We start from the raw sequence: 144179 nt of genomic DNA, 5'->3' as shown, positions 1-144179 counted from the left end.
AGAAGGTGTGTGTACATAAGGCAACTACTAGAAAGTGAGATCTTCTTTTACAGGTTCCACAGATTTATTTCAATTTACTTCCAGACAGTTTGCTGGTAGATCTCAGCTTCCTGAAAGAGGTAACATTGCTGAAAACAGAAGACCAAAAGATCCTGCATGACAGAAAAACAAAAGGACAGAAAAACTTAAAAAAGAACAGTGCAAAGCAATAAGAATCCTTGATAAACAATGTAATTACTATCAAACAAGTTTATCAATCAAGGTAAGTCTCTTGTTTGATTAAAACAAGATCTGAAAGCCACCTCACTGGGAAAAGGTGAAGGGAACTGGGTGCACCCCTAACCTGTGCTCCATCACCAGTGTACCCATTCCCAACCCATTCAGACTCTGCCTCTGTGCAGAAAGTTGTGATTCTCTGGCTCTGCTATTTTCTCCAGAGCCTATCCTGGGACAAGTTTCCTTTCCCTACAGAATCTGAACCAGTCGGCCTTGCCCAGGATTATGGCAGTTTCCATGAGGCACAGAGCTGTGGTTTGTGGCTGTGTACAGTTGTTTTGCAGGTAAGAGCTGACGTGTGCTGTGAGGTTTCCTATTCTCTCAGATATTTCTCAAATTCATGAAGTTCAGTCCACGAGTGAGGCCAGTTTGGCATTTATCAAAGTCCTTTTCACAAGTGCTTTTTACTCAGCCTGGCACACTTATGGGAAGGCAGCCAGACACACTGCATTGGTGCCTGGCTTCCTGTCAGACTCAGAGTGAGAAATAGAATGAGAATAGCATATCTCATCTTATTTAGAACAGTTCATGTAGCACATTAACACTAAGGACAGGAATGAACAAAGCCTAGAAGGGAAAAAGGATTTTCTTTGCTGCAATGTACATTTTTCACATCACAGAGGCCCTGTGCCACATGAAAGCTCAGTCCTGCAAATCTACAATGTGTGAATGACCTTACATGTCTAAAGAGGCTTTTTAGGTGACTTGAATCAATTAAGATGGAATCGCACAGTAATTAGTGAAATTCCTCCAGCTCTACTGAAGGAAAATTTCACCACTAGGGAGCACCAATAGACAAAGTTTTTCAGGGATTTTCTGTTGAAATTAAACTACAAATATAAACTACAAAATACATTTAACAATGTTACAATAAATATTTTAAATTGCAATTTTTTATAACTACAAACTGAGAAACTAGATGAATCAGAAGTAATGGGGCAAGAGATTTTAGTTTATTTGATCACTAGGCAAGTCCTGTAAATGGACACCTACTCAGAGCTCTGCTGATTCATCTCTGCAATTCATGGATAAATTTTTTGAAGTTTCTGTATGATTGGTAACTTTATCATCATTAAAAAACCCACAAATACCAGGCAATGAAGGAGTCTTTCTCCACCAGAGATGAACTTTCTAGGTCAAATCCTAAGTACATTACAGAGCCAAAAGAACAAACAGCTTGTTTTTTCTGCGGTAAATCAAGATCACAGGTGCCTGTCAGTGTTTGGCAGTGACTCAGAGGCATACAAAGAAAATTCAGAGCAGTAGCTCAAATCCCAGTTCACACAGCAGAACTGGCTAACCAGAGATGGTTGCTTACAGCTCACCCTTTACACCTTCAGTTCCTCTTCTTCTTGCTGGAATCACAAGCCCTCCATATCCTCTCTTTCTCTTGGAGTTGGACAAAACATCAGCATTGCTGTAAATAGCTGTGCAGAGTGGGGCGACACTAAGGACGGGTCAGACTGTGCTCTGGCTGTTCTGGTTTTATCTGTATGCTCCATCAGCCAACTTGCATCAGGGTGTTCAGGGGCCTCACAACAATGAAATGAAGACAAAAGCTCAAGTCATCAAAACTTTGACTACTAAATGGCTTTGTGGATAGAGGTAAAAGCATAAAATAAACTGATTGTTAAGGTAATATTTCAAATCTTATCCTCTGTTTCTGACACTAGAAGATGGGATTAGACTTGACAATTCAGGGACTCAGGAACCACTCAAGTTTCTGGTTTTCCTAGTCATCATTTTCCCCAGCAACCAATATGTTGTGTTGGGTTATGTTACCAAAAACATTTATTCTATTCCATCTGTTGAAACCCAGTTGGGGAGCTGTTTTTTGTTTTTTTTTTCCCTCCCTCCCTCCAGGAGGGAGGGGGCGGCTGCCTTCCTGATAACAAGCCAGCTGTTAAAACCAGGTGAAGCATTGTTTCTCATCTCTGTTCACCCTCCCATTACCTCCAAGGGGATATCTTCTGTTAATGGGCCATTAAAGCTCACCAAGGACATGACACATTACATCCCATTGTGAGATACTCTACCCAAGGAGGAGGAGCCAAACCATTTCCACCTAGACAAAAAAGGAGCCACAAGAGTCACCAGCCATCTAGTGTTCCCATTGTACTCCCAGAGGAAGACTGGACTCATCTCTGGACCCTTTCCTCTACAGGACCATTTCTACTTCCAAAAGGACCACATCTGCCACTCCAGGAGGGCTTACTTTTGGACTGTTTCCAACACCATGACCAACAGGATGTCAGGTTGTATTCTGACTTTGTCAGTGGTCTTTTGTATTATTGCATTTATTTTATTTTACTTCTTTTTTTTTAAAAAAAAAATTATTTTATTTTATTATTATTATTATTATTAAATTGTATCTCTGACTTGGAGTCTCTCACTGGCTTTGCTTTCAAACCACAACAGATGTGCATCATTTGAAATACGCCCTGGCATACCTCACACCAATTCCCACAAAACAGTGGAGGTTCAAATGGAGCCTATTCTATAGCCACTGCTCAAAGAGGACCTCCTCTGTGTTTGACGGCATGGCCACAAGGACATACTCCAAACAAACATGCTTGTGCCATAGCTGTCAAATGATGGGTTATGCAAAGCTCCACAGACCTGATAGAGTAATTGATGGCACACTGAGCACTCTTGTGAAAGCTGTAGTGGTTATTTCATGGAAACTAACCTGCATTCATCAAGCCTGCCAGGGTAGCCCATTTTCAGTTGGACTAAGGCTCTCACCTTCAGCAGTGGCATGTTATTTCTTACCTTGTCCTTCCCAATAGTCACATCACTGTAGTGAATGTGCTATAAATGGCACAAGAAGGTGTAATTGAATTCAGCAGGAAAGCTCCTGCTCACTCGTATATTACAATGACATTTAAGGTGACTTTCATGGTCGCAAATGGAGGGACAGCTTCTGTGCTGTGGTGCTGCTGGGCTGATCAGGGGTGCCAATCCCCAGCTGAGGATGCCTGAGTCCACTCGAGCATTGTGGGTTTGAGAGAAATGGGACTGGAAGAAGAAGTGGAGCACCTGAGGGGAAATTAAACTGAGAAGTAGCTGCATACCTGATTTATGCTTGAAACACTCTACAAAGGTGGATAGGAGAAACCATACAGAGGGTGAAAGTCTTGAGAGTTTCTGGGCATTGTATGAACTATAGAACGCAGAAATGGAACAATGCCCTGTGTTAGTAGATGATGCATCCCTTTTAATACAAGAACTACTAATTTCTGCCTTAGAATATTATTTCTGACCTGCCTTTATAGGCATAGCACCCATCTAAAGATTTGCTCTCCAAAGTGCTTGTGAGCCACACATTTAGTGGAACAAACAGCCAAAGTTTGGTGTCAGGCAGGAGTGAATGAAAGGAGTCCTGAGCTGTGAGGGGTCCCAAGGTCTCTATTGCAACTCTGCTGTGATTTGAACGGTGGTATTTCTGAGCAGACCTAAAAATCAAACCATGGCTCTTGTCAGCTGAGATGCAAATGCTTAACATCAGGGCAGTCTGGAAAGATTTTTGTTTGGCTCGTACACATGTAAACCAGCCTAATACAGGGCACTGCTACCTACTAAAGAGCTGAAGATCAGCCTCAGCTTTGCACAAGAGCCCGTGTCTGACAGGACTGGATGCCCTGCAAGGTCCCAGAGGCAGCAAAAAGCTTCAGCAAACCGGGGCAGGGCGGGAGGGGGTGTGTGAACTGCCAGGTGCACATGCAGGCTGCTGACCTCTGCTCATTTGCAGAAATACCCCTGAAATACCCCTGCATGCACTAAAACACCCTGCTTGCAGTGATTCTGACCATCACCTACCAGCATCTGCTCATAGTTAGCCTTCTCCAAACAAAGCATTACATGGCTCCTACTGCATTTTTCCAAGGATACAGACTCCCCTCTACTGCAACCACCCCCATGGGAAGAAGGGAAATGGACTAAGCCTTCTTTGCCAAAGCTTTTGGCTTTTCTGGACCACCCCAGGCCCCTATCCCAGCAGCAGCAGCAGGATCTGATCCTGGAGACAGGCTGTGCTTCTAGACATCAGCTGCTGTAGGACAGTGCTGTTTTCCCAGGCTCCAGCACTGCTGAACTTGCATTTTGGGAAAGGCCTGGGAGAACAGGAGGTAGCCCTAACCTGGTGCTAATGAACTCAGTCACAGCTGCATTGCTATAAAACTTGTTTGGACACCATTTGGCTCAGATAAGATATTTTTGTTTCATGCTAGTGCAAGTGGGAAATGTTGAACTCTAATGTGCTTGCAGTGATTGACAGGCTCACAAGGGGATCCAAAGATATCTCACTATCTATCTGAGACAGCTTTTAAAAGCAAGCTTACAGTAGTCAATCCTTCTTTAGAGACTTAATGAGTTTAGCAATCATCCCAGTAAACCAACACTCACTTTACAAAAATAAACCCAGAGGGCAGGAAGTGAATTCAGGTAGGTTTCAGCCCCCTAAGCAAGCCCCAATGAAGATGGAAGATGGTTTATGGTGTACCTGTTCTGCAGATAAGCAGGAGACTTGAGGTATTTCTATAATTACACCTGTGCCCTTCTCTGGAAGCAGTGGCTATTTTCACACCTCAGCCCAATAAAGGAAATGTGAGAGGGATCTGTGCTTTGTTTATAGCTCCATTAGCCTTTCTTGAACTGTAAATGACTTGGCAGTGGCTGAGACAAAAGGGAAAAGCAGAGATGGATTGCAAAGGAAAAGTATGAAGTTCACAGCTAATTCAAGTCTTTCACATTTTACTGCCTAAAGTTATAGATCCTTTGAAAATTTACTCCATAATTATAAAACTCATTGGGAGAAATCAGCAAATTTAGTATATGTTTAGTTGTAGAACAGACTACTATAAAACATACATTTTCATATATTTTCTTTATAGCCTTTCAACTATGATAATTTTCTATAGCAATCTTCACTCTTCTCTCTTTTTTACTCTTCATCAGTCAGTGAATAAACAAATGAGTTTAGGCTCTGTCTAGCACACTTGACGCTTTCAGAGAGAGGGAGCTAGGAGCAATAAATTGTACTCCCATTTTCAGCCCCCTGGTTTAACCACAATGACAATACTAGGAGAACAAAAAGGCACAGCCTGTGAGGACCAGCAGCAGGAGGCACAGTGCTGTAATGGCATCTGGAGCATTATCAGTAGCACAATTGTGAATAATTGCATTAATTGCCTTTAATTACACTCTGTGACCTGAAGCAAGCTGCTTCCAAGAAACATGACACAATACTAATCACGATGGGTTTAGAAAGTAACTTGAACAAGTCTGTAGTTAGATCTTTCTAATGAGAGCTGCAGCTGAAACAGGCATGTGCATGCTGTATTTGTGTGCTTGTTTTACAGGTCACCCATAATACAAGTAAAGGAGGAAACAGAAGATTTTTTTCTTCATAGAGTAAACCTCATACAAAGGGCAAATTTGGAAGTGATGTTTTGCTTTCCTTTTCCTAAATGTGACCTCATTCTTCTGCCATTAGTGTCCCAATCCCTACAGAAAGTCTTTAGAGGTAGTGGGTTTCACCACAGTTCCTGCTTGTGATAAATGTGACATTGGGTAAAAATTCGTGATAAAAGAGTATAGCAAGATATGTTAGATTGGTGTTAATATAAAATATGAAAAAGTATGGTCCGTAGAAACTACTCCCCCGCCAGGTTTCCACCGTCCTCAGTCCTGAGACAAAGAGAACAGGACAAGGACCATTACGAGAAACAAAGACACTAGCCAACCCAGATAAGAATCAGCATCGCACCCAGACAGTGAAATTCCTCTCCGAACTAAAAAGAGTATTCTCCGAGGAATACACATTGAAATAAACATGGGCTCCATCTGCATGTGGAAGGATCTTCCCAAATACGGTCTGCAGAGTCCGACAAATCCAGGAAGCCCATCTGAAAATTATTTGGACTATTTGGACTATCCTGGGCACCTGTTCCTCCACGGGACATGAAAACCCCTATAAAACCCCCGAGCTGTGACCTGCTCCGCGTGGATTTTGGAAAACCGTGCTTTTGAGTGCGGTCTTCTCTTCCACCCAGTGCTGCACTGTGAATCCTTTTGTGGTTTTCTCTTTTTATCGGTGATTGGGATCGTTTTATTAATAAATTGTTTCTTTGTTAATCCGATTTTTGCCATTGCATTTATAACACTGCTGGATAGTACCATCTTTGCCAAGGGTACAATGCAAGTGGTAAACGACCACAGCTTTCCACAAATCCTGAAAGGATTCTTTTTCTCAAAGTCAGCTTTGTCCCCTTTTTCATTGCAGTTCTGGAAACATGAATAAATGTTTACATGTATGAATTTTTGCATTGAGGCAAATCTGTTCAATGCTGGACATAACTTCCTGATAAAAGACAAATGTCCGTGGAGGAATTTTGTTAGAAAGGCATTCTCTAAGCTCTCCAGCCAAGTCTTGGGATAGACCTAAACTCGCAGTCAAACACCCCAGTAGAGCTAGGATGTTTGTGGGTGCACACATGCCTCAGTTCAGGCAGACAGGCTTTTGAGGTGGTCTGCTGGTGGAGCCAGCATTACTGTTTTTCTGTCGCTCTCATGTCCTACAGAAGGACGGAGCTGCTGGTGTTGCCATGCCACCTTTACATCACTCACCTGCAATTATGGGAGCTGCACTCTTCTCCATGACTCAGAATGTTTTATTCATGATCCATTTATGGTAAGACAAAGCACAGGAAACTCTGATGATACTGGAACTCCTTTGCATGCCAAAAGCAAGGGTTTCAGCTGTGAGTCCCTAATTTTCATGCTTTACACTGACATTGCATGTTTGAAGGAGAGTTGCATTCTGAACCGGCTGCATGTGCATTTATCTGCAAGTGACCTGTATGCAAAGTGCAGCTGGCAGTGTAAATTTGGTGTGCATGCCTTGCATATATGACTCCTTGTACACCTGTATGAAGATGAGGGAAAAATTATACACTATGTTTTATGGTTCAAGCAGTTTCCCTCTCACTCTCCCCATCAAACTCCTTCAGAGTGGTGATACCCCCAGCTGACCCAGCTGCCAGCTTGGCTACTCTGAGCTGCACTGTAAAGCCTTCCATACCCAGGAAAATAAAGGGGGATCTATATCAAGCCTGCATGATCTACTCATGCTGCTATTTCTTCTGTAGCAGACATAGGTGGAAACCCATACAGTTAGACTGATGAAGAGGGAAAACTAACTTCTGCCTTGCCCCTCATTGTGAATATTCATGCAGTCACAGGCGGTCCTTTCCCCTGCCCAAAGTGTCAGTAGATCCTCAGTGTGTCCTTTTTGAGTTTCTGATTTCAGCCTTACCTGTACTGACACATTTTGAGGTGTTCAAGACATGGATCCAGTAGGTCATAATGTGATTTTGTTGTAAGTCAACCCATCTTATGATTCATAGTTTTACATTTATTTTTAGTTGTCTTAAAAATTGCAGGAGGCATATGTACATATTTATAAAGGAACTCAGTGGTTATATGCAAGTGCCAACAAACATAACAATCAACTGACAACTTGACCAGGATCCACATAATTCTTCTTACCTCGTACTTTGGAAGCAGGAAGCAAATAAAGGAACTTCAAATCCCCATAACCACCATTTACAAGTAACTAAAATCTTGACCTTTCTAATTGGTTTCAAAACCAACCAAATCACTCCGGAAACCAGCAGCAAGTCCCTGATTCCCTCGGCTTTCCCTGGAAACCCTAATCTAAGGCCTTGCCCCTGTTATCATTTAAGTAATTAAATTAATCAAACTCAAGATAGGGCAACAGAAGGAAGTGTAGTCCAGACAACCAAACACCAGGTTAGGAACTAGGAATTATAACATCTCCTTTTCTATGGATTATGCCAAGTCATTCACTTTTCTTGCCCTTTTCTTCATCTATTTGTAGACTCAGGGGTTTATTCACCTACTTAAAAAAAAATCTGTTCATCTCTGTATCCCCTACATGATCTTCCAAGTTATTAATTTGCTTGGATAAAGACATCACTGACAGCCTGGTCTGCGTCTCATCACACATTTTGGAATGGCCTGGACTTCCCTTCTCACTGCCTGCAACTGTATGAACTCACACAAGAGAAGACAGTGCTGTGCAGGAAATGGGAATATAACATGAAGGCTTTTGTTCTGTGCTTGTGAACCACAGGAAGAAATCTGCTGATGGAGGAAGCTGGTGAAGATTCAAGCCTACAGTTCCCTCCAGGATTTAACCCCACAGGAAGGATGTCCCATGACTAACACAACATGCTCAGGCTCTGGTGCATCATCATTGCTAACTGCAGGCATTTTGAGGCTTGCTTTCCCACCCACACCTCCTTCACTAGATCCACCTATTCCCAGTGTTTAGGCATGGACAGCCGTGCTCCCAGATTCTTTATATATTCACAGTATATAACCAGCACAACTGTAACACTCATCTTTCCTTGCCCAGATGATATTGCAGCAATGACCTGCTGCCACCGTCCCTCATGGGTCCCTTTCTCTCTAGCCAGCCAGTCCTGCATGCACTCACTCAGTCCTGTTTGCACAGAGGCTTGGCACCACTCTAGGCTGCCCAGCCCACGGTTTCTCCTTCACAGGCTGCTCCACACTGCCATCACAGCACCACAAACTTGGCATGACAAACTGCATGTAGGCTTCATGGTGATGTCTTGGAGAGGCTTCCTAGAACAGAGGCTAGACAGAGTTAGAGAATAAAGGAGGTATTCACTGAAAGGCCTTCAAAGGATATACCTTGGGCAGTGCAAGATCCTCACAGAAGCTACACCCAAGACGGACAACTGGTCACTGGTTTTTCAGACAGATATAAATTTGGTATTGGCATATCAGATGTGATAAAAATAGGGTAAAAATTCGTGTATAAAATAATAATTCGATGTATAATGAAATAAAGCTAAAGTAAAATTGTAAAATCCAGTAGAAGGGTAACCGTTCTCTCTCAGCCTGCTAATCTCAGTTGCAAAGACAGGACGAAGATCATCAACTTAGACAAAGACACTGGCCAACCCTGATAAGAATCACTTCCTCGCCAAGGCAAGGAGAAATTCCTTCCTGACGACGATGCCAATCTCATCAACCTTCTGGTGCCACAAGCGGAATGAAATCAACATAAGACAGACTCTTGGAATTGACATAAGAAAGGAGCCTTCCCGGAATGAGACAACTAGACTTGATGAGATCCGGGAGGGCCATCGAAAAGAAATCCGGACTATTCGACCCACCTTGGACACCTGGACTGCCTAAGGGCAGAAAAATCCTATAAAACGGTGGACTGAGAGCTGCACCGGCGTGGACTAGGGCGTCTTGTACATCGGTGCGGACCTCTATCCACCCAGCGCGGCGCTGACAATTTCCTATTTTTGTGGTTTTTCTCTTTTTCAGGTGCTCGATATTCTGTTGTTAATAAATTGTCATTTATTAACCTGAAATTTGCCTTTGCATTTATAACATCAGAGATTAACTGTCCAGTTACAGCTTCAGGTAATGAAGTCACATTCCCCCAGTTTGCTCCTTCCAATTCACTTTTATTTATACTTTTTGAGCCTGAGGTTGAGAAAATTACCTTGGTTCCCATCTGAGAAAGGACTGTTTTGTCTGACCAAACTGTGAAGAGAACTTACTAACACTCTATATGAAGTTCGGAGTTATATACTAATGCAGTACAGGATCTGAAAAATATAAAAGCTAAAACTTAAGTCATCAATGGTAACTAGAAAAGGGTATTCCAAGATGGTCAGTTTGGCTATACAGGCTCCCATTTCAACATTTGAAGTCAGTCTTGGTGAAAGAACCTGGAACACGCTGAACACTTGCTGCAGCACCAGCATATTGCAATTGTCAGCCACACAGAAAATTACATGAACATTTGCTCAACACCACCTTTGCCCCGTAAAGATAGTCATAATGAGAGGGTTTTCAGCACTGCTAATGATGGTGCAGAAAGCTGACTGCATCACTGCAGTAATTTAGCCCAAGGGAAACTGTAGAAACAAATGAGACAACATATATCACAGATTTGCCTTCTTTTTTCCGCTATTCACCCTGGCCAACAAGGTTATGCAAAATATCTTTCATTTCATTACAGGCAATTTGAGTCATTAACGTCAAGCTGACACTGTAGTGTTAATTCTGCTCTGCAGAGGTAAGAAAATGGCCAGTGACCTGAATTTTGCACAGACACGGTGTAATTGCAATGCTGCAGCCAAGGTCAGTTCCACCTCTGGGTATAAACAGGCTGTTCCTTCAGCCAAGGATTAGAAAGGTCGTGCTCTATTGGGTCTGACTGAGGTGAAGTTCACGGCCCCCACAGTGCTGTGCTTTGCATTGGTAGCTGGATGAGTGTTAATAGCAGAGCAGTGTTTGGCTACTGCGGAGCAGCACTGTCCCTCTGACATTCCTTCCCCCACCAAAGGGGATGGGGGTTGGCAAGATCCTGGGAGGGGACACAACCAGGCCAGCTGACCCAAATTAGTCAAAAGGATATTACATACCATGTGATGTCAGCTCAGATACATAAGCTAAGGGAAAGAGGAGGAAGGGGGGTCATTAGTGAGTTTTCAATGTTTGCCTTCTGGAGGAGCCATTGCATGTGCTGAAGCCCTGCTTCCCAGGAAGTGTCCAAACATCACTGCTGATGGGAAGTAGAGACTGATCTTTGTCCTCTTTAGCTCTTGTGCTAAAGATCTCCACTAATTTCTAATGCAGATCTCCACTAATTTCTTTCTTTTTGCTGTAATAAAACTGCCTTATCTCACCCTGCTGGTCGTTCTCCATCTTATTCTCCCCTCTGTCCCAGTGGGAAAGGGCAATTGAGTGGGCACCTGGCACCTAGCCAGCGTCAACCTGCCACAGAGGCTTTGAAGAAAGGTCATAAACACACATTGGGAAGAACAGTAAAGAACTCTTCATTTTAAAATTATTTTGGTGTTTTGGGATCGTACTGGCTGGATTTTTTTATTATTAAGAAAATAAGAGCAAATCAAATGAGAAGCTTCTCTGTTTCTGTCAGACAGATTCAATAAGTGTAACAAAACACAACCACAAAGAGGAGGGGTTAGTAGAGCAAGTTGGAGCTGGAAGTTTGGAGAAGTTTATGATAACAAAGAGAATCACATTCTGTATCACCAAGCTCATGAAGGAATTTTATTTATTTTTGAACAGGATACATAAATGAAAAATTTTTGTATCACCACATTAACTCAGCTTCATTTTTCCTATGAATGAACCAGCTGAAATTCAGCTTTACTGACAGGAATTTGGTTTTACTGTTCTGATGATCATAAAATTGTGGTGGGAGAATTAGAACAGTTGAGGAAAAGAAGGATCCATGGCCTACCAAAAAAAGTTACCCAAAATATGAATGAGCTACATTTAAACACGAACCAGTTGAGTTTCATAGTAGCTGTTTGTATAGACTGCCCGTTCTACAGTCCTCACAATTTGACTAAAATGAAAGATTATGTGATCCGGAAGGAGTTTTGGGACTATTAGATTAAATAAAGCAAGATACCATCAAAACTATATATGGTGGATTTGTAAGACACATTCAGCACAGTGCTGTCTGTATAAGATGGAGCTTGTGCTAAATATTCTCCCATGAGGAATTACAACTTACTTGATACAAATATAGCATGCGTGCATGTTTATTATAGACAGGCTTACTGTTTTCTGCCTAGCAAAAGACAAGAACGCCGAAGAGGTGCTACTATAATATTGATTTAGTTTCTTAAATGTCACTTGAAATCTCACTATACTCTTCACTTAAGAATTTATAAATATAAGCAATTACCAATCTTTTTCAAATTTTCAGGGATAACCATGAAAACCAGATCTGTAAGAAGTCACAGCAGAACCTTTTTATCTGCACGCAGAAGTGTGATTTGCACACCCACCATCACTCCCTGTAAGGGGAAGAAAACACTGCTATTTAGTGCCTTAGTATTCAGTGCTAAGTCCAGGGCTAACATTTGGTCAGACTGTATGGATCAGTGTAAGAATTACTGTGTTCTGTAGGTCATGGCAATATCACTTTTAGGTCACAACACTACTGAATCAAGCAGCAGACACAAAACAACTCACGCCACTCTTAACAATGGCTGGCACTGGAAATAATGCAGTGAGCACTTGTGGAGTAAGTTATGGACTTCAGGACAAGCATGTTTTGTGTTTGGCTCCTTAATGTAGGATTTTAAGGGTTGCTGACTGCTGTAAAGCAGCAACTCATCTTAATTTAAGTCTTGATTTGTTCGAAGTACCACAAACAGGTTTCAATATCTGGTTGGTGGCACTAAGGTAAATTGTGTCCACAGCCTCACAGCTGCTCACATCACACATTCTGTGTTTTTCAAAAGCCTTTTTTCACCTGATTTGATCCTTGAGCAGCACTGGGAAGGGAACTATCATAGACTGATGCAACCCAGATCCTCTAAATGCTATCAGAATTCAGCACATTTCAGTTTCACAAGCACAGTTTTGGGTAGGAAGAGGATGAAGCAGGAGGGAACACTGTCCTGAAAGTAAATTTTTTCTTGTCCTTTCCCCACAAAGAAAAAACTCTATGCTAGACTTATGGTTTGAAAACAGAAGAGCCAGTAGAGATGCCTGAGGACAGCTCAGTTCACAATTAGCCACTGCAAAATTCCTGTGAAACTATCAGTGGCAGTTAAACAATCTTTTCATGAGAAATGCAGGTCAGTCTGACAGGGAGTATTTTGAACCACTGATAATTCCTAGGGGGATGGATTCAGTTTGATTAAACATAAGTGAGACATAAACACAGATGAGACCCAGACAACAAGCTTATACATGCGCTGCTTCAGTAACAGCAACAGGACTACATGGATTTTATAATAACTAAGAAGTGGGTCCTTAAAGGATGAGATTTGCACAAGCTCCAGTTTATTCTGAAGAATGAGCTCATTACAGAGTCAGACATCTCTCCTGAATTTCCTGAAAAATCTTTCAACGATGCACAAATATGCCCAGAGTTGCACAGTTCATCATATTCAAAGCAACAGGATCAGTGTAGCATGGAGACAGTGTTTCAAAGGCAGTATTCTTTCTGCCATCTGAACACACAGCAACAACAGAGGGGCACCCGGACCTGCTGTGGAGCCACACATATCCGGACATGACTGGGAAACAGTGGGAAGGTGTTACCCAGACATGAGATCCAGCTGCACTGTTGAAGAAAAACTTTGAGATACTGTGAAGAAATAGAAGAGCTATCTCCATCAAACATAAGCAATTAACAGGATCTCAAATAACGCAGCTTAGATACAACAGTCAAAGACAATCCTGCTTTTAAAAACAGCTTGAAGGCATAGAAACTGACAGTCATATTATACTTTAAAACATGATATCCTTTGCAAAACGATGCAAAGCTTCCCCACCAGATGGCAAGGCTGTTTGTTCTCACCCTTGGGCAGCTGGGCATCTGCGGGACCCCAGGCCTCCACCCATGCTGTCCCCAGCTGTTTGAAAAATCCACAGAGAAGCTCCCATCCCCAAGGCTTTATGCTTTTTCCAAGTGAATACAAAGTGTTTGCAAATTAAAGCACCCGTATTATCTATGCCCTTTGCAGAGGTATAAATGCCTATGAGGCAGGCTCCAAGGCAAAAGGGCATAACCAGGGCACAACTCTACACCAGAACTGCTGTAAGAGGCAAGCACAAGACCCTGTTAAAAGATCTCACATGACCTCCAAACAGGGTATGCAAATACATATCAGAGTCAGCATCTGCTTGCTGAGGATTTTCTGTTTGGAAGGTCAATGTGCTCTGAACTGTCTGCCCCAGAGGTTTTGTACAGCAATTCAAGGAAAGATGTATAAGAAAAAAACAGTAGACCAATACATTTTGTCCTCTCTTCTCCTTTACAAATCTGAAGCTACACATCCCATTTGTAATCACAAAATAACAACATGAAGGTCCCCAAGCCATTTTGTTCCCTTCCAATTTCCAAACTTGTCCAATTTTTAGGACAGGATGGACTAGAATCAGGATATTTTATTTTCGTCTATCAGTATTTAAGTGTTCTACTCAACCTAAAAGAGCCCCAGGAGGAGAGAATGCAGACCAGCTGCTACACAGACCTGTTCATCGGGCGTTGCCTGGGGCTGAAGCCCAAGGATCTTGCATCACAAAGATATTTGTCTAACATGAGACATGTTAGCAACTTTGTGTCAAAAAATCATGTGTTTCTCAAAGCAAGTTTCAAAACGGAAAAAAAAAAAAAAAACCCAATTCCAAATTAATACATAATCTTGTAAATTATAAAAACACAGGACATAAAAACGTCTTTGAAGGAGGTCCTCTGTCTCCTTTAAGTGCATTAAAGTGCTCACACTTATGATGCTTATGGGGCAGAATCACTGTTTCTTTTTTTTTCCGAGACAATGAAATATATAAAAAATAAAAATACATAGATTTACTGACAAATCTTTGTAAATATAGTTTGTTTCAGCTCCTTTCCAGAGCTTTTCAAAAAAATTGACAAATTCTTGCAACTCAGTAGTATAAATTCCAAGTGCATCAAAATGGCACTCAGATCACTAATGCTATGGTATTTACCACTTGCCTTTAGGTAAAACAGAACATCTACAAACCTGTGAATAAATCCCATTTTTATTTATTAATAAACTATTTCTGAACCTGCGCTGGGTTCCACCAGATAAATGGACCAATAGTTAATATTGATACTTTGCCCCTATGGAATTCCACTAAAACACTTTCTTTCACTCACCTGATCTAAGCAATGCTAAAACACTGCCAAACATTGCCATGACACACCACTGGTTAACAGCATAAGGTTTTGGTCCTATTTATGTTCATCATACTCAAAAAAGAGAAGAAAAGAGTGCCTTGCAGCAGTAGCAGGTCCAAGCATTTTGTTTGATGAAAAGTGAGACATTCCAGCCCAATTCTCTATTATTCTACTCAGTGCTACGGAACTAAAAGTTATTACAAAAACTGTGAGCATAATTCTCCAAGCTGTTTATTTAATTTTTCTTGAAGGCCATGAGATTCCTTCTGAATGTCTGGGAAAAGGACCAATTGAAAAAAAAAAAGTAGCAGGAGATTCACTGATTAATTTAGTAAAGTGTAGACAAGTTCTCAGTATCAGTAACATGGTCTTTCAAATTAAGCTTCTTTTTTACTCTAAGAGTTGTATTTATTTAATCCAAAATCTTATCTTCATTGCACAAAGAGAACATCAGAGGAAAAGCTCCTCAGAGCTCTCCTTTGATAAACATTATGATTACAGGCAAATTAAAGCACTTTACACATACATATTTGTTAACTGCAGCCTTTGCACAACTGATGCTTTCAACGTACAGAAAGAACAGCCCTGAAAGCTGAAAAGCAGCTTCACCATAAATTGGTGATTTACATTTCTCTTTGTCAAGTCCTTTTAACCCTAATTGAGGACTCAAGATTTAATTAAAAATAAAGCAGAGCGAAAATGACAGACATTTGAGAGCAGCAGCAGCAGCCATGTTTTCCCCCTTACCAGCAAACAGCCCAGGAAAGATGCATTTGTATTTGCTTTAATCTGCTCCTATTTCTGGTTTAAAATCACCAATTCCTCCTTGTCAGGCTAAACTGCAGCCAAATTTTACAAAGCCAGAATCATTTAGCTGAACCCTTAGAAACTTGCGATCCTACCTGATGTGTGTTCCTCTGGACAGAGTGGATAGGTAGCCTCGGGCACCAGCTCTTAACAAATTATTGCCATCAGCTCTTAATAAAAGCCAAAAGCCTAAATTTCTTGTATCTTAAGTACTCTGTAATGGCTGGCTGGGTTTTTCATGCTCCTGTTCTCCAGTAAATGTAACTAGCCTTAGTCCTTGCTGGAACATCGAGTGTACTTCAGCCCTTGCTAGCAACATGTGGTATAACAGCCCCCATTAGCTTTCAGTAGCCTTGACATGCACAAGCTTGGCCTTGCTGCTTTCCAAAGAGGAGGCAGCTAATGGCCCTATCCTGCACCTCCCGCTCACCTTTGAGTTTGCAGGCTAAAATCACAATGTTCAGACTATGTGGGCAACTCTTACAGTGGTACTGTCGGATTTTGCAAGAAGCTTTTTGAAAAAGCTTCCTCCTGCCTTCCCTGCTACACACAGACCAATTATGCAGATGTACAAAAAGTTTCAGCCAAGTTTAGCTTGCTCATTTAACTGTTGTAGTAAGGAGAATATAGATTACCTGATTTTCTTGCAGACTGTGTTGTCTGCACAAACAGATGTACAGAGTAATAATCCTCATATTACAAAAAAGCACCTGATCTGACCATATTAGAGCTTTAGTGATGCAGTAATTCAAGCAGGCAACAAACTCATCTTTAAAATGTTTGATTAATTGCAGCGCTGCTATTTTGCAAAAGTCCATGAATTGTGGATTTGATTACCTGTTTGTATAACTACATATTTAATCACCCCAAAGCATTTAATGTGGAAGTTTGCTTTTGATCTGGAAAAGGCTATTGTAGTCCTTGTTTCCTTGAACATGGAGCAGGAAGACATAATAGCTTGTTAGATTGGATTGTGGAGACAAGGCACGTGGTTTGGTTTGGTACCAAGCCATGTGACAAGCTGTGACTCCAGCTAATAAAGTATGCCTGGCTCTCCACTCTGCTCTATATCACGTGCACAAATATTTAGTGCACAAAACTACTGTTACCCAAATGTGGACCGTGTAAATATCCAGGCAGTCTTATGAAAATCAGTACATCAAATAGATGAACAAAGACACAACAAAATCTCTTCCTCCCACAAAGTGTTTTCAGCAGCTGAAAATCCTGTCTAGCCAAGGGTATTAGGAAGGATTAAATATGGAAAGAAATGAAGCCGAAGTATTCTGTGACCCTGTGATAACAAATCGAAAGAGTGCTCAAGGGGGTGCTAGCCAAGCAAAGCTTATCTTCACATGCATATAATATGAATTAACTTCTTTTCTATTCATTACTAGACAAGTGCTATCAGATTTTGATTTGTGTGAAAGATTATCTTATTTATTAGCAAAAGCAATATTTGTTTCTTTCTGTTAGGAAACAATTGTTCCTAAGCACTCCTCCAGCACCAAACAATTCACAGCACAGGAATACCATGAGATGAATCCACTGTCTCTATGCTAGCAACCTTCAACAAATTTATTTTTTGTAAACCTGCCTAATCTTCTTTTGGGCTGATGAAAATATCCAATACCCTCCCAGCATCCCATGGTAAGAAGTGTTGTGGTGTAATTACCCAGCAGGTGAAATTCTCTCCTTGTGTCTGCTCTGAACATGCCTCTGGGAAAGATTCAGGTGCTGTCTCATCCTATTGCTCGTGGGCCACCACTTGCAGCCGTGCCACTTCTGGTTTGATAGCCAGCTATGATTCCTCCTCCTATCACCTCCAGTCCAAGGAGTCTTGACTTCATCTTTCCTGAGCTGGAAGTTTGCTGTAACTTTGCTCATCTTTGTTGCCCTGACTCAGTCCTTTTAAGCCTGCCACATGCTCCTTAATACTGGCTAATCAAACTGCACTAGTATTGATGGTGCATGGATGAACATATAATGATGTGCTCTACTTTGGTCCTTTGTTGTTCCCCATGATCCCTACTGGGATTTACTTTTTTGACTGTCAAAGCAAAAGATTTTTTTTGCTTCATTATTTAAAGTTTGTTTCAGTGCTGATGGTAACAGTCAATAGAGGACTGAAAGGTAGACAGAAATCTACCTTTCTCAATAGCCTGGAAAATAGACTGCAGACATTTGCTGTTTGTATTCACTGTTAATTGCATATTTCATTTCACTTAAAATATAAAACCAGACACTCTTGAAGCAATCCCAATGTGATTATGAAAATGTGTTGCCCACTTTGGGAGCATGCAGTGACTCTATAGGTGCAACAAGGTCTAAAGAAGGTAAAAGTACACCCAGAATGTTTTCTTTCTGAAAGCTTTCACGCTTTCTATTTCTCAGTGTTGTAACTGGAGGAAAAATACAGATGTATTTTATAGGGTTGCAGATACACGACACAATGGAAAACAAGTTTGTTCAGATTTTGGGTCAAGTGTTTAATGAATATGGGCAAATTTTCCCATTACTGCAGGAAAATAATGTGATTTTTTTATTAGGAAAACAACCTTATAAAACCTTTTGCAAGATCTCTGGTGATCTCTGAGTCAGATGACTGCCAGATTGAAGAATACAGCCCTGGAGAAAGGTGAAAGTGGCAAACCCTGGCTGGTGTCAGTGTTCTTGGCCACAGCAGGTCACATCTGCAGTGGGGCAGGCAGGGCTTGGAAACTTAGGAACAAGGAATTAATTCAGGTATCACTCATAACTCCCAAGTAACATAACTCCCCCTCCCCCTGGATTTGAAAGCAAACTGAGAGATGGGTTCCACGTTTCTGAGTTTCTAGAAAAGCAAAGCCAGAGGACTGAGACGACTGGCTAAAAACAGGGGGTTTTGTATTCCTAGGTAGAAGCTCTCCTGGCTGTTTCATCAGTGTGGTACCTGACATATCCAAAACACAGCCCAGCTCATGCTTTCAAATTCTTCCTTGAAAACTACAAGCTTCAGAAATGTGATGGCTTCTCAGGGAACAGAAGTGGTTTGTTCAAACAATAGTTTTGCTAATGAGGGTGGTGATGCAACCCTGGAAACTGTACAGGAACGAGGAAACAGAATGTATCTGCATAGATGAAAAAACTGTCTGAATCAGAATGCTGTGAGGGAGCAACAGCTAGCAAGAAGCACTGCAAACTCATACCTGCCTGCAGATCATTGTTCAGTCTTTAAGTTTATTTCCATGGCTTCATCTGGCTCAAATATTTTTGTCTGAAGATGAAGGTGCTCAGGTATGTCTTTCAGGCCATACTTTCAGGATGGGCTGAATCTGTGTGATAGGGATAGAGATGAAAGAGGGGTGGGTCTTCAAGCACATCTTCCCTCCCTGCAATAAACCCCCTCTCCCTTTCCAAGGTAGTTTGTCTAAGTGTAGTTTGTCTAAGGTGGATATTGCAGAAGGAAATGTCTGTGTAACTGCACAAGCAATATATTCCAGAGATGGGGGAGCTGAGATGTTTGCATTGACTTTGGTGCACACTGGCCTGCTAAAGGGGGATGCCTGTATAACTTAGATAAAAGTTACAAGGTGCTTATATAGCTTGAGGTATAAGATATCAATATAACCTGATATATCTATATAACCTGATATTGATATAACCTAAATCATGACTTTTTATATATCTATATAACCTTATACCTATATAACCTGACTAATAGCTTTTATAACTATATAACCTGAATCATAACTTTTATACCTATATAACCTGACAGAAATAACTTTTTAGACAATGTAATGGTTAGCATATGGTTAACTAGTTGCCTAATGCTGAACAGACAAAAAAAGAAGGAAAAAACCTCACCAGGTGGACAGCTTTAGAGATAGGTAAGTATAGTGCTAGTGAGAAATTGGCAAGTGCAAAGCCAATTAGCCACAAAAACAGAATTTAGGCTGGGTAAGACCAGATAGACCAAGGAACACAGTAAATGCATGCTCCGAAGACAAAGTTGAAAAGTTCAGATGTGAAGAAGACTTTGGAAGCCTTCATCAAAGACCCCCATGACCCCTGAATTGGGGAGGCACAAGCACAATGCAGAACTCTCTAATAACCATGAGATCATACAATGTAAATTAGTTCCAGCACATATGTGATGATGTTGTAGTGACACAGAGACACTAAGCAATACTTACTGTATAAATGAAGCACAGCACTAGACAAAGATGGGTGAGTTAGGTGGAGAAATCCCCCTCACCTCCAGCACCACAATAAACAAATACCTGCTCTATAGACACTAGCCTATGGGGTTTTATTTCCAGCCTCTCTTTTGGGCATGAAGGATATGAAATGCTGCTGGAGACTGGAACAACTGGGTCTTCCAAGAATGCAGGAAGCTTCTGTGGGGATATTCCTTTGCCAACCTCACCCCCACATCCCCCTGCCCCTTTCCAGCAGGAATGCCTGTAAAGTACATCCAGCCTGAACACTCGCTATTGGATGTGTGAGTAAAAGTACTAAGAGCCAAGATGCTAAACTCAACCCTGTATTTGACGTCCCTTCCAGCTGACCAGCTCCTGCTGCAATTTGTGCCAGCCCCCACATGCTCTAGTCCAGCAGCACTACACTGCCAACTACTTAAGAATTTCACTCCTCTGTGTGCAGGCTGGCTAGCTTTTAATAACCGTATGAAAATTTGGTATCACTTCCAACATTTTAAAGAAGAGATACAAGCTTTGTTGATTGATACTGATCCAAACTAAAGGCTACATTTACTGTTTAGTAACCACTTTAGCAAAGGCGAAAATTCATTCTGTGTACTGATCAATTAACGTGCTCCTGTTGGTACGATAGTACCTGCGGAGTAGGAAGAAATGGGGAGACATTTTAAGCAGCAGGCAAATTTAATTCATGGGTTTCTGCAGGGAGTCACTGAGAGACTGCTCATCTTTCACGGCTTCTTCTACTGCCACCCTGCAGCCTGGCTCCTTGCCTTCACCCGGGCCAAGTGAGGGGTCACACAGAGTAGGAGGACACTGCACTCGGGCTGTTTGCCTGTCACACAGTAGAAGAAGTGAGCACCAGAAGTCTGGCCTGAAAAACAAAATTTCTGGCCTTGCTAGGAAGATAAAGTAACCCAACCCTAAAGGCCAAGCTTCTGCCATGCAGAAAGGCTTTAAGTTTTTAACACGCCATACCCAAGTTTTGCAGGAGGCCGAGCTGCGGGCCCGGCCCCCGCCTGCAGAGCCCCTTGCCGGGGAGCTGCCTGTGCCCCGCTGTGAGGGGGTTCCACACCCCAGAGGAGACACCTGGGACAAGCTGGAGGGACTCCCCTCCTCACTGGCATCTCCTGGAGCCAGGCTCGGGGCAGCACCGCACCTGCGGGCAGGCGGGTCCGGCTTGCCCGAGGGCGGGCAGTGCTCACCGGGACAGCCGTGTGGGAGGCCCGGGCAGTGCTCACCGGGACAGCCGTGTGGGAGGCCCGGGCAGTGCTCACCGGGACAGCCGTGTGGGAGGCCGGGGCAGTGCTCCCGGGGACAGCCGTGTGGGAGGCCGGGGCAGTGCTCACCGGGGGGCAGCAGCAGTGTGGGAGGCCCGGGCAGTGCTCACCGGGACAGCCGTGTGGGAGGCCCGGGCAGTGCTCACCGGGACAGCCGTGTGGGAGGCCGGCGCTCGGCTCGGCCCCGGGCAGTGCAGGCCCCGCTCCGGCGCCACCGGCGGCAAGAGCCCGCGGCTGCCCCGCTGGAACCGCGCTGCGCTCCCTGCTGCAGGCAAAATGCCGCTCCCCGCGGGGGAATGGAGGTAGCCAGAGCCTGCTGTGTGTGTCCCTGGCAGCACGGACACGTTACAGCAGCTTGTGGTATTGAAGGGTCCCCCTAATAGCCAAGTGTAAAGGACAGTCCCAGAGCAAGGCCCCGATGGGGCAGTCATGTGCACCGCTAACAGAACAGCACAGCCTGTGTCTGATGTGTGGCTCCACCACCCCATAACCCCAAACAGCCTGAAATAAAGCAATGAAGCCATAAAACAGGAATACAGGTACCAGAGCTTTATTAGATGTTTCACTGGATACAAACAAACTGGACTTTATATTACTTTTTTAAACTCTAAATACACATTCTTGTCATAAAAATTCACATTTGCTATACAGAACTGTAGGCATTTTTAACACAACATTTATTAAAGTACCATTAAACAGATCCTAAAACGAGAAGGTGCAGCTCTGTGAACCTTTGTGGGCACAACACACAGGGAGCTCCATGTTCTCAGTGTTACACAATCATCCTTCCCACCAAAATGGAGACAAGTCATTCAAACGCATTAATGCTCACTGGGAATAATAAGGCTTCTGTACAGAGACCCTGAACAGTGTCAGGAGGCAGTGTGGCAATAACATGCTAATAATCATCACCTAGATGATACAAAACTACCGATGACTGAGGCAGTCAAAACTTAACTGTCCTGGCAAGCCCATGTAATTTTCCTTTTTCTTTTTAAAATTGTGGTTTCAACTATGTATTTTTATTTTCACTAATAGTAATTACACATAGATCCAGGATTCTGCTTTAAGGATCCCTGCTTCACAGCAGAACTAATTGCAGCTACTTGAGGAATTTTTTCCAATCAAACTGACCTTTGTAGGACCAAAGGCTGAAGGAGGAGATTAGTACATGCCATTGTTTCTACATGACTGCAGAAACAAAAACCCCTAAGTGCACTCCCTCTGAGGAGATACTCATCAGCCAAGGTGACACCTCTTTAAGAGGATGTGTGCATAACTTGGAGTGTAGAGATAAACCATCCTGGGACATCAGATGAGGCCTACTACCAGCTTTTAGCCCCACACAGCTCATACAACCACGTGGACTGCTATGATGTACTGAGGCTGGCAAATATCTAATATTCACAGCTGGCAGGTAAGGGGGATGTGTATGCAGAAGTCCAGGTTAACAGCACTGAGGAGAGGCAAAGGAGAGAAGTGGGAAGATGCTGCATTTTAACCAGACAACTGAAGAGGCTCTGAAATCAGATCTGTGCCTTCCCTCAGTCACTGTTCAGGTGGATCTGACTGAAGCTGACCTCATCCCAAATGTGCTGCTGGAGGGCAGACCAGCCAGGCACAAGGTGGACACTCTGTGTTTAGTTATTATCTCTTTCCTAATTACTCTTGGCATCAGGCATCTTAAACCATGAAGGGAGAACTAGACCTGGCTGTGGGAATAGTACAGGAGTCATACTTGTAGGCAATGTAGAGATTCCCAAGTAGGTCCTGCAGAGACAGGGAATTATTATAGGTTTTTTTATTTAAAGCTGCCAGGACTCCTGAAAGCAGAATGCTGTACATGGGCAGGCCAGGCCATGCTGATCACCCTATAACATTCACAATTTTTACATAAGGAGGTTTTGTTTGTTTGTTTGTTTGTTTGTTTTTCTTTTGGATAGGTCCAACCTACACTGGAGAAAAGTTCAAAGCTCTTCCTGCAAATTTAAAGCTATGTTCCAACAAAGGACATGAGCAGTATTGCATAGCATCCAGGCACTTCCTTAAAGCCAGGATATCCCCATCCTCCTATCATGACTATATTCCAGAAGATGAATTTTAGGCCACTCAATTACTTGATCACAATTCCTGCTGCCATCAGCAGGACTTGTGTGTGCGCAGAAGTGATTGGATCTTTAACACACTGGAAACCATGTCTTTGCCACCTTGTACAGTCAAGGCAGTTTATCAGGCAAACATCCTAGTCTTTATTTACAAATCTGTAAGTGAGCTCCAAGTAATTTCAAGTTTAACTCCTTCGTGCCAGAAAGTGAGGGAGTCAACTCTATGGACAACCCTTGATAACATCTGAAATAGAACCGATAATTAGGAGATTTAACAATATTATCCTAATGCATTAAGGCAGGTCACATAACTGCCCTTTTCCTTTAGGATTAATTATTTCCTTGTACACTGTAGACAATCCATAATCCCATTTACACACATACCTACAAAACAGCAGCACAGTAAAAACTAAATAGACCACTGAACTCCAAATACTTGTAATCAATACATTACACATACTATACAGCATATTTGAACCTCATCATTGGGTAAACGTATACAATTCAGAACAACATTGACTGTATGCAACACAGAAGCTATCACTTAGCTATGGCAAATACATCATACACTATTAGCTTTTACTTCACTGAAAAGGAATTTAGAACTTTGAAACAGTATTACCTGAACTCTTGAAATCACCAAATGGCCTAATCAGTTGCTAATAACTAGTGCTTCATATGCTAAATTGAGGATAAACAGCACTGGAACTGTGTTTTCAGGGCACTCTGCTTTTTTATTTATTTATTTTATTTTTTTTGGAATTAAGCTCCACAATTTTAAATTTCATTTACAACACAGCCTGAAATTACTACGTAGTGACTACCTGCTCACTCTCATCTCAGGGTAAAGGCTTAGTAACGACTTTGAAGTTAGTAGAAACTGTCTAGATTTGTATCAGTATGACAGAAAGATTAAGCCCAGCATACAGGATCATACATTCCCTCTCAGCCATGCATGCATATATATTTATATACACATACATGTGTACATTTAAAAGAATGTTTTGAAATGGCAGGACCTACAAAACCCGTAATGTATCCAACAGCAAAAGAATGCAAATAACCCATTAACTCTAAAACTACACTCCTGTGGTCTGATTCCAATTTACCCTCCCAGAATTGCACTCCGGGAATCACCTCCTGTTTGGATTGGATTTCTGCAGGTTAGACCAGTACGGAACAAAGATGTCTCAGCATGTGTAAACTGAAAAATGGAGGCAGGTGGGTTTACACAGCTGAGACACTCCGTGTGTGCAGCACAGTCACCATTTTTCATGTATGGGTGAAAAGAAAGGATCAAGTTATCACATGAAACTGCCAGAAAGCAATGGCACTCCATGTATACATGATGAACATAGTGAGGGGGAAAATAAGCAGAAGAAGCAAAAAAAATGTTTTGGCAGTGAATGACATGACAGTTTGAGTAAGTAGATGTTCGTACAGATGAATAGTGTAGACAGGTATTTTTCCTTGATGGGATGTATACAGTAAATTAATTTCCCATGCAAGATTCCTCATAATATATGTGAAGAAACCTTCCAAGTGAATGGGATCAGAATAACACATCTGACCCAACCCTGCAAGCACATTTCTGGTTGAATCAAAGACAATTTTAGCTGCATATGGGTGGCAAAACTGGGCTCTTGAATGGTCCAGTTGTGCTGCATAGTACTTTCTGGCTTGTTCTTTTTTGGCAAGATCCCCAAACAACATCAGCAGGGAGTGCATCTCTATCAGGACTTACTTACAGTTTTAGGCCCTCACAGATGAAATCTTCAGAAGAGCATGGATAGTATATCCCCACATGCACTTTTTTCTTTTAGTAATTAAGGCAAGTTTGTTTACCTGTTCCTACCATAAAGTGCTGTGCTTCTCCAATAGAAAGATTGACAACTAAATGAAAACATATTTTTCTGACCAAAATTTAACATTTTGCTAGTATCCTTCCCCATTAATGGACAAATGATACAATTTGTCTATTATTGTTTCTTGTCAGAGGATTTTTTTGCTTTGCTTTTATTTTCTATTTATTTCCAAATGAGAATTAGAATAAAACTGACACTAAGCAAACATTTCATAACAATGCTAACAAACTCTAGATAGCTCTATACTTATTCATATATACAGGCACACACACATACATTTTTAAAATACAGCAAAGCATTTGCCTTGAGTACACCTCTGAGCAAGCGAAAAGCCTGGTGCACCTGGTGTGTGTTTGAGCAGGAGTACCAGCAGAAACCTGGTATTGGTGCTCTCAGATGTAAGAGAATTTCAGCCAGAATTAAAAACAAAAACAAAAACAAAAACAAAAAACAAAACAAAACAAAACAAAACAAAACAAAACAAACAAACAAAAAAAAAACACCACCCCAAAACCTAATTTTCACTCCACCCAAGGATTTGGATCACTTTACTGTATTAGAAGGATAGATTGACTCTTATAACTATATTTAAGCGGCTTAAGAATCACAGGAAGAGTCTGGCAACAACCAACTCCAGCTAAATGGAAAAAAGAGTATTTCACACCATACTGCCAATAAATAAGCAAACATTTTCACATTTCTGTGTAGGACACCCACATAGGTGTGGATTCAAAAATTTATTTTTATGTTTCATTTAATATGTTTGTTACATAAATTTTACTTGGAGAGCTTGTGGAAACCAGAAACAAAGTCTATCAAGCCACTCTATGGCTTAGTTGTGGGTGAAACCACTGAAGTCATACCCCTTGTTCAACAAAACCATGATTTGTGATTTTAAGTAAATTTTTGACGCAGTCTGAATGAAGTTTAAATGTCATAAAAAAACCTAACTAATTTAGAAGACAGATTTCACTGGGGATGACTTGTATAGTCCTGATCTATACAGAAGAGGATGCTGCTGAAGGAGCCATCATGACTTCATAACAGCTGCATGGGTTTTTTTCAAACAAATTTATAGTAGTCCTGTCCAGAACCCCAAAGATCATTATGCAAGTGTACAAGGATGTCTGCATTATACACATACATTTAAATGTGTCATTATACTACACATACACTTAAATTATTCTTTATTCTACACTCGCATGTGCATACACTTTTTCCAAGGCACCCTCTCACTACAAAATAGCAGGAAGTGTTCTTTTTATTCCACTTCCTAAACTAAAGCCAACAAACCCTCGATTAATGCTTGTTACCCATCTGTTCCATATGACCATTTCTGAATTTCTAAACTCTGATGGGAAATAATAGTCATTATCATCTGACAGAAAATAGCAATGGACTGTATGATGCAATCCTCTCTTCTCACTCAACCATAAGTTCCAGTAATATCAAAGGAAAATTGACCTTAATTCTATCCAGTAAAACCCTGAAATATTTCAAAGCTCATTTCCTTGTAAGATCTTATAGCATCTCATTGTACAGATGAGATGTTTTACTTTCCGAAGTTGTGTACCTATGTATTGATGTGTCCAGGGGATGGGACTGCCTGTATTTTATCCAGTTAGGTGTCATACAGTTGTGATGCTCTCATTTTATAAATTACTAAGTTTTCCATTTACTTTTTATATATGTTTCCTTAAAACTAGGATGATCAGTGATTTTGTTGCTGGAACAGTGCCATTCAGTAGATTTTCAATCTTGTGTTCTGCCGTATTATATCCCACAGACAATTTAAGGACTATAGAGTACTGCTATTAGCTAGAATTGAACTACTACACGCTTTAGTACAGGAACTTTTCACTGATGAAACTGGCACTGATTTTCTGTAATCAGTGGAAAAGTGTTCTGTTCATAGCTGCCTTAAAGAGAAGCTTATACTGCACCTATTTTTAAGTGCAGTTTCAGTCTTGCAGAAATCAGATTTCCACCACGGGACAAAATACTGCACATCTTAGAGTACACACAACTCACTTACCTTATGCTCAATTCATGCTAAACACAGACGTTTTCATATTCAATTCAATGGATACAGGATCAGGCTCTTACATAAGATTAATCCTGGGAAGAAGTGGTACTCAAAGCTGGCCTAACTGTGTCCCTGCTTAAACTAGTTTTTCCAGGGAAAATATGCATAAGCAACTGTCCGTAAGAGGTTCATACTGTGACCAATGTTATTTAATATCTTCATTAATGACATAGATGAAGGAATCAAGTGCACCCTCAGCAAATTTGCGGGTAACACCAAGCTGAGTGGTGCTGTTGACACACCTTGAGGATGGGATGCCATCCAGATGAACATGGACAGGCTTGAGAAGTGGGTCCATGGGAACTTCATACGGTTTAACAAAACTAAGTGCACGGGCAGCCCCTGATACCAGCACAGGCTGGGCATGAACAGACCCAGAGCAGCCCAGAAGGACTTGGGGGTGCTGGTGGGTGAGAGGCTGGACATGCCCCAGCCATGGCACTGACAGCCCAGAGAGCCAAACGTGTCCTGGGCTGCATCCAGAGCCCCGTGGGCAGCAGGGGAGGGAGGGGATTCTGCCCCTCTGCTCTGCCCTGGTGAGACCCACCTGGAGCTCTGCATCCAGAGCTGGGGTGCCAGCACAGGGAGGACAGGGACCTGTTGGAGTGAGTCCAGAGGAGGCCATGAAGTTGGTTAGAGGGATGGAGCAACTCTCCTGTGAGGAAAAGCTGAGAGAATTGGGATTGTTAAGTCTGGAGAAGAGAAGGCTTTGGGGTGACCTAATTTAGGCCATCCAGTACCCAATGGGAAAATATAAGAAAGGTGGAGAGGGACTTTTTACAAGGTCATGCAGTGACAGAAAAGGGGGAATGGTTTCAGACTGAGAGCAGATTTAGATTAGATATGAGGAAAAAAAATCTTTGCTGTAAGGGTGATGAGGCACTAGAACATGTTGCCAAGAGAAGTTGTGGATGCCCCATGCCTGGAAGTGTGTAAAGCCAGGCTGGAATGGAGCTCTGAGCAACCTGGTCTAGTGAAAAGTGTCCTGCCAGTGGCCCGGGTGTTGGAACTAGATGATCTTTAAGGATCCAACCCAGGCCATTCTGTGATTACAGAGTTAGGCCAGTATCACATATCTGCTGGCTTGACCTGAGGCAGAGACATCGGAAAACCCCATTTTGAGAATGAAAAGCAAGCAGGATTTTGTCTGTGCTTTGTGCAAGCTACACAATACATCATGTTTATTGTCCACTGATTATGCATGTGTTAGAAGCATGACCTTGGATTTACATCACAAAGGCATTTAAACCTGCAAGCTCATTGATGAATATGATCAGTTAGACCACCTAACAGATGAAATGTAGCAGCTTAAAATTTTCGTGCCAGATATACTGTCCTCAGTCTTCTGGTGCAATACTCACACCGTTGAGAATCCTGCTGTGGGCAGGAAGAGGACAATATATACATCCCCTTGCTCTGAAAACAACAAATTTCTTGGCACTGTTCATAATCACAGAAGACACATGAATCACATTTGGTACCTCACGGAGAACCTGTAAATGGCCTTCTTTTATCAAACACTGTAAACATGTTTAGTTTTGCTCTTCACATTAAACACAAATATGAAAAATGATCATAAATGATGAAAACATTTCCCTTATGCCCACCCACTAAAGCCCTAAACACCTTAGTGTGTTACAAGAAGATGAGTGTTTTACAATATAATCCTTTTAGAATACAATCTTTCTCCTTTTTTTCAAATTCTGAATAATGCAACAACACACATATCACAGTACTTATCAAGTAGTGTCATCTTCACCTTCATCCAGAGAATAGTTGAGCTTTATGACTGTGCTGATAAAGTCACCAAGTTCTACAAAATCTGCAGTGATAATATTCACACCACTTTCTCCTGCTTTCTGGGTTCGAACCCACTCCATCATTGCAGGAAGAGCCCTAAGGAGAAAAGAGGAACAATAATTACTCATAAATCAGTGAGACAAATGCATCAAGGCGAGATTTACCGACAGTGTCTCCCATTGATCTTATTTGGTTCCTAAGGGAAAGAAACCAAGTGAGACAGGACACAGGTTGCTGCTCAAGCTTTTTTAAAACTCTTTTTAATTTTCATTTTCTGGGGAAATAATATGTTGATTACACTTCAACTTCTCAGTAAAAAAGAATGGAAGGAAGATCATGCAGGCTTAGAGTAATTGATTTTCCCTAGGCACAAGGCTAAATTGGACCATGGACCAGATACTTTTTTATATCATCTGGCCACATGACTCCAAGGGAATTGCTTATGGAAAAATAAGTAACAGAGAACTCAAGCCATTTGCAAAGCATGTTTGATACACTCAAGGAGATGCTGAAAATAGTATTTTGAGGAACACAGAAACAACCATGATTCCTACAGTATAAGTATAGCATATACCAAAAACCCTTTCTTCACCAGTACTGATACCCAAGCCATAAATTAATTAGACTTAATCATAAACCAGTGGTTGGTAACTGAAATAGAAAACACCATAATCATATCAACTCTTTTCTAAGATGGCAGATTTTAGTTATGTCAGATCTTGAGCACAAGAATACTGGGGTTTGGATGATATCTGCCTACCTGTGTTTCTGAATATAAAGAATTTTTTTTTACATTTTTCTGTGAAAATACAAACTAAAAATCACAAGAAACATCTGTGAGAAAAATAAAAGGCTCCTTGGGCTTGCTGAGGCTGCCAAGCAGCAATATCCAGTTTTTAGAAGAAAGAAGTTAACAGAGCACAAAAAAAATAAGGTACACATTTTTCAGAGAAAGGGCATTTTTCAGAGAAAGAGTAATTGACCATTGGTACAAAATCCCAATGACTGTGACAAACTCAGCAGCACTTTGAGTCTTTAAATCAAGCCTGGATATCGTTCCAAAATTATACTCTTGGTCAACTCAAGCTGCTGAGTTAAATAAAAGAATCTAAGGTCTGGGCAGGGCTGCAGTCAGTTTAGATGAACATTGTGTTCTCCCTTTGCTCTAAGATCTATAAATCTGTGATTTTCCCTAAACCAGCATGTTGTGCAGCCTTGTACACAGACACAAGGTACATGGAAAATTTGGGCTGAAGGATGTTGAACCTACATCTTCTCTCAAAAGCTTTAGGAAAACAGATCTAAAGAAAAGATAACTATTAGCAGACAGAGACTGTAATTGTCGGTGGCTACTAGAATCAGTCAGTTTTAAAAATAATATAGAATAAACCTCAAGCACCTGAAATTATTCCTCTCTATAATTTCACAGGAGAATACCAAGGTTTTATTTCAGCAAAATGTACTTGAATCTACTATGAGATCCACATATCAGCAACACATTTTATTTCAGTCATTGATTCAGTCTGTTCAAGAAGAACTTGTATGTATGCACATTAGCTTATAAAACCAAATTCTATCATTCTGCTGTTTATGAACCCAGCCAGCACCTTTAGATGTAAGTTTATGTAATCCTGAAACACTGCACTCCGTAGAACTGTAACAGGGCACAGGTCAAGTGTTAAATACCTGGCAATGCCTGGACTGCTTGAAAAGCTCTGCAAGCAACCAGAACTAGAACAGATCTAAGAAGAACAGCATAAACCACCAAGGTGACAAAACGCAGCTCAGAGCAGCTGTAAACTCCACTGCATCTTCACATGTGAAAGGTACTGCTGAACTCTGCACTAAGATACAAGGTCAAACTTACGAGATTGGCATTATGCTGCTTTTGTATTTAATACCATCCTGTTTGAGCCCAAAGAGTTACACAGGTTTAAAGGTGAACTGATTCATTGTAGGCAGGCACACTTCCTTCCTTCCTTCCTTCCTTCCTTCCTTCCTTCCTTCCTTCCTTCCTTCCTTCCTTCCTTCCTTCCTTCCTTCCTTCCTTCCTTCCTTCCTTCCTTCCTTCCTTCCTTCCTTCCTTCCTTCCTTCCTTCCTTCCTTCCTTCCTTCCTTCCTTCCTTCCTTCCTTCCTTCCTTCCTTCCTTCCTTCCTTCCTTCCTTCCTTCCTTCCTTCCTTCCTTCCTTCCTTCCTTCCTTCCTTCCTTCCTTCCTTCCTTCCTTCCTTCCTTCCTTCCTTCCTTCCTTCCTTTTCACTCTCCCTTTGAGGCATAATTAACTTCTTTTGGTGTCTTTTACTTGTTCTGAAGCTAGTTCTGATGTAATTCTTTCTTCACACCATACAGTTTGCTGTCCATACACTTACCCGTATTGACCAAAATTTTTATTTTCCTTTTGCTAATGTGTTCTTAGTAGTTCAGACTCCACCAAACAGTCATGCCTCCTTTTGATTAGTGCTTTATTCTAAAGTCAGCCTGCCTTGCCATTTCATCTACAGTTGGCTTGGGTTGTTGAATGGGTTATTTTTGTTTTACTGATATTTCACACAGGACACATTTGCATGACCCTCCGCTCATATGTAAATTGCTAGATAAAGTCACAGAAATCTTTTGTTCATGAGACTCAAGAGCATTTACAGATAAGTCAGAAAAGAATCACATTATCAAACAGAAAGCTTATTTGTATAGCAATGCCAAATAACACAATCCTATTAAAAAAAAAAGATAGCTGAAGAAAAGATTCCACTGACCTTAAAGATTTGATGTAGGCTCTGTAGCTCTGTTTATAAAAGAAGTTAATACAAAAACCATACAGATCATCTCTTCCTCATGTACCATCTTGAGAGTGGAATATACCAATGACTAAGAAACCACATGTTGCTCAGTTTCAGCATGTATCTCAAACACTTACAATAATTATTAGAGTAAGCCTGCTTTAATATTCCTCAGGGTGCCTTTGTGGTAGCAGTACAAACCTTGTTCACCCTGTCTTGTAATTTCAAATTGTTCTTACCAAGGGTTTTAGCCAGGCGAACAAACCATCCATATGACTGAGTCCACAAAACCCCAGTATGTATGTACCATGGTGTTCATAGACATTCTTATGTGGTTCCCTGTCAGACATGGGGAAGCTTCTAGAAGCTTCTCACAAAAGCCCTCCCTGTAGCATTCCTCCTACCAAAACCATGCCCTGCAAACCCAATCCATCTTGCTGGATGGGTAAGAAATGATTTTTTGCACAAGCATATACACATACGCCTATCAGCCTGCAAACCCTAAGAGCATCACTTGCCTCTGCATTAGGCAGATCCTGGCTCTCCTGTGGAGGATATCTGTGCTTTAGGGTGCTTCCCACAGCTGGTACAGTCCAGCCCTTATGGCCACAATCCCAATTCCCATGAGGAATCATTTCCGACCCCTACAGGTTCCGAAGCCACCATGTAACCCAGAGCCACAGGCACAGAAGGTGCTGCTTGTCTTTGCATAGAGCCAGGGAGGAGAGTAGGTGTGCTCCTCCTCAAGACCTGTGCCAGGAGAAAGAGAGGAGTCCTCTTCTTTTACCTCACTTCCTGGGGCACTGTTTTCATTCTGCTGCAGATCCTCTGACCTGGGCTGGGTTTGGCCAGATCTGACCCTGCCAGGCCAGTGCAGCACTGCCCCTCAAACTAGCATCTGAAGTCAATTCATTTTTCCACATCCCTGGTAGAAGCAGAGGGGTTAATAGCACCATTAGTGTAGGGAGGGCAAAGACACAAGGCTGAGGGCTTGAATACTGGCAGGGAAGGGGGTGAATGGCATGTTACCTCAGCTTGACTGTGGATTGAGATTAGTAATCTTGGTGATAAATTTTCTAGCCTGAAGGAATATGTAAAGTATCTCATTTCTTTTCACTAACTTGAAACTAGGAGGCACCAGACAGCTGCCCCTCACTGCTAGATGGTGGGAGTAAAGCCATGTGAAAGCCGTGTGATTGATGTGGAAGGACCTCATGAAAGGGCTGTGGTCCAGCTCCAGCCACCACTACGGCACCTCCACATGAGCAGATGGGTCCACCACCCATGATGCCAGCAGCCTTCTGGAGCAGCATTTCCACTGCCAAAGACTGCATGAGAAGGGAAGAGAGTAGAGGACATCTGGGTGGTAGGGGTGGTAGCACCTATTTGTGCTGGCCAATGTAAAGTCACACAGAGATACTTGATAGGGCTGTATTTCTTCTGAGACCTAAGCTTTTATCTCAGGTGCCACCTCACTAGGTCTGTCAGAGGTACTCATATTTTGGGCATGACCTGGGTGTCAGGATGGTTTACATCATGACTGCAAGAATGCCTTACACCACCATCACCACTTTCAACCTTTTTTTCTTTTTTTTTTTTTTTTTTTTTTTTTGAGGAGCCATGTACTTTCTCATATAGCATTGCTACAGCAATTTTCATTTACAACACAGTAAAATCTAGACTCAGCTTTGATACTTATTTTATTACCTCTATTTACTCTGTTTGCTTGCTTGCAGAAATGTGTACATATTTATTTTTAAGTTTTTCTCTTCTTTCAGGAACCATTTTCTGATGCATTAGAGGAGATCTGCTGAGAAATACTGACCTCAACTACAAAACAAGCATAGCCCTTTTTAAAGTTACTGAATATTCAAGACCTCTTTCTTCTCGGTTTTTTAATCTATCAAAGCTCTCAACTGACTTCAATGGCATTGAATTTTGTTTAAAAAATAATAATTAAGCATTCAAGTTGCTTCAGTTCAAGCAGTAAAATCGTGAGTCCCATTAAAAGCTTTCAGAAAGAAAATATGACCTAATTAGTTGTATTAAGATTTGCTTTTAAAAAACCTGTTCTTAGGCTATTTTAGTTCAGAAAGAGGGTTGGTTATTTGGTTTTTTTAATGCCTGAGTCATGAAGGCCTGACAATGTGACAGAAGACTAATGACAGCAGCGCTGTAAGACAGGACCTCCTGTGGCGGAACAGCCGTTCCTCTCTGCAGAGCTTCCACAGGAGAGGAGAAGGAAAAGCAACTTCACAAACACAAAACAGAATGGCTCTTCACCATTTAATGAGAGTTTGATCACTAAAGGCAGAGAACAGGTTTTCTTCTGGAGTGCAGAGAGTCCGTACAACCTAATGCACGTAAGAAGTTGGATCCCATTCACAGGGTGTGAAGCTGCTGAGCATTAAGTGTCCGTTTCCAGTAATACCAGTGAGAACTACAGCAGGTCTCCATGCTCAGGGCAGAGTGACATGTGGCATTTCCTCCCTGTCCAGTGAAGCACACACCCTGCTCCCTGCAGCCTTTTGCAAATAGGAGTTACTGTGCTTACACGAGCCTGACCCAGAGTCCCTCTATTCCTTCATTTCTGCCTCTCTCCATTCAATTTTACCACTGCCTGCAACAACATATAATTCAGCATATGCTCACCTTGGCTTTTCAAGGTTGCTGAGAATTCATCGCTCCAGTGGGAGCAATGCATTTCCCGTGTGTCACTGAAGCATGAAAATCGTGACTGGAAAGAACTTTGAAAAGTCATCCAAGTTCATCTAGCCCACTTTTAACAGGATCAACTACACTAAGATCAGTGATACAAACCACTCCTGGTTCAGTTTAATCTATATACAAGCCTCGAATGTGGGAGATGTCACAACCTTTCTGTGTATTCAGAGCACCCCTATACAGATATCTTTATACATCCTCATTAGCTTCAACTGGAGTACTCAGAAATAATGACATTGTGGCATGCTGCTCAAGAGTGTTCACCATGCCCTCACTCTGCTCCTGCTAAAGATTTATTATGCATCTGTAAATATGTTTCCCTGCAAAGGATGAGCCTTAGGTACCATTCCACTCTACATCCTTCTACCATAATTTTCTCTCTGGCAAAACTACTTTAAAAGGTCCTCCTCTTTTATATGCTAACCATTTGTTTCCACTCCTCAATCAAAATTTACAGTTCTCTCAGTTGTGCTAATAGATCTGTAGAGACAAAATTAATACAGCATATGGAAATGGTCTGAATTAATGGAAACAAAACAAGTGGTTTTGTTCTCTTTCTGTTCCAGATTCATTGACAAGTTTTGGTCTGTAACAGGTCCTTGCTAACTGTTGAAATGTGACAAACAAGGACCAAGTGAACTGAAGCACAGAGATTTACACAGGCTCAGCACAAAAAGGCTGGAAAGGAACTCCTCAGATGCACCTCCACACCCTTTGGCTCCTCTTTAGGCAGCAGTAGCATTGTCATAAAATTGGCACCACCAAGGTCAGACTGACACAAACCAGAATATCTGGGCAACATTGAGTAGTAATTTCTTTCTCTGGATCCTGAGTGGACATTACTGTATGTGAACTCTTACAACACAAACTATTCTATAACTCTATGTTAATCAGTTGTCTCTTGGAGATCACAGAGTGGAGATCAGGGAGGTCAGCATTCCTTTCAGTCATCATTCCTTTCAACCTCTTGTAGCACAGACACAAAGCTTGAACACTCACTCATTAACACAAGTATGTGGATGAGGCATATTTTATCAGTGTGAGACAGTTGGTCCTGCTCCCAGTTCCACATAGAAATCTGGCTGTTAAACAAACATTAAAAAAAATCACATAAATAACCATATTCATGGAATATGGAAACTGGAATTGGAACTTATTCCATTGTCTGTGAAACAGAAAACCTTTGCGTTACAGAAGAAAATATCTGTCACCAATCACAAGAAGAGTTACAGGTTTGGGGTTCCTCCTCCTCCTCATCTTCCATTTTTTTAAAAAAGGAGTTATGATTTATTCATACATCCATTACATTTGAATCCCTATATTAAAGCATCCAAATCAAGTGTTAAAATCTGACAGCAGAGCTGGAACTCCTTTGTCACAGGCATACGTTTTAGCTAGTACCAGATCATTCACAGCCAAGGTTTCCTCCACCAGAGGGAGGAAGGGCACTAGAGGGCCAAGGGCTTTGTTTTCTCCAAGAGCTACCACCACGTGTTATCTGTGACCTTTCAAAAAGCTGTCGCGCTCTTTGAAGAACTTATTTGGGTACTTGAGGTGTAGAACTTTTCAGCTACTCCCTATTTTGGAGTTTCACTTGCTGCTGCTGGCTCATCTTGTTACAAAACTCACGTTCTTGAAAACGTAAAATTTGAATGATTCAAGAAAGAAGACAGAGATTTAGAGGGGTGAGAAAATAGAAGGTAACAGAGGAAATACCCTAAGATTTAATGTGGAGAACAATGAAAGAGAATCTACCACATCAAAGGAGAAGTGGTGACTTTTACAAACATTTAGCCCTGCCCTGAACCTCAGAACACAGATCAATTAGCAGAGTGATTATGTAAATCCCACATTTGAGTAAGAGGAAAAGTTAGTAAATAGTTATATAACATTAGCAGAGAAAGCAGAGCAGCTAGTTGGAAAGCAAGGTTTATTTAAGAAACTGCCAGCACTATTTCTCCGCTCTATGACTTGTAACAGAATTTCACATATTGCAGTTTCCACTGAAATCATTACTACAACAAATCTAAATTACTTATGTAAATAGATAAAATATGGATTTATTTTAGCAGATTAATAGTGTAGCCTGCAAAACTGTTTTTTCCTGCAGATACCTTGAAATGAAAGTGAGTCTCACAAGTATTTGAAATCTTTGCTATTGAATACAGAGACGACCAAAAAGTACAAATCTGCAAGTGATTGTTTGCCGTAGTACCTTATTCAGTATATTCTACAATATGTTACTCAACCAGACATATGCAGAATAATTCATATGGAAGGCAAAGTTGAAAAATGCAAGGAAAATAACCATATTCAAATAAAAGAAAGTTGCAGTAAAGAGATGCATCTTACAGTGTTCCCAGGAGTTTAATACTTTCTTACTATTTAGAATAAAGGTGAAAATGTGCTTTGTTCATGAAACATTCAGCAAACAAAGCAATCTACCTAACAAAGTTTAAATGGAAAATTATAAGAGAAAGAATTACCTCCAAAGAAGGGAAGTAGTAGTTTTTCATCCCTACTCTTACTTGGACAGCAAGAAGCAAAGAATATAGTAAGGGTTTCAGGCAACACATCCAAGTAACAGAAATTGGGCATAATTACAGCTCTGATTTGAATGATGTTGTGATTAAAACAAGTCAGAAAATTAGATGGTGGAAACTAAATGACATAAGAACACACAGTTTTTCAGTTAATTAAAAATATATTAAGTGTGTAGCTCATGTTCAGCATAGCCAATTAAACATTCTTTTCTCATTCTTTGGTCTCTTAAAACTGTCAAAACACTCCAATATTTCTAAAACACTAACACAGAAAATATCACACATAAATGTTTTCTTACATATTTTTCTTATATACAACTAGAATTCAAGTTTGTCCCTATTTCACAGATAGAATCAACAACAGTCACAATTCTGTTTTCCCAGCAAATTTCATTTAGTACACAAACTCCTCTCTGCTGTACCTCTCTATATCTGAGGCATCACTTCTTCTGTTTCCGTATGTCTCTTTTTTTGCTTCACCAAGTCTTCATCTGCAAGGCTGGCTTTATAATTTCACTTGCAAGGTGTGTACCAAATGGATTTACAGCACATCTAATAAAGATGCTTATTTCACTGCTGTCCTGGCCACCTCTAGTGCTGCGTTGCCCCACAACCCAAGACTGGTGCCTGGACCACAGGTATGCACCTTTTAACTCCTCCACAAAAACTGCTTCATCTCACCACAGAGAAGGATCAGGCTGCTTATTATAATTTTTGCATCTTCTGGCTTATAACTCTGGACTCCCACAGCTAAACCATCTTTGTTAATCAGCTGGATCCCAGAGGCACTATCCTCCTAAATAGCATCCTGGGCATTGCTGTGAATCATTTACCAGGAGCAGCCTTCCCAGAGCTATTCCTCATTCTTTCTACTTAACTTTCCTCACAACCTAGAATTAACAAGCCCAAAGCATTCATATGATAAACCATTTACTATGCCAATTATAATTATCCAAAATAAAGTACCCAGGAGATATTACAAAATAGTCACTGCTCTTTTACAGTGAGAAGTGTTTGTCCTGGATACAGCTGGTGGAGACAGGCTTAGCAGGTTATCCTTCTGCCAGAGTGGTCCCACATCAGGGGGAACTGTGCCTCTAATACAGACTTCTCTGACTTCTCAATAACCAGTGGGTTCATGAATGAATACTGCAAGAGCAGCTGTTTTTCCCACCCCCAGGTGGGAGCCCCGTCCCATGTGTCAAGACCAGAGTTTTCCCAGGACTCCCACAAGCAGATAAGGGGGAAACAGAACATGGTGAGGTCCCGTTGTCCCATCTCCAGGGACAAAGCAAGTGCCATGGACAAGACCATGCATAGCTGCCTTTGCTAAGGCAGGTTGGCAGCCACGACATTCTCCTGTAAAATGGGTTCTGGGAGGAACTTGCTAACTAGTGATCTCTGTTCCTCCTTCAAAAGCTGATAAAGCTCATCTTAAAAGTAGTCAGTTTTCTCACTCTCACTTTTCTAGCTGGAAAATTTCACTGTAGGGAACCCTTCTCTCACTTACAACTTAAATTTATTTAGCCAGTGTACACCTGTTGCTCTTGTAAGAATGCTGGTCCCTAGCCTGAACTGTTTTCCCTCAGTGTATTTATTCCCGTGATATTTACAGAGAGTAGGTAATCACAGAACCTCTAAGGATTCACTGTGCCAGGATAAATAAGACAAGCTTTCTCAATGTCTTCAGCAATTCACTGCCTGTTTATCGTAGCTAGTAGCCCCTTTCTGCAGCTGTGCCCATTTTATCTGCTCAGAACATGGATGACCAAAACTGCATTGAACATCCAAAAAGATATCCTGCCATACCTCAGATGGTAATATCAGCACCTTTCTGAGCATGCTGTAAATGTCTAGGTGCATAACACAAGGATACCACCCTTTCTTCTACACAGTTTCCACTGAGGGCTAAGGTTTAGCCAGCCATGGGTGACACTACAACAGCTACCTTCCTGGCAACCCCAGCTGATGAGATCCTGCCTTATGAGAGCATGCTCCCATCCTTATGACCTTATCTTTTATACCACTGAATTTCATCTCACTTCTTCTGCAGGCATCCAGGTCTTGCTATATGTTACCCCTCAGATTTCCTAATTTACAATGACAGACTCTTACTTTGTGTTATCAGCAAACTCCCTTATTCTTTACAGCAGAATTCAAGGTCCTTATTGGCAAATTAATGATCAGGGTCTTTGAGGAAAGCTACCATTTCTACAGTCTGGTAAGTCTAACAAGTCCAACTTAATTTCTGATTTCTGAACTCCATTTCAGTTGATAATACACTACTTAACACTTTACCAACTTCATTATGCATTATTTACCAGCTGCACTGGGTCATACCAGGTGTGACAAACGGATCAGGAGAGGTAATTCTGCCCCTCTGCCCTCATGAGACCCCACCTGGAGCACTTTGTCCAGCTCTCAGGTCCTCAGCACAGGAAAGACATGTACCTGTTGGAGTGGATTCAGAGGAGGCCACAAAGATGATCAGAGAGCTAAAAGACTCCATGAATACAGTATGAGAGAGCTGGGACTATTCTGCCTAGAAAACAGAACACTTTGGGGAGGCACTGGAGGAAATAATATCTGCTTCTTTCATTCTTTTAGGTGATTCTGCTGACCTATGAGCCACTCTTTTAAACATTTATTACTGGAACATTTTGTAATCAAACAATAATACTCATCTTTTCTTTTAACTCAATGTTATAGCCAACAGTCTTGAAAAGTCAAGATGATACCATCAATGGCAGCACAACATGACAGACAGCAAGATTCGGATCAGTCAAAAAGCTGAGTCAGACTCTTCCACATTGCAAAGTCCTGAATCACTGCCTCTAGACTACATCTGCCAATATGCTGTCTGCCTTGAGTTCAAATAATTTTAGATTTTAGAGAAGGCAGTTTGGTCATTTCAATTCTAGCCAAAATAAAGCAGTTGAACTTTCTTAGAGAATAATTAAGGACAGATTCTAATTTATTTCTCGTGCAAAAAAGTAAAGGACCCTGAAATGTGCTACAGTATTACTTAGAACTCTTTCCTTCTACAGTGTTTATTATTGTGCACACCATGTTAATTAATACTGTTAATAATACTTTTGCTTTGCATGGCTGGTGGTATTCACCTTATAGGTAGCAGATGAAACTGTAGGTTCTAATAGTCATGAGCAAAGCTAAAATGGATATTGAGAATGAGAGAAAAAGACTGTCACTTGATCAACTGTGATACCAAGGGGCAGGCAAAGGCTGGATGCTTCAGTGCTAGACATCCACTGTGGTACTAAATAGATGGGAAACCAAGATTCTGAAACCAAGAACTGCTGTTCCATTAAACTCCAGCATTTCAAAATGTGATATTTTTTTTTCATATTAGAAAGCAAAACCAAAATGTTGGCCTTTCCATGAAATAAAGTCCAAAACTCATTTCTGAATAAAAACATGAAAAGCTGAACATAGAAATATAGAAACAGCATTAAATATTGCAATTAAGAGTGTAACATAAATCTAAAGACAAGACAGAATTAATGGGAATAAAAATTGAAATCAAAATTTGACATAAAGTATTTTGATAAAATAGACTTTTCCCTGGAGAAAAAAAAAAAAACCTGAAAGGAACCCTCCTGGGGAGGGAGAAAAAAAAAAAAAAAAAAAAAAAAAAGCGTACACTTTAAAATACCTGTAGTTTTCAATAAAAAGCAGCATTGATGGGAAAAAGAACAAATGGCTCTGTAATCTCTGGGTTGAAAAAATTTACAGAAATATGCCCATGATGTCATATCTAAAAAAACCAAACAACTATAGACCCAACTCTTAACAAAGGAAATAAAATATTAAACAATATACCACTGATGTTATCTCAAATAAGCTTTAAAACAAAAAAATTACTTTGTGACTTGGAGCACTCTTACTGGTTCTAATCAGCACTACTAATAGGCAGACATTGTGAGAAGTCTCATGTTTCCCGTAACACTGATAACTTTTGAATTGATCTCATATTTTATTTAATGAGAACTCCACACCAATGAACCATGGTTGCCAACCATCGGGGGAAAGGTAGACTAAAAAATACATTATATATCTTGTAAAAATTTACCAGGGGACAACAGAGGATCCACCAGCAATAAAGTAAAATCCCCATGGAGAGAAGACTAAAGAAGTACTTGGCTGAGAAACACTTTAGCAAAGAGATCATGGAATAACTGAACTGTTTGGATTGAAATGGATCTTTAAAAGTCATCTGAGGGACACAACTTGTAACTGATGTCTATCAGGAGGACTCCAAGCTGTTAACCACTACACTCTGAATATCTATCCAAGCCATTCCTCATTCACCAAAGTCTACTCATCTAATTTATCTCTCTCTGATTTAGAGAGAAGTATGTTGTGGGGGACCATGTCAAAGGCTTTACACAACCCTACACAGATGACATCCCCTGTCCCCTGATGTGGTCACTCCATCACAGAAGCCTACTGGGTTTCTCAGGCAATACTTCCCCTCAGAAAAGCTGTGATGACTGTCTTGAACCACTTCCCTGTCCTCCCTGTGCTTGAGTGCAACTTTCATGAGGAATGTGACTTAGTGTAAGTTTCATGAGGAACTCTTTCATCATCTTCCCTATCACAGACAGGAGGCCAACAGGTCAGAGTTCTCAGGGTCCACCCTTCTACCCTTCTCAAAAATGGGTACAACATTTCCCTTTTTCCAGTCACCTGGGACTTCACGTGACAGCCATCAATTTTCAAACACCGTGGGCAGCAGCTTGGAAACTCCAACAGCCAATTCTCTCAGGACTTTAGGATGCATCTCATCAGGTCTTACAATACTACATACATACATATATATGTACATACATACATATGTGTGTAGTATGTAAGACCATACATAATACATACATACATACACACATACAGACTTACATACTACCAAGTTCCTAAAAAGAACACAAATCTAATCTCCCTCTTATAGTGGTTTTCCTCCCCTGCTTTAATATCAATTCTCTTGAGATATCTGGGAAGAGAGGCTCCCACGAGAAGTCATTCCCTTCTCCATCATCGTGCCATTGAGTAATGTTACTTCATCAGCACAAGGAAAAGCAGACCTGCCACCTCAGCCATACAGGGTGCCTGTGAGTGCCTGCAGTGGCTCACACGCCTCTTGCAGAATACAGACCAAGCTGCACATTCATCAAGGAGCTGCTGCAGTCCTCTTCCTCCAATAAACCTCTCACAGCACAGGCTGATGGTGGTCAGTTTTGGTTAAGCACCTGTCTTGCATCAAAGAGCAGGCAGACAGACCTTGCACACCTCTGCCTCAGCACAGACTGGGGTAGATCTGCTGGACAGCACAACCTCTGTCAGCATGACCCAGTGCACTAGCATAATGTGCATCAGCAGAGATGAGTTATTTAAGAGACAACATGAGTTCACAGAGTGGCCTGGAGAAAAACACACTTCAACAAGCAGACGTGAGTCTGTATCTCCAGAGATACACCCTCTCTTCTCAGAAGAGCTGAGCAGCTGGTATGGTCAGTGCTGGCTGTTAGTAGGATGGGAATCCAGAAAGTTACTGAAAGGGAATTACAGTAACTAATTCTGGGTGTCAGTCCATCCAATGCATGATTTCACAGAATCACAGAATATCTTGACTTGGAAGGAACCCACAAAGGTCATAGAAATCCAGCTCCACACAAGAGAACACCAAGAGTCACACCATGTGCCTGAGTGCATTGTCCAAACTCTTCTTGGACTCCATCACATTTGGTGCTGTGATCATTTCCCTGGGGATTTGTTCCAATGCCTGCCCACCATCCAGGTGAAGAACCTTGTCCTGATATCCAAGCTAAGCCCCCTCAAACACAATTTCATGCCATTCCCATCATCCTGTCACTGGTGAACAGAGAGAAGAGATCAGTGCCTGCCTCTACATTTCCCCTTGTGACAAAGATCCAGTCTGCTATGTCTCCTCTGAGACTTCTCCAGGCTGAACAAGCCAAGTGAACTCAGCCACTCTTCACAGAGTATCTCCTCTAAACTCTTCAGCATCTTTGTAGCTTTCCTTTGGATACTTATACTTCCAGTTACTAAAGGACAAAGCAATGTCCTTCCAGAGCTGAAAAGTACTTTTCAGACAGTCCACCTGTATTTCTTATGAGAAATAGCTTAGAAGAAAAAAACAAAACAAACAAACCAGGTGTTCATCATATGGATTAACGCCTCCACAAATGTTCCTCAGACTGCAGAGCTCAAATGAGGGTGCTTTCCACCAAGAGAAAACTATTCAGCTGGATTTATGTCTCTCTTGTTCTAGCACAGCCAGACACCAACAGCAGTGAAACACTGTCTGATGGAGAGAGGAAGCCAGCAGCAAATGCCACTAGGCAAGACAGATCATTATCAGCCAAATGTTCGGAGCTGCAATTAGTGACAGGCTCAGAAGAACTCACTGTGCCTGGTGTGAAAACAGGGCAAGAGTGTGGCTCATGTTTGCAGTGCCACAGCAGTGACCTTGCTCACCTCTCAGATGAGTCCTATCCTTTACCTTTAGCAGAAGGATGCTTAACAGATGGACCAAACTGGGCACAGATATTCCCCGTGCCATATGCTCCTACTCTTCATGGAAACAGCACCAGTCTTGGACAGCACAAAGTACCTTTATGACATTCCAGCAATGAGCTTCAGGACCACCTGCGTGACATCTGACAACAGCCTGAAACCACATCCCTGGGTACAAAACATCCTCTCCTAAATCTTTACCATCTTTAAAGGCTGGTAACACTCTGGCTTCAGATTTATATTTTTACCCTAATTACCCAAACCCTAACCAGCACCTCACATATGCCTAAAATAGAAATGGAGCTTGCTTGGCTGACTACTTGCAATAGCTTAGAGGAAAAAAGCAAATCTAAGTAAAAAGTGCATGTGGGAGGAGACAGGTGAAGAAAGGTGTCTAAGGAAAAGATGTGAGAACAGTGTTCCTTTAGCAGAAGTAGTAGATCCTCCTCCTGACATGGGGTGGTTGACCCCACAGCTGGACAGGTCAGCTGAGAGAGTATGAAAAGTTGTGAGGACCCAAGTCCTCACAATTCCAGCATTTTCCTCAGCCAAAAGCAGGGAACAGGGGGGTACCCCTGTAGTTGCTTTTCTCTGGTAAGACGTGCAAATCCAAGACAAATCGTAACAAACTTAGCTCTGAGAAAAAAGCTCGCTCACAAGGAGATGAGTTAGTTTTCAATACCCACTCAAACCCTGGGAAACAGCATTGAACACACTGGACAAAATTACTCCTTCCCCATTATTCAAAAAACACAGTGCACTGCCATACCTGCAGGAATCATTTGGGATTATAGCCTTGCCTCAGAGCTGTAATTTGAACAGGTCTCACTGTAAAAGCAAAGAAGCCAGTTTCAGACATGAGAGTATGTAAAGAGGTTGGGTTGGAGTGTTCTGCTGGAGGGCAGGAAGGCTCTGCAGAGGGATCGGGACAGGGCCAATCGTGTGAGGTTCAACAAGGCCAAGTGCCAGGTCCTGCCCTTGGGTCACAACAACCCCAGGCAGGGCCACAGGCTGGGACAGAGTGGCTGGAAAGGACCTGGGGGTGCTGGTGACAGTGACTGAACATGAGGCAGGGTGTGCCCAGGGGGCCAAGAAGGCCAAGGGCATCCTGGCCTGGATCAGCAATGGTGTGGGCAGCAGGAGCAGGGCAGGGATTGTCCCTCTGTGCTGGGCACTGGCAAGACTGCTTGAATCCAGTGCCCAGCTTTGGACCCCTCATTCCAAAAATGACATGGAGATGCTGGAGTGAGTCCAGAGAAGGGCATCAGAGCTGAGAAAGGGTCTAGAGAGTAAGTCAAAAGAGGAGTGGCTGAGGGTGTGGGGTTATTTTGCCTGCAGAAAAAGAGGCTCAGCAGTCAACTTTTTGATCTCTACAAGGCTGTACAGGTTGTAACATGGTGGGGTTGACCTGCTCTACAAGGCAACCAGCAACAGGACATGAGGAAATGGACCCGAGGTGCACCAGAGGAGGTTCAGATTGGACATCAGGAAGAATTTCTTCACTGAAAGGGTGGTTAGGGGTTGGAAACTGACTCCCCAAAGAGGTGTTGGAACCACCATCCCTGAAGTGTCCAGAAAGTACTGGACATGGCACTTCGTGGTACAGTTTACTCGGCATGATGGTATTCGGTCAAAAGTTGGACTCAGTGGTTTTGGAGATCTCTTCCAAGCTTAGTGAGTCTTTGAGTCTAAATCCAAATAAGAAAGGGATAAAGATCCATGGTAGTCCCTCTTTGCTGTCCAGCAGCAAAATTAATGTGTTCATTACCCAAGATCTAATTTCATAGTTGATTTGCTATACAACAGTGCCTGCTCACAGAACTGAGAGTGCAGGGTGCAGGTTTCAATACCCCACCATGGAACAAATCATGGTAAGGTTCATCCTTCATGGTATTGCTCTGAAAACAAGAATGTTCAGTAGGAAAGTGCCTGCATCTCACCATGGCTCCTATTTCACTCTAAGTACTTACTCTTTCATATCTTAATACTCTTTTATGATATAATACATTCTGGATGACAGTTGCTTAGCTACAAAAACCCTCAGATCAACAGCTACAGTATTAAAATATTGCCAAAGGTCAAATCCCACTGTATGATCCTTTAGCATCTTATAGATATGTCTTTTATTATTTTTCTTAGTGTCTGAAATAAATACTGAAAGACATTTTAATATAAAAGGCTATGCTCTCTAGGGCAGCTGTACAGCCCAGGACAATACATACAATTATATTATAATTACAGTAAAATTCTTATTATAATTTTTTACTACATCAAGTTTGTATATTAGACCTAGCTCTCCACTCCCCCTCAAAAAAAAAAAAATTGTCCTGGAGAAAAATATAATTATTAAACATTTGCTTGCCTAAAAATAAAGTTTTAAGGAAAAGATCAATAAAAAAAGGCTAGATATTTGCAGGATGTGTATTCATGAAACCAGCATCTTTCACAGTGACAGTGGGTCTTCAGAGAAAAAACTATATTGCAACCCAGACATGACCATATTCCTAGGGAAAAACCTGTATCACCTCTGCTTTAAGAGCAGAAAAGCATGGGCATTTTTACGGTTTATGCAAATTCTCCATGATACAGAAGGTGGTACATCAACAAGACCTTTGGCCTGGCTGCTTTCACTATTTCCAGTCCTCTGTTGCAGTGATCTCTTTTGTACAATCGTAGCAGCAGTGTGCCAGAATCCCTACTGCTTCCTCTGCATGCTTTATCCAACTTATCTCTGGTTGTAGCCTGCATGGCCAACTGCCCATTCAGCCCACAAAGGCTACTTGTTTGTAAACACATAGAAGCATTTAACTAAATTAATTGCAAGCTTGGTGTATCTCCTGAAAATGGATTTAAGGGGTTTCTGTCTCTAAGGCTCCTTAAACACCTCTTCCTGTCTTAAATCTTTCTTAACAGCCAAGTGGAGATACCCACTGCAGAAGCTGGGGATATGCAGGTGACTTCTTCAGGGACAGTGTGGATGCAGTCTCTCCAGATTACATTTGAAAGCCCTCTAAGGTTTTAGAGGCTGCTGAGAATTGCTCAAACCCATCAGAAATGATACAGCATGTTCAGCATGGTTTTAAGAGCTGATAGGATTTTGTTTTGACATTTCTATTCACATCCTACCCCTCTAGAACTGTGGAGAAGCTACAGAGGTTTAAAAATTCAAATTTCCAAACATATCATGAGCATGTTAGTTCATGAGAACTGTCCAGTTCTCTGCTTAAACTTTGACAAGGATGTGCTTATGGATCTACTTACACAGACCTGAAAGCAATGGTTTGTAGCATGCAAGAGCTAACTCAACACAGAGACATGGACATTGTTATATCTACTGAGTTTGTATTTGCTTGCATTTGTGTAAAATATCTTTGTTTTACAGAAAATTATTACCAACTTGAACACCACCTTGTGAATACATCTGGAAAAGCTTGTTTGTGTAAACCTCTGTGCTCATTTTGTACCTTATAAATGAAGAGCAGAAGGATCAATCCATCAAAGAACCATTTCCTTCACAATGAGGTAAAAGCAGCTACACAGACCCAGGCCCAATATTAGCAAATGCATTTTCCCTGGGGTTGACACTTGTTAGCATCTATTAGGTTTTGAGTTTTCTTAGTGATCTGAGTAATACAGAAAGATCAAAGAAAACCCTTGACTTAATGAGACATTTGCAATTTCACTACAGCAGCCGTAAAGATTGAAGTGTGAAATCTTTGAGACAAGTAGATGATAGAGACAGCTTACAGCAGTGGAGCTGACAGAATGAACATTTCCTTTTTTGTGATGTAAAACACTTGCTGCTGTCTGTATGTGCAAGGTCACACTGTGCCCAGAGTGTGATGACAGGAAAACATGAAGTATATTTACAAGTAGTCACACAGAACACACAGTAACTGTAAGCAGGTGTTTTGATGCCCAACAGGATAAAACTCACAAGCACACCAAACAGACGGAAAAACTGTGAGACACCCACACCTGCCACAAGAAAACATCAAGATAACTACCCCAAACAAACACCCAAAAGCCAAGCCACTGATCACTATGGTGATGACTATGCTCATCTTCTTCCTCCACCAAATACCATATGGGTATGTAGATAAATACTTCAGCAAAGTTACTAAAAATCTTTGCTCCTGTACTTTGTGACAATGTAATACTGTTCCAAGTTCATGACCAAAGGCATCAGACACAACCACACAGCCCCTCCTATGGGAATGCTATACCAAAATTCTCATGCAGACAGAGGGTCCAGTAATGTAATGCCACTACACATACACAGCCCAGTGGGGATTTCATTGTGCAGACCTGTTGACATGGCAGATAGAGTGTTCCAATGAAATCTCCCTGTGCTGTTCTGTGTGCAAACAGAGATTGCCTCTTGTGTAGAAAGAATGGAAAAGTAATTAAGGATAGTTTGAGGAAGAACAGAAACACTAAAGATTTGTCTGGATTCCCCAGAGTTCTTTTGAACAGCCTACTAATATACAGGAATGCCATTTTGTGCCTTCTGTGATCAGGAAATAATAACAAAAAAAAAAAAAAAAAAAACCCAAACCAACAACAACAACAACAACAAAAGATAGCTGTGTCCCAAGGAAAACATTAGTGAGGGACTGAGTCTTCCCTCAGAGTCTCCCCTCACTTCTCAGCAGCTAAAGAGCTGACACATCAGCTTCTCAAGTCCTAAAATCAGAACCAGCTTACTGGAGCCTGCTACTCTCCTGCAGCCTATAACAGAGACAGACATCAAGGTTACAATCAGGAAGGATGCAGCAAATTAGGAAATTACAGTTGCCATTTCTGTTGTTTTTCTTTTTCATATAAAATAGTTTAAGAATGGCATCAATCAGTATGAAGAATGGATTAAAATATGATCAATTCCCACTCTTCCTGCCACACAGAAAGTCAAAAATTCAGCTGACAGAGGCGTGGCACCATCAGTAACTGACTCAAAAAATCCCACTTCTTGCACCTTCAGGGATCATTTTTCATACAATATCCATCTATTCTCTAGCTAGATCTGATTCTGCTTAGTTCATGACTGTACCCAGAGATGGATTTTCTCCTGACAGTTTCTGTGGCCTACTTACTACCCCTTCTGTTAATAGTGTGGATTGGATGCTTTACCTCCACTTCAAAAGATTCATTCTAATGTGCAGGATTTTTTTTTTTTTTTTTAAATTTGGTTTGGTTGCTAAGGAGGAAGCTTTAGCATGGTAGGCAAGGATTTAGTCATATGAGAGCCACAGGGAACATTATCCTTAGAGATTAATTTGGAAATCAAGTGACAACTGGCAGGGTATGTGTTTACTTTCTATTTTTTGAAAGCTTTACAAGAACCACAGGATTTTTGCATCCACTGAAGAAGATCTATTCTTCTGCTATATTAATAAACGACAGAGACAACAAAGAGAGTATCATGCTTGTCTCAAGTGTCATAGATAAAATTAGTAATTTCGCTGCAAATCAGAAAGGAAACGAGATTATTAGGAACAGCTTTACTCTAATCAAAAGGGTGTCTCACAACCACCTTTCAGATATACTGAAGGCAGCTGCCTCACTGTGAAGTTAATTCAATGAGCACAGCAAATGTAATTCATTTGGCATATAGTGTTTGCTAATCAAAGAGAATTTCTTGGCATCTCAACTGTATGTGTGACAGAATGTTAAACCTGGAAACACATTGATAGTCCTCAAAGGTTTTTATCAAATCCAAGAAACATAATGTGCACACATGCAAGAGATTCTCCTCATTCAAGTAGTAAAGGTGAAATCTGTGTTACCAAGTTTTGTTACAATGAACTGTGGTCCTAGGAAGATCTTACAAGAAATGGCTTTGCCCTCTCATATTTGTGCAGGACAGAAAGCTTCATAACTTTTATTTTCTCTTCCTTTCTAATTACCGTACCACAGAACATTACCTGTGATAACAGCAAAGCCTGTGATAAAACATTATCAGTAGAAAACTCCTGGTATATCTTCACTGAATTGAGTCTTAGGAGCATGAAAATGTTTTGGGGTTTGTTTTTTGGTTTGCTGGTTTTAGGGGTTTTTTGTTGTTGTTGTTGGGTTGGGTTTTTTGTTTTTGTTTTTGTTTTTGTTTTTGTTTTTAATTGAGTTTATTTTGGGCCTCACAGCTTGCATATCTGTCCTCTAGGGAACAGGTTAAGGAATAACATCCCTTATCCTTCTGAAATGTATTGCCCTGGAAGGCTGCTCTACTGCAGTGTGCATGTGGACCTCCACCACCACTGGCAATAATGATGAAAAGCCATTAAACCAACCATCCTGGCAACAGAGGAATATTTCACTGTGCTTTTTCCCAACATAAGCTGCAAAATAGCATAATGGAGTCTGGATGGGATTGCTGCATGGAGTCTGCTCACAGATTTCCCAGTCCAATGAATGCTGTGACTGAGGGAAACTATGCTCTTTCTCTAAGGTAGCTCTTCAAATCATAAACAATTTCATGACTAACAAACAACTCCAGAGATCAAAACCTGGTATGCTGTATTGCATCTGAGAAGATCTAAGCTTTGCTCTATTTTCAAAGCCAAGTCAATATATAAAAGGCCATTGTACAGGTGGAGAAACAAAACAAAAGAAATTGCTACAGGTTTTATTTGAAAATGCCAAAGGAACATTTCTTTAATGTAATAGTTAATTTAGGAAAAAAAAACCCAACCCAACCCAAACAACAAACCTCCACATCAGAACTATTTGAAAAATTCAACCTTATTCATTTGCATTCAGATCTTTTAAAGTTCAATGGGAGGGAAGAACCCCATCCAAGTATGGTTACAAAGTGCTTCCAAAAGCAAGATAATTGCATTCTTAATGCAAGGCTCTTCACCAGCATTTCTTAATAAGGAGAAAACAGTCTATGCAGTAACTAGCAACAAAAGCACATATGTTGTCTACCTGGATACAAAGATGGAATTTGATCTGCGTATTTATTCTGAAAAAGACAAAAATAATATTTTTACTGAGCAATGGCTCAAAGTGGCAAACACAGCACAGCTGGAATGTGCATCTTGGTACCTTTTGTATGGATTACATATTTTTAAGCTACTGAAATATTAAGACAGTGAGACACTGAAAACAACTGTGCAAATTCTACTCTGTAAATTGTACTTCATCTTTTAATTGTTTGCCTATTTATTTTTAACAGAATCATTGTAAAATGAGAGGCACTTCTGCATATATTTGATGTTTACTTTTAGAGCAGTTAATTCAAAATACAGGCTGTTTCTATCTACATTATCATAAATTCCAAGCCTGTTTCTTCCTACTGTGTATTTTTGTATTAAAAATAAAATTCAAAATGAGATGCCACACTTGGAAGACTAAATATTAGCCTTGGAGATTATTTTGAAGGTCTATTTCTCTCATAATGGCTAAAAGAATTATGCAAAAAAGGAATCAACTTTTCATGGAGCAGACGTGACTACACACTTGGGGATAATGTGAAAAATCTCAGTCGAAATCTGGCAAAACATTTCCAGGTTTTTCAGCCCAATTATTTATTGACTTTTGAAGATACAACTTCAAGATTTGCTGTTGGGAAAGGCATACTAATAGTTCAATGGATCTGGACATTCAAATCTCGGTCAAACCTATTCAGCATCTAGTTCAAGTCTTTGTTTTATAAACAGCTTCTAAAAAGCACATTATAAGCCAAAGATGAAGAAAATGGGGTTTGATGGCTATTTTATTGATACAACAAGCTTTAAGAACAACATGTTATTTTCCTGATTGTGCTCCTTCATGTTCTAAAGAACACTCAGGAAGATATTTACCAGAGGAAAAAAATCCCTTAACAACAAGGTGTTTATTGGTAAAATCCATCAACAAAGCAGTGTTTTAGTATAGAGGAGTGATCTTCAGACTCAGGAGGGAGGGAGACTCCCCAGTCCAATGGAGCCCATGAAACACAGATGAAGGACATACCACCAGCTGCAAGTTCAGTCACACAAGCACTTCTAAATCACATTCCACTGCTCATAAAACCTTCTATGTCAGTGTTTTACCATGTCAGGAAAAGTTTTTACCTATTTTTTCAAGTTAACAGCTGCTTTGAAAAGATGACGTAAAAACAGCTCAACTTTTCACAAATATGAGGCATGTTTTCTTTGCAGACACTGCATCTTTCACCCCCATAGAAGGGGATATGCTCTCAACAGACCTTCCTGTCACAGGCACAAAAGCGCAAAGAGCAAAACATTAGCAGGCCACTGACCCCCACTGTAATTTTTTTTCACACTCTGCAACCCTTCTTTATTTTTAAGGAGAAAAAGAAAATGGCTCTTGTATTTGGGCATTAAGTTTCAGTTTTCCTACTGAGTTGTCAAGAACATAATCACATATATATGCCTTTAAGCTCAAAACTGGCTGTGATTTATCAAAGTCAGAATGGTATAAATAATCATGTCTTGCACAGGTGGCATTTTTTGTAATGTAACAACTAATGGCCTGTCAAAAAAGTATTGCATGTACAGAACCTATGCAATGGTCTGCCACCTCTTTCCTGAGAGATAATGATAAATGAATAAAGACTTCAAGGAATCAAATTCTCTCTAATAGTGTCTTGCTATCTTTGATACAATGTGTGATGGTATAAAGACAGAGAAACCATGCATCTTTGAGGTGTGAAAAGGCAAATTCTGCAGCATCAGGCTTTGCTGATGAGACAGGACAATTTTTTTTAAATCCAATATCTGAACCCTGATGCACAAATAAACACTTAAATTATCTAGATCATACAGATAGATTTGTCTAGATCATACAGGTAAGATTTTCCAGTAAGGAAATCCTAGACACAATATCCAGTGCTTATGGTAAGAAACCACATTTGGGGAAAAAAAAAAAAAAAACAAATTAGCAAAACCTTCATTCAGAAAAAAAGAGAAAGTTAAGCCAGTCCTCTAATATCTCATTATGCTTCAGTGGCAGATTTTCTTTCAAGATGCAAAAGCTTGTCCTTCAGTGTGTTTCTCTTAAAACTTTTTAGGATTATGCCAAGTTCTGACTAGCCCACAGTAGCATGGAAGAAATTCATCTGCTAGAGTGTCTTTACAAGGAATTGGAAAAACAGCACTACCAACACACATTCAGCACAGCCAGCACACCTCACTAGCCACAAACTCACCTTTCTGTGATCGTTTCTCTGAGACCACTTGCAACCCCCTTCACCACCGTACTAGCCTTTGGCGTCAGCACTACTTGAGATATGAAAAAAGAGCCTTTCTTTCTTCTTTCAGTGATTGATGCCTGCAGGAACTGAATCAACTTTTCTGTATCTGTTGTGTTTGCCCAGGGAGCTGGCATCATCTGGCCTGGCCACAGAAAGGCTACCTCGACAGCCACTGGACTGTGGTAGAACACTAGCACTTGGTGTTCCTTTTCCCACAGGTACTGGAGGCTGACTTCATGGGCAAATATAGCAGGACACATTTTGTTTCCATATGTGTCTTTGAGCATCTGGACAAGCTTTTCATGATGGCATTTCTGCATCCCATAGAAATGATTGAAGTCCAAGAAGACCACTTCTTTCGGGTGCTCAGTGAGAAAGGCATTGATCTCCTCCAGACCTTCCTTGACTTTGGCACTGAATAAACCATGAGCGAAGTAGAGTTCATTGTCTGGGTCTCTGGGCTTGGTGGAAATTCTGAGATCAAAATACCGTATACCTGCCCCCAGCTGGCTGGTGAAGTTCATGGTCTGGGTAGCCAACCACTTCCTCATCAGCTTTTTAGCCACAGTCCCAAAAACTGACACAAAATTCTGGACTGTCTCCGGCTGTTCAGGCCCAACTGGAGAGGCTTCATCAATGTAGAAGCTAAAAGAGTCATGAGACCCTAAAAACACAATAGAGAAAAATTATCAGTATCATATATTAAAAGCCTTTAGTGGTTTTTTTCTCAATGAAAATAATTTTCTGACCTGTACCAACATCCACCAACAACCTCCCCTGCCCTTTCTCTCAACAGTAGTACATTTGTCTGGCAGGATTTGCCCCAACAACACCTTGTAGGAAGTTGAAAGAAAGTCTGTTTCACTACTTGTCTGGATGCTCAGTCACTCTCTTCCAGCTCTTACTTATGCCTTTAGGCTCAAGGAACCTGGGGTCTCTGAACATCAAAGCAATTCTGGTAGCAAAGCTAGTCACACAATAAATCCCTCGAGGCAAGGAGGAGAGTTTGGCCCTACACACTGAATCGTGCACTGTCTAGTTTGTAGAACCAAAGGAAAAAAAACAAAACAAAACAACATCCTTCCACACACATCTTTATAGCCAGAAAAAATAGGAGTTGGAAAAATGTCAAGGAACATAACCTTTCTGATTTTTATTTCAAGTCTCATCTGGTCAACCACAAGGTAAATGAATGCTGTTTCCTTCTTAAATTTACTTCTAAAATTCTTACTTTCCTTTGTTAAATAAGTACAATAGATAGAGCCAAGAACAGCATTGCATTCCACTGATAAAATTCAGAAACTCTGCTGCATGATCTTCACAGGAATGGGACATAAAACTTAACATGCCTATGTAAAGGAGTTACCATTTTCTACAACATAAATTTGAATACAAATATGTATGGCACTTTGCTATACAAAATTCTCCATCTCAAGATATATCCATTTGTAAAACCCCACGATCTCAAAACAAAAGCCACAATTAATAATGCTCAGCATTCAGACATCAACATGAAAGCAGTTTTATGGAGAGAGGAGCTGACCCTAGGAGATGCTTAACACCTTTGTCAACCATTACCCGGCTGAACCTGGCACCTGGCAGTTTACACAGAAACACCGTCCAGCTGCTGGCAGAGCCACACTCCTGCTATTCCAGCCATAGATGCTGCTGGTCAGACCTGCAGCAGCAAGCAGGTCTGCTGCTCAGCCTGAGACACACTGCTTGCGAAACTCCTTCAAGGTCAGCAGGACTTGTTTTCTGGAAATGGACTGCAGTACTAGCAGAAAACCAAATCCTACATCAAAATGAGTTCAGAGCACTAGTCTTGCCTGTCACCAATGCTTTTGCAGGTGCTTTTCAAAATTACTTTCTAAAGCACACATGCTGTAGCAAGTATCACATCAATAAAATTCTGCTAGTCAGTCATTTCTGAGAGTGATGCTACTTTACCTGAACTGGAATAAATGCCATAAACTGAAGCAGCAGCTATAACATTTTCTTCTTTAACAATAAATGAAGTCATGACAAATCATCTTAGACACATCTTGGATTTGGCTTTGTTTAATCTGGGAAATGTCTTTAAATTTTATGCACACCTGTTTCTTGTGGCTGACTCTTTGAATTTCATTTTGTTTTAAATATTAGATAACTTCTCCATTTTGATGAAGCTTCCTACTGCTAAGTGTTGAAGTGATAATATATTTCTTGCAGAACCTGATTAGATCACGCAGTATCTGGTTACACATTGATATCCTTGGGGACAAGATCTGCATACAGAATTCTAATGATAAAACAAATTATTAGAGTTGTGACCTGTGTATCAACAGTATTACAGGGAAAATCAATGAGATGCATTAAATGTTCTGCTCAGTGTAACCTGCAGTAATGTAGAAATCAAAGTAAATCTGGTCTTGTCTAAAACAAGGCATAGCTACTGATACTGGGAAGGGATGGATTTTGCACTCCCTCCCCACCCTTTATCCATTGAAGTCCTTTTTATTTTTGTCAAGGTTTGTGCCAGATTAAGTACCCATGTAAACATGATCAACTGATTAGAGCAGTAGGCTCAAAATGGTATTAAGACTAATTAAACCATTTATCTTTTATCTGCAGACATGGGCAACCTGAAGTTGGAGAAACGGTAGAAGCTAAATTGACCCCAGCACTGCCAGTAGGCACATATTGGTTTAAACTACTTAAAACTACTTTAGTCAAGACAGGCAGCACAATTCTCACAGCAGAAAACTAAGGTGAACAACCTATCAAAAGGTGGCTTATAGCTACTGATAATTAAAAACACAGAGGTGTGTGTGGGGTGTGTGTGTGTGTGTAAACATCACAGTTAGAAACACCTGAACACTGCAAGCAGGATAGGTCAGAATTTTTTTTTCTCATTAAAGTCTTTGTGCATATATTTGAGCCTAAAAATAGGTATTCCTATGTGGATAGTAATGAGAAAACTGCACAATGCTCTGAGAATTTCCATGTTTTGTAACCTAAACAAGGAAGCCATACAGCATAATACCAGAAAGAAATAAGGCTTAACTTGGTTGACACAAAATTAAGCAGAGGTTAGCTGTTCAGAAGTATGTAAAGATCCCTCCTGAACAAAAAAATACAGCAAATATTTTGTCTTTCCACATTTATAATTTGTCCAGGTCAATTAAATATTTATTTCCATCATGAACCCATCTAATATTTCCTTTTGCCTTAATCCTGCACTGTTGTCCCAGAGAGCTTACTTGTGTAACTCACAGAAATTCAAAATCCTTACACTTAACAGTGCAAATTAGGGTATGATCTTTTCCAATGTCGTGTCCAAAATCACTATAGTTCTGGTAAAGAGATAATCCTGTACAAACATACTTTCAGCAACCGTGTTTCCTTCCAAATCTTTTTTTTGTGCTTGGGGATATTCCCCTCCTATATTTTCACTGGAAAGTGTTCTTGCAGGTTCTCTATATAACCAAACTTCAGCCTCCATGAAGAGAGCATGCAAATTACATTTAGGAATACAAATGCAATGATGCCTGCAATCTTCGGAAGGTGGCAGTGCTTCCAGAGATCATCTGTCTCTGTTATGGTAGGTCTGTACCACAGAGACTTCACAGTCTGAGACCTGGAGAAGCAAAGAGGGGAAATTACTCACCCCAAGTCATTCAGGGAGCAAAAGATGATATTCCTCTCATGTGCATACATATTTTCTTACCAGTTTACTAAGAGTCTAAAATTTTCTTGAAATATTACACACTGTTTTTCCCACTATTTCAACAACCCAACATATCCAAGAAGTCAAGGATGAAGACTCATGGATCAGCATGATGTGGGTAGCAAACAAGGGGTTAGCATGGTGTGCACATGCTACAGACTGCCCAGTCGAGAAGAGAAAGTGGATGAAGCCTTTAAACAACAGGAAGAAACTTCATAATTACACATTTTCATGGGGGAATTTTGAGACATTTGCTGGCAGAGCAGAACAGCAGAGTGCAGGAAACCCAGAGACCATCAGAGACTTTTTTTCCTGCAGGTATTCCTTCAAGCAGTGAAATTGCACTGCTGATGTTGTATGAACTAAGGAAGAAATGGATAGGGACATAAAGGCTGATGACAGCCTTAGACTGAGTGACTATGACGAGAAATAAGAATTTGAAATACTCAGGAAAGCAATGAAGGCAAAGGCAGAATAAAGATCCTGGATTTCAGAGCAACTGTCTTGGCTTGTTCAGGAAATTGGTAAGTGGTAGCCTGGAAGAACTCAATTACCTTAAATGCCAAGAGACTCAGGAGAAAGGGCTGATCTTGAGAAGCAACTTCTCTAAAGCATATGAACAGAATGAGAAGAAACAAGGAGGCAAGGCAGGAGGCAAGTTTTGCTGAAAGGGTAGCTTCTGAGTGGCAACAAACTTAAAAAGCTTTACAGAAGGTTTTAGCAAGGACGGGTTGCCAGGGAGGAACAGAGAACGAAGGCACAGAGGGAGTTAGGAAGGGCACAGCTGGGATGGGAAGCCTGCAAGAGATGGGAAAGGCAACAGACAGCTTCTGCTGATACATCAGCAGCAAAAGAAAGCATGGAGAAAGCTGGTCCACTAAAGAACAGGGCAGACCTCCTGTAGGATGGGATGCCATCCAGACGGACCTGGACAAGCCCTAAAAGTGGCCCTTGGGAATCTGATGAGGTTGAACAAGGGCAAGTCCTGGTGCTGCACCTGGGTAGGGACAACCCCTGGTATCAGCACAGGCTGGGCATGAACAGACCCAGAGCAGCCCAGAAGGACTTGGGGGTGCTGGTGGGTGAGAGGCTGGACATGCCCCGGCCATGGCACTCACAGCCCAGAGAGCCAAACGTGTCCTGGGCTGCATCCAGAGCCCCGTAGGCAGCAGGGGAGGGAGGGGATTCTGCCCCTCTGCTCTGCTCTGGTGAGACCCACCTGGAGCTCTGCATCCAGAGCTGGGGTCCCAGCACAGGGAGGACAGGGACTTGCTGGATTTAGTCCAGAGCAGCATCTTTGATCATGAAGATGATGAAAAGGCTGGAGCACTCCTCTTCTGAGGACAGGCTGAGAAAGCTGGGGTTGTTAAGTTTAGAGAAGAGAAAGCTGCTGAATAGGAGTTTTCCAGTACCTAAAGGGGTCTAATTTAGAAGAGGGAGAGCAAGTTTTCACATGGACAGCCATAGAACAATGAGGAACAGTTTTAAGCTAAAAGAGGAGAAATTTAGATTATATGTCAAGAAGAGGACAGTGTTACTCAGAGGGCAGTGAGGCAGTGGATCAGGTTGCCCAAGGAGATTGTGGATACCCTATCCCTGAAAGTGTTCAAGGCCAAGTGCTGGATAGCATTTGTAATCTGGTCTAGTGAAGGATGTACCTGACCTTGGCAAAGGGGTTGGAACAAATGATTTTTAAGATCCTTTCCAACTCAAAGCATTCCATTATTCCATACGAAATTATCAAGAGACACTTAAAACGTCTACATCATCCATGACTCAAAGAACAGAATTGGCCCATTTCAACCACTGAGACACTAAATTTTCACAAACTAGATATTAAAGAATAAATTGTGCAGTATCATTTAGATTGCTAGAAAATACCTGCTAGTATTTTCACTAGGGAGAGCTGTGTACTGTTTTCTTTACTGGATTCCTGTAAAAGGGCAATTGGGAATATTTAACCCACTACAGCTCACTACAGACAAATTTATGGCTTCCCTGGAGGGCTAACCCCCACATTTAAAACATAATTGGGCTTGGTGGTGAAGGAAGTCCCTAAGGGAGAGTGCATTTTAGTTCAGAATTGTGTCTTCTGTCTCTTGGAGATTTACTCAAAGGCATGATAAATCTACTATTTTTGGTGGCTAAGCTTAAATACATAATTCACAAAGCCGACAAGTGTAGCTGAACTTTGCTGTCCCTTCCCTTGCTTCCCTGTCAGCTCTGGCCACCCTTGGCAAATACAGCCTTGTAAACAGCACCTAGAATTGAACAGCACTGACCAATATGCTCCCAACAGCAACAATCACACCCTGAAGATCCACAAGTATCAGAAAAAAACCACAAACAAATAGAAACAACAGTTCATAGGCTTTAGCATGCTTTGCTCTCTTCCTCTTCTTCCATGGATCTCTTGTCTCTGTGCTAGGAATTATCCAATAGTTGTTGGAAGTGGAATGCTTTACTAGTACTTTAGATGTCATTAAAAGCTTTACCTGCTGTGTTTCCACATTTAGGACATGTCATCCCTTTGTGACTATTGCTGAAATGTCACGTGCAGTGCCACATAATTTCTTTAAAGACATCCTTATCAGTGAAGTCTCTATAGTGACTGACAGCAGGTAAGATGTTTCTTGGATGATGTAGAGAACAGGTTCAACAGGAAAAAATTCATGACCTCTGGTACACAGGAGTTCAATGCAGATGTTCTTTCAATCTCACTTGGTCTGTTTGTGTCTTTTTTGACATTAAAAATCAATCAGTCAAGGGGGAAGCCCTATGAATTGTCAGCTAGTTGCACTGCCACTTCAAGGAAGAGCAAAGCCTAGTCATGACACTAGAGTTAATGCACCTCAATATTGTGTTTTGCCTTCTTTTGAGATGGCTGAGCAGTGTTCACTTCATCAAAGCCACAGAACATCTCAGGAAGTCAAAAGGTTCTGCCAAGTGCAATGTAATTCAGACTTAACAGACTTAACATCCCTTTAGCATGCAAATTGCCTGGGTGGTATCAGCTTTATTTGATAAAAACACTACACAGGCAAACAAAACCAAAACTGTGAGAAACAGAGGGATTATAGATTGCCCAATGTCCAAGTGTCCCCACAGGTAACTGCCTCACTTTCCAGCTGTTCTTCCAGTGTTCATCACCAGCTGTGTGTCCCTGATCCCAAGTGAAGGTCACAGGGCTTAGTCACAAATTCACATTCAGAAGTCCACAATCTAAAGGCACGGGAAGAGAGGCACACACTATCTCAGGTAAAGCCAAAATCCAGATACTGAGCAAGTCCTGAGAACACTTACATGACATTAAAAATTGACATACATGTACATGCATACAACATATATATACATATATATATATACACACATATATGCTGATATATTCCAAGAAATTGCACTCTTCTTGTACTTGTATCTCATTCTGCCTTGAAGACATTGGTTACAATGTGTGGAAAGGAAATGTTTGGTTCCTTCTTCCCTGACAACTTCCCAGAAGTGATAGCCCCTCCTCCTGCATCTTCTCTCTACCACCACGTGAGTTCTGGGCCAGCCACTGGAATTGCACATAAAGGTAATTTGCACTCTGGTCCTGTGCCTGGGAATACAGCACTGGGAGTCTGGATTGTACTGCTTTATTGAGACTGTCCTGCAGACAAAAGGGACAATTGGAAAAACCAGGCAGGAGTGCAGCAATCACCATGCAAACATTTTAACATGGCTTGCTTGCAAGGGTGAGCAGAACTATTTTGTATTATATTTTGCCGACCTCTGGCTGGGTTTTTAATGCTACTTCTGTCATAGGTGGAACTCAGCATTTCCCAACCAAAACATCTCAGCTGAAGCCCCTCCATCCACATCAAATACTTGAGCACAACTTCAACAGACTCACCAGCTACTGGACCAATCTAGGACACAGCCTAGAACGGCAGTACAAAGTATTAAAAACTGAGCACAAAGAATCTGCTTCTTGTTCAGTGTAATACAGAACAGAAAATTTATTTTCAGAGATTCACAGAACAGCTGAGTTTGGAAGAGACCTCTGGAGATCATCTGGTCCAATCCTCCCTTCTCCTGAGTGAAATAAAAAAAAAAAATTATGCAGAGTTGACAACAGATCATTGAAGACTTCTCCAAAACACCTCTCTGAAGCAGCTTCTCAGACAGGAAGAAGGCCGAACTGGTAGGCCATCAGTCCAGAAATGGCATTCCATGTCTAATGACCAACTTTCAGACCTGGAATGACTTTGTTTTGTCCTTTCTATAAAAAAATAAAATTTTCATACAACAAGAGAGGATTTTAAACAATTATTTGATCTTGTTCCTCTTACATGTCCTTATCACCTGTGAAATACTCTTGAGAATCATTTTGGTTTGTACTTTTGAACATGGCTATAATTGCTTCCATGGGGAGCCAACTAGTGTTGATATTGCCAGTACTCCATGACCATGATGAATTGTTCCTCACTCAGGCCAAAGATGTTGCCATTTGAAGATGTTAAGAAACCGCTTATGGAATATGGCAGTGCCTGTACTGGGAAGTGTTTCTGGTCACTGGATTGAGCTAAGATCAGTGCCTTGCCTAAGCACTGTTTCTTCCCCATAAAAACCTCACTTCTAAAAAATAGAACAGGTTGGGAGGTGGGAAGAGATCTGCTTGGTACTAAGGCCCTGGGTAGCTAGTAATTATCACAGTATGACAGGCAAGCTTGGCTACAAATCTGATTAGGTTACTCATTATTCAATTCATACTAATATGTTTGGTGTATAGAAAAGTACCCACATGCAATTTCTCAAAGTTCCCTCCTGCCAACAAAGACCAGCTCCTGTTCCTTTTAGAACAATGTATCAGTTAATTCCACTTTTCAAATTCTCAATACTGTGTTGAAAAGTAAAGAAATAAGAAAAAACAAGCTGTAATTATATTTCTAGCTCTCCAAACAGTGTGAGCACATTCACAATCACGGTCATCACAAGCTCAGTTTTGCTAAAGAAAATGTTCTTTAAGAGAAGTTTAACACATGCTGCCCTCCTGAGTTTTCCCTCTTACTTAGTAACTTCTTTAATGTCCTGTAATTGTTTGTGTAGGATGAGGTGAAGTAACTTTTTCTGAGACACTGCCAAGTGCAGATAGCCTCCCACTTCTTCCCAAGCAAACCACCTCCTGACAGATTTCCTTGGAGGCTTCATGCAGCCAGCACTCAGAAGGCAGCGTGATGCAGCAGTACATGGACAGCAGGGGCTTTCTGAGAGTCCCAGATTACCTATTCTAAAAGCTCACCTTTAAGTTAAGTTAATCAAATGCAGGCTCTAAACAAGGCAGATTTTACATAGGCAAATGTAAGATGAACACTGCTGGAAACCAGAAGAAGGGCAGCAAGGCCAGGACACAGCACAGGGTGGAGAGGCTCCTTCTCCAGTTTGCCCATTGCTGCAGGAGCAGCAGGGTGGGCCTGGAGCAGCAGCACTGCTCTCCATGCCCAGAGCCATTCCCACTGCTTGTCCAGAGCAGGTCAGGTCACCAGAACTCCTGCAGGCACTCAAAGCCAAACAGAAGTGTGAGGAACATTTTTGCATTATAGATGTGAAAGTGGAAAGGATCATGCTGAGGACTGAGAGATTCAGCTGGTGTGTCTGGTTTTTTTTCAAATGTGGTCTAAACCTCTCATCTGTACACAGTAGAAAAGGTGAAGGAGGAAGGCAGTGATACTGTTTGTGATATACCACATTCCAAAAAAAACAACCCTGTTGAACATTTGTGCACTGCACTGAAAATTTTAAATGGTGCAAAGGCTTAAAACTTTAAAAACCTCTCACAACAAGCCTCTAGAAAAGTTAGTTTTATTTGTTCAGTCAAACGAAACTGTAAACATGATCTCACAGTGTTTTGTTAGGAGACACATAGCATAAATTCTATAATAGAAGAAGGCTCCCTTCACCTATCAGGCTAAAACCCAGCAGGACTAATGGAAGAACTTCAACACAAACTTACAAATATTACTAAATCAGCTCCTAATTTTTGGCAGAGCAAGAGTAAAAAAACAACAAAAAAAAAACAAACCAAAAACAAAAAAGCAAGCAAACAAACAAACAAAAAACAAAATAAAAAAAAAGGCTAGCAAACAAACAAACAAAAAAAAACCCCAACCAACCAAAAAAAAAAAAAAACACCAAACCTAACAGTTTTTAAAAATAATCTTTACATCAGGATTGAGCAAGCACCTAAAACATATGGTTTAAGATCATCAGAATTTAGAACTTCAGCAGCAGACTGGACACACCACTAGAGCCTGCATGGTGCAGGTCAAGTGCTGTAGTATGCAGACTGCCATGGTCTTCTTGTTTGTGTGTTTGCACATATGAAGATCGTATAGAATATTCTAGAACATATAAATTAGCATCATATATACCTTTTTATTTTATGCCCAACTATAATTTGAAGACAAATTAACTACCTAATCACTTGAAAATAAAACTCATTAGGGCAGAGCTGTAGCTACTGTCTATTACCCAAATTCCACAAAGGAAAATTCTTTCAAGTCTTTGCTTTTCTCTGAACTGTGCAAACAAATCTAGTATTGCATCTTTTCTTTTCACTCTGCAAGCTCAGTGCTGTGTGTTCAGATGCATGAGAGATCTCTACCTGATCTTGCATTTAGTTAAACACTAGTCTCAGAAGTACTGTTATAGCTATTTTTCATCTTAATTTAGGGACTAGCAGACAAAAATGTGAAGGAAGGAAAAAAAGAGGAAAAAATAGCAAGAGGTATATCTGATTCTAAGCATAAAATCAATGTGCCAAGAATAGTTTGGGGTGTATTTTGTTCCAGCACCAGCTCAGTCTGTCTGAGTTTGTCATCAGCATCCAAGTCATATCTCCTGGGGCAATCAGAAGCACTAGAATTGTGAGCCAATAGCTCTGGGACTAGTGAGAGGCTGTGATGATCCCAGGCAGCTTTGCTGAGCCTGCGAAATGGCATCTGCTAACAGTGAGCATCTTCTGACCATAAATCTGGTTCATAATCCAAATGCTATCATTGACAGAAACCTGAGAAGGCTCCTAAAAAAGAGAGTGCTCACATTTCTTCCTCTCCATGCACACAAAGAGCACAGGTAATTCAATGTTCACGCTCCAAAATAGCATCAAATCAGACAACATCTGCTTCTTGAGATTGTATTTGACTTACTTTCATGAGAAAGTAAATACTCTTAAAAATGAGAAATTTCCTTTAAATAATTTCCTCTGATTACACTGATATCTCTCTTGCCACCTATTATGTCTTTTTGGCAACACAGGTTTTGGATACTTGATTTTGTTCTTTCCCTCACCTCTTGCCTATGCCCTCTTCTTTGATTTTTTTTTCTCAAACATACAGAATACAGCCTGTTTCTAACTCATGACTGCATTGACACATCTACTAGCCCTAGTATAGTTCTTATTTCTTTGAGCTCTCCCTTCTATTTAAAAAACAGTAACAGTAATTTTAAAAACTCAAAAAATGAAAAAGGTGCAGTATTTTCTATTAAATCTGAACATCCCTTCTAAACAGTTCTAGTAATCTTGTAGATGACAGAAACTACAGTATATATAATTTCTGCATCTTTACCCATCATTTTAAGGCAAAGAAAAGTACAACCAAGAGGTGTGTCTGGATAAAATGAAACTGCAAAGCCAGTGGGAAGAATGACCCATTTAATCAGATTTCCTGTTAATTTTAAGATTCCTACAAGGCCACCGCTGCCATCTGAGATAGATTGCCACAAGAAGTTTAAAAGGCAAGATTTTTCAATTTTACAAATATCAAACTGTGCTGCAAGAACACCTACAATCCAGAGAAACAGGACTCTTCCTGCACTGTAATGAGTGCACTGGCAGTCAGTTTACCAGAACTTTAGAATGGGATGCCCTTAAGACAATATGGATAAAGTTTTCTATTACCACACAAGAAACCCAGGCTAGATTTTCTTTTCTTTTTCTTGCCCACTGAGTTTGAAAAACAGAGGCAAATCTGAGCAATTCGTCTGATTCTTAGGGGGAAAAGCTGCAAAATATTATACCCTGGGATGGGAGAAATATTATACCCTTTTCTGAGCCAGTTTGCAAATGCTTTCATAAAGAAACACTCTTAAAATATCACCTCAAAAAGTTGTGCATATGGACTTAGCTGACTGACCACACCACACCTGAGAGATAACAAAAGGATGTAAAATACTGCAAAGTAAGAGGAGTAAGAAGGAAGTTTGACAGGTGTTTTATATTTTGACCACTGCCCTTGCTAGGCACCCTTCCTTATCATTTGGTTGCCTCAAACGTTCACATTAGACTTTGTTCTACTTTTGTGCACTACTTGGCAGATTTACAAAGAGCTACAAACAAAATAACTCCCTGAGCCAATCAGCTGAATGCAAGACTCATCTTCTGAGATCGTGTGCCTAAAAGAAGTCTCTCATCCAAGGTCTCCTCAATTATAAGCAAAGACATTGTAATGTTCAGCTTCACACGCCCTAGAGGACAATTTCCCTAGGACCCTGAGATACAAATGGAAAACACTATGTCCTTCCTTCCAAAACATTTTTTTCCTGCCGAACTCCAGAAAGACATCTCTAAGCAGCTGAAGCCTGAACTTTAGGGAATCACCAGCTACTCATGCTCAAATGGAGCACCCCTCCATCCCAGGGTCTCCCATGCAGTCAGTTTACTTTGCTGTAACTCAAGACAATGGGCAAAGGAATGGGCAAGTGCAGCAGTATCACCACAAGGAAGCACATGGGCTCATTCAGCTGTCCATAAATATAATTCCTCTGCCAAGTTACCACTCCATGGTGTCACTGGACTGCTCAAGCCCAGAGGTCTGCAAAAAATAGCACAGCTTCTGCTTTGGTATGTACACCACTGCTTTACAACATGACTGCCTCAGAAAGTACCTACAGAGAAAAAAAACCTTTCTAGGAGCCCTCACAGTCCCCTCCACACATCTGTATTTGTAAAAGACTGTATTTGTCTTTTACATCCAACTGCATAACAAGGAAAACAGTCTCATTCAAAGATTTTGTAAGTTAGCGTTTAAGTTGTGGCTTTCCTAGGATGTCAGCTGCAAGGCCTTGTGAGCCATCAGGCAGTGACACATTCTGAGCTTGCTGTCACCCAGAGTCCCTGCCAGGTGTCAGAGCACGTCCTCCTCACACAGGGCTACCCTCATGCCTTTCAGCTCTGTCTTGCACCATGCTTTGCTGCTCAGAATCCCACAGAAGTTCTCCAGTCATGTTTAGTCACTGTAGATTATCTTTTCTAGGAGCATGTATGGAATATAAAAATCTGACTTGCTACACACTGAATGAAGAAAAGAAACTATAACACCTGTAAAACACAGGATTAATACCAGAAGAACAGCCTCCTGCTGTCCAGTGGCACCGAAACTGGAAAACAGTGAGCCAAGAGGCTTTATAAAGGGAAGTAGCAGAGAGATGCAACCACTGGGAAAAAAAGAACCCAGAGAACAATTTTAAATAAAACTATTTATTTGGTCATTGCTAAATGGAAATATAAGCAAAGGTTTATATAAGTATAATATAAGCACAATACAGGTTAATATAAGCATACTATAAGCTTCTATATAATATAAGCAAAGGTGAGCTGTGTTTTTACCATGAAAATATATCAAAAAGAACAGAAAACACAGCAAACCACCAGAGGTATCAATCTCAATCAACAGACAGGAAATGGGACACACCTGGATGCCTGTAGATGAAATAAAAACCAAACAAACAATCAAAACAAACCACCACACTGTGACACAGGAAAGAATTACAAGTGCCACAGTTGGAAGAGTCTTAGCTAGGATTGCAAAATGTATCTATCTGCCTCATGACCTGGTCTACATCCTCACCAACCCAGTAACATAAAGACACTTTTTAATTTCATTTTCCAAACAGAATGAAGACAAGTAAAGAAGCACAGAGGGAACTCAAACTGTCAATACCTGTCTTCTACACATCTCTTCTACCATCACTAAAGAGGTAATTTAAAGGTCTGCATGATCAATCAACTTAGACTCCTGTCAAACATCTTGTAATGCCTAGGAAGCCAATTTCAGTCAGTTGTTCTTGCGTTATTTGCTGCTAACATTATCCCTGCTCGATTCAACACAGCAGTCAAATAAGCCACTACACAATACAGAGGGCGACCAGAAATTTATGAAACCAGTTATCAAACAGTATTGATGCTATTTCCTTTCCTAAGTTTCCAGTCCACACCATATCCCCAGTTGGCATTTATCAGTATAGCTCTAATGACCCATTAGGCCAGTTTAGACTGCTGCAGATCTGGGTGTTAGTGTTAGACTTCAGCATTAAGAAGTCAATGAAAAAGCACAGGTGGTACTATTGATTAACTGAGAAAACAGACAGATAATCTGTCCTTTTTCCAGACTCAGGATACATCTAATTTACACTGGATACGCTTATGTCTTCAAAAGCAATTATTAGTTTAGCTGTTTCATACTAACACTAAGTAAACCATCGTTTCATGATATTTTCCTAATATGCAATTGCATACTATCAACATCATCTAATTTCAGTGGTTTTCAAGGATTCAAAAGGTAACTTTAATTCAGTAAAACTTAAAATTAGAAAATGCATTATAAGGACATTTCAAATAATCTGAAAATGCAATGTTTTCACTCTTGCATATGTTCAAAAAAGAAGCCATGTCTTCTCTGGACATAATGGCAATGACTGCAGTCCACCTAGACTGACAGTGTTCTGGCTTCAGTGTGACACACAGCTTAGAAGTCAAAATATTGTTATCTGCAGTATTTCCACAGCTGGTGATACTGGTAAAGCTGAGGGTACTAGTAAAGCTGAGTTTTACACTATGGTGATGATGCCCGCACATATTCTTCCATGCTTTCTTTGAATTCTCAAACAACCTATGTGCCACCCTTTTCTTCTGGATAGAGTTTGCCTTTATTACTTGGTCAAGAATACCACAGACCAAACTATCTTAACATCCTCTTCCTCTTCACTTTTTAGCTCTATGTCATCCTGAATATTTTCAAGGTACTTGCAAGGACTTGCTAACTTCTTACCCAGTTGCACGAGGATCTGAGATCTGCATGGAAGGAGACCCTTTTCTTTAAATTATTAAGTAATTCTTCAATAAAATGACACTGGCAGACAGTCTCTCTGTTGGACAGCTGCACTTCACAGCCAAACACAATGGCAGCTGTTCCACAATGCTGCTAGTGCTGTTTTCCAAGGAGACTGTCAAACTTGCACCATGAGCAGTGACTTTTTTTTTTTTCTCTCTACCTTTCCTCCAGTTATAGACATATACATTAATTCATCAATTTGAAAACTTTTGAGTAACTGAGATATTTTGAAAAATAGAGTCCTCTTTATTCATTTTAGGATCAACTCTACTGGGTAAAATAACAATGCAGCAAGCCACTTTCAGTTACCTTAAAGAGGACCAACTGGAAAGAGACTCAGACTTCACATGTAACTCACATTTAAAAGGCTTTTAAACACATATTTAAAAAGCTTTTCCACAACTTTAACCTCCCTGTTGGATACAGAACTGCCCTCCTGCTGGGACATCACTGAAGTTGGGAGGCATGTGAAACCAAATTTCCAAGGACCCTTCATCCCTCCGAACCATAGCTGTGGTCCAGAGGGAGGTGTGAAAGACAAATTCAGGGCATAGCTTTGGTGGAAATCTCTTCATTGCTCATTAGTAATTTCTGCAATACTGAGCTAATAACACTCTCTCCCCCATTAAAGGTGTCCTATTAAGAGGTGCGACATAGGAACTAGATATTGCTGGATTTTTAGCTGGGGCAGTGTTTGGTGCAAATAGAGAGTCAATGTCTTCCCAACATTCTCATTAATGCCAGTCACAGACCACAAGAATACCCATGTTGCCCACCAGAGTACAGCTGCACTGTCACCCTTCACCCTGCAAACCTGCACGCCACGGGCAGCCAGGCCCCCTCAGCACCACTGCCAGTTCATCCAGCCAAAATCAGCCACCATGGCAGCTGTGGCGCCTGTACTCTGCCCTTGCAGGCATACGGTGCTCCAGATGGTGTTCCAAGGACATTGTCCACCCCTTCCACCCTGGAAGCATCGTGAGCTAGCAGGCAGATCACATATACAACAGAGGAGGTCTTTTTGCAGAAGTTCAGTTTTGTGTTGTGCTCATGAGAGTAAACCATTCACCCTCGCATATGGTTAAAATGTGTAGTGTTTTGAAAAGGAAGTATAAAAATAATTGCATAGCAAATTGTTTCTCACCTATGAAAATACCTAGTGTAATTCTTCTGTTATTAGCAATATCACTGGCATATAAACAAAAAATAAATACCTCTTATCAGAGTGCATGTTTTTAAGTCTAAATATATTCATGAAGATTAAAATTTTTAGGAAGCTCCAAAACCTTTCCTACAACTGGCAATCAGCCATTTTCTACATTAGGTTACTGACATAATTTAATCAACTCTGATTCACAAATTATAATCACTGTCTAGAAAAATTGTGGGACATTATTTATGAAGCAGTTGTGCATCTTTATCAACATGTGGTCACCTTATTCTTACAGAATTCACTAAAGCAAAAAAAGGTATCTTTTCCCGTCATGAATTGTGACATATCTGTCTTCCACTTAAGTACTCTGGTTTTCTCAAAATCATATACAAACTACTAGCTAAAAGCATTAAAACCTCTGTTCATTGGAAAAAAAAAAAAAATCACTCCTTTGCAATAGGGACTAGTATTTTTCTCAAATACATTTCAAGAGGACACAGAAACTAATCATCATTTTTTTTTAAAAAAAAAAAAACCTCTTGAGTGTATCATTCTTTCTTTCTGCTCCCAAGGACCTTTGACACTCTGACCTGTGGGATTCTGTCTATTACTGTGAGTCAATGACATCCAGGCTCTTCCAAATGAGAGAGTTTTAAGCCTGGTGGTGTTAAACTACAACGTGCAGTAATACTGTTATTGAGGAAACACAATTTTAAAATTCAAATTAAAGATTTCAACCCTATATAATAGTGATATAGCTGTTGATGTTACCGAAGTTCAGGTCTCATATAGTTCTTCATAATCCACAGTTGATTTCCAAACATTGTTCCAGGCAGTATTAATTTGAGCTCAGTTTTCAAGTGCAGAGATTTATTCATCTGCTGGATCTGCTAGGTGAAATGTAATCTTCCTAAAGCACTAATAACAAAAAACAAACATGGTGCAGGTAAGTGCAAGCCAAAGGAATAATCAGCACAAAACCTTGAGAAGAAAGGCTTTCAAATTGCAAACCCTATTGTCTGAGACGAGACTGACAATACAATGCCTTCTATATTTGCTGAAGTGCACTTGAAGCACAGGAACTTCTTGCTCCATGTACTTAGCTACCCAGAAATGCAGAAGATACATTCCACCTTTTGCTTATTTCATCTTGCACATCCATCTGTGACCAATCTACATTAAACACTTCTTTCACAAGTCAGCATCCTTTGAAGAACTCCAGAAACAAGAACAGTTCAATCATTTGCATACAAAGAGCCAGATTTCATGGCACTGACTGATTTTCACCAGCCAAGCAGAAGAGAGGCACAAACTCTGGACAGTTAATGACATATTCAAGATGACAAGCCAAGCGTGAATGTAAGTGCTAGACATGGGCTTGTGTATGATGCCACACATCAACAGCCCATAAAGTGGGATAGGAGGCAATTTGTGCTGAAATCCACCCCTGCTGCATGCTCCTTTTAGTGGCTGCCACAGGCACATCATCCAAAAGACTCCCCCATCCTGTGCAGCAAGAGCAGCTGCAATGGAGGCAGAATCTGGCCCTCAGTGTAGGAGGAAAATGAACAGTGAGCAGAACAGCAGTTCCCACCCTCATGGCACCATTTAACAGTTTTGCTGGTATGTGACCTTTTGTTTGCCATCAAATCATCTCCCTAGCATTCAGATCATATGTTTGTCTATTCATCAAATCCCCAGAACATTCAAACCACATACACAAAGGCTGTTTGGATCCTTCTTGCCTCTATTGTGGCAGCTCAATAACTAAGACAGGGAGCTCCCAGCTGGGTATCAGCAGCAGAGAAACCCTGCACAGCCAGAGGGGAAAGACATGTCGGTAGAGCATACTTATATAGGGAGAAAATTAGAGTCTGGAAACTCACCAAAAAGTCATCCCTTTTCTTCTGAGTGTCATAAAAAAGATGCTCAGAATAATTACTACACTAGTGATGTTTAAATGTTAATTTGTACAGTACTCTGTGGAGCATACAGTTCTGATTGACATTTTGGCTAGAAAAAGAACCTTACTTAGCAATCTCTGTTTGCTGAATTAAAGCATTAATAGAGGCAGTTTGATAAAAATTATGTCACCCTGTTTGAAACCAAGCCAAATGAAAGATATGCTTTTATGACTTTGCCCCTGCAATTGTATGGTGATATTTAGACCTAGAGACTTTCAGGATGGAGTTGAATCCTCACCATTAAAAATTAGAAACTGGGAAATCATTACAAAATTATAGCACTAAAACTCCTTCCAGCTGAAGAAGTTCTGCGTGCAGGAGCAGCAATTCATTGGGTATTTAATTTCATTGCACAGAAGCACATTCACTTAGCTGGCCCATGCTTATCACACCAACTATCCCATCAAGTTGCAACCACTTAGAAATGAAGCCTCTTGTTTAAACTGGTACTGGTTATCTAAATTCCTTCTGAGGTGAAAGAGAAAGACCTCTGGTGTCTATTTACCTTGTTCACATATCCGTGACTAATGTAAGTTAGGATACTTCATTAGTGAAGGTGATTCTTTTTCTCTGTCTTCAAATGAGGAAAAAGCAGCTTACTTCATTCAGCTAAAATTAGGTGAGATGTATCCCAGCATACATATCTCTTCTATTAATGAATGAGTCTTTAAGGAGAGGGAAATATTATCCCTTTGTTACTAATGTGCAAATTAGGGCCTGAGACGCACTAAGTTGTACTTTTAAAGAACTTTGAGTCCAGCTACACTGAATGTAGAAGTTTAAAGTCTAAAACTGTAACCCTGAAAACCTCTCTGTGGCAGACAGGTAATGAATAGACAGTCTTACCTCTTTTCTGTCTCACTGAGGTCCAATTATAGCAGTTACACCTGTACAGAGCAGGTTGAAGAAGTCCTCGACAAGGAGAATGTCTGCTTTGCTTTAGGTAGGAATTGGAAAAACTTCTACAGAGACACAATACAGGGATGCTTTTGTTATCACTGTCAGGGTTTATGCAGAGCCAAGGTCTTCCCTGCTCTTCTGATTTTTGTAGTGCCACGCTAGCAAGGACCCAGCATGGGAGGCTGGGGGAGACACAGCCAGGACAGGTGACCCCAACTGACCAAAGGGATGTCCCAAACCACGTGACATCACACTCAGGATACAAGGTAGGGGGAAAGAAGAAGAAAGTTGGGGGTGGGCGGATATTTGGAATAATGGTATTTGTTTTCCCAAGCAAGCATTCCATGCGATAAAGCTCTGCTTTCCTGGAGTTGGCTGCACACCTGACTGTCTATGGGAAGCGGTGGATGAATTCTTCGTGTCGCTTTTTTTGTCTATGTGGGCTTTTCTTTCTCTGATAAACTGTCTTTATCTCTGAGTTTTCCAGTTTTATTCTTCCAATCCTCTCCCAGATTCTGCTAGTGGGGCAATGAGCGAGCAGCTGTGTGGCTCTTAGTGGTTGCCTGGGATTAAATCATGACAGACTGGAATAAGACTCCAAGTCTGAAACAGTGTTTCTCCACTGCACTAATACACGGAAGCATAAAAGATAAATGATGATGGTGTTTTGTGGAAAATGCTGACTCAGGTTCAGGAGTACAGGCCTTTACTAAAGGGATGCAGGCAAGAACCAACTCTCTAGAGCTACCGAGACTCACCAGATGGGCAGAGGCCAGCTAGGCTCTGCAACCAGGAGTGAGCACCCTGTGTTTGGTGTTGTAGGCAGGGAAGTATGCACAAGAACAAAATGAGGGAGAGCCTACAAGACCAGAGTTGCTGCTACAGGCCCTCAGAAACACCTGTAGGGAAACATGACCTTCTTCTGCTGTTTGCTGTATGTGAGTGGTGTTGGGACGAATGTATGTGGCTTCACACAGGCCAGAGACATCCACCATAACCCCCAAGTGTTCTCTGTAAGTTACGAGAGAGAGAGAAATCCTGCTGGGAGAAAAGGCATACCACCCATTGCACTTTCTGTTTGACAAACTAAAATTACATAAGCCAACTTGGTCTTTCTCCCACCATGACACAAAAACAGTGCCTAGATGGTCAGTCCTTGGTGTACTGAGGGAAAGCATTTTTTGGAACACAGTCAGCAAAACCCAGGCTGGAATATACTCAACATCCAGACAGTAACACTTTCAGGTTTCCCAGACAAAGCTATTCGGACTGCATATATTCTTAGACAGCTCTAGTATTAGTGTCAGGTTGTATTTTTGTGTATAGCTTGAGGTCTGCTGCTTCCATTTCAGATCAGGAGAAAGCTTTCTATATCTAAAAGTTAATCCAATTTTTTCCAATTATAGCTGCTGGTTGTCAAAAGTTATTACCTTTCCTATGTGCCTGGGACCATCACAGTCATAAGGAAACTACTGCGATATGGGAAGATCCTGAATTTGGTATCTGAATGGAGATTGCCCAAAATGAAGAAAAATGAAGTCACATTACCACTTAGTTCTCGAATTTACACACCATGCCCAGAAGACCTATACCCCTAAACCTCTAAGTATTGCTTATTTTTAACTACTATATACACCTAAGTAGAGAACTTCCAACACTGAGAAATCATCTGTTTCACTCAGCCAACCCAACTCCACAGGAAATAACAGAAACAGGAAAAGTGCTCCAAATACTTAAACATCCATACAACAAAAGCAAGCACTACAGCAAACCCTATTACACTGCCAAAATAATCCGGTAATAGACAAAACTAGGGGTAAAAAAAAATCTCATTAAGATGAAACACCCACTGCCAACAACAAATTAACCTGGAAATCTATGAATGCATCAAGAAATAACAATGTCAGAATCAACACCCTTGGACACAAACTTAATCTTAAGTCCTTAAAAAATTTCTTTAATAGAAATAGACTAATAAAACCCTGAACCTCTTAAACTTTTAATAATTTTTGTTAACTGTAAGTTTTTCATTAAACTAATTCCTTTAATGCCTGGTCAATAAACTCAACTGCCAGCTCTTAACAATACAGGTAACAATACCCAGCAGTCTGTGCTAGAAGTTTACATTTTCCCTCTGCCAAGGATATAACCTCTGAACTACTGACTGATCTGATATCAAAGGCTCCATTTTTCAGATAGGAAAGAAACAACAGAATATGTGTGAACTGTCAGGGTACAGAGGTCGCACTTTTTGGGAGGCAGAGCCCCTCTCCCCTAGTCGCTTTCACCAGCCCTACCTGTTCACATGCCCAACTTTTTGCTCTGATATGCTATTGACATCTGAGAGGAGACATAGCCTAACAGGCAGCTCTTGGTCCAACAGAAGAGAAATACATCTATAAATAAAAAGCATTACACATTGGCAAATGTGCTGATATTTCATCTATGTGCATCTTCCCACCTGCATAGCACTGGAAATTAACATTTTCTTAATTTGCTTGAAGAAACACACAGAAGGTCGGCTCGATCTTGTGATTTCTATGGATTATATTACCTGACTTGAATGCCAAACACAATTTGGTATTTCCAAATATAGATCTTGCATGTATTTTACTGAAGTGTCTCAGCAAAGAGCTAGACAAAATTTGATTTTCCTTCTTCCCAAAACTGATTATGCTCAGTGGCATATCCACTCCTATACACTCCCTCCCCATCCCTCTCAATTCACTCAACCTTCTGTTACCAGCAAAGAAACAAGAGGAAATTATAACCAACATCAGGTACATTTCAACAGAAGCCTGTAACAGCGTTTTTCCACAAATCTATCAGTTATTTTCCAATAATTATTTATTTATGCCTTTGTAGCTAAACAGACAATGGTTTGTATCACAAAGGGTATAAAAGGGACAGATAATTATATAGTTTCTTAATCTGGCTGCACTCCTCCAGAGTGCAAAAGGTGGTTTTAGTTTTGCAGAAAACATAATGCAAAGGTACAACAGTGAATTGAAAGGTCAATCTGACCTTCACTTTGACAGGTTTTAGACATTAAAGGTTAAAACACCCAGAAGATGCTAGCTCTGTCTCAAAGACGCTTTTCCAAGCACTCTTTTCTGTACAGAAACAATGCTTCTATATAGAATCACAGAATCATTTACTTTGGAAAAGATTTTTAATACCATGGAATCCAACAACATACATTGTTGGACTCTGAGCCCACCAAAGAGAGGCATGAGTACAAGCAAGATTAAAATAACTTTTTAACTGGCTTTAGATAAATTAATGCAAGCCTCTCAGAGGACATGGACACTGACAGACACAGTTCAGTCTGCTGGGCTGCTGCAGGACACTGTGTCCGCACACTGTGCTCTTCTCCATCCACTGTGCCAGGGACTGGCATCCCACAGCCACCTGCAGGGTGATGCACACAGGTGCCTCCCCACCCCTTCCTGTTCCTTCTGTGCACAGAAATGGTTTCATTAATGACACATCATAAGCTTTTTTTTTTTTTTTTTTGACTAGGGTTCATCTTCTTTTCATTATAGATGCAATAGTTAGTTAACAAGGAGGATCTGCCATTGCTAAAAGACTAAGTTTTAACACGAGAACACAATTGGAATGAACTGCATTTCAAAACCTGAGTGGAGCCATACATCTGTTGTTTAACAGCAACATACATCCAGAGACTTTGCGCTCTCTGTCACACTGAAGTTTCTGCATTTGATACTACAGATACACTTTCCACCCTGCACCTCCTCCCCAGAAATATATACCTCTAAAGGAAATGAGAAGAGGGGATCAATTCAAAAGCAGGTGGAAATTTACTTTCAGCAAAACTAGAAAATTTTGAATAGAATATTTTTATCTAGGTAGTATTTGTGAGCCAGAACTCTGACAAGGACATATTGTAAACTCAAAAAAACCCACCCCATTCCTGTTCTAAAATAAAAGCAGTGCTATTTAATTACTGCACTGATTTCTCCTCTGGCAAAAGCATCAGCTAAGCAAATAAAATATTTCAGTATAGAGCTGTGATTCCTTATGGCTTTGGCCAGGTTGACAAATAAAACTACCATAAACCTCAAAACCTGGGAGGCAAACAGTTATCTCATTAAAGTGCAGCACATTAACTTGCCATCAGCTCTGCTGCGTGCTGTGCTGTGAATAAATTAAATGTGAATTCAGAAGAATTCTGACTGTCTGTGTCTGACAAGCTTTATTACTGTGCATATACCAGCAATCATCTCCTCAGTTTTGCAGGGAAAAAAACAAAAAACAACAACACAAAAAAACCCATTAAGGATGCAATAGCAAAACAGTCCAAGTTTGCCTCTTTTGGCAGTGAAGGTTTATAAGGTAAACTTATAAAGCCAGAGATGGCCTCACATAAATGCTTTCATAGCAAATGTGTAAATGGAACTGATCTTTTGGACAGCTGCCAGTGAAGCAGATATTTTGGTGACCTTCCATTAGCAGCTTCTCCTTGTGGCCAAACCTACTGAGAGTCTGTGGTTCATGCAAATGCAATCCAAGCTCTCAAACAGAAATGCAACCTGAGCACTGACTCTGATGGATTTTGGCTCTGTCAGGCACAGGGGAGGTCACTGAATAATATATTTTCCTGGGGCAGTAGGAAACATTTTCTTACCTTCTAAATTTCTTTGTCCTTTTTTTTTCTTGTAGTGTTACTTTATTCTGGAGCATGAAGAGGTTCCAATATGTTAGCAATATTTAATCCATTTCGATGAGATAATGCTTGACCATGAAAAGCAGGTATTAGCATTTCTTTTCCACTATATTTTCTTAAGTTCTATCTACCTAATAAAAATCAGGATTTGTGACCATCTTTATGTATTTCAAAATACAAACATAATAAAATTTAATGCATTTTAATCAGGCGAAACCATCAAACAACCAAAACACAAATGAGTACAGAAGTGAGACAACCATCACTTTAGCTGGCTCAGGTGTCCCAAGACACTCCCAGAAATGCGAGTGTTCAAGACTGGAAGCCATTGATCCAGCACAAAAAAGGAATGTGCAACTACGTAAGTTTTGTATCTGTGCTTACATGATATTATTCTTCAGATCTGCTCAATAATAATGTATTAATGTATGATCTCTGGCATGAGCTTTGAAGACCTCGTGGCTGGTTTAGCTTAATGGGTGCAGCATGACATGATGACCATCAAAGGGTACACAAGAGCAGAATTTGGGACATTGGCACAACTACAAATGGTAGCACATGGTAATAACAATTTTGAGGTCCTGGAGCATGTCCAGAGAAGGGCAACAAAGTGAAGGGTGTGGAGCATAGGTCTTGTTAGAAGTGGCTGAGGTAGTGGAGTGATACAGCTTGGAGAAGAGGAGGCTCCACTGCTCTCTACAACTCCCTGAAAGGAGGGTGTAGTCAGGTGGGAGTCAGCCTTTTCTTCCAAGTAAAAAATAAAAAAGGAGAAATGGCCTCAAATTGTGCGAGGAATGGTTTAGATTGGGTATTAGGAAGAATTTCTTCACTGACGGGATTGCAAACATTGGAACTAGCTACCCAGGGAAGCAGTGGAATCACCATTCCTGGAGGTATTTAAAAGATGGGCAGATGTGGCATTAAGGGACATGGCTTAGTGGTGAATCTGGTAGTTTTAGGTTAATGGTTGGCTTGATAAATACAGAGGTCTTTTCCAAATGAAATTATTCTATGATTTTCTTCTATTACACAAAGCACCTTGGCCTTGGGCAAAATAAAATCCTGTAGCTCCATGCTCATCTAACTTGCAGATGCATTAAACCATATAATGTCAGCAAGTCTCTTGGACAGAAGCACACTGAATTTCTAGCAGTTCAGACTGATAGGGAATTAAAAATTAACTTTTTACTCATCAATATTTCAATGCCCTATTAGGTTCCATTCAATAGAGAATGTCCTTAGCACATGTCCTTACAAAACAATCACAGCAAAGTTGGAGAGGACGACAAGCACTTAACTGAAGAAATTAGAAGGGCATAGAGTTTGCCTAAAGCCTCCAGAGATATGGCTGGTTTCATTGCTAAAAATTATGCTGTTTCAGATGACATAAGTTAGTCTACAGATAAAACCTGTGCATTCCATAGAAGGTTCCATCTGATATTGGTCAGAAGTCCTGAAGGAGCTCACCCTGCCATGCTGACCAAAGAGATAGTACTTTCCCAGGGGACATTTTAGCTACAAAGGAGGCTTTGAGGCAGAGAAATGGCATTTGATCTGTGGCCCTAAATCCTACAGTTTCATCACAAGAGACAAAGCATCAACTCCAAGTCATTCACAGGGAATATGTCTGTGACAGTGTTGCTGAGCTGAACTGTAATCTTGCAAACATGTAAATTAAAAGTGTGGGGATGCTGTAAGTGCCTGGTACCCGCCTGCAGCAGGAAAGTGGGTTGTACCTATCACACAAAGAACTGATGGTGAATTAAAGCCCCCCCCCCAGCAAAACACATTTCCGATATTTAGGTTTTTTCCCCCTACCAGACTTCTCCAGGTCATGTACAGGTATTGGGGGGAAAAATAAACTGAGAGAAAGGAAATAACTATAATGTACCTTTCAAATGAGAATTGTCCAGATACCACATTATCTGGTGATTCAAATTCACTTCTCTGGCATTGACAAGTGGTAAAGTGGTCAAGATACGAAATATCTAATAAATAATTTGCCTCAACAAACATGCTGGTTTTCTCTGGCAAAGCAAAAGAATCACTATAATGTAGCTGAGCAGACTTGTGTTGCTCACAAGTTGTGAGAGGTTCCACATAGGTTCTTGCTGCTTAACTGCATCTGCACTACCTGGTGTAGGGCACCCATGTGTCCAACTGCCACACACAATAAAAATAGAGAACTGCAGAAAACGGTGGCACTGTTTACTCTGAAAAAGGACTGTTGAGCTTTTCAGGGTTTCCTACAAGGACATAAAAACTTTCTAAACAGGTCCTCCTTTTCTAACTTGTTCATCTATCACTTGATTTGTCCCATATTCTTTCTGCAGCTTGCAAAATAAAGTTTAATTTCATCCCTTATGAACTTTCAACAGGGAGTTGGTACCTGAAGGAGAAAACCACAAAAAAACTATGTGCACATATGCAAACACACCCATACACACATACATATTGGAGTCCATGCAATGATTAATACCCATCCAAATTATTATATCTACTAACCAAGTGATTACTTTATATCATGTGAAAACTTGCTCTTTATAAGTTAAAGGGGAAATCTGCTTTCCTGAGGAGGAAAAGTTTTCTCTTGTCTGCAAAAAGGCAGATTTCAAAACCAGCAGGTTTTGGGCCATGAATAGTTTTTCAGTTCCTGAGATCTCCACTCTCCCACTCAATCCCAAACAGCCCAGCAGTCAGTCCAATACCAAGTGTGGCTCATTATTCTGTTTGGTTTTGGAGTGGGTTTTTTCTATTTATTTATTTGTTTGTGGAGGTTTTGTGGTTTTGATTTGTTGTATATTGGGGGTTTTATAAAGAATTAAAAATTCTACTAAAATTACACCTGTGTAGAACTTAAATTTGCTAAGCCACAGGCTTAGTGTCTGCCCTGGACATCTTACAGTCCTACATGGAGAAGAGACAGACAAAAATAAAAAAAAAAAAAAATTTAAAAAAAAAAAAAAATAAAATAAAAAAAAAAAAGTGCAAAGGAAGAGAAAGAAAACTACTGGTGGCAGCCAAAAATGGAGAGAAATTTCAAATCCCTGTTCATGTTAATGTTGGTTTGGCCTCCTGTACTCTGCACAGGAAAAGCAACCCTCCTCAGCTCTCCTATGGGCAGGGATGGTCGAATGAGGACCTGACTCGAAGTAAGATCATGCTCATCTCTGGCAAGTGTTTCCTTATGAAAATGCCCCTGCTTATTGCAGTGAGTTTGGATGAGATCAACTTTCAAGGTCCCTTCCAAATGAAACTATCCTGTGACTCTACAATTCTAAGTGGCTGCACAAATTCATCAAGATTTAAAATAACACTTAACTACTCCTTTCAGCATGCCAGTCCTATGCCCAAATTCAGTGCAGATCTTTGATCTTCAAGCCCCCAAGTAGAACACCCAAGTGAGAACACTCAAGTTCGCACATAGGCCAGAGGGGCAGGTTGGTCCTGTGAGTCCATTTTTAACAAAGTGCTTCAAAGCACTAAATTCTACAATTCAAGAAAGAAGCCCTAGTGACTGAAGCATCTCTTTGTAGTAAAAGTGAGTGAACTGTCTTGAAGTCCAAATATGACTGATACTAGTCCTTTCACTCAGATTCAAGGAGATAAGTTAGCCACAAAGCTCCATGTTCAGGTGGTAACAATATTTGATGAAGAGAAGTTTAATCTTTATGGTACTTACAATATCCACCTCTCAAATCAGTGGCACAGCTGGTGCCCAATATAAGGGTAAGAACACTACTTACCTACTCCAATGTATCAATTAAGTAATGTTGAACTCTGAGAAAAAAAGCCATACTGTGTTTTCACCCCTGAGTTAAAGAGCTTTACACAGAGGATAATTAATTGAGCAGATAACTATAGGTGAAAGCCTAACTGGAAAAAGGCATGAATTAATGAATTACATATACACACACATATGTAGATATAGATAGATATAAATATAGATAGATATAGAGGATATAGAGAATATAGAGAATATAGAGATAGAGATGACAGAGATTGATACAGATACAGAGAGAGAGAGAGAGAGAGATACATACACACAATTTTTAAAAAAAATTTTCCTACATACAAAGGCATTTATATATATATATATGAATTAAAAGGTTTGCAAGACTCTTTTGAATATGAGCCTAAAAAGTACCCCTGTAACATCTACAGACACCTTCAAAAGGCTGGGATGGATCCTTGCCATCATCTGTTACATCCCAATCCCACTCGCTGTCCTTTCCAGGAATTAAAGAACACATAGTGAAATCAGCGAGACATCCACTCTGAGACAGACAGTAGCCTGCCTGGCATTAGGGAAGAGGAAAGCACCCTGAACATGGTCACAGAATGGGGTCACTTTTAAAATGTCTTGAAAACATAAAAAACTTGTCAACAGGGGAGCCCATATGTATTAACTTAAGGTTCAAATGGGTGAGCTTAGGGCAACACATACATGGACCTCAGCAGTAATCTAATTCTGACGTCTTGAGAGCATGGTTTCATGAATTCCAGATGAATTTAGAAATTCAAATTTTAACTTTTACCAGTTCTCATGAAAGTAAAATCATATATCCATGTTACCTGAGCAAGCCAGCCAAAATCCCAAAGTGCTTTCATTAAATAAGTCAAGTATTATAGAAAAATATTTGCATTCTGTTAATCTTCACCTGATATTAAGCATCTGGAAGCCTGAAAATATATACAGATATTTGTTTCTTCTGAGGCCAATGCTAGTCATAAACAAGGAATTAAAAATATTTTCATTAACTTTACTCTTCTGTTGACCACCTACCAAAAATGTTCCCTGTCTTTATATGGCTTGTATGTTCTTATTCATTATGTCAAAACTCAGATGTTCACACTCCAAGCATAGGATTCACTATTCAGATTATGTATCTTAGTCTACAGTTTGCTTTGAAACAGTGAATTTGGCTGAGACTAATAGTACTGTCTGAACTTTGCAGCCTATTTAACAGTCAGATTCATCAATTTATTCTCCTATGAGTAGTGTTGAGTAAACTCCCATAAATTGTTTTCCCACACATAATTGCTTTGTTTAAGAAAGGGCATGTAAGTGTTCAGGGAAGTTCATTTTGTCAGTGCATTCAAGAAGAATCGTTTTGTAATTTTAATTTACTATCTCCCAAATGTTTGTAAGCTACTGAACCAGGGTCACAGCCACACTGCACCCTATCCACATTCTGACTTTTCCTGTTTTGATCATATGGGTAAGCATTTAGAAATTAAGCTTCTATAAAACATCTGGAGAACAAAGCTCTACCTAAGCAATTCTGATGGCAAAAGAATTATACTTCAGATAGAAAAACAGAATACAAAATATTGAAACACATTGAAAACAATGTGTTTCCTTATTGCTATACCTCATTTTGTCTAACCCAATCTACCCCATTGCAGACTATGTTTATAAGTCCATTCTAAACAGAACATATTTGACATCTTACTCTGGTGCAGGGAATGTAAAAATCCAAAGAAAAACCCCTACAAAACATTATTTTTTTTCTTCTAAAAAAAGATTAGAAGATAAAATACCAAATTCCAATGCTACAAAGTAAGAGTTTGATTTTTAAAATATTGAAGATGAAAAATATCACAACTAAGGTGAAAAGACACTAAGAGTAAGGAAAACAAAAATTCTACAAGTCAATGTGATTATCCTATATGTTATGTAAAGCAAATAATTAATTTTAATAACTATGAAGGGAAGAAATAAAGTAAGAAAAAAAAATCTACTTATAAGAAATTGTTGAAGCCATTTAAATGTCCTTGATTAACTGTGCCACAACTACTGTTCCTTGTTCAGTCTGGACAGCAATATTGTTCCAGCCCACATATTCTCTATATAATGTCTAAGTGAACATTTTCAGATATCACTGCCTGCTTCTGACTCCTAAAAACCAAACTTTTTTAAGCAAAAAATGATTCAGTGCTTCAGGGCATGTACAGGTGAAGTAATCATTTAATCATCCAGGTGATACTCTTCCTGAAGCAGACAGCAAAATTGGCATTGCGGTGAAATATGCTTTCATAACCTTGGCAGAAGTAGCCTCTGTCTCTTGAAGAATTTTTTAAAATTTTATTTATTTAATGAAAAGTAGTGATAATGGTTTGGTTTCTGACAGAGATCTCTGCAAAGTGGTGAGGCTACCATACTTTCCAGGTCATGCAGGCAACAGAAAAGGACTTTTTTTTGTTATACCTAAATTAATAAGACATGTCCATTTCATAAAATATTTCCCATATTATTTAAGTCACTAAGAAATAACATTAATTTTTTATGTGTGTTCAACTATCAATTTACATTTACACGTTCTATTGTTCAAGAGTGCCTGAAAGGTAGTATTTTAGAGGAAAGTAATTTTACATGCTTGGTTTACAGAACAGAAAAACCCAAGGGAATTAACAGACAATATCTATAGATTCACACCAAAATCATATTAGAATAGGCTGTTGAACAAATATAGATTGCAACAACTAGCTCCACAAGAGAAGTAGCTTTAAAACACTGGAGGCTGGAAAATACTTTAATTCTTGAGTGTTTCCAGCTCATCTTGGCTCTTTGCCAGGAGTTTCCATCCCACAACTCCTGTTTCTGATCTAAGTCCATAATCACCAAAAACTGAGATATGTAATGTAAGCAGTTAAAAATTAAATTAAAAAAAAAAATTAAAACAAAATTTTAAAAACCTCTGTATTTCAGACATCATAGAAAGATAAGATTTTAACAAAAAATCTTAATATGTCTAGTTTCAGTAAAGTACAGTATTCTGTACAGGGGCATTCAGCTCCCTGCAAATAAATCCTTTACAAGAAATACACTATTCATAAAATGACCCAGACATAAGTTAGAAAATCCTCAAGGTATGGAAAAACTCTCAGAATAAAAATGCTTAGAGGTTGACCTGAGAGGCTTTCTGAACAGAACTAGATGGACATTTTTCATAGTCCTGAAAAAGCATGCATCTCTCCATTCAGCAGCCCCAAAAGACTTAGAAGTGTTTCAGTGAAAGAAAAGCAAAGTTCATATCTGTTTTTTTGGCTGACATAACTGCAAGAGCATGCAAAACAGCTAGCAGGTGTTTTCTTGCTCTTCCCTGTAACTCTGCATATGGTCACTTCTGGAGAGCAAGACAATGGGGAGACAGCAGTACTGCTATTTATATGTCACTTTAAACATAACATCTCAGTTTGAAATATATACTTTGGGTTTGATATAGCTTGCAATTACTGAAATAATACACTTTCAATGACTGAAGTGTAAAACTTTTCCTTTCTGAATGAGAGAATGCCTACATTCCATCCCAAATGGAGTATTCCCTTTCATCAGCTGCGGGTGAAGAAATGCATTTGTTACTTTCCAAGTTCTTTTCCTCATAATACAGCATTTGCTGGAAAATGACAGTATGGACAACAACAGTAAGGGCATTTCAGATCAAGGTTTCTTTACCTCTAAGGCCACAACAGGTAATGGTTATTGATGCTGGATTGTTGCCTTGCATGGAAGAAATCAGTTCAAGCCATGGAATAATTCAATCCAAGAGACTCCACGGCAACTCTGAAACCTCATACTAAGATGGAGTGCTTTTTCTGGAAAGAACTCTGATCTCACTTGTAACAGATTTCTCTTCTCAATCTATCAGTTGTTCTAGCAGTCTCATCAGTAAAAACATGCAGTTTAATTTCAAGCTGAATATATATGGAGAAAAATGACATTTATATTTCACTTCTTGACTACCCCCAGAGTATGCTGTTATAGTTATAATCCTACCAGAAAGCCATTCTGAAAAATCATTGCTCATATTCTTTAATCAGACTCAGAAACATTTTCATACCCTGTAGGAAAAGACAGCTCCATCAAAAATATGACTCTCACAGGGTCTCTAACACCAACTTTCTTCATGGTCTTGATGTAGCAAATGGTCTCTTCAGAATTTTATAATTTCTAGTAGCGGAATAAAATATGTCATTAAAAGCTTTAAAAGGACAGCTCATGGAATAACTTACAGGATATCATCTTCAACTGACACCCAAAGATACAGAGACTGAAATGCACAGGCAGGGCAAAGATCTCAGCATCTTCTCCTGGCATCGCCAGCTTCCTCCTCTTCCCTTTAGCTGGGATAAGCAATTCCTCATCATTCACTCTTCTTGAGGCTTTGAAATTCAACTTTGACATACTAAACAGCAATACCCTCTTCCTAGGCAACCAGAGAACTGCAATTGTGGAGCACAGCACAGACAAAAACACACTTTTATACAGAATGACACTGTCACATACCTGAACCTCGAGCACACTTTGAAAGGCATAATGCCTTTATGAGGGTAAAAAGAGGATTGCATTAAGGGTGGAAGGGCTGTTCAAGCAAAATGAACAGAATATGGTAATTGTGGGATTTTGGGTTGGTTCTTTCTTTCCTTTGCAGACACAGGGACGGCTCAGAAAGTCAGCACCACTGCCTAAAAAAGAAGATTATAATTTGGTATCATGTGGACTCCCCAGTAGGTACCCCAGCATTTTAACATACATATTCAGAAACTGTGCAAATTGAAAGTAAAAGGAATTCTTTTTCAGTGCATATTACAAGAAAAGCTTCAGAGAGAGAGACACTAGTCTTTTGTTCCACATCACCAGACCTTTCGTTTGTCTTCATCTTCTGGAAGTATTTCTACAACACAAGACGTGACTAGCACCCCAGAACACACATGGAGAGATCAAATTTTCTGTCTGGATCTTGCAGTGGTAAAAGATGAAATGCTGCCAGAGAACAACAACAGTGTAGGCAAAACTAATAGCTGCACCAGCCTAGCCAAAATCTGATGGGAAGTGAGCTACAGACAAGAGCTGTAGGGAACTGCCCTGATACAGTATGTGGTCAGGTGTGTCCCATGGGTCAGGACAGCTAACCTCAAAGCACCATTGTATACTGAAAAGTAGTATTACTTTTAATTGTTAATATATTTCCTTGTGTCTTTCCTGCTTTACATTTTCTTCTAGGATAGAATGTGCTTTGACTCCAGCAAATAACTAAAATATAAATTTACTTCTCACCTGAGTTACACCAATGACCAACTAAGGCTCAACTGGAGGTTGTCATCCTCCAGTTAAGAAGAGGTTTCTTATAGTATAAACAGTCCTATCAGTGGGCTGGTTCATGTAAAAGACTTCACTGGTAAAAGAAAATCCAGATTTTGCTACTTGATAAGTAGTGACTTCTGCACAATCATCAGGCTATAATTCAATTGGTTCAGACTCTGCCACACACAACAACCTAGACACAGGCTCCAAGGTCACAGATGCTGGCTCTTTATGAGACAGTTATACTCATCACAAAACATCACTACAAAAAAGTACTACATTTTGACAGAACTTAAAATGCCTCCTGTAAAGAAGAGCTTGGAGAGCAAGTCAAGGTCATGTAAAAAAAATTCAGTCTTCCACTGCTTGCCCAGGCTTTTCATCTGGCATGGGAAAACCATTTACCAAGACATTCACAGCATCAAGTTTAATACAGCAACAGTTGTGGTAAATCACCCATAGTCTAGATTAGCAGCAAACTCTCAAAATTTACAATACACTTCCAAAATTGTGCCTGATTAAGAAACATCTTAATTGCTACTTTTTAAGCTAATTCTTCTAAATGCTTTCTGCCAGAAAGTAATCTCAATTCAAGAGAAATCAGCAAGGCATGGATGAACATTTTTCATCTCTTAGGAAGTTTCTGGAAGTGTTTTGTGGAGAGTTCCCTCATGAGTAAACCTTACTGACGTGCTGCCAACCTGCAGCAGACAAGTGCATCAACTCCAACAGATGATGACCAGTGCTCCTGGAATCCATCTGACATCATCCATACGCAGCATTCTTAGGGACAGTTCTGTGCAGGGCTTTGTGAGTCTCTTCCAACTCAGCTTATTCAGGGAATACTGCATCTCATTTGCAGCCACACCAGCCCCACCTCCTCTTCATTAACCATCACGGTTAACACAGCCATCATGTGGCTAACAACAGCAGTGGTGATTTCTTCCCAGCTGCCTCACCTGTCATAATCCCAGCCTCTGCCACACTCCAAGTCTCTTCCTAAATGTTTCCTAAATTCCCCTTCTAAAAGGAAACCCTGACTTTCAGTTTATTTTTATCCAAATAAGGTCCATTTCTCTGTGATGCAACACAGGCCACTTTTCATGTGCTCCTTTACACTGGTATTACTTGTATATTTCAATAAGAAATGAGCTTGTTCTGAGCTAGGTTGTTAGTGGAAAAATATTAAATGGAACAGGACTCAAACATTGCAGCAATGAAGAAGTACCCTGTTCAGCACCCAGTTTTACCAGTTCAGTGCTGCTTTCACCCACAAGCCATTCAGACTGACTGGATGCAAACACTGCTACCAAGATTTACTTTGGATTATTTAGGAAGTATCATACACAATAGGACAACTGTAAAGAAGTTTTAACCTGTTGCTTTGACAAACTCATTAATTGGCCTCACTCTTCATCCTCCAAAAAATACCTTTAAGCTTATTTTTCTGAAGTCATCATGAATTCACTGCCAAGAAGAGCAGCAGGAAGTGTGTAACAGCAGGCATAGGCATACTGGCAAACATCCTTTTAGGGCTTCAGTAATTTGATATTTTGATGGAAATTAAAGCTATAAAAAATTTAAAGCTATAAAAAAAAATTGTCAACAGTTTTCACTTTAAACATCCTAGCTTGGCACTCATGAAGTATTTCAATATTGCAACATTGCTTGATTGCAGCACCAAATGGTCAGAACACAGCCCCATTCTGCTGTGAGCTTGCAGAAAACCTTTTACCTGCATGGTTTATCACTCACTTTACTAAAACTTCACAGCAAATTCTCTCCCACTCATATGTTTTAAAGTAAGGCCTGGGCTGCAATGGTATATAAACAGTTCTCTCCAAGCAGGGGTCCTGAGCACAAAATTTACTAGATAGGGGTATCGCAGCAATGCATATTTTCAGAACACTCAGAAGAACAGCAGAAGTAAAATTGTCTTTTCAGAGCCCACAAAAAACTTAGCAGCTGGTGAAATGCCTGGGTATATCCTGTTATTTAGCAGTAAAATGTGGGCCTTGTTACTGTAAATTTTACTTATTTTCCCCAACAGCAGTGTAATTAATACCTGTGTCCCCTCTTTCTGAGCACACATTTTCCTTAACTTTTTCTGAAGCCTTCAAAGCAAAATAAGCCAACAAAAGACTCCTAGGATATGCTCTAGATGCTTTCTGAAGCAATGTTGCACAGAGATGGAGTTAAATCTGGCATCGCTCACTCTCTAATCTCCAGGCAGAGATTTAGGCTAGTAACCTAAAAGGTTCATCTGCATCCCTCCAGCCTTCAGAATTTTTTTTTTCCCCACTTTATTCTCTCTCTTGCATCATTTTGGGAGCTTGAATAGAACTACCGGTCACTTCTTGCTTTCAGGCAATGCTTATGAGGCTTCCAAGTGTTCACACCTTGCCTCTCTCCTCACCATAATATATCAAAGATTACAGCAATATGCAACTTGCTCAATAGCCTTCACATCAGGAAACAATCCCACACTTTGGTTCTTTGCAAGGTGACTGAAGGATGCAAATAAAACCAGGTGCCTGTGGTTCCCAGACTGAAAGGGGAAGATGTGATGCCAGATGCTACAAGGGAACAGCCAGTGGACTGTTGAAGCAATGCTTGCATATAACTCCAAGACAGCACATGCAACCCCTAAAGTAACCCAGAATGTGCTGCTAACTGGCCTCCCTTGCCTGCAAAGCTCACAAAGCTCCCGTTTAGCTGGAGCTGCTGTAACCCTTTATTTGATTTTCAAGTGAGGCCAGAAATCTTATCTCCTGCAGCTCACCCTCTAATCCATGGAGATCTGCCAAACCACTTACAGCCTGTCTCACCTCTGACTGGTCCTCCTTTTCAGACACCACTCCAGGGGTGGGTGATGCAGTGCAGTGCTCCATATGCCATCACACTTGACGCACATGTTGCTTTCCTGTGAAAAATATTTCCTTTCCTTGCTGGTATGATGTACTGCAAAGCACACAGATCTCATGTACAAGACATAAATACCTGATGTGTCTGCCGAGCAGCTTTGTATACCCTCCTTCTTCTCTATGCTTAGGAAAATGCATGGTTTAAAGGTCAAGTCACTAAATTAAGATCTATAAAACACAGTTTCATTTTCTATTCCTGCCTTGGCATCCCCTATTTTAATCAAGTAATTTATTTTTCCTGTCAACAAAACATGGAAAACATCCTGTCATAATAGAGACAATGAATCCTTTATAATTTGTGCTTAATATGGAGATGGTTAAAACGTGCACACACTTTCCATGTTCTGACCATTTTTTTCAGAAAAGCTTTAAGCCTACGTCTTTGGCTCAAGCATCATCAAAAGCCAGAAGTCAGAAGCCGTGCCCTAGACCAGCCCCACCAGCAGCCACCAGTGTTTTACATGCTGGTATAGAGCTGTATCTACTTGGCAGGACTAATGTCAAAGTCACCATGTCTGATCACCTGCACTGTGATGTCTCAAGGATCTCCAGCTTTTCTCAGTGCCCAGTCCAGGTATCAAAAACTCCATAAATCCTTACCTTCAATGTAATACAGAAATCCATGGAGTGTTTTTGACAGTTACTCTTCTGTTCTCCCCAGCATAATTTAAACTATCTGTTTTGAAGTATCACACAGAAATGCAACATGAAAATCCAGCCTAGATCAGACACCAAAGGCATTGGTCTTTTGGAAGAAGCTGTTCAAAAGAGGTATGATGAGCCTTGGTGTTCCAGGGCTTCAGAAAACAGAGCAATACTGCTGTTATGGAACTACTGTACACAGCCTCAAATAATGCAAATTTTAAAGCCCTTTCCTGAAGAATATTTTCTGTTTCAATGCCTATCTCAATTCCATAGCAATTCCAGGAAAAAAATCACTACATCTGCATTGGGAGACAAAACCCAGAAATTTCAACCTTTACTTACTCTTGTTCCAAGAGTTCTCCAGACTTCAATTACATCACCAGCATATCTTAAAAGATATGCTAGGATTTTGAAAACAAGCTAGCTTGTTTTTGAAATACTTTGGTCTAAATATAAAAGCATATTATTACAAATAAATGTCAATACACAGTATTTTCTACAGTAAAAAGAAGCAAGTCTGTGAAAGGCCTGCCACCTCAAACACCATTACAATACAGATAAAACCCAAAATATTACTTAGTGGTATTTTAGCCTCAAAATAATCAATTAGACTTTATGCTATTTCCTCCTCTTCTGTACATAAGGGTCTGATCTAGCACCATTAGTCATCGCAGTGCATGTGTCAGCTGATTGCAATGCAATAGGTAAAATCCCCAAACTTGCTTTTCTCCTGTTGTTCCCTGATTTATATTTAGATCATAGGCAAAGACAATGAAATTTTTGGATAATGCTGAACCATAAATCTTGTGATTTTTTTTACTCTGAAGATAGATTATTTTTTTCTTTAATGTAGCTATTTAATAATGGTTCACTTAAAGACTATAAGCAACGTAAGCCGGTACTTTTCTTTCCAACAAATGCACTACATTGTGTATTTTAGAGGGCCATATTTAAGTTCGTCATCTAGCCAGCATGGCTTTCTTCAGCTGTTCAGAGCAATTTATTTATCAAGAGCTAACTGAAGCAGACTCAGTTCCACCCTGCATAGTGCACAAAGTAAACATACAGTTACTGCTCTGATTTAGTGACATTTCATACAGCTCTGCACTTACACATGGTATAAGGCAGTGGAAAAGCAGATTCAGTTAGATTCATGTTAAAATTTCTCCTCTCAGTGAGTGAATCCTGTCATCCAATAAACTGCTGAAAACTAATCCAAAGGAAAAAAAAGCACCCAAGCCATGAACTGAGTAGAACTTATGAAAAAAAGGTTCGCTTTAGATACAGTAGCTCCCTTCTCTCCTTCTGGATCTTTCCTGATTTGCCTGTAAGTTGGTGTGAATTTTTAAAACACATACTTTGTCTGACATAGTAACTTGTAAGCACTGTTTTAATCTAGCAGGCAGAAAAACAGGTATGTTATCCTATCCCCACCTGCTTTCAAATGTCATTTTCAATTAGAATACTTCTCCATATCTCTGTTGGTTTTACATATCCTCTAACTATTTCTGGCCTGTATCCCACACTTAAGACAGAGCTGAAGTAACACCTGATGAAAGTGATACATAAAAGGGATTGCATTTTGCTTCTTGGCTTCTGTGTTGCTAGAACAACATGCTCTTATAGACGATACAATTTCATTTTCTCTCACTTGACTTGGAGAAGCTGCTTTCAAGGAATTTAATTTGTTTATGAGCACTTCTGAATACCTTTTGAACTATTAAACCAATTAATAAAACCTAAAATTACAACAAAACACCATCATCTTCCTTCTCTGTGGGAAAATTCAAGGTAATTCACAGCCTAGGATAGATGGCTTGAAGATTAAGATACTTTCTCTCTCTTAGGACATCTGGGAGAACCATGCAGAATAAAGGTAAAATCCACCTCTGAAAACTACACAGGCCAGAAGAGTAAAGGGATATGTGTAGCAGGGAATATCCCTTAATTCTCACCTTGTCCTTGAGCCTTTTCTATGATACAGATCAGAGATGACACCAGAGCCAAGGCACTGAACTAACTGCATCTTTGATCTCCCTTCAGCACAGCACTTCTCCTCCTGGCCCTAGACCTCCACCTTCACCTAGTTTAACTCTGTTTCAATTTAATCCTCATTCTGTTTATTTATCCAGATACATATAGGGCTCTCCTGCAAAACTGAAGTCACTTTCTGATGGCAGAGATTACCTACAGTTTTGAGAATGATGCAGCCTCAAAGGAAACAGTAAGAATTCTGTGGTGTACAAAACACATTAATAAGCAGCTAGGAATTGAAATCCCAACATGGACCAGATCACCAAATCTTACAGTGATTTGTTCTGACTCCTATAGGACAGGAGGATGTGACAGGACCAAACACATGATGGCACAAAACCCAACCATTTCTTTATGGTACCGCAACCACCATATCACCCTAATCTCTCAAAGAAGTCAGTGTTGGTTTTATTGGTTCAAAAACTGTTTTCAGCAAGGAGAGTCTGAAGCATTGCTAGCCAGTTCATTAAAACTGGTCTTAGAAATCCCAGTTTTCCCTATATTCCCCACTGTGATTTCTAAAGGAAATCTCGCCTCATGCACACCAGAAACAACAGCATTCATTTGTACACGTGTTGTTCATGTCCTTCAGTGTCCCTTGGCTTGTTTCCCCTATAATACAACTACATCCAAAAATTACTGAAGCTGGCTTGTTTTCTCCTTATGTATTGTCATCTTATAAGATGTTTCTCAAAACACTCACTCAGCACATGCACTAAATAACACTTGGCTAAAGGCATGAGTCCAACTCCCTCTCACAGCAAGAGCCTGCACTCCTAGATAAGCCTTGAAGCATGTCTAGACCAGTGTTCCCCATTCCCATCCTGGACTGCACCTGTTTTGAGGTGATCTCTCCTACTTAAAAGAAGAACAGCTGTCAATTTTGCACCAGAAGCAGAGGAAGGCAGAACTCCAACTGAGCAATGGTTTGCAGATTACAGTTCAAAGACAGCATCTGCAACTCAGTGTCCAAGCTATAGATCTTTGTCTCTTCCAGTCAATATCCTCCTCCCCCTTTTTGCAGCTTAGGTTAACTAGGGAATTTCTGTCCAAAACCAACTTCATCCAGCCTGTTCACCCCAGTGAATGGATTGCTCCTACTGCGCTGCCATGCAGAGTGTCAACAAAATCTTCATTGCTTTCCAGCAATGGAAAAAGCAACTGGCAGGTGCCTCCTGCAGCAGCTTCAAGTGATCTCCTAATCTGCCCACCACATACAGATGAGGCCCTTTGGAGATGCAGGCACTTCAAGTCTGAGGGAACCCATCCAAGTGTTTCACATTTTTGGGTCATATGATGGGAACACACATCCTCACACGTGAAAAACAAGAGACACCACTACCCCAGCTTGAATGGCTTCTGATGCCATTGTATTTGTGAATATAATCTACACAATTAGAACAGTCTTGCAAAATTTGAGGGTTTCAGCAGAGAGAAAGAAAACTAATCCCAAAATAGCAAATCTCTAGGGATTCCTGTGTTAGCAACTAGAATGAGCACCTGCTCAAACTTCCCCACTGACACAGCAAGTTTTGGGTAGTGTGCACACTGGATGGAAAGCAGCACTCCACCAAAAGTTTTTTTGAGCTTTGCAGTGTTAAACCAACACCTTTTCTTCCAAAGCACAGCCTAGGGGTCAGTAAAATCTTACATAACCCACTGAGCAGACTTCCTAATCCAGCCCCCCTCCTAAGAGCAAGGCCAGCCTCAGTATCAGTGGTCTTCTCGAGATTACCAGACTCACTCTACAAATCAGAAAACATGGCAGAGATTTCTAGCAGGTGTCTTAAGATTTCTAACAGGTGTCTTAAGATCACTCAGCAGGTTCACAGTTAATGAAAATGTGTCAAACTTTTCCATTTCTCTTCCACCTTTTAATGGCAGTGATGAGTGAAACACTAGAAGACTATTCCAATCACATGCTGGTTCAGGAGAGGTACAAATATGCCATTTGTTTTTTGTATGAACACCCAGACTAGCCTGAAGCATGTATTTTTGAAGCTTGTATTTTGAAGGTCCAAGTTCTAACAGAAGGATTTAGCAAAACTAACAAACTAATAACCTTTCAGGCTCTAAAGCATCAATTTGATTGCATAGCACTACATGTAACTCATTTTTTCTACATTTTTCTTACTCTCACTTAAATTCCAGTCTAGCAACTTTTCATAATTATAAAACCAAGCTGCATGGCTGCCAATATATAAATAAAAGCCAAATGTTTAATAGATAAAAAAAAATTCAATTCAAACACAAAACCAATATGGGTGACAGCATGACAGCAAGGTAAAGCCTGAAGCATACTATTCATCTCACTGGAGTTTGTTTTGTTTAAAAAAAAAAAAAAAAAAAAAAAAAAAAAAGCTACAGAATTTATTAAAGGCTGCATTAGTTCAGTGCTCTTTATCCTGGCTTTTATAAATTAGAAGCAAAATTCATAATGCAGTAGACTTCATGGATGGGTTTTTGCCTTGATGGCAGCAGCACATCATGTATCTCCAATCATCTGAAACATCCTGACATACAGAGGGGAGCAAATCCAGGAAGCACAACAAAGGAAATCCATTTCTTGTTTCCATCCTCTATCTTTTTTCAGTGTTCTGCAACATTTTATTTTCATAGTTGAAACACTAAGTATTTAAGCATGAGGTGTGTGAGCAAACTAGGTAAGAGATTGGATGAACCAAAGATTAACTTTATTAAAGTGAACAGGGACACCATTTTAAAAGACAGCAAAGCATCTGAAAAAGTGTTTTAGCAATCTGTTTTGAATTAGATTATGGTAAAAACTGAGATGGTATTAAAACAGACAGAAAAATAGAAATCTGAACTTTCTAAAATGAAATAATGCATTTCAGCCTTTAGATATCGTTATTAGCTGACACTATATAGCTGTTCAAAAGAATAGAAAAGATTAAACCAAGGTTTGCCACAGCAAGTCAAATGAAAAGCCAGCCAACTTTGCAAAAATTTAGATTAAAATCCAAACCTTCAGATTTTGAACCACATTTCTTCCCAGTTATATTGTTTGCAGTCAAGGGCTATATTGTAGGGATTGCACAAGGAGTAAGCACCTGTAATTTGAACCTACTTCGAAGAAAGGACAAGATGGGGATGAAAGTTATTCTTCCTGGAACTGGCTGCTTTTTGAAGAGTATAATGGCTAAACACATATCAGTTTACTAAATCAGAATGGTTTTATAAATTATATACAAATAATTTCTAAAAAAGAAGTGAGCATTTTAATTATTATTTATATATAGAACAGTAGAAGAGATTGAATTCTTAGAGGGTTTAAAGTTACAGTCTGCATAACTTTGTTTACCTAGGACCTGAATTTTAAACTACTTACACAGCTGACTTGTCTCACAGTTGAGCATCTTCAAAGCAAGATCCATTTTGCATGGAAGACAAGAGCTCAAGCTTCACAATGGTGAGAACTGTAGGAAGTTGCCAAACATAAAACACACACCAAGCACAAAGTTAAAGACTGTCAGAAGGTAAGGGCAGTTTGGATACACAGAACAGTCAAGAAAATTTCAGGCAAGAGATAAAAAACCCTAGCAGTTCATTGAGTTGGAAGGACAGAAATAATTCCAGATGGCAACAAAGCTGTTCCCTCTGCCACACCTGACACGGTGGCAGGATGCAAGGCAGGTTAGAGAAGGCATTTCTGTTGTAACTGAGCTGCAGAAGACACAGTGGACAGAGAGTGCTGGATTAATAAACAGCCCCTGTTGGGAAACCAAGCAAAGGCAGTTTCAAATTACCTCTGGTAGCAGATGGAGAAGTAACTGAAGGGTTTGAACTGTTTGATTTTTACGGCAGTGTGAGTAACCAAACAGCTTTATTTTGTGTGTGCTAGAAACATGTCACAGCAGGAGAAATTAACAGCGAATGCCACAGAAAACTGTATCGCACAGAAATATTTCTGAGAGGGTTGGAAATGACACATTAGCATGTGCAAGGCCAGTGAGAAACTGCTTTGTGGATAAAAGTGATTGATGTAAAAAGAAGAGCATCAACAAATTAAAAAAAGAGCTATCCTAAAGGAAAGTTATAAGGATATTTGCTCATTTTCTGATCAGAAAATAAAACATAAGGTACTTATTTCTAGTAAAAAAACACTGAAAATTGAGTGCAAGGCACAGCGGAAAAAGAAAGAATTCTTCTAGGTAAATATGCATGTCAAAAGCAACTTGCATTACAGTTTTATTCATAAATTTACCCACATCATCAGTTTACAGTTATAGGCAAACCTAATTTTGTACAAAATTGGACCCAGGCAAGTGAAGCAGAGGTATTCTGCTGACCGTGAGCAGATAGACAAGGGTGAAACAGATTCTGCTTCTCAAAGACAATCACCCTTCACTCTTAAGCCAAATCCAAATCATTGGCTATTCAAGATCAAAATTAAAGAGTTTCCTAATAACGTTTAAACTCTGAAAATGCTGTGTGTCTACATAACCAACAAAGAAGAACTTCTAGCCTTTTTTAAAATGAAAGAATTTCCCCAGGGGTCTGAGAATGAGGAATGTCTATCCAAGAAACAAAATATCACTTTAAAATTTGCAAGCTATTACAATTGAAGTTAAAATATTTGAAACAGTTGTTACATCAACACAGCAGTGCTATCATTCACAAAAAAAAAGTTAAAACATTCCAGTTACATTAACTTGCTTTTCCCAAGTCTCCCCATACCATCTTCAATATCCTGATACATCTTTGACATTTGACACTAACACACATCCTCCTTTTTTGTAAAATAACTCCCCATGAGGTCTTGCTCTTTCTTTTCAAAGTACAATGATAGTGGGAAATGGAAATTTCAAGTCTCAGAGCCTTTTTCTAAAGACGAGTAGTATTAAAAATTCCACCTGACAACTGCTTCTTATTTAAGGGGAGCCAAACTAGCTCTGCTGTGCCTAGCAATTGCTTTCCAGCTGATGGACAAAGAAATTTATATGTTAAAATAAAATAAAATAAAATAATAATAAAAATCTTTAAAAACCTAAAAAAAAAAAAATCTGAAAAACCACAGAAGCCAATGAGGTCCTGGGCAAATATTTTTCATGAGAATTGTATTGTTCACTTAGCATCGTCGAGCAACAAGAACACATGCTGAGGTCAGAGGTTTTGTCTGCACAAGGAAATCAGAAACTCTCCTATGAAACAAAAGCCTGAAGAATCACCACTCCATAAAGTAATGAACTTCAGAGATATTCTGTGTCTTAAACTAATTCAGAAGATTTTACCCACACTATACAGACATGTCCTTAGCATGCATCAAGACTGCTCATCTTAGGCTAGTACCAGTTTTGGCAGAGGGATGTGTTACTTAAGGAAGAAAATACTCTTTTCCATCATAAATTATTCTTACAGACTTCTCAGAATCTTGGAATATTAGCACCAGGGGAAAAGGCAACAATGATTACACAAATTATTTGTACAAAAGCTCTGATATTAAACTAGACACATATTTAAAGACTGTCAGTAGGAAATTTTATTGATCAATAACTGGAACAATTCATAAGGAAATGCTGCCTACTGATGTCTATTTACTGCACTGCACATAAATGATATGATCAGCTCAGATTAAGGAAGGTGCATTGACACAGCAGAATACACAGGTTCTCCATACCTCACTTTTCAGCCTCAGCTTGGGAGCACAAAGATTTCAGTGCTATAAACATGCAAATGCCTAGAAGAACCTATTTCTTATCCTGGTCAAAGAGGCACAGGCACTGAGATAAAGCAACATTTTATCAACTAATGAAAATATCCTACCCCCAATGACCAGAATCCACAGTCCTCCACCTTTTTCTTAGCCAAACTGTTGAGAGTTTAGCCAGATGGATCCTGTAACACAAGAGGCAGCTTGCAAGCACTGGAAGATGTACAACTTGACCCAAAGTCTTAAGAATATATCCTTTCAGTACTCTAATTGTCATTGCACGAGAAGATTAAATATGTGTGGCATTTTCTGGAAACTAACAAATTATTTTATTTCCAAAGAGTTGATAGTGATATTTGCTACTATTATCACCTGAGGAAAATCTGCCACTTGCAGCATAAGAGAACATAGACTTAGTCAGCTCATATAGAAAAGAAAACCTAATAGAAAACCCATCAACCACATATTTGGAAGAAATTCAAATAGAAAAGTTTCTTATGGACAAAGCTAAAGCCATATTAGAAATTTCTCTCTCATCCAGAGGGTTCCTGCAGTTGGGAAAACAAAAGGACCTAGTTTGAACTGTGGAGAATGAAATGAGTAGAAGAACTTGAAGTACCAGCAAAATCCAGCACGGATTTGTTATTTACAAAAGTATAAGGGGTGGTAAATAGTATTAATTGGTACCTGCATAGGCTTAGCAACTGAACAATAAAAGCGTGTGAGCAATGTTTTTAAACATATTATGAACAGAACATTCCTTCAACAATATTGTTTAAATACAGTCATGGCAGAGTATTATGGGGTTTGAGCTTCTCTTTGCAACAGCTAAAATGATACAAGCATGTATCATTTTGGAAAGACAACAGAGTGTATCACCTCAGTTCCAAGCATTCCTTCTAGACAGTGAGAAATGCACTGATTTCTAGAAAACATTTCCCCCCTAATACAGTGGAATACCCTTTGTATTGGAAGTCATTTTAACATTTTCAAGCTAATTGTTTGTTTTCTTCAACATTAGCATTGGATTGACTGTTGGACTCTGGCTCCAGAACTGAATTTCATCCAGCTGAATTAAGGTCAAAAGCAGTATTCCTACTGCGCAAGGGAAGTTTAAATCCTGCTGGGAAAAAAAAAAAATAAAAAATGTACCGTTAACTTCTTCTGGTAAGGAGAAAAAAAAAGACAGTGTAAACAAAATGCTATGAATACTTTAGTACTTAAACACTAACTTCAAAAACAGTGAAAATTCACAAGATAAAACTGAAGACTTGACACAGGGAGGTTTGGATTATACACATTCTTTGCATTAACTACTTGAATATTAGTTATATGCTAACAGCTATTTTGCACATATTATTAATGCTCAGCTGTAGACATATGGGAGAAAACCTTCTTATAAATATTATGAACATCTGAAATATTATTTCTTCTTAAAGGATGAAAACCAATCCCACGTTAGCTCTTGTATTTAATATTGTGCATGTCCACATTGTATGTTGAATATAATAATAAATCTACTGTTAAAAGATAGTATTTAAACTGCACTGATACCTATAGTCTATGTGTCATGCCCCCTAGTTGACAAATTCACATGAACTACATTGCCACCCTCCCCATAAGACTCTATTTGCCAAATCCAGCATTTTAAAAGTGAGACAGGCAGACAAGAGGTCTCTGTCAATTTACACTGACAGAAGAACAAATTCCAAAGATCTTAACATTTTGCCACTCAAATCATGTAAGTTTTTCTGCTAATTTCACAAAGAGCAAGTCTGTGTGCATTGCTGTTACATGAACAAAATCGTTCTGCCAGTGTAAGGGATCAGTCTCTGCACTTAGAGCCTGCAGAACTTGCCCACTGCAAAATGCTGTATTAGGATTAACTGGCACAGCCCACTGTAAGTTGGTTTGTTTGTTTGTTTTTAATTTAAACATGTCAACAAGGTGTGAAAGCTTGTATTATTACTGGCAAACCTCTGAGAAATGTCCACTACAAAAAAATGTGGACAGCTTTTCAAAAGAGGATGTGAGAAAGTAACAGAAGGATCTTGGTGACAGAGATGTACAACGGCCTCATGATGCTCCTTCGGTAGAGGAAGCCACTTAATGGTGATGCATAACAAAGGCAATTTTTGGCATCTGGAAGCAAGTTAAGTTTCATCTTATCTCCTCAAACCAGGAGAAAGTCTCTAAAACAATACATTTAACCTGAAAAACCACCATGCATCCAAAAGAGAATAATTTCTCATCCTGCCAATATGCCATAAGAGTGTTCCACAGTTTGTGGGTCAATGAAAAGTTATTACACTGAAAGATTTTTACAGCTCCAACAGAATTTGATGTAAGAATTGCAGATGCAGGGCTCCTATGCCTTGGAGGGACACAATTTTATACAGGATATATTCAACCAACAGCAACACTCAGTGCAGCAAGTAATATGCTAGATATAGCTTGTGTAAACGGTAAGAAATTAGGAGACAATTTTAGAAGGGCACACCTGTGTGAAAATGAAAATATAGAAAACACATTCTCACAAATATCAGTTGCTATTACATTGTGTCCCAAAGTACCTTTAGCGTTATAGAAACTGGTGTAACACGAGTAGCTACCACACGAAACTTGCAAGAAGTGAACATTTCTCATAAGCAGCTTAAAAGACATTAGAGCTTCAGCATCTCTGAAACCTCATTCCAGTTAGACACCTTAGAGAGGAAGGATGCTGCTAAAGAGTCCTTGCAAAACCTTGAGGTTCTCCCTCAAACCAGCGATCATCTGAATCAATCACTGATTTGCATTCTAACATATTTTGCCTAAGTCTACCCCCATAGTTAACATCTTACAAAAAAAAAAAAAAAAAAAAAAAAAATTACTGAGAGGACAGGAAAGAGTTCATAGTCTGAACACCATCACCTGCCACCCCTCATCTTATTTAAAATTGTGTTGAGATGGAGCGTTTTCTGACAGCGACACGGCACGGAGCCGCACAGTGCCGCAGCCCGCCTCCCCTCCCGCAGCCGCAGCCCTGCTCCCGCTCCGCCGACCCCGCCGCACAAGTTTACGGGGAAAGGGGCAGCGTATGGACTATGTCCTAAGCGAGGCTGACTGCTCGGGCTGTCACGCCGGTCCGGCGGTGCAGCCACAGGCTCCCTTCCCTCCCCGGGCCGAGGCACAGCCGCGCACCCCGCTCCCGCCGCCGCTCTCAGTGCGGGGCCGCGTCCCGCCGCCGCCTCTGCCCGCCCTGCCCCGCTCGCTGCCTCCCGCTCCCGCGGCACCGCAGGGCAGCCCGGCAGCCGGGGACGGCACGGAGCCCCGGCAGCGCGGAAAGGGACGGGCACGGAGCCCCGGCAGCGCGGAAAGGGACGGCACGGAGCGCGGACAGGGATGCCCGCGGCGCCCCTCGCGTCTCCCCGCGGCGGGAGCGCTGATCCGCGCCGAGCGCCTCGCCTTCCCGGCGCAGGGCGGCCGCGGGGCGGGGAGCCGGGAACACCCACCGGGGATGGCCAGGTTGGTGAGCGGGGTGCTGTGGAGGCTGCCGGGCAGCGCTGCCATCCAGTCGGCGAAAAGCAGCTCGTTCTTCCCCTGCGACGAAGCCATGCTGCCGCCGCAGCCGCGCCGCCGCCGCCGCCGCTCGCTCCAACTCGCCCGGTCCCGGCCGCGGCCACCGCCACCGCCAGAGCCCCGCCGAGCCCCGGCCCCGCCCGCCCGGCGCCGCCTCCCCCCGCCCCGCCGATGCCCCGCCGCCTCCCCGCGGCGCGGCGGAGAGCCCTCGGGCCGGCGGCACCGCACCGCACCGCAGCGGAGCGCGGGGCTCGGCCCGGCAGCTCGGAGGGCGATCCCGCCCCGAGTACCGCGGGGGCCCGGGGGGAGCGGCCTCACGGCCCGGCCCAGCGCCCCGACCCGGCACCGGAGCCCCCCGGAGCGCGGGAGTGCGGCCCGCCGGTGTCCGTGCCGGGGATGGTGGCCCTGGGCCTCAGCAGAACCTGGCTGACCTTGGCCATGGTCCGGCTGAGTGCCCCGCGCCGGGACCCGGCATCCTTCAGCTTCACCTGCCCCTGATAGGAAAGTCTGCTTTTGCCCTGGGTTGTTCACATGAAAAATAAAACAGTGCACCTTAGTCGGACATGCCGTGGAGGTCTGGTTTTTTGGCAATAATTTTTTATTCTTCTTTGAGGATGATCCGAATATCTTCTATTACCATCTCCAGCTTGTCTTTGGAGAAACATCTTACTGTTGGCAGTAAGAAAGCATTTGTGTGGCTGCCTCCAGATGGATGAATGAATGAACCTGATAAATCCCTGTGAGCCATTTTGACCTGTTAGAACAAACCTGGTCTTTTCACCTTCAGCATTACCCGTTTTTGTGAGAGTTGTTTATATATGTGTAGAAGTTCATATGGAGGAGCTATCAAAAGCAGTGCCTGGAGAGCCATGATTGAGACAGGTTCATTTTATCAGTTCACCTTGAATTCCTATGAGGATCAGCTCTGGTCCTGTAGCTTCTGTTCTTACTTAAACCCTTCTATAACAGCTTTGTTTGAAAATAAAACTTCAGGGAACAACTAATAATACCCCTCCCATCTCTTTCTGTCTAAAGTTTCCAGAGCAAGTATGAGAAAGATGAGAAACTTCCTTTGGTCACAATTTCTTAGGAAAGTGAGTGACTATTTGTGAGGTAGTTAAATAAAGGAAATTCTGCTGACTCACTTTTTGCAATAGAAAGACCTCTTGAGGTGGGATTTGACTGGGGAAATGTGATCATATGGTTGACCTTGGGGGAGATGTTGAGTCTGATTTGAACAATACCTGAAAAGGGGGAAGGAGAAAGCAAACAGCCTCTAAGGCCTGTTAAATTTTTGCAGGATTGGATCCTTTCATTGGATCCATGAAAATGCTAATCTGCCCCTTCCAAAATCTCTGGTATTAGCAAGCATGAAAAAAAAAAGATGAAACCACATTTTGGAAATGAAGACTTAAACCTCACTAAAAACATGGAAGATGTTGGTGATGTAACGGTGGAAGATGTTACATTACATCATCTTCAAAGAATGGGAAGAAATTTTTTAGTAAAAATTTCAAGAAAGAAAAATTTCAAGATTTTTAATGAGTATTCCAATAAGGAGCAATTAATGTTTCTATCCACATGATTAAATCAAATCAGATCTTTAATTTAAAGGGCAAAGTTATTCATGGATTGCACTGGTCACCTGGAAACTTTCATCCATTTCACTATGTGGTCTACTTTTTCTGAGAGAAAACTGAAGTATACATCATTTTGAAAGACTAAACATACTGTTAGTGTTGTTGTTGATCTCTTATGGTCTCCAAGGCTTTAGTGATAGCTCAGAGCTAAATGAAACAAATACGAGCAAATTCATCACTTTAAAATGTATTAATGTGTATAATAATGTCTAAAATTACCTTTCAGGTGTGCTTTTTCTTCCTTTGAAGACCTGTAAATCTCTCTCTCTGTACTGACTAGAAACTTGTTGGCATTTGCTTCTGCAAGTAATTCAGGCTTTTTTTTTTTTTTTTTTTTTTTAATGCTAAAAGTAAGATTTTTCATAGTCTGGATTTTAAAACCATAGATACCCTGCTTCATAAAAACTGGACCACTCTAACGTGTCTCACACTACTTCACTGTTTGAAGAGGTCTGCCTCTGTTTCTAGTGCAATGTAACTGCTAAGATAGCAGGCTTAAAATCTGTCATTCAGTCTCAGTGAGCTTGGGAATCACAGGCTTAAATAATTTAAAGGGAAGTAGGATAGGAAAGGAGACTTTTATGGGACAAAAAGTCAGAAACATTTATAGACCAAACTAAGAAATACTGACTTGGAATCTTTGACTTCAAATAAACAGGTGTGGTTTTTTTAGCTTTTCAGTGGTATGAGATGTCAGCATTTGTCTGTGTATCTGCTTGGGAGGTGTTTAATTTAAAAAAGGCAAACCATTTATCTTGATCAAAGAGCAGTGTATCGTGGTTTAGTTTGAACCTGTCATTTTACTAATTTTCACTGATTTATGAACAATGACAGCCTGTAAATCAAAGGCAGAGTATCCATACAAACTTTTGTTCCTATTCAAGAACAGTAAAAAATGAAACAAAAACAACAACAACCAAAAAAATTTTTTTTGGCCATATTACTGAAATCTTTATACATAGCAAGTCTGAACCATTAAAAAAAGTAGATTCCAGGAATTAAATAATTTAAAAGCTTTAAAATACCAGGTAAAATGAAAATTAAAAGCAGTGCCAAGATGCAAAAATACTTTGTTCTTTTATTCACAGCTATGCTGAGCTCACTGAAGATGCCATGAAGAGATGGAAAATTGAAATTGTGCTATCTGCTCATCATGTATTGTGTCCTCTCCAGTCTGCAGTATGGATGAAAAGAGACACCTCTGCTTCCATGGAATGGCAAAACAGAGTAATTTATCCAATAGGAATGTTGCTTCAGCATTGAAATATAATTACACTGTTAAAAAGACTTTCTGTTGTTTTTATTCTACTAAAAAAATTGCATTTTAACAGTGTACATTCACTGTTACACTTTTTCATTTTTGCAATCACACAGTTTGCTTTTTCATATGTCCTTGTCATCTATTTTAAATCATGTGAATAACAAAGGACTAACACGATTTTTTCCCTGTAAATTACAAAAAGTACATTCCACTCTGAAAGGTAAAATAAAAAATTATTTAATGAGGCATTGTATTTCTGTGACTATCCTATTATATAGAAAAATTATTTATTTACTTTAAATTTATTGTTAATGAATTCAGAATTAGTAGAAGAATTAGTATTGTTTAAATACTTGAACTTTTTCAGTGGATTCTTCTTCTGAGGTTGGTTTCTTCCTCCTTCTTACTACCCTTTTCTAATAATAGAAATTTTGCAGAACAAATCCTGGCTGCCATCCCATGTTTGGATCTCTCATGGCTTTCAGTGACACTATCAGTAACATTTGGGCAGTAAAGCTCTTCTGAGTTCCTAATTATATTCTTGCTACTTGGGAACACAGTGAAGCCATTATATTCTCAATTTTGCTACTTCTCATGGCTAACGGGTATAACAAGTAGGACAAGTACATAAAATCTCAAAGAGTCAAAGTAGATTGACTGAATGAGATAACTTATTCAATAGCCATATGGGTGAATATAAGTCATGACAGGTATTTTGTTGTCATTTTATACTTTGTCTGACTACTTTGACAATATCACCCTGCGTTCATTAAGCCATCTCTATTTAGCAGTACTTTTCTTGTCAAAACAGATTACAAAACTCCTTAGTAGTCAGAAACCTTATAGGAACAGGAAAATAGTATTTTTCTTCATTTCGTGGGAAAGAATAAATCTGTTTCTGATTTTCAAGCAGAAAAAAATGTGGCTTATTCAGTACTCTAATCTGTTATTCTCTACTAAGAAAACCTGAGCATCCTTGCTTGTGCCAGTGATGAATCCAAGAGGAAACCATATTTGTTCTGAGCAGCTGAAAAATGTCAGGATGATGCTAATGCTATCCCCACTCTCTCGTGGTAAATTAGAGTTACTGGGAAGATGATGGGTTAATATAAAGATACAACACATGTTTTTACTTTCATACTTTATAACCAAAGCAAAGACATTACAAAAAGTATATGACAAGACAGTTTGCTACAGTTGACCAAATTCTGGAGGCTTTAAATAAACAAGATAAAAGGCAAATTAGAGTATTTGTATCCAGTCCTCAGGTGGAAATCAGCTTCACCTTAGCTACTTCTTTCTCAAGAGTATTTTTTAGGTTTCTGGAAGAAGGTTTGTTCTATCTTTTTTGAATTTGTCAAGCAAAATCCTGCTGTGTCTGACCTAAGATGGCTGCATCAAAGAACACCAGTGGCTGCTTTTTTTACCTGGTTAAAAACAAGGAGGTTTGGTTGTGTTGGCATTACTGAAAAGCTTGTAATGGCATTATCAAGAACAGCAGTGGCATGAAAAACCCTATTTTCTCATAGCCAGTGCTACCAGATCACGGCACAGTATGCAAATTTGGTATAGGGAAAGATGAGAAAGAGATTGTTTTTTTATTTCTAGATCAACCTACAATGTTTAAAAGGTTTCTGTAGAAGCTCATGAACATTTTGTCATTAATAAGTTTCTGAGACTTGAAGGCTCCATGTTTGACATGGTTAAGAACTTGCAGAGAAAGCTTGATTCAAGCATTTGAATATGAGCACATTCTCTAGGTAGAAAACTGTTGTTTTATTGAAAACAAAAGCTAAATGAGATAGTTTAATGGTGGGCTTACCACAGGCAATGGAGAAGGAAGCATCAGTGCTGATCATAATCCTTGTAGGCTCTCAACACAGTGTTGACATAGTCACGAAAGACTTTATCAATATGAAAATATCTACCTATAGTTAAAAGATGCTTGGAAGACCAAAAACAATCTCTCCCCTGCTATGTTTTCCAGCCCTGTGTAAAAGGAATGAGAAGTTTTTGAAGCAGTCAGATACTCCCATGACTCAGTTTTTTCAGAAAACACAGATCTTTGCATGAAGAGAAAATTTTTAAGTCTTACTAAAATATTCACTAAAAATTAATGATAGACAAAATATTCCAGAAGATTGTTTGGATGATGTCTGATCTCCTTTGGGGTTGTAACTAGCACAGACAAATTAGGAATGTTCAAGGCAGGGTAAAAACTGTTAGAAATGCAAGACCAAACCAAGTGAAATAAAAAAGTTATTTTCATTGACTATACATTGTGTTGTCACATAGTGGTAAATAAAAACAAGTCCATACGGAGAAAAATTAGTGAAAGTAGGAGGAGTTAAATGGGTGAGATAATCAGAAATGGATAATTCTTGCCAGATTTTACAGTGGACCACTAGAAACAGAAGATGCAATCTGTTTGTATGTGTAAACCATTTAGGATGCAGTTCAGAACTACCGTGCGCAGTATTTAGGAAAGAGAGAAAAGAGGAAAATGGTATTTCTAAATGAATATTAAAATACTTTTGAATGTGTCAAGGTATGGAAATTAATTGCTGTAAAAAGAAACACTCAGATTTTACAACCGTTTCTTTACCATCAAGGTATTTAGAGTGACGTTTTATAATTCATCCTGGATTTGACTAGCAGCAGATATGTAGTATTACATAGTTCCCATCTCTTTGCTGTATGATTACTTTTAAAAGAGTAAACATCTGTCAAACAGTTCATGATCTGTAGTGTTTTTAAAGCATTCTAAAAGAAATGGTAACTGCATTAAATGAGAAAATAGAGAAAGCAAATAAATGTATAATGACTGCTTAAACAGTGAATATTAGGCAATAATTAAATATTTTTATTTTCTGTGCCTGTTGGAGAATAGTCCAAAATAGTGAGATGATGAAAATACTCCACTGAATTTGGATCCCCTGGATGCGAAACTCATATCAGTTGGTTAATAGCTGATGCACCTACTGTGCTTATATCCTAAGCCACTGGAGATGAAATGTCTTTTCTGTTTTTAAATAGAAAAGATGATGGATGACACTGAAGAATTTCCAATGGGAGCTGCAGAGTGTTAACAGTGGTCAGTTCTACTCTTGGCAACTGGAGTCATGTTTCATGAAAGATGCATGTCTGCATCCCAGATGAGGCTTTCCAAACAAGCTCTTGCTGTTTGCATGGTAATGAAGCACTCCCAAAAGGTGTTGAAAATAGTCAGCAGGACTAATGAGATTTTAGCACAACTCAAATCAGTATGCCAGCCACATTTCATGGGCTGCAGTCAGTGCCTGCTGAGTGGATGAGAGGTCATGTTCCTTTTTAATTACACACACCCCACGATGGGTGAGCGGAGCAGTTGTTTCAGCCTGGCTTTTGCAGGTTGAGTAGTACAGGGTGCAGGGCAATGTCTCAACCCCAGACAAAAGACTGGTGCATCAGACTTCTCTAGGGGAACAGGCAGGAAGAGGTTGGCACAAATGCTAGAGAAAGAAGTGACAATTATGCGTGAGAAGGAAGCTTTTGCATGGTCTTCTCTTCCCCACTCCACTTTGTGATATGGTGGAACACTACATGGTCACTACTCAATGTGCAACAACTTAAAACTTCTCACCTTAAACCAAGGATTTTCATTCTTCTAGCACAAGAAAATAGGGTGAGAGAGAATAGGAGATAGAACAACAGGATGGAAAATGTGGCTGGTAACAAAGAAAGAATAGGAAACCTCCAAAAGCATGGAGAAAGTTGATATCCAAAGGTGGCGGTATCACCAGGAGTTTGGAAATCAAGTTCTGGGATTCATGCCTGCCTCTAGATGTCCATTTTCTGGGACAATGCAGTGGAGGAGCTGGTCTTGCTTGTCATTTAGAGAGTGTCTGTTCTGATGCCATCTAACTCCTGTTTTTTCCTGGACTCATCTGTACATCTCACTGCTTTGAATTACTGCCTGACCCTTGGCCTTCACGGCAAATTACCTTACGCATCTAAGACGTTAATTTCATGACTGCACTGTATCTAGTGAACCACTTCAAAAATCTGTAAGTATTTCTAGCTAGAGATTGGAAATCAGACATCAGTTTTTAAAAGAATTTTCTGCCTTCAGGACTGGGCCCTAATTGCTGTTCATTGTGGCTTGCTACTTGTTAGAAATAGTTTCATTAAATGCAGCGCAGCTCAGGATTATCAAGATAATTAAGTTTGTAATGATCCATATGACACTGAGTGAATAAAAGATATCAGGAATTCCTAGTATGAGTACAATCCCCTTAAGACTAAAATTCATTATCCTTTGCAATATAAACTCAAATATTTTAGCCTCTAGGCCATAAAGTATTTTCTCAGTCCTCTTGGGAAGAAAATTTGGATTACATAGGCCAAGGGACTAAATCAGAGTCTTTTTCTCAGGTAACCATCAGGCACCCTAAACCAATGCAAAGGACAGAAGGTGCAGTCTTGCCCAGGCCAGCTTCCTTCATCTGCTCATGAGCAAGCAGGAGAGCCTGCAATTCACTCTCCAGTGGGGTGCATATGCTGCTTGATTCCAGCAGCTCATAAAGATTGCAGCTTTAATACATTGCTTCTGACAATCTGACGGTATTTTAGCAGTGTTTTCCCATTTTAAACCATTTTTACCCTTTTTCATTGCATGCAGTAGCTTAGTTATCAGAATAATGCCTTCGTCCACTGAAGCACCTACTATGGGTGTAGTATAACAAAGAGGGTTTCAGCACCTGGGTTTTGGTATTCAAGACCTTAAGGTCTGGTTGTGCTTTCCTGACATCTTGAGTCCTGTTGAAATATACACATTGGCCAAATTAAAAGTCTTTGGCCATGCACTGAGTCAAATAGGGCCCAGGGAAGACATATCCCAGCAGCATAGCAGAGGGAGGGATGAGGCCATTCGAGATGAGCAGCTGGAGGAAACAACAGTGCTTGCACCCTTCCCAGCAGGACTAGCAGGACAAAGCTGGGAGTATGGCTGCATCTGCCTTATCCCCACAACAACCACTGCAAGCACTCTGGGTCATCCACTGTATTATTTAAGGGAGGAGGATTTCTCATCTAAAGTGGACTCTAAATTCCAAGGCTCACTTGCTAATCCAGAGCATCACTCCAATGATCAAACAAAGCCCCAGTGCTTCCCACAACAGTTCTGGGCAGCTCCTTTCCTTGACACATAGACTGAACTCAGCATACCATCACTTTGCCTTAATATATGCCTGAGTTGTTCTGTTTTTTCTCAGATGCTCAGTTTTCTATTTACAAGTTTTAAGGGCAATAGAGAAAAGCAATCATTTATAGAAATAGATATCTCCTGTCCTGTCCGCAAACCAGCCACTTTAACATGTGCTTTGCAAGGGCTGGACAGGTCAGACCATGACTGTGCTATAATGTGCAGTGTCTGCTCTTCTTCACGTTGGCTCCTGGCCCTGTGGAGATTAGTGGGGGCTTAGCCAGACAAGACAATGAAAAGCAAAAGAATTCTGCAGGAATCTGCACACAGATATACAGACCTCACTGAAATATTCTTTCTTGTATGTGTGAAGCAACAGATTTCCAATTTCTGCTACTGTGGAAAACAGAAACTTTATTCAACCAGTGAGCATGCTGTTTTCATTCACCTGGGGGAGATCCAAGGTATTTTCCTCATGGTAATTAACAGCTTTGCAAACCCCCAGTGCCTGCAAAGGCACTGCGAAACAAAGAAGGCTTAGATGGACTTGGAGGAGTGGAAGAAGCTGGAGATGAAAGCCCAGCGTTCAGTTTCATGACTCTGCAGACTAAAGAAAAAAACCTTTCTGAGCAGAGCACAGTGGCAGAACATAACAAAGTATTTATTATTGCACTTAACTAGTGCTAGGTTCAGTTTGAAGATTGTTAAGTAGCCTTTTGCTTTCTCACGATTCTTTGTCAGTTGAAGTGTGGTACAGGTCTGTGTAAATCAACAGATTTTTTGCAAGTGTACATATGTAGTCACATCAAAATCAGAAAACACATATTTATGAGTAGAAGAAAATGTACATTGATTCTAGGCATAAGTATTCTGTTTGAAATCTCTGTGTGGAAATGATTCAGCAACAGCTGAATTGTAAAGGTAGAATGCTGAAGTCTCCTCACTGTTATGTTAAGCTTATACCATCTGAGAAACTCAAGGATTGATGTGTTATTCCACAAGGCATATGAGGGGAGAGAAACACCAAAACTCTGTCCCATTTTTAGAATTCTATTTTTGGAAGAATTTTCCACTGCTGAAAGGGAAGTAGCAGTGGGAGTTTTGTGAATGGTCTAGATGATATATAACTTGAATCACACACAGACTGAGGAGTCACAGTGGTTAAAATCCTCCCCTCTCTGAAGCAGATGGGAGACTCTGCAGCTGAATGTGAGACAGCCAACCTGCATAAGTGGTGTTTTGGCTTTCCCTGCAATATTGCAAGAGTTTTGTACATCATTTTGTTTGCTAAACAGACCAAGTGTTGTGGAAGGAAAAGGAAAAGCAGGAGCTACTTTTTCTATTCCAAACGACATCAGAAATACTCACTGATCTGCATCAGTTTTCTTCCCTGGAACCAGACTTCGGATCTCAGGTTGAAAATTTTCTTGCTTGTGGGGAGGCAGATGTCCTTAAGACATGAAACTAAAGAAAAACTTTGAAACCAAACTGCTCCCAGGGCTTTGCTTTGAGAAACATGGTTCAATCACACAGGTGCAATGGAAAGCCCATCTGGATTTGGTTCACCACTCGTACTAAGAGGGCTTCAACACTCTGAGAGAATTACACCTATTGTCACCACCAGAACTCTCTTTTCCAATACTACTTCCTATAAAATATTCTAGAAATTCTCCTTATAGTGAGAAGCTGTTTGGGCAACTTTCAGTAAATTAGAGAAGTTTAGTTGAGATTGGTTTGAAGTGCCACCTTCTTTCTGCTGCATGCAGAGGAACTGTAGGACAAAGAAGAAAGATAATTAAGAAAAATATGAGAGCAAAGGATTTCAGAAGTTTTGTGTGTGCCAGCAGTGAGTAAATGGTTTGCTGATTGAAGTATAATGCCTTTGGGAAAAAAAATCCTCACAAAAGTAAATTGGTATAATCTGAATGTCCTTTTACTGTGCCCCCAATACTTGAAAAAAAGGAAGTCTTGCTAAATGCAGAAGGAAATTCTGGCATTTCATGTACACACATAAAAAAATGTTTGAAAACATAGTATGAAAAGGCAATGAATCTCTCTGCTAAAACTGTCTGTGTCTGTGAGAGATAAGAGGGCAGGAGGAAGGAGAAAGAACAGTAATTTCTTTTAAATTATTCTTGTAATCCATTTACTTACAGCACAGCACCTACAAAACACCTTGCAATGACTGGGCAGATGCTCTGACAGAAATAAGTACTCTAACTGTTCCCTTACTTTTCCATTTCCTTGCAATTCACTTTTTTTTTCTAAAGTAGTGAATTCTTCAGCTCAGGTATTGTTCACAGTGACATCCTAATAGGGACCTCTATTCATCAGCGCAATAGAAATTAATAATATGAAGGAATTATTAGCATACTAGTATTCATGTGGTTAAACATGCATGTGAAGTCTTTGGTGGGGTTTTGCTTTCCAATTTCTACAGCTTAGCTTGGTGGTTCCCACAGCTTCAAAGTCCTCTCTGGTGGGGAAACCTGCAGAACCTACCAAGCTAAACTTTCTGCCAGTCATCACGAGGACTGGCCATTCAAGGCCTTGCCCTGCATGAGAAGGGAGGAGTTACTGGGAAAGATTTGTCCAGTTTAACATTTTTGTTTTGCCTAAAGGAAGATATTCTGGTCAAGCCTATGAAGCCCAGCTCCATTCCAGAATTTTGAAAGAAAAACTTCTCAGAAGGATAAACAATGGACATTTAAGCTAGTGTCTTTAAAAGATTCATAAGAGGGAATATGTATTGCTTGTGCTACATCTGACAAAGTTTGGGAAGTGTAAAATCTATCTAAAAAGTTATGAGGAAGGCTTAGGTACAGTCAGCAAAGCACAAGCAGCAGCAGGGAGAGCTGTGGCAGCTACAATAATTTCTTGGGGCTGACCATGAGAATGAGCAGGGCAGGGGTTCCTGCAGTGAGGGACACCCAAGCAAGGGCCTAAAGAAGTCCTACAAGAAGTGCTGAGTTCACTTGGCTTGTTCAGCCTGACAAAGAGGAGTCCTCAAACCTGCCTGCAGCTTCCTTACAGGGAGAAGCAAAGGGGCAAGCACTGATCTCTGCTCAGTGACAGAACCCAAAAGGGAACAGCAGGAAGCTGTGTCGGGGAAGGTTCAGGTTGGTTGTCGGGAAATGGTTCTTCCCCTGGAGAGTGGTTGGGCACTGGAGCAGGTTCCCAAGAAAAAGTGGTCACAGAACCAAGCCTGACAGAGTTCAAGAAGTGTTTCAACAACATTCTCAGGTACAATCCTTGGGATGGGGCTGTGCAGAACCAGGAATTAGACACAATGATGCTGATGAGTCCCTTCCAACTCAGAAGATTCTGTGGTTCATTGAAGAGCTGAGTGACCTGGAGGCACCTCTCTCAAGTCAGGTGATGTGTCAAGGGTGTTGCCATGGGCAACCACAGCAGATTTCAGTGACACAGGAGTCTTCTGTTGGTGAGGAAATCAGTAAGAGTGGTGAGTAACAGTGGGCCCAGCAGGAGAAGAAGTTGGGCAGGGGGACCAAGAAAGGATACCTGATGGTTGATGTTACTACAGGCTAATCAGGTGAAGCCTGTTGATGAGGCCTTCTTGCTTTGGCTGCAGGGCACATCATCCTCACCACCTCTCATCCTGATGGGAGGGTTCAACCACCCAGACATCTGCTGGGAGAGCAATAAGGCCAGCTGTTAGCAATCCAGCACACTCCTGGAGTGTGCAGAGGAAACTTCCTGGGCCAGGTGTTGGCCAGACCAGGCAAGGAGAGGCAGGACCTGGCCTGGCACTCACTGCTGTGGGTGAGCTCATCAGAGGGGCTGAATCTGGGCACAGCCTGGGGCTGTAGTGACATGCCCTGGTGAAATCTGTGATCTCGTGGAGTGTGAGCCTGGCAAGGACAATGACCAGGACCCCAAAGGTTAGAAGAGAAAACTTCAACCTGTTCAAGGAGCTGGTGAATCAGATCCCTTGGGAAACTGTTCTTAAGGACACGGGGGCTGACCAGAGCTGGCAGCACTTTAAGGCCACTTTTCTTAGAGCACAAGAGCTCACCATCACAATGTGTAGAAAATCTTGCAAGGCAGGCTAACAAAAGGCGTGGCTGAGCAAAGACCTGCTCCTCAAATTGAGAAGAAAGAAGAAAATGCACAGTCAGTGGATCAGGGATAGGTGACATGGGAAGAGTACTGGGATACGGTTCAGATGTGTAGGGAGAACATGAGGAAAGCCAAGGCACAGACAGAAATGTGCTTGGCAAGGGATAAAAAGAGTAACAAGAAGTAACTCTATTAAGGATATAGGTAAGAAGAGAAAGGCCTAGGACGTAATACTTATTAAGTAAGAATGGAGAACAACATTACAACAGATAAGAAAAAGCTGATGTACTCAATGAGTTCCACCCCTCGGTCTTCACTGGCTTGTAGTTGGCTTACCACATCTCTCAAGTTCTTGAACTTCAGGTGGGAGCTGAGGAACTGAAGCTGTGAGCACAAAGCAGGTTCTGGACCACTTGATGAAACTGAAAAACCACAAGTCTATGGAATATGACAACAGGCATCCCAGGGAAATCCCATCCCTGAGGGGAACTGAGCGCTGTTGCTGCCAAACATTTCCCATCATATTTGAAAAGTGATGGCAGTGAGGCCAAGTACCTGGTGACTAGAGAAACGGAAACATTGCTCCGTTTTTAAGAAGGGAAGTAAGGAAGGTGTGGGGAATTACCAGCCTCTTAGCTTGACCTCTGTGCCTGGGAAGATAATGTTGCAGATCATCCTGGAAGCACTGTTAAATCACATACAAGACAAGGAGGTGACCCAAGACAAACAGCATGGCCTTACAAAGGGCAGATCATGCCTGACCACTCTGCTGACCTTCTGTGATGGAGTGACTGCAAGAGTCAACAGCTCCCAGTCAGTACAATTTGATGCACGTCAGTGCTGTGAGTGAGCAAGTAGGCAGCTTGATTCTAACCTGAACTCTTAACTCTTCTGCTCTGTGACAGTCTAGTCACAGAGTGTACAGAGTAGAAAACAACTGTAGTTCAATACAAAAATGGAATACAGTTTGTCTAGCTCCAGTAATTAATGTTTTGGATCACCTCTGTCTTACTTGAAAGTAACAGTATTCTGGGACCACCATTGTTTTTCAGTGTTTTTGGTAGTCTTTGGATGGCAGCTGGAGTCTGTAGCCTGTATTGCCATTAGGGGCATTAAAGGTGAAAATCTACACGAAGTGTACCATGCAGTCTGTGATACAGCAGAGTAATTGTAAACCAACTTCACTTTTCACTGCCACCTTGTGAGAAAACTGTAAGAGGAGAAGATATTCTGGATGATATTTGGGGTAAAGTGTAAAAAATGGATGATGTGGAAGGACAAGATGCTTTTCTGTAAGACATTGGTGTTGTTGGCACCAGGGCAGAAAGGGTTTTTCTCCTTATATTTTCAGTTGATCATAGTATGGAAATGCAATATAATGAGGAATGGCACAGCCATAGGAAATACTCAGGATAAGCTCTTATAGATAAGTGTAACATAGAATAGAATGAGAAAAGCAACATGCAAGCTTCTAACCTGTTACCCTCATAACATTCAGCATCATTGCAAGGGTCTCTCTAGATTTTCCAGTGCATTTTGTAACAGACATTAGATGCTTGATCCCAAATTTGATGGTTGGAATTGACTTTATTTTTGGAATTTTTAGGACCAACTTTGGTGTCAAGTATAATTTGTGACAAAAATAGCAGAGCATAAAGTAATACCCTTCTTGGTAGGGTGTGCTACCTGTCCCTGTGCCGCTCAGGGCTGTGGGATGTCCGCCGGGATCGACGAGATCGGCTCCTTGTTGCCCACATTTCCCTGGAGGAATCCCACTGTGCCCGCTGATGGTGCTCACTCCTCCTCAAGCGGACTGGGACATCCTGTTCATGCCTTGCAGCTCGGAATCTATCACTAGAAGTTTCAGAAGCTGTTTCCTGAGCCCTGCTGTGCTGCCTTGTCCTGCTGTGTGAGGGGTCATAACTCTGGGTCTGCCGACCCCTGCTGTGTCCATCATGGTTCCATCTCCGGGATCTGCTTCTGTCCCTTTCCCAGTCTCTGGCATGGCTTCTGCCACGGTCTCTGCTGGAAGACCTGTGGTGCCAGTGGTGTGTGGAATGGCGCTGCCTCCTTTCTGCAGAGTGGCGACGATCTCTCCTTCGTCGATTACGTCTGGAGGAGCTGGTGTAGTGCCCTATCGAGTACACCTCATAGTTGTTGTCTTCCAGCTTGCGGAGGAGGTACTGGAAGGGCTCCCGGCAGATCGGGCACACAGGTTTGTTGCGGGACCATTCCAGGATGCAAGGAAAGCAGAATGCATGGCTGCACCAGCTCACTGAGACTTGGTTATTAATGATGTCCAAGCAGATTGGGCACATTTGGTTCTCGGAGTTTTGTGGAGACTCAGCCTGGAGCACCTGGCTGTTGCTGGCAGTAGAGGAAGAGGTGCCACCTTCTGCCAAGCCTTTCTCCAATGCCATCTGACACTACAAACCAGAGATGCGAGGCTCCTGGCCTGCCCTGGAGACACAATCCAGAGATGCAGTCTGCAGACAGCAGTCAAGCTGCCCACATCAAGCACCAAAGAGCTGCCCATTCTACCTTGAGGCTGTGCTTGAGCTGCCACAAGGGCCAGGGACAATCCTGGGGCAGACAAGTGACACCAGAGGTGTGTCTGCACGTGGCAGCTCTCAGGGCAGGGCAGTGACTTACCTCTCTGGTACGTGCAGGCAGGAATTGTGAAGGTGTAAAAGTGTTTTCTGGCTTCTCAGCAACAGCAGCTGAAGCCTGGGAATGTGGCAGGTTGGCACCAGCTCCCCAGGTTCTGCTGATATTGCTCCACAGGAAATCCTCTCTATGCCCTCAGAAGGCAGCCAACAAGATAGGGGTCCATCCTTCCCCCACCTGCCAATGTCTGTCCTCACTGGAGGAGGGTAGGCATTCTGATCCTTCAGGGCTGCCCGACACTGCAAAAAGCATTGATGTCACACATGTCACAATGACTTTCTGATGACACCACAGAGCTTTCAGGAACTACACACAGAAGGCAGAAGCTCTGGCCTCAGAGAACAGAAGTTTCCTAGGTAGCTTGTCTCACTAGGCTACCTTGCTAGGAAGCAGGATCCCCTTTCTGTATTTTTTATCTAAAGTCACAGGCTTCACCATTCATACCTAGCACTATGTTCTGGTTTAGGAATAAACCAGCTCAAGGTGTTTTTGAGCTTCTACCTTCTAGGTTGTTATCCTCCTAACCTTGGTCACCCTTTCATAGGTCTCTGGAGTTTTGGATGTATTTTCTGATGGAGAAGAGGTACTATGCTCTAAGCTTGGTGGTTGGAATTGACTTTATTTTTGCAATTGTTAATAGGACCAGTTTTGGTGTTAAATAGTACAATTTCTGACACAAGTAGCAGGGCATACAGCAGTACCCTTCTTGGTCGGGTGTGCTACCTGTCCCTGTGCCGCTCAGGGCTGTGGGATGTCTGCTGGGATCGAAGAAATCACCTCCTTGTTGCCTGGGGTTCTCTGGAGGAATCCCACTGTGCTGGCTGACGGTGCTCACTCGTCCCTGAGGAGTCGGGGACAGCCCGTTCAGGTCTAGCAGGTTGTCCCTCATTGTGATCCCTCCTCCTTTGCTCTTCTCTCTGTGTTTGTCGCCAAGCACTGTGGGACCTCCTCCGAGATCGGCTCCTTGTTGCACGTGTTTCCCTGGAGGAATCCCACTGTGCCTGCTGATGGTGCTCACTCCTCCCCAAGTGGACCGGGACATCCTGTTCATGCCTTGCAGCTTGGTCCCAGCTATGAGAAGTTTCAGAAGCCATGTCCTGAGCCCTGCTGTGCTGCCTTGTCCTACTGTGTGAGGAGTCATAACTCTGGGTCTGCTGACCGCTGCTGTGGCCATCATGGTTCCATCTCCGGGATCTGCTTCGGCCTCTTTCCCAGTCTCTGGTACGGCTCCTGCCACGCTCTCTGAGTTGCCAGTGGTCTGTGGAATGGGGCTGCCTCCTTTCTGCAGAGTGGCGACGATCTCTCCTTCGTCGATTATGCCTGGAGGAGCTGGTGTAGTAAACCTCATAGATATTGTCTCCCACCTTGCGGAAGAGGTATTCAAAGGGCTCCTGGCAGATGGGGCAAACAGGTCTGATGCAGGCCCATTCCACGATGCAAGGAAAGCAGAATGCATGTCTACACCAGCTCACCAAGGTTTCGTCCTCAATGGTGTCCAGGCAGATGGGGCACTCAAAAGCTCTTCGGGAGATAGTCAGGGGCAGCTGGTTGTTGCTGGCAGTAGACGAAGAGGTGTCACTTTCTGAGAAATCCTCCTCCAACTCCATCTAGCACTGCAAACCAAAGAGACATGAGGCTCCTGGCCTGCCCTGGAGACACAATCCAGAGATGCAGTCTGCAGACAGCAGTCAAGCTGCCCACATCAAGCACCAAAGAGCTGCCCATTCTACCTTGAGGCTGTGCTTGAGCTGCCACAAGGGCCAGGGACAATCCTGGGGCAGACAAGTGACACCAGAGGTGTGTCTGCACGTGGCAGCTCTCAGGGCAGGGCAGTGACTTACCTCTCTGGTATGTGCAAGCAGCAATTGTGAAGGTGTAAAAGCAATTTCTGGCTTCTCAGCAACAGCAGCTGAAGCCTGGGGCTGCATCAAGTTGGCACCAGCTCCCCAGGTCCTGCTGCTATCGCCACATAACAAATCCTCCCTCACATATAGATTTCCCCAGTGGAGGAGAGCAGGCATTCTAGACCTTCAGGGCTGCCCCACACTGCAAAAAGCCTTGATGTCACACATGTCACAATGACTTTTTGGTGACACCACAGGGCTGTCAGGAACTACTCACAGAACACATAAGCTCTGGCCTCAGGGAATGAAAGGTTCCCAGATTTGTAAGGCTGCCTTGCTAGGAAGCAGAATCCCCTTTCTGTATTTTTTATCTGAAGTCATGGGCTTCACCATTCATATCCAGTACTATGTTTTGTTAGAAATAAGCCATCTTGAGGCATTTCTTACTCTGCTGACTTTGCAGGTCTGATTCAACTCCTCTTGCTCAGCACTGGGGAGGCCACACCTTGAATATTGTGTCCATTGCAGGACACAGGGATATGTGGGCATATGGGAGAGCACCAGAGAAAATTCTCAAGGATAATGAAGTAACTAGAGCATCTCCCCTGTTAGGAAATGCTGAAAGTGTTTCCTACAGACTCTTCAACATGAAAAAGACTCTGAAGGTGGTAGTTTTTCAAGGTAGAGTCATACTTGACAGGAGGGTGCAGAGAAGTCTGAGCCAAGTTGTTTTAAGGGATGCCCAGTGACAAAGGGCCCAAAGCAAAACACTGCAAAGCAAAAACCTTCCCTCTGAACATCAGGAAACCTTTTTTTGCTGTCACAGTGACTGAGCAGTGACAGATCTAGCAGAGGATGCTCATGAGGTCTCCTTCCCTACAGAAACTCAGAAGCTGTGTGGCTGTGGTCCCTGGCCACCATCTTTCAGTGGTTCTGCTTGAGGAGGGGAGGTTGGACCAGTTGATCTCTGGCATTTTCCACCTCATACTGATGTGATTCTGTGACTCAAAGCACACTTATGCAAGCTAAGAAAGCATGTTTGGGTTGCCTGACATGGGAAGATTTCAATACTTCTTTATGCTCATGAAGAGTCATGTTTGCCTTGTAAAAGTCAATCATCCATGAATCTGCAACTTTTTAGCTCTGGGGGCTTTATCAGTGACTGCACAGAAATCTAACAAGCAGATTGAAAGCATGAAGGCTGTATAGAGTTAAACCTCTCCCTAAAGGTATTGGTGTATTTTCATAGCATGCGTTGCACGTGACCTTTTCCCAGGTGCTTGTCAAGTCACAGTTAACAACTAATTCAACTTGCTGCATGTCAGTACTGTAAATGAGAAAGTGGGCAACTTGATCATGATGTGAATTCCTTGGTGGCAACATCCTAATCCTTCTGCTCTGTGACAGTTTTAGTCATGGTGTGACACAAAGTGAGTATAGAGTTAAGGATGACTGTAGTTCAATAAAAAAAAAAAAAAAAAACGAATGCAGTTTGCATTCAATCAAAGTTTGGATTACCTCTATCTTTTGACAAAGCTCCTTTTCATACCACTCTTAGAGTGGAAAGTAAAAATTTTCCAGATTCCCACTAAGACCGTTGAAACCTTATCTCCACACACTTCAAACTGAACCCTGTGTGATCAAAGACAATAGGCTAACAAAAAGTGCAATTTAGGCCTTTGTGGTCCCTCAAACAAGTGGTATTATCAGCACAGATTAATATCTGCAATTAAACCTGCCTACTCATCATTCCTGAGCACATCTTACACAGGATAGTTTTCACTGTTCAGTGGACTGGCCCTCAGCTCTCCAAAATCATCAAGGAGAGATGTGACTGGTATCCTGGGGACACCATTAGGACCATTATAGAGCATGAATGCTGAAGGTCTAGTAAACAAACTCAGTACCAAGTGAAACTAATAGCTCTTATCAGTTGTATTACCTCAATGGGACAGGATTGATGAAAAGGATTGCCAGCTTATATAATGACTATTCTAGGTACCACCTGTACCAACACCTATTAGTTGTATCCAAACTCAATTGTAGATACAACTTCCTGCAGCAGCAATTATAAGGGAAGGCAATGTACCTTGCCACTGAAATTCATAAAGTGATCTGGGATAATGCTAATAAATTTCAAAGCAAATTTCCATTTTGGTGGCATCTAGTTAATTTCACCTATGACCCTACCAGCTAGTAAAGATTTTATTCTAATAATAAGTGATGCTTCAGCATATGCCACATAGCCAATCCTTGCACTGGGGTTAAATAATTGTGGAAATATTCCCTCTCTGATATAGGACAGAGTATGGGTGAACCAAAATGGGAACAAATAACAAACGGTTCATGTTGATTCATGCATTGCATGAGAACAACAAGGATTTATTGGTGGAAGTAACACCATTAAGGCCCAGACATTTGTCTTGACGCTGAACAAAATGTTTGTCAGTTTGAAATCTATCCTGATGAAACCCTTAGATCTGTGCTTATATACATTGGAAAGGGATGTGTTTGTATGAGAATTATTCCTGATTCCTTATTGAGAGACAACATCTCTACAGAAATAAGCAAACATCTGTGATCATAATTTTACCTAAATTAGATGATTCTGCCACAACCCACAAATTGCTGCAATCTAGCTACAAATCCTGTCAAGATTTGTTGCCCACCCTCATTGGAATGAACCTTGCACTGGTGAAAAAAATAGTGCAGCTCAACAACGTATGTCTGAAGCAATGGACAATGGACACAGAACTTGATCACCATTTATAGTGGTGAGGGTATAGGAAGGGTACACCATACCTTGGAAAGAATGAAGAAAGGTGGATAACATCACTGGTGAGACACTTTGTTCAGTTGGTCACCACCAACAGCTGAACAAATGTTGCACACTATCAATAATTTTGTTCTTTTCTGTCATATTAAGCTTGTTGTTAAATATTGTTTTATATGTTAGTATTTGCATACTAGCACTATTGCATGCATCTCCTCACCCAATATTGCTCTATCTTGTTCCAAAAGGTCTTAAAAAGAAATCAGATCTGGCAACCTGATCAAAATTTTCCTTCAGTTTATAACTGGAGCATAATATATCTCTGTTTACAACCACAGAGACAAGAGGGTGACCACACTATCATTCACTGAAGCAAGAGAGAGATTGACTTTAGTCATAAATTGTGCTGATGCTGGGGGGAAACAGGTTTTAGAGTGACAGACAAATTCCTACCAGCCTTCCTTGCCCTCCCAGGTGCCCTAAAACAATTGATAGAAAGCTCTGAAACTTGAGGTGCCGACAAATGACACAGTAGATGAAGACTCATCCAGGTGGCTAGTGAGTGAACCCCATGCATTACAACTGCTTCAAGTTCAATTCTTGCCAAAGTCAAGTTTTTGGTAGCAAAAACTGCTTTTTTCCTTCCTTTGAAACCCCATAAACATTACGGTGAGCAGCAGACACTGTTCTGCAATTTTAAAAGCCTTCCAAAAAGTTTATGGAATTTTTATGCCCCAAATCCAGATTGTGTCTAATTATTTTCCTCTATTACACAACCTGTTCAAACTCCAGGTTTCCAGTCATCACCTCCAGAAAAATGAAAATTCAGTATTTTTTCCCCAGGGAAGCTGTTACAGATGTGCATTACATAGTTTCCTTTTTTTCCTTTTGTTAAATTAAAGCAATATTTTAAATAACCTGAATATAAATTTTTCTTTCCTCACTTACTAGTAGGTCTGAAGAAAAAACTGGAGATGGTCTAATTTCCTTAGCAACAGAGTCAGGTGTGATTTATGCCACTGTGTGTTCCTGCATCTGTCTCCAAGCAACAAAACAAACTGCAATGCCAACTCTTGTAGGCACAATATATGGAGGGGGCTGAGGGAAAACTTTGGAGCCCAAATACCTATCTCTGGCATCAAACAGGAGGCAAGACTGAACAGACATGGAGTTTTCCTAGAAAAAGAAATAAATTGAATATTCTAAACATATCAGTTCAGCCTGACAAATGTTCAGTAGGCAAAGAGTAGTCTACTTCAAATCAGTCAATGTTTTGGAGACAGCTGTAGATGTGTCTTAACACTTTACCAAGGTTTTCACTTAACATATGAAAGTGGTACCACTGTGTTTGCTCTCTCTGAGCTCAGAGGAGACTTCTCAGAGTCTCTGTGCAGCAAGAGCTCTCCTGAAAAGCAGTGTAATTGCATGGAAAATGAACCCCAGTAATAATTCACTGTTAAAGTAGTTGTCAAAATTTGCCAAACTTAATTTGCCATTTCAAAGCTGTTTCCTCTTTGAGGTCAAGAGGCTTGCATCTACAATTGTATCATGTTGGCAAACACTGTCTCTAAATAACAACTTTAAAGCTAGTGAAGCTTGCCAAATGCAATCATGACAGATAACACTATTTTCCTGAAAAAATTACAGTTTTCGTTAAGGTGAAATTTGCTTTGGAATCTGAGTTTTTATGAGCAAAAGCTGCAGTTTGTGCATCAGCCTCCACAAGCCAATACCTCCCAGGTGCTTGTCAGGTGCAGAGCTAAGACCTGGGTGGGTGGGTGGGTGAAAGCAAGAAAGCAAGCAACCCTCCCTTGTGTGAACATTTCATTCCCACTGCTCTCATCCTGGAAATCCATAAAACCTCTGAAATGCTGGGATTTCACAGGTGCTGGAGGCAGTGCACCCATGCTTTACATCCATGAGCACTTGCTGTCCATGCCAGCCCCGATGAAGAGAAGAGTGGGCAGAGAAAATAACCCCTCGCTGGAGTTTCCCTGCCCTGTCTGTGTGAACTTACTGCTTTCTTTTAGCCTTTGCAAAATGGAAAATACTCACAGGCCAGGGGCCCCCACTCACTGTTGGATGCAACACCAGTATCCATGGCCTGCAATACCAGCAAGTAGAGGGGGAAGACTTTGTAAGGACCACTAGACCAGCTCTCATTTTTAGGGATCATCTTCAAAATGGCATGAAGATCTCTTAAGAGCTGGGCTGCTGGGGCCAAGTTTGTATCACTACTGGTAGCCTTGGTCAGGGTTCATCCCAGCCTGGTAACAAATTAACCGCAGTTTCTGCCTTTCCCAGTCAGAAATCAATTTACCATCATCCTTCAAACTTCCAAGTTTTCAATTCCTGGGCTTATACCTAAGCAATTGTGCTCTGAAGTCAACCTGCCTAAGTTCAGCACATTAGGCAATAGCCACCTTGCCTTGTACTTTTGAAAATCACTTGGGCTTTTTTTTCCAATATATTTGTGCTAAATGGTTTCCTTGTTTTTTCTTTTTCTTTTTTTTTTTTTTTTTTTTTTTTTTTTTTTTTTTGGGGGGGGGGGTGTGTGTGTGTAGTGGTTTTTTGTTTTTTTGTTTTTGTGTTTTTGTTTTTTGTTTTTTTGTTTTTTTTTTTTTCTTTTGGTTTTGGTCCTCATCGTTTAGGAAAAGGAACAGCAATCTTACATCAGAACATTAAGAGCATTGCCTACTTTTTAGACCATCCAACTTTACTTCATATATTTGTCCTGAATTTAAATATCATGTTTCTGTAGACTTTCTCTAGGAGAGCTCTCACTGAAGCATTTTTATAGTACTCTACCAAAAGTCTCATCATCTGGCAGCTGTTCCTTAATTTAAAAAGAGCATAAAGCTGTAGTGAATAACCTTGATTTTTTTTAATAATATTTTGACCTGAAGTGATGGATTGTATAAGCCTGGATTTATGCTGAATATTGGAGGAAAAAAAAACCTTAAGGATTTGCTAGCTGTCTGCACATACACACTCCTGTTGACACTGCTTCTGTAGATCAGGTCTCACTGCAAGTTTAAAAATATAAAAAGAAAATAAACTACATCTTTGAGACACAATGCAGTACCAAAATCAGGTTTGTTCTTCCATTCCCTTTTTTTATCCAATGTAATCAAACACAGAATTTTACATCAAAAAGCAATCCCTAGGAACTTCAAGAAATGCTAACTGGCCTTGCCACTACAAAATAGTAAACATGAGTCTAATTTCTTTTATGAGCTACAGAAGAATTTTAGTCATTTGAATAGTATTATCAATTCTGTGGGACTCAATGTCTGATGCTGTCAACAAAATCAAATAACTTTTTCTTTAATTTGAGATGCAAATTCTGGTTCAGTTTTATAGCATGCACCTGTCTCCTACTCTCTCTGGTGAGGCTTCCCATTGTAAAATGGCACAAAGTGAAAAAATTGAGAAGCTGATTCTCTCTAAAACACAAGGAAAAGCTACCTGGGCCTCTCAAATGGTCCCCAAAGTGTCTCTAGGTCCTTCAAGAAAAGTGAAAAATGTTGAATGTCCCTCTTAAATGTATAACTACATGGACATGAATAAGGTTTTCTGGTATAAAACCTCTTCAAAAGGAAAACCAGACGCGTGGAAAATACAAGTCCATTTCAGATGTTTTAATACTTATCTGCTTATTATTATTATATGTATTTTTACAGAATTTTATATACTTTTAATGTGAAGTCTGAAAGTATCAAAATGGATATAAAACTCTCTTTTATGCTTTCTCTGGATTGCAGTTTCTTATACTTGAAAGAATGTTAAAGTTCTTCAGACATCCAAATTTTGTTTTGGATGGTTAGGTTTTTTGCTTTGATAATCCCTCCCGCAGGAATATTTAAAGGATGAGTTAGAAGTGTCAAAATTTTTATTATTCGTCAGCAGGCTAACCTTTTGATTAGCTTTTATGTCCAGTATGCACTTGTTTTCTTCTAGAAAGCTCATTTTAAATGGCATGTCTTTGTTTTTGTTCATTATTTTAATTAAAGTAAGCACCCTATGATTGTTAGAACTAAGTTTTTATCTTAATCTTTCACCCTTTCATTTGTTCATAAATACCAATTTCTTCAGTGTCCCAGTGAAGCTTTTCAGTCTATGTTTAGAGCTGCGTATCCTGAAGTCTTACTATAATAAAAGACTGATTCCTACACTGCTTTATACCAGTTCTTGTAGAAATCATTAAATTTAGAGATGAAACAGGCTGTCAGCAAGTCTGCATGTTGCAGTTCTCTTAAAAGACTTGGAGGTAGTCTTTTCTATCAGAATGCTGCAGTATCACCTCACTTCTAGGAGCAAGTTGGTGCAAAAGAGTAATGACTAAATCCACCATCTGAGAAGCCTGGGAGGAAGAGGAGTTTAAAGCAACCCAGAACAGCCGCGAGGTCTGTGTGGAAATTGTGGCCCACAGGTGTGGACAGCAGCATCAGGGGACCCAGGCACCAGCTGGCACCTCCAGATTGGTGCATGCCCACTCTAAAATACACGTTCTCCATATCCCACTCCCTCTCCTCAAAACTCCTGAAGCAAACTTAAAGTCCACGAGGCACCTCCCCTCCCCATAAATCCACAAAGCTATGGTTGGTCATGAGGGGAGAGGTCAAGAGAGGAGCACTGTCCTGTGTCCCCTCTCTTCATTGGACCAAAAGGCCAGATGGGATGATGGCAGACAAACACTCCCCCTCCCACAGTGACTTGGTACACCTCAGGAAAGAAACAGTGAACAGGCTGTGCTTCTGAACTCTTCAAGGCATCTCAACATTGGACTCTTTATGTCCCAAAATCTATACTTTCTACTCTTCCTTCCCTTTTCATTGTCGTAGACATGAAAAAACATCTGTGAAATATCTGTGCTTTGACAATTCTGAGATGAGTTTCCAGCCCTTCCAGCAGCAGTTAAGTATGTATCTGGCAGTTTGGAGTGGGGAAAAAGTTTGGGATTGGTTTGATTTGGGTTTTTTTTAACTTCCATTTAACTGTGCTGTAGATTTGCAAATTTCTCTCAATGGCATACATTTTCTTTTCTGAACACTTTTCTCCAGTCTATGTGACTTGAAAAAGTGCCTAATGAAATAGTCTTCTGTGCCTGCACCATAAACACACTTTAGCCCTAGAGGTGCCAATTCCCAGCTGATATGCAAAACCCATCTTCAAGCTCTTGCATCTTTACTCACTATCTAAAAGAGTCATTTCTCATTCCCTGATGAAGCTTTAACCAGTAAAGGATCACAATGGCTCCATTTAAAATTTCCCTAAACAGCAATAAAACATTATTAATCCCTACTCCCTCTCTGATCCCAGATCAACTAACAGCCATCATAAACACAGCAAACTGGGCTATTTGTCTATGCCTCAGTTCATGTAGGAATAATTTTCTGTTTGATTCTTCAATCAGATCTGCAGACTTTCCATCAGCTGCCTCTTTTATTCTCAGCCCACACAAGACAGTAAAATTGTCATCTTTTAAAAGCAAATATTGTACCTTCCAGTTACATTTTCATTTAAAAAATAAATCAATAGTTTGCAACTGATAACCAGATTGTGATTGCTTTTAAGATTCTTCTATCTTTCCCAGGAGATAATCAGACAGCACAACAAAATACATCTATTTATTATGAGGAACACTCACATATTCAATCAGCCTGTTTTAAAAGGGGCCATAAATGAAATTTAGGATTTTAAACAGCTTGGGTAACTTTCCTTCCTCTTAATTTCCAGTAACTTCCAGTTAAATGATTCTTCCCTGAGAAAGGCTTTTAAGAATATTTCAAGACTTTTATTTAAGTAGTTACTTATGGATATGCATACCCCATTCTCATAATTAAGTAAGAAACTTATTTCCAGTGTTTCTTTTACAAAAATTAAAAGAGATGAGCCACTGTTTTCTGCACAGCTTATCTCAAGGCATCCCTCTCTGCATTGTCCCTCTCTACAACATTCACCAGACTAAATGCAGGCACTGGTCCCTGCCTTAAAACACCTGCTCTGCAATCCACCCAAAAGCAGAAGCAAAGAGCTTCTCTAAAATAATTACCTCAAATAATGTGTCCTAGCACTCTTTGTCTTGCACTATAGGGCTGTTGTGCTTTCACAATACAGGGGAAATACTGTTTTCACTCTGGGATTGGAAAGGAAAATGGATGAAAAGGAAGACAGAAGATGCATGCAAATATGTTTTCCATAAGTTTATGTAACATTTTAAAATACTGTTCTTTGGATGTTTCTGCTTAAGTCTGAACAGGTTCAGATCGGGGATTTTGTCATTAAAGAAGAGTTAGATCTGAAGTGTGATATTCTCATGCTTTAATGCTACAACATTTCATTGAAAAGATCCAGGTGCAGACATCCTACCTGTGATTATCTCCAGCTGTGGACATGAAGAGGCTGAGTGAAGGCATTTACCATCCTCCCAGCATGTGATTCCCCTCCTTTCTTGAGCTCTCTGGCAGGGACTAACAGAGTTGTGATGCAACACTGAACTGCCCTACAGCATGGCACTGCCCTCGGTTCTAGCAACAAAGCTGAGTGCCAAATTCCTGCTTTCACCTAGTAACCTTTCCGCAAACCCATAGTGCTCTAAATGGATAAAACCAGACAAAATACAGTGTGAAGAACTCTGATAGGTTTTCTTTCTTTTCCTTTTCTCCCCTACATTGTGTTCTGTTTTCTTGGTACTCATATTACTTACTATAGGCATCTAATCATAACCCCACTGCAATGGGAGCAGTGCTTTAATGTCAGAAAAGGCCAGAAAGCCACCCTTCTGGAACCGGTTTTCCCTGGAGTGAGAGACAATTATAATGCCAAAGACCCCAAAATTAAGCGGTCTTTACATCCAACTCCCCAGATGGAACAAGAGCAGTTGGAGTACACTCTCTGTTAGAAACATTACAAGCTGTATATGTTAGAGCATTTCCGGTGCTGGTCCCTGGCCAAAGTCAGCCCTGCAGTGTTAAAACTCAAAGGCAAGGTGAGCGCTGCGGGCTCATCCCCTGCGTCAGTGCCTGGGGGCTACGAGGGCTCTGGCCACACTCAGGGTTACAGCTACTTTTACATTCATATTTTCTCAGAACCAGCTTAATCAGAGATGCAGGTTAGGGTTTATTCAGTTCTAGAACTGCTTGTTCCAAGCAATTTGGTATCACTGGGGGCTCCAACCTGCAGTCGTTTCCAGCACAGGCGGTGACCCAGCACTGCTCAGGGGCCGTGCACATCGTCCCATTGCTGCACGGCTGCCAGCGCTGCTCCTGCCGTGCCGCAGCCGGGAGGAGCAGATCCCCGACGTGGGACCTCCTACTGAAAACAGACATGCACCCAAGCTCCATTAGCACCTTTCTTCCCCCACCTTCTAGATTGTTTCTCCTGCGAGGCTCTGGCTGCTTAGGAGTTTCGCTGCTACTTAGCAAAGGCAAAGACACACCCCACCGCGCCACTGTTATTGTACACAACATTCCACAATGCCCAAATCACACCAGACTGAGTCAAAAGCCTGATCTACACGGTATGTTGAGGATGAATTGATGTAAAATACCAAACCAACGCCACAAAAGAACTATTCATTCTTGTTGTTATGCATTTTATTCTTGTTCTCTTTTTGTTTTGCTAATGAAATGTTGGTTTATATTGTGAAGCTATAATTATATGTGAATTTTCATCTACTATAGGTCTTTCATTTCTCTAGTTCCTTCCCTAGGTTTTATAATTCTTGATAACAGAAGGATCCATACAATATCTTCACAAGATGAAATAAGGCCACTTAACTATGCTAAGCTAGTTCAATAGCTGCCTGCACAAGCGTAAACACCGTGTGCCCTGTTTCAAAGAAGCATCATATTTTTGTTATATCAAAGCAACATTTAAATGGAAATGGAAAATCAGATAAATTACATGTAGAAGAATTTAATACTAGTTTTATTTGATAAATTACCTTGAATTTGCTGGGCACAAAGGGAAAAAATAGCTTATCAAATCATATTCCACATTTAAAACTGATTTATTATGAAATACTATGAACTGAACAGATTGTTCCTGATGACTTCCAGAAGTTTAGAACCAATAAATTTCTCTGAGTTCCCCTTCCTCACCTTGGTGGTGACAGGGTAGATCCATTGTTTCTTGGGATGTGGGTGGTGGATGTGCTTGTCCTATCTAGGGGATGGTACAGCATGGCTCCACCAGCCAGTTTCTTTTTAATACCTCTTGGCCTTTCTCCTTCTCCCCTCAGCTCTGCCACCAACATGAGCAGATTGTCCATCTGGTCACACCTCACACAACTAGTGTTTTTCCGACACCTTTTTGCTCTTTGAGCAGCGCCAGGCTCTGGCACTCCCTGCCCCAGGACCCAGAGCTCTGCTCTGGGGTCGCCGCATCCTTTCTGGTGCGCGCAGGGGATGTGAGTTTCGGAAAACAGATGAGTTTGGACTCGTGGAGTTTTGACGAGTGGAAACCAAGCCTGAGCTCCTTGGGCAGTGCTTGACCACCACCCGAGCTCAGTGCGGAGCTCAGTGCGGAGCTCAGTGCCGGGGCCCTGTTCCGTGCCCCGGGGGCGTTTGTTGTGTGTTGGTTTGTGGGGTGTGGGCCCCTGCAGAGCTCCTCAGGGCCATGGCTCCACCGCGGTCCCGCTGGGGCTCCTGTCTCTGCTCCAGCACCAAGGGCTGCCCAGGTAGGAAAGCTCTGCCTGCTCTGTGCCCTGAGGCACAGGGATGTGACTCACTCCACTTTGAGGTCCAGGAGGGGCCCCAGGCTGGGCAGAGGCTGGTTTGTGAGCTGTCCCTAAGCAAGAGCCTGAGGAAATCTTCACACCGGCATTTCGGGATAACCTTCAAGCTCTTAGAGAGTTCCTGTATCTTTCCTCCCTCCTCTCCTCCTCCTTCTCCTTGTCCCTCTCCTCTCATCCTTCCTCCACTTTCCCCAAAAACTTTTGGGAACTTTGAAGCTGGCAGAACAGCAGTGTAGCTCAAGAAGACAATGTTGAGTTTAGAGTAGTGGCAGCATCAAGTGTACATGGTCCCTTCCCCTGCGTGAAAGGGGCCACAGGCCATCACTCAAAATACGTGGCACAGACTTGCACATTTGAAATGTAACTTTGCAGTGTAGTTTTAACATCTTCCTTTTTTATACTCAATTTATGCTCTGTTTTTTTCCCTTTCACTTCTCTGCTGTGCAAGACCACACCTCACAAATAGTGCTGCAACATTACCATTTGCTTACAAAATAATCATGGTTCCAGCCTTTTCTCATAATCTCAGATGCAGCTTAGAGTTCAATGAAGGTGTCATCATATTAATTGAAATAAAAATTGCCCTGCATGGATCTTAAAAGCAATTTTGGAAGTCCCTTCATCTGAAGTAAATATTTTCTCTGAAGTTTATTTAGCAGTAATTGTCCAAATATAGGAACTCATAACATTTCTCATGCCTTTGATTGAAGTGGTTTATCCTCTGTCAAGAACGAAATATTAAGAACATAATATCACTATAGCATCTTATGGTTTGATTTTTAACTCTGCTAGCATCTCTGTGTTTGCTTGTGCATAAATAACAAAGATGTTCTCTGCAGTTTCATGTGGGGAACCCCACTGGCACCTTATGTCTCTCAAGCTGTAGGAAAAAAATTTGACCTTCTTGTCCTCAACCATACAATCAAGGGATCTGCAGCTAAGACCTTTATTGATCTTAAAGGATCCTTCACTCTACAAAGCTAGGAGAATAACCCTTTCAAGGACCAACTGATTTAAATGTAAGAATAAAGTCACTTTGAGTTCTTGGCGATATCCAGAAACTTCCACAAGACTGGATGAAAACCACTATTCTCTGACATGCCACAGTACTGGTAGTCATGTACAGTCCAGATTGGAGACTCCTAGAAAAGATGAGAAGTAGAAACAGTTTTCAGTGTTGCTGGAGAAATCATATGGTTACCAGGTTGTTGGTAAGTTAACTGCCAAGAAACTTGTCTGTGAAGAAGTAAAATTCAGTTAACAACTCAGGACGTTGTCTAGTGGGCATCCTTTCCTCAGGGTGGCTTAGGAATAGCATAGTGTATGGAGTCTCTTTGGAGGAGAAAAGCACAAGTGCTGACTCTTTTACTTGAGCTCCAGAAACTATACAGTATTATGAAGACATCCAGAAAAACACTGCTAGCTGATGGTCCACTCTGGGACCAATATGATATCAAACAAAACTAGACAGATGGGAGAAAAAAAACCCACTTGGCTCCATGTTTTCTGTCCCCAAGAGTGAAAGAATATGATAGAAACATGATAGAAATAATGGAGACACATCATTAGCCATATTAGTAGAGTGAAATGAGTTTTCCCAGAGTCCTAAACAGAAGGATTTTTTTAAAGACTGGGTGACCAATATTTCCTGTGTTGCAGCAGTATTTATTGGGAATGGAGGGAAGTGGAGCACCAAGGATGGCTGCGGCTTAAAAATAGGAGTATGTAAATGAGACAAATATAACACAGACATTAACTCAGTGAATCACAAACAAATTGACCTACAATGGCAGAAAAAGTGCAAAGAAATAGCTTTCCAATTGATAGAAATTGCAGCAAGAAGCAAAAAGAACTGGAAATTTCTTATTTTAGAGAAGACACTTAATATAATTGACATTACAGACAACTAGTGGGAGGAACTGCATGTCTAGAATGTTAAAAGGATTGCTTTTAACCTGGTTAAGTGAAATAAAACAGGTATAAGACAGGTGGAACAATTACAGTATGTGTCACAGGAACCATTGCTCACCTTAGAGACTTTAAACTACAATCCAAAGTGCATACACACACACAAAAGGACTGAACATTAGTTATATCACCTATGAAAAGGTTTGATTTTCCTTTTTTAGCTCTTTTTTTTCATGTTTGACACATACAAGAAGACTGAACATTGTAAACCAATGACAAGAGTACCTATGACTCTTGTTTTAAGTTGCTATTCTGAAATTTGCATCTTCAACTTGAATGCTCCCTGATGCTGCTGGATCCCATTCTGCTCCTATCCCATCTGGTCAACCCTTCAGAATGCTAAGTGGTATTTCTCTGTTTTTGGTTTTGTTTGGGTAGTTTTGTGTTGGAGGATTGGGGTTTTTTTTGGGGAGTGGTGGTGTTAAGCTTTCTGTAAATATTCACACACTTTAATTTCATGTTAAAAGGTAACCGAGAAAATTTGGGGGTTTCTCCCCAAAGTTTCATTGTATACATTCCCACTTGGAAGTCTTCAAGTTCTTACAGTTTTAACTGTTCTAGTTCTTTCTGAATCTTGTAAGACAAGATTCATGGACTAGTGACAGTGACAGCGACAGTGACAGTGATAAAAAGGAGGCAGTCCTTCTGTTACATAGGAGGATAGTTTTAGGCGGCTTCATTTGAAAAAAAGGACCAGACTTAAGAGAAGAAAGAAGATTGGGTATTGTCATTCCTTGAGAAAAGTTTTATATGGTCAAAAAGCTACAATTGAGGCAGAGAATTTTTTTTGGTCAAATAGTCTCATTAAATAAATACAGACCAGATAGGAGTGAAATATACATAAAAGCAACAAGGAGGAATAGATACAATTAATATGTTATCTAGCTCAGAGTATAGGAAGGTGCAATAAGAAAAGTTAATATGTATATGGCAGGCTTGGCAAAGAAAAAAGCAACTTCCATTAAAATGTTTTAAGAAAAAAGAAATAAAATAATGAAATCAAGATGGACACCTGTTTAATGAATGCCTCTTTCTATCTCATTTGGAGCAACCTTTCTAAAATAATTTACTATTTTGTATCTGGAAAAAGGCAAGATGAGGTACTTGAAGTCTTTTCCTGACAAAGTTGAAAAGGCCAGCAGAAGAAGCACACTAATCTTATAGCAGAGATACACTTGAGACAACAGGGCCAGGTAACCTGTTCCCAAGTCATGAAGTGAATTTTCTGTGGAATGTTCTAGACAGCTGATTTTATATAGAAAAGAAGTTCTAGCAGAGACCAGAGAAAATGTCTGACACCTGGAAGATCTGCAACATTGTCCACACTTCAGCTGGAGCAAACAGAATGACAGATGGTGGCTTAATTTGATAGCAATCTTGGGCAAAATAATGGAAAATCAAATGATCGATTGTAGGAGATTCAGCCGACAGAAAATGAGCCATCTTGCATCTACCATGGCAACACATCTGCCACTGCTGTTCTTTAATCTGCCCAAATGCTTAGTGAAGGTTTTTTGCTTTGCAGACAAGAAGAAGATACAGCTAATCTCAGAGGTTAAGGTCTTTGTGGTATTACCCCTATCTTTTTGTATTCTCCATGTTGCTTTCTCCCTTTCTTCCATTTTACAGAGTTAATGCTCTTTAGTTGTAGCTGGAGAAACAACTTATTCATTGAACTTGGAAAACAAGTTTTGCCAGACAGTGGATTTAATTATTGAGTGGCAGAAGGTAAAGATAACTTGAAGTCTTGTATGGTGGTGGTAATTGTACTTGGCTCTTCTTTGTAAAGTCACAATTGAAAAATGAGTGTTCTAAAATATCTTCAAAGTGCTGGCTAATGTGTTGGAATATTTCTTCTAAAATAATAGGAAAAATGCTGCCTGAAGACTAAAAAATCATCATCAGCTGCAGTTGCTAGAGCTCCAGTGCACAGCAGCTTGCTTGTAACCTAAGCAATGAGCTAAAACATGAAACAGACTCAATTACAGAGTAAGTTTGCATGATAGCAGCAGAAGACTGTAAACAAGATACAGTGCATTTGAGAGATCAGCAGAGAGCAGAAATGCACAGCAGAATCCTCACTGAGATAATCCCCAAGCTGTGAAAATTCAATCATAGAAGAAACACTCTTTTGACCTACAAATGCAAATACATACTGCACCAACCTTACAGTATGAGCTCTGTGGCACCCAGGGATCCAGCTGAGTTTTGAAGACTGATCATTCTGATCAGATAAAAGAAAGCGGAACATAGTGTTAGTCAGAGGGGTGTGTGTGCATATGTGTGTGTGTGTATGTGTGTGTGTGTGTGTGTGTGTGTGCGTGTGTGTGCGCGTGTGTGTGTATGTAAAAAGAAAGACTCTTTACAGTACCTGATAAAACATCTTGAGTTTCTTAGCTTTGGAGAGAGAACTGTTTCTTAAGGAAGTTTTGAGATACTGAAAAGTATGACATGAGTGTGTCACAGCATGAGTCAGACACTGAGTGGAAAATGGGCTAGCAAGGTTTTCAAACCATAAATTGGTTTAAAAACCAGCATGAATAAATAGAAAAGAATCTTACATGGATAGGACTGGAAGAGACTGCTTGCCTTTAAGCAAATAGTCATGGCACAGAGGTGTCCCTGGTTTCTTTTCTAAAGAGCTTTTGTGACCCAGTCTGGAAGAGATGACATGACCCAGTGCAGCCATCAGCTCAAAGCAGCAGCAGCAAGAAGGTCAGATCATGTGGCCTGGGGCTTTCTCCAGACCAGTCCTGAAAGCTCCAAGAACACAGACCCCACTGCCTCTCTTAGCAACCTGCTCTACACTGAATTGTCCCTGCAGGGAAAAAGGTTTCCCTTTGTATACAAAGTGGAGTCCTCCTGTTCCAGCTTAGACACACACTCTCTCATCCTGCTGCCTGGCACTGTTGCAGGAAGCATGGCTTCATCTTCTCAGTAATCTGCCCAGAGGCAGAAGGGGGCTCTGAGGTGCCTTCCCTTCTGCAGCAAGAAGCAGTCCTGTCTGTCAGGGTCCCCTTGCCAGGCTCACTCTCCCTACTCAACCTCTTCTTCAGGTTTTGGCATTCCATAAAAAGCCAAAAAGATGCTCCCATTAATTTCAGAGATTTATAATTTAAAATAGACTACTGTTGATCTGACATATTAGGAGAGAGATACTGTGTTCGTTGCTTGTACAAACCTGTAGCAGCTCCATTGCTCAGGCAACATCAGTAAGGGACCCATCATTTCCATTTCAGGATGCTGACAATTGTTGGTCTTGGGTATTTTGTGAAAGGACTTTTTAATAATGAAAAAGGTTATGGTAAAAAAAAAAACATACTTATGGATACAGGCAATTTTGGCTGGACATGACATAAATTCATCACTCTTGTGTTCATAAATAAAAGAGTAATGAGTAAAATCTGTTTTCTAACTTGAGGAGTCAATCAGTTAATCTGGGCCAAGTACTGCTGAGAAGAAAATCCCAGCAAAACAAAATGACCAAAACCAACCACCACCATCCTACACTTTCTTAAATGTGTGAATATTAATTTAATACTGTACAATAATTTCACCTGATCACAGTGGGGTCTCTTTGTATTTATGAATACAATATTTGTGAGTATTCTGTTCAATTAATTTACTCTATGGTATGACAAGAAAAGCACTGATGTTAAGGTGCTTGGAGTTGCAAAATACTTGGCCTGGCAACTTAGACTTAAATGCCATTGCATTCTATTAAAACAATTCAAGATAATTATTTTTGAGGACTACTGACTCTTCAAAGCAATTATTTCAGAAATATGTTTAATAGTAAATACGAATTTAATAGTAGATACTAAATCAAATAGATCTTCATTTCTGGACAATAGAAAGTGAAAATACATTGTTCCAAATATATATCATTTTCTCCAAGTCCCACATGCAAATATCTTGTTCTGAAATATCAATTCCCTCCTTCAATTCTACTTTTTACGCTCAAGTCAAAAAGCTTACATATGGGCACTGGGCCCAGTGTAAGTTGGTTCTTAAAAATTTGTTTCAGATTAAAATAATTGATAATTTTCACCATCTTTTATTTTTGAGGTGTTGGAAACAACAGAAACATTACAATAGAGATATTACATTCACAGAATACATCTTCTTAAATGGGAATCAGATTCACCCAGAATGAATAAACTCATGATAGATGCCATGCACATTGCGCTCAGAGACAGCAGTTCTCTTCCAGTTTGAAAGGGGCCTTATTAACTAATTGCACAGTAATAATCAGAACATGCTGATCCCAGTGAGTAATGACCAGAAGGGTGTGATTTTGTCTGTGCACACCTTGACCCAGCAAGCCCTGAGTCATTCATCCTCAGGAAACTGCATTATTCTTATTGGCAAATTAAACTGCATATGAGAGCAGAGCCTGCAGGTGTATGGATAGCTTAATTTTATTGGCTACTGTGGAAATAGCTTTGTGTACAGCAAAAGGAATGACATGAATGTCATGTATGTCAAATATTATGTATGTCAAATTAATTGAGACTAATCCCCAGACATTCTAGTTGCTTGATAATCACAACAGATTTTCCAGTAGTAACACAATTGATTTCATTTCACACCACTGTGCTTATTACAGTTTCTCTCTTTTTTTTTTTTTTTTTTTTTAGTAACAGTGGTCTATACGAAACCTGAAATCTTACTGATTTCAAAATAGTAATTGCAGTAATTCACAAAATTACAAAAACTTTGAAGAGGAAAAGAGCAAAAAAGGAATTAGCTGAATTTTTCCTGCTGCCAGCAGGACTTGCTTTCATAGAGAGGAGCGTGTCCCATTAATTAACAGCAATTAAAACCATGATCCCAAAGTTCCTGGAGAGCTGTGGAATAGCAAGTCCTTCCAATTGACAGCCTCTTTCCTGAGGGAAACAACCATTAAGAAAGGGCACAGCTTCTTTCCTGCTGAATATGTTTTTCCTTCAACATGATTTTCCACAACATAAAATACAATAGAACTGCTTTGTTAAATCTCAGCTAGACTAAGTAATTTCTTGCAACATGGTTTTCCAAGACAAAATTAAAGGAGCTGAACATATCCCCAGACTTGAAATACAATGCTAGTGCTGTTACATCTAAAACTAGAGCTAACAGCTTGTTTTGTGACAAGTGGCTTTAGCGTGTGGTTTCTTCAGCTCTGCATTTTTCAGCAGCAGTTATTACTGGAGGTTTAACCAAGGCATGGACTGCTACTGGCAGCAGTAGCTTGGTCACATTTGTCAGCACAGTGTGACACACACCATTGTGGTAACCTTTCAGACAAACAGTTGGAACACATGCTCTGGACTTGTGCCACATTTTAGAAACCATGCTCTTATCATTTACAAAAGAAACAATCCAAAGCACTGAACCTGCCTTCTTGAGAAAGACAAGGTCAACCAGGAAAATGAGAAAGTTGCTACTCCCTAACCTAGTATAGAAATATGAGAACGAACAATTCAATGGTGACATTCAGCCTCCGAGGTTGTTCCAAGGGGTTTAATTAAGCATTTCTTGAATTCTTTACTTCTCCAACACTTGTAATTTAGAAAAAAACCTTTGATATTCATGCATTAAGTTTGATTTTATCTGAGTAGACTATAGATTCAAAAGCTAGTAGTGTTTTTCCCAACATTATGTTATCCCAGTCCCTAACAATCATTCATTGACATAATTTAATTTCCTGTGAATAAAAGACAAAAACAATATTTCTAGCCATAATTTTACCAATGAGATAGTGAGGTCTAGAAAGACCTTTTAAATGGATGAGAAAAGCCTAGGGACAGCAACTTGATCACAATATCTGCTTCCTGCTTGCCTGGCCTGTTTCTTTGCCCTACTGCAGGATGTGAACATACACAGAAGGTTTGATGTCTTGGCTTTTTTCGATTTTTTTTTTTTTTTTTTAATGTGTTATAACCACAGAATGGTTTGTGTTGGAAGCAGCCTTAGAGATTATGTAGTTCCAACCCCTCTACCATGGTATTGGTTTTAATACCAATCCCTGGTCTTAAAGAAGAATGTGCCATACACTTCACAGGAAGGCTCATGCTCAGCCCACTCCTCCCTCTCCTACAGGGATACTTAACTGAAAAATCCCTGTGCACCTCAAGAACCTGTCCCAGAAGTATTATCTTGCCTGGAGCATGGAATTTTCTGGATGATGGAGAAGTTCCTCAAGCAGAAAGCTAATGATAATTCTTGCAGTGACTTTGTCAATGAAAATGAGGATTTTTGAACTCTGATATGAAATTGAATTGTTCACTTTGGATGTCATTGTTTTTGAGACACATTAGCTGCATGCTACACAATCATAGGCTTCAAATTCATATTAAGACAGAGGAAAAATTAGTTGAGAGAACCTATCCTAGACACGACAGGAATAAAGATCAATAAAGGTATTTCTTTGCTGGAAAAACAAAATAAGAAGAAAGTTTCTGAACCACCTGAAAACTTCCTGACCAAAACATGAACACAATGTTATACTTACTTCGCTAGCTTGTTTATAGATGCTCAAAATACTGGTGAGACAAAAAGATTAATTTGTATCCTTAAGCGTTTCCTAATACTGGTACAAAACTACTAATGCTTATGTATGTCTTGTTCTAGGTAAAAGCTTCATCAACTGCTCTTTGCCCATGGATTTAGAATTTCTAAGCTCTGGGGTTCCTGCCAAAATGAAAGGATGGAAAACTATTTGTAATCTCTACAGAAGTATGGCATAAATGTCTTGCCTCACATTCCTGAGGATGCACGGTGGGAGGGAGGGAACAAAGTGGGGAAAATAGAGCCTGGGTGACTCACTAATATACAAACCTACATAAGCAGAAGTGCCTGTCTAACCATGACCCAGAAAGTTTTGTCTCTCTGCATGGAGATCTTCAAGTCCTCACATCCGGTCTATTACATACCTTGATATTATAGGTTTGCAGGTGGCAGGTCAGGCACAGTTTTCCACAGAGGTGTAGGTACGCTTGATCTCCTGTGCTATGGACAGAGATCCAGTAGACCATGAAGAGCCTTCTGCCTTTCTCTCGGGAGAAGGCAGATCAAAGTTTCATTACGGCCATTTCTTGAGTTTGATGCATCTTAGTAAAAATCACTATTATTTTTACTTAGGCCTTAAAAACAAGAAGAGAACCCTGATAGCGTAAGTGTCAGCAGGACTAATCACCTGTGTGCCACACAGAGCTGCTAGAGTGCTTAAGATTTGCCTGATACAGTTGTGACTGAGAGAGAGATTATTTATATACCTGTTGCAATGGCAACACAGAAAGACATCAAGAGTTTTCAGCTGTGCTTATTTTGAATCAAAATGAGTTTTCTTCAGGGATGCTGATCTCCAATGTTTTTTGCCCCCTTCTTTTAGTGTACTTATGACAAAACAATGAAGAATTGTGGGGCCAATGAAGTGTAGGGGATTAGCCTGGGCAGATGCCAGGGCCCCACCAAAGCTGCTCACTCACTCCCTACTGCAGCTGGACAGCGGACATAAAATTTAATGAAGAGTTCATGAGTTGAGTTAAGGACTGGGAGAGATCACTCACCAAATAGCATCACAAAACAGGCTCAACTTAAAAGATATGAAGTGAATTTTTATGAACAAAATCAGAGCAGGATAATGAGAAGTCAAATAAACTCTTAAAAACACCTTCCCCCCCCACCTCCTTCCTTCCCAGCTCTATCTCCTACCCCAGCAGAGCAAGGAGACAGGGAATGGGGGTTGTGGTCAGTTCATCACCCGGGGCTTCTCTCACTGCTGAAGGAGAGGAGTCAGTGCCCTGCTGCACCATGGAGTCCCTCCCATGGGAGACAGTTCTCCATGGACTTCTCCAGCATGGCTCCAGCTCAGGGGCAACAGCTCCCTGCAAATGGCTGCAGTGTGAGTCCATCCCATGGCAACAGCAGCCCTCAAACTCTGCAGAGTGGGTCACTCTTCCATGGGTGCAGTCCTTCAAGGACAGGCTGCTCCAGCCTGGGAGCAGGGCCCTCTTCCCAGAGGTGTCCCACAGGCTCACAGGCTCCTCTCAGGCACCCACCTGCTCTGGTGTGGGGCTCATCCAGGGGCTGCAGGTGGATCTTTGCACCCATGTGGACCTCCCTGTGCTGCAGGGACACAGCTCCTCACCATGGGCTGCACCAGGGGCTGCAGGGGAATCTTGGCTCTGGCACCTGGAGCACCTCCTGCCCCTCCTCCTTCACTGACCTTGGTGTCTGCATGTTTTTCCTCTCACATGTTCTCAACCTGCTCTGCTCTTGCTGGAATTAAAACTGTGCAACTTTTTGTTTTGATTTATTCTTAAATACATTCTCACAGAAGGGTTACCACCATTTCTAATTGGCCCAGCCTTGGCCAGTGGCACATCCATTTTGGAGCCACCAGGGATTGGATCTGCTGGACATGGTGGAAGCTTCTGGCAGCTTCTTACAGAAGGCACCTCTGCTTCTCCTTTCACCCCCATCAAAACAAGGCTGTGCAAAAGCAATACATGAAGAAATACAGCTGGGTTTGATCGGATATGGTCAGGTTCTGTGATATTTCATCAGTATATCAACATGTTAATCTCTCTGGTAGTGAATTTTCTTCTGTATTGTTTGAAAATTCTCAGATTATATTCTTCCTGCAAAGTGCTGTCTCAAGACTTTCAAGTAAAAGATCAACTATCTGATTTGTCCTTTACTAGGTGATAGATCTGCTTCTGAGGTATAATCTTCAGCCAAAAGTAAGGGCAAATTTCTGATCCCAGCTAGATTGTCTTAGCGTAATATATTAATTACATAAGTTAAAAATTGCTATGTATTTTTTTGGCTGGATAAAACAATGTAGGGTTTTGTAGGACCCTAGAGTTCAGAAGGTGCATAAGGGCTCCCTTTGCCACCTGCTGAAGTACAATCATTGGTAAAGATGAGCCACCTCTGTCACAGACAAGGGTAAAACAAGAATGGTTGGCAGACATCTCCACCTTAGAGAGATGAGGACACCAAGTCTGGCAGGTGAGGATGCTGACAGCTGGAACAAAGCACTAAGAGATGCTAATGTTCAGCTGTCACTTGGTCTCTCAAAATCAAGACTGGGTATTTTTCTGGAAGATAAATCATACACAGATCAATGAGTCAGGGTGAAGCTTTAATAGTATGTGGCATATGGGTTGGACTGAGTAACTACAGGTGTCTTCCAGCGTTTATATTGATTAATCAGCTGATCAGAGGAGTGAAGGACAGATCATACATTCAGTGAGAAACACAGGCAGGAATCCAGGCAGGCAGGCAGAGCACATGAACTCCTGACCTTCCACTGTGCAAATCACTGTCCCTTAAATAAATAAAGCTGTAATATATTATATGGGAAGATACACAGGATCCTGATTTTGCCTTGTGTGGTAGGGCTTTTTTCCTTAGGAAGCTCCCTGTTCCTCTCCATGCTTTTTGTTTGTTTATTTGTTTTACTATGAAACAAAGGATAGGAGCAGTGCACAACTTTCTTTTGTAGTTCATGATTTTATATCCTACATCTGAAAATGAAATGTTGCATGAAATTTACTTTTTGTAGTAATGTGAAAGTGGATCAAGTAAAAGCAATTTCTGTACTCTTAGCAGAGAGAGACCCTTAAAAAAGGCTGAAAAGGCCTCCATTCAGTTTAAAAAAATAACCATCAGATTTGTACCTTGTCTCACAGTGATTTTATTACCATCTGATATATGACTGATATTGAATTACAGATGGATCACCATATCAAGCCACAAAATTATGAGATTTTCTTTTTTCTCTAATGTATTGTTCAAATTCTTTCTCTCTGTGACTCAATAAAAAGCATCAGGCTCTACACAGCTGCAGCTAAAAGATCTTCCACCATGAAACATTGGCTCTGTTTGCAGCAACTAGGACAATGGTTTTTATTTTAATAACAGTGTTCAGTGATTCATGTTAATAAAAAGAATCTCAAGAAGTATAGGCCTTCAATGCTTGGAATTTAAAAAAAAATAAATTATTCTCCCATCTGATTATGATAGTACAGTTCAGAAATCTCTGGAAAAAGTGTCATATTATGACAATTACTGTTATTCACCCTCAGGCTAGCAGAGCAGATCAGCTGCCTGGGAAGTTGCAGCAAAGTAGGGAGAAAGTATCATGGCCTCTTACCCTTGCACTTGATTCTGCTGTGTGAGCTGGGTGACAAAACAGGAGCTGTCACAGCACTGCCCAGCTCCCCCCACACATCTGCCTGGAAGCACCATGCAGCAGCATATGCTCTGCCACAGCCCACAAGGTACAAAACAGCCCCGGGGTACAACAAGAGAAGCTCTTGAAAGAGCTCCTGATAAGATGCTATTTACCAACCCCATCAAAAAAATACACAACAAACCAGACCTCATCAAATAAAACAGCTCTGAGACTACATTGATCCCTTGAAGTCCTCCAAAATACCCTCCTCACAGTGAATATTAAATAGTGCTAATACACACAAGTTGGCAGAATAAGTGAAGTGTGGGTTCCGCCATGCATCCATAATGCTGGCAGCCTGTGCATGGGGAAAACAAGCCCACTCAGAGAGCAACACTCTTCTTTGCATTTTGCATTGCCATTCAGAGTACCTAGCAATACTGCTGAGCCCCTGTGGTTTGAGTAAATAAACAGTTCCAGTTTGTAATTAGTATGAAGTAGAATGATAAAATATAATGAAAAATGAGACCTTCACCAGGCCATAAATAATTGTTTCTGACACAGCTCTGAAGAGTGATTTGTCCATGTACAAGAACAATGCAGGACAAACAGCAAACCGTGAGAGCTTTTATACATGAATAAATTAAAATTATCTGGTTGGAAAATACACACGCACTCATAGTATACACAGAGATTTCACTGACAAAATTGCTGTTCTTCTGAAGCCATAGTGGTGGAATGACCAAACTCAGACAAGTACTCAGAAGCTTGGTTTCACCTGCTCAGGCAGTCTTACCACAGGAAAGGGATTAGCAACCAGTAACAGCTTAAGCAGGTGCAGAATGAGCTCCCAGACAGCAAAGCTGCTATTAAATTTGAGCAAGTCTGTTTCCATGGTTTCTACAAAAATATTCCAGGTAACATCAAACCACTTGCTTATCCTGTTTCAGTGATATTCTCCCTCCTGATGGCATTGGTGCAACAAAAATCCTTGCCCTAGCATTCATGCCTTTTAATTGGATATTGTCCATTCCTTGTCAGGGAATCACAGGTTGAGCTCCCTGAGCTCTGCCATTTTTGCAGAAGAGGTGAGTGATGATGCTCAGGTCACTTTGGCTGGCCTCGTGCCCATGAGCCCCAGGAACAGCTCAAGGCATCATTGCATCACTGGAGCCCTAAAACTTCCCAGTCCCCACTCCAGGATGTAGCCACCTGTTTAAACCCTGTGATTTCCCTCCTCACCTGCCATATTGGGTCATCAGCACCCTCTGTCCCCGTGTCAGCTGCAAAGGCCTGTGGATCCCAAGGGTCTGCCCAGAATCCCACTGCACTCAGAAACCCCACCTAGGAGGCTGTGAGCACACAGCACCTGCCTGAGTACCCAAGCCACCAGCTATGGGCCCTCCTGGAACACCACTTTGTAAAGGATAATAAAATACTCCAGAGGGTGGCAAGAAGGTGAGTGTAACCATGCTCAGAAGTGTGGTTGGAGCTCACATCCATCGGGTTACGGTCTTACCTCATCCAGGACCTAACATTCAACAATATTATTACAAAATAGAAAAAGCTGTTGCTAACATATTCTGAAATAACTTTTTAAAATATTTGTTAGATTACAACAAAAGCAATTTGTTTGCAGTATGAATTAATGTGGATTAGAGTAGACACAGATCAAAATGGGTGGCTGGTCCCTATGGGGGCATGAAACATCCTGAAGCAGCTAGCCATTGGAAACTATTGGCAAAGAGCCGTGGATTTTTTTTCTCTTGAAATAGAGTATGAATAAACTAAACAACAGAAAAAAGAATTTTTAAGGCTAAGTGGTGTGTGTTTGGTCCTCAGCAAAAGGTGCAAACTGCCAATAATAGTGTCAGGCTGGAAGTGGGAGGACAGTGGTCAGCCACAGGAGTCTCTGGAACAGTCCCTCAGCCTGGACAATGGGCAAGATGATGTGCAGAAGTGGGCTTGGTAGACATGCGAATAGGAAAACAAGAAGTGACAGACAGAGATAGTGGGAGACTATATTTGACAGCTCAGGAAGGCTTGCTTTCTATTTGCACATCTGCAGGCAGACAAAGTTTAGCCTGAACTTTGCTTTGTTTTTCATGGTGCTGATGCTGGGTGGCACCAAAGAACAGTACTTTTATCCCTGTTGTCTCTGTAAGAGGTTCATTCCCATCATCACATGCGACTCACCCTCAGTTTCACAGACTTTTATTAAGGCCACCATAACTGTAGCCATTAATAGAACTCAAAACTCAAAATGCTTCAAGCCTAAACAAAGTAAAATGCTTTTCTGCAACTACATTTTTCTCTCTGATGACATACTACAGAATGACCCATATGTGGCTGAAGCACCATGGAAACCCTTCAGATACTACACTGATGGGGGTTCTGTAAAAGCCTGTATAAAATTTCTAATCCTGATTAGAAATACGTATACAGAAGGGAGACGTTAATACTACGCATTAGAACCTCTGTAGGGCACACTGTGAATTGCTTTATGTAGTGCCTTCTAAAGTTTATTCTTTGGTGTAAATCTAAATGTGGGCAAAGAAAAAACAATCTCTGTTCAGATCATCTGGGAAAATATTGTTTAATGTCATTAATATTATAGAAGAATGAGTTACAAGCCCATTGTTTCTTGTACAAAGCAGTCCACCTCTGTAGACTCAAGGGCTTTTTTGAAATATCCTTGCAGCCTGTTGGTGTCTCATAATGCTGTCTCCACAACCTGCTTTGGCCCAGCACTGGACACTATGTGGATTTTGCTGCACTGGTGTCTACAAAGAGTTGGGATGTTCAATGGGACCAGCAAAACCTGGGACTTTACAAGAAGGCAGGAGGCTGTTGCCCAGCCATGGTCTCTTGGGCTTAAAAGCATCAGCAGCAGAGAGTACATGTGTTCATGCATGACTAGTGTGTGAGAGACTAAACATCCATGAACACTGCATGATTTTAAAGAACAAACAGGTAACACTGGGAGAATTCACTGCCTGGATAGTTCAGAGAAGCCTTTGTTTTTCACTTTGAGTAATGGCACTGATCGTGTTCTTCACCAGCAGCATGACTGCTGCCTGTTCTGAGTAGAAAGAGGGAATTACGTCTTAGAGGTCACTAGCATACATACCTCAGCTCCAGTGTAATGAAACACTGCCCTCAAAGGACAAGGCAATTGTTCCTCTTGCAGGGAGTGAATGTGCAGGATTTCTGCAAAACGGGAAGAGTGACAAAAATATTCCTAACAATTCAGAATGATTTGATTTTGGACAATGACAAAGCTGTCCAGAAAACCCCACCTAACACAGTGGCTCCTGCTGTTTCAAGACACAAGAGTCCCACACACAGATGGAAGCTTGGTGTACCCCTGCAGAAGATGCTGACATTACAG

At 40.8% G+C, this 144179-nt stretch overlaps 1 protein-coding gene across 1 annotated transcript; it reads right to left on the bottom strand.

Moving 5' to 3' along the window:
• Positions 1-29048: 29048 nt before the first annotated feature.
• On the bottom strand, positions 29049-100501 carry PLCXD3 (phosphatidylinositol specific phospholipase C X domain containing 3; the record flags this gene model as incomplete). The annotated part of the gene is made up of 3 exons (XM_083884481.1): positions 29049-29287; positions 52935-53643; positions 100399-100501. The coding sequence occupies 3 exons, from the start codon at positions 100499-100501 to the stop codon at positions 29131-29133; spliced, it is 969 nt and encodes a 322-aa protein (XP_083740607.1). The 3' UTR covers positions 29049-29130.
• Positions 100502-144179: the final 43678 nt, after the last annotated feature.

This window comes from Zosterops lateralis, assembly GCF_965231275.1.
Source record: "Zosterops lateralis genome assembly, chromosome: Z".
In the NCBI taxonomy this organism is placed as follows: Eukaryota; Metazoa; Chordata; class Aves; order Passeriformes; family Zosteropidae; genus Zosterops; species Zosterops lateralis.
Note: the sequence above shows the minus strand (reverse complement) of the source record. Positions and strands in the feature narration are given on the sequence as shown.